This window comes from Ceratotherium simum, chromosome 3 (assembly GCF_057802395.1).
Source record: "Ceratotherium simum simum isolate JZ-2026a chromosome 3, ASM5780239v1, whole genome shotgun sequence".
Classification (NCBI taxonomy): Eukaryota; Metazoa; Chordata; class Mammalia; order Perissodactyla; family Rhinocerotidae; genus Ceratotherium; species Ceratotherium simum.
Genome location: NC_141902.1, coordinates 67,635,030 through 67,739,843, shown reverse-complemented (window position 1 = coordinate 67,739,843; position 104,814 = coordinate 67,635,030). Strand labels below are relative to the sequence as shown.

General features: G+C 46.6%; 4 protein-coding genes across 11 annotated transcripts; 2 read left to right on the top strand and 2 right to left on the bottom strand.

Moving 5' to 3' along the window:
- The first annotated feature begins 7,004 nt into the window (after positions 1-7,004).
- On the top strand, positions 7,005-71,764 carry SIN3A (SIN3 transcription regulator family member A). 2 transcript variants are annotated; one of them, XM_087428721.1, is made up of 21 exons: positions 7,005-7,023; positions 27,947-28,168; positions 31,546-31,722; positions 35,767-35,873; positions 36,547-36,829; positions 37,849-38,100; positions 38,670-38,822; positions 38,958-39,116; positions 40,919-41,008; positions 43,196-43,314; positions 43,901-44,111; positions 44,423-44,539; positions 47,958-48,196; positions 49,567-49,750; positions 50,821-51,394; positions 53,765-53,934; positions 57,307-57,480; positions 61,811-61,903; positions 63,436-63,530; positions 68,053-68,260; positions 70,491-71,764. In XM_087428721.1, the coding sequence occupies exons 2-21, from the start codon at positions 27,980-27,982 to the stop codon at positions 70,719-70,721; spliced, it is 3,825 nt and encodes a 1,274-aa protein (XP_087284847.1). In that variant the 5' UTR covers positions 7,005-7,023; positions 27,947-27,979; the 3' UTR covers positions 70,722-71,764. The 2 variants fall into 2 exon arrangements, with proteins under 2 accessions (XP_087284847.1, XP_004421892.1); XM_004421835.3 differs by lacking the exon at positions 7,005-7,023 and adding an exon at positions 10,840-11,069.
- A 134-nt stretch (positions 71,765-71,898) lies between these two features.
- Positions 71,899-85,306, top strand: MAN2C1 (mannosidase alpha class 2C member 1). Of its 5 annotated transcripts, none has more exons than XM_004421832.3 (26): positions 71,899-73,993; positions 74,268-74,393; positions 74,834-74,957; positions 76,121-76,191; positions 77,286-77,463; positions 77,765-77,954; positions 79,307-79,413; positions 79,597-79,707; positions 80,072-80,164; positions 80,291-80,407; positions 80,633-80,728; positions 80,826-80,971; positions 81,329-81,452; positions 81,826-81,947; positions 82,074-82,159; positions 82,286-82,441; positions 82,648-82,745; positions 82,921-83,015; positions 83,271-83,375; positions 83,477-83,633; positions 83,744-83,887; positions 84,254-84,363; positions 84,469-84,548; positions 84,678-84,826; positions 84,908-85,017; positions 85,094-85,306. In XM_004421832.3, exons 1-26 carry the CDS (start codon positions 73,893-73,895, stop codon positions 85,218-85,220), a joined length of 3,123 nt encoding a protein of 1,040 aa, XP_004421889.1. In that variant the 5' UTR covers positions 71,899-73,892; the 3' UTR covers positions 85,221-85,306. The 5 variants fall into 5 exon arrangements, with proteins under 5 accessions (XP_004421889.1, XP_087284851.1, XP_087284850.1 ...); XM_087428725.1 differs by having other exon boundaries at positions 77,738-77,954; XM_087428724.1 differs by having other exon boundaries at positions 81,826-82,159; positions 83,477-83,651.
- Positions 85,307-85,853: 547 nt separating this feature from the next.
- On the bottom strand, positions 85,854-92,079 carry NEIL1 (nei like DNA glycosylase 1). Of its 2 annotated transcripts, XM_004421830.3 has the most exons (10): positions 91,853-92,078; positions 90,444-90,900; positions 88,397-88,516; positions 88,240-88,303; positions 87,847-87,946; positions 87,306-87,433; positions 86,918-86,945; positions 86,671-86,732; positions 86,335-86,500; positions 85,854-86,157 (listed from the first exon to the last, which is right to left on the bottom strand). In XM_004421830.3, the coding sequence occupies exons 2-10, from the start codon at positions 90,875-90,877 to the stop codon at positions 86,087-86,089; spliced, it is 1,173 nt and encodes a 390-aa protein (XP_004421887.1). In that variant the 5' UTR covers positions 90,878-90,900; positions 91,853-92,078; the 3' UTR covers positions 85,854-86,086. The 2 variants fall into 2 exon arrangements, with proteins under 2 accessions (XP_004421887.1, XP_087284853.1); XM_087428727.1 differs by lacking the exons at positions 87,306-87,433; positions 87,847-87,946 and having other exon boundaries at positions 91,853-92,079.
- A 6,332-nt stretch (positions 92,080-98,411) lies between these two features.
- Positions 98,412-104,309, bottom strand: COMMD4 (COMM domain containing 4). Of its 2 annotated transcripts, XM_004421829.3 has the most exons (8): positions 104,209-104,309; positions 100,446-100,517; positions 100,159-100,224; positions 99,920-99,959; positions 99,519-99,638; positions 99,264-99,344; positions 98,781-98,957; positions 98,412-98,696 (listed from the first exon to the last, which is right to left on the bottom strand). In XM_004421829.3, the coding sequence occupies exons 1-8, from the start codon at positions 104,209-104,211 to the stop codon at positions 98,656-98,658; spliced, it is 600 nt and encodes a 199-aa protein (XP_004421886.1). In that variant the 5' UTR covers positions 104,212-104,309; the 3' UTR covers positions 98,412-98,655. The 2 variants fall into 2 exon arrangements, with proteins under 2 accessions (XP_004421886.1, XP_087284845.1); XM_087428719.1 differs by lacking the exon at positions 104,209-104,309 and having other exon boundaries at positions 100,446-100,523.
- Positions 104,310-104,814: the final 505 nt, after the last annotated feature.

Genomic DNA, 104,814 nt, shown 5'->3' with positions numbered 1-104,814 from the left:
CCACTGTCTTAGTCCATGTTCCTGACTCTGAGGAAGGTTAGCAAACCGATGACTCCTACATCTGAGAGAAAGGGATCAATAGCTTTCCCTCCACTGCCATAATTTACTTGTAGCTTTTACCATTGGCAAGATAATCGATACTCAGTGTGAGCCTACCTGTGCTATGTGTTAAAAGGTAAAGAAAAAAGAAAGGGGAAGACGGAGAAGGAGCCCCGAATCTGTTCAGGAAGTTAAGGCTTTCACATAGGAGACTGGGTGAACAAAGCAAGAGAACCCACGATCAAATGCTGGATTGTACAGTTGAGAACATTAGATGAAAAAAACATGTTAAGGGGGGAGAGAGCATTATGGGCTAACTCAGGCTTCTGCTTCTGATTTGATTGCTTTTTTTTTTCACCTAACTTACTCCTTCTACGAATGGGCCCTTCATCCTGCCCATCCCTGTCAGCTAAGATGGGACTCCTGAGGTGAAGGGTGCCCCTGCATCCTCAGCCTAGGAGGCCCACCATTGTCAGTCTCCATGTCACCATGTGCAGGTAAATGACTCGTTCTTGGGAGACTGGACTGTTGAGCATCATGGATTGAGGAAGATGGGACTCCTGCCCTCAAGGACTTCCCATCTCTAGGCACAACCAGACATATATGGAAACTCACAAATCAGAGACTTCGAGGGAAGTGGGCCAGGAGCTATGGCCAGGTAAAAAAGCCTTCCTAGAGGGACTTAGCTCTTTGGTAGTTTTCAGTTCTCACCACTCAACCCAAGCCAAGTCCAGCTTCCTTTTGTAAAAGAAGGGGCTGTATTAGATGATCCTACCGTAGGCCCTCTGACTCTAAGAGTCTAGTTCTTTATTGGACAGTGTGAATGCCTGTAACGGAACCATCAGGCCCTTCTCCGATTGGGTTAGCTGTTTGCAATCCCCAGGTTTGGCTTGTTTTCAAAGTCTCCTCTTTCAAGCTGCTGCCACTTCTCTGTATTCCCTCAATTCCCTTCCCATTTGGCCCCCAACTTAGAAAGCAGGTCAAGTCTCCCCTGTAAACCCCAGACCAACCCATAGGGCTTTAAGGCTTCCATGCCACCATGGGGCAGACAGGGTGACTCAGAGCCAAGGAATGAACTGACCAAGGTCCCAGAGCTCCGGTTGAGATCTTAGATTCGTCTCAGGCCTTGGTTGCTACCCACAGACCACCATTAGCTTACGAAGGGCAGAAGCTAAAGCTCCCACCAGCTTGGGAACCAGATTTTCTCTAGGGAGGTATCCACCCCATAGTTACCATCACACAACAGTTGTGAATATCAAGTGTTTTGGACTGCACCGCCCTTAATTGACCACAGAAAAGACTGGATCTTCTCCACAAATAGAAATCTAGCACTCTCAGAAACATGTTGCAGTGTTTAATCTCCCTTCACCCCTCACCATAGCTTTCATAAAATCCTTCCTTCTGTTTAAGCTAAATCTGGCATGCTGCAGTCTAAAGTACCCGTATGTTTTCTGGCTAAGGCCAAGGTGAAGATAGCTAACCACACTGGAATCCTAGCTAGGAGTACTGGATGGAGATTGGGAGCAGTGATCCCTTTTCAACAATTTAGGGTAATATGTTCTTGATGGTTGTTAGGACTAAGATGAAGATGAAAGTGGGAAACCAAGACAATGAGATGTAGAGAGAAGGTAGTTAAAAAAGGCAGAGCACCCCCTCCCCCACTCCAAGCTCACTTCCTTCTACCCCTCCCCCACATCAGAACCTTAGGCCTCAAGACTGGACAGATGTGCAGCTGAGCCTAGGTCAGCCATTTCATCCTGTGGGGTCTCTCTTTCACTTCCTTGACCTTTAATGAATACCTCTTCTGTGGCCAGCAGCCAGGGGACTTATGGAGTCTGATGTTCAGGGCAGATACTGGGCTGGATGTCAACTGGGGACTGAGTTTAGATAGAAGCTAGGAGCCTTGGAAGTGGGTGAGGACGGAGAAGAATGAGGAGGGCAGGAAGACAGGAGAGACCCCTGGGAGCCACTAACATTTAGGGGAGGATTGAAGAAGAAAAAGGCTGTGAAAGATTGTGATTAATAGGCAGAGGTAACAGGACAAGGCCAGGCTGTATTCTCACAGACTGATGAGACTTGGGGAGTGGCTGGGATGAATGAACAAGATTTGGAAATGTAGGTTCACTGGTGGTCTTCTCGGGGCAGGGGCTGACAGGGAGGAGGCATGAATGGGAGGTGAAGGAATAGAGATGGCAGTGCTTGGGCTGTCTCCACTTCAACCAAAGTGAGGCCCACCTTTATCTCTTACATATTAGCCCTCTGAATAAGATTTCATTTGAACAAAGGAACCTGCTGCTTTAAAAAGAAATCACCAAACAAGTGATATACAAAAGGAAGCACTTTGAAAACATAGAGCCAGGTAAATTGGAGAACATATTGTTATATCTGTTTTCTAGATTTGGACTGGAAGTGACCCAGAGGGGTAAATTAATGCTCAGTGAGGGGAAGACATTTCAAGGCAGTGAGTAGCAGTCTTAAAACCCACTAAAAAATTCCAAGCCTCCAAAGCCGCCCAGAAGTCAGAAATACAGAATACGTACAACCTAAGCCAGCTGGTTGTCAGAGAAATAGTTTCTTCACACAGTGGGATCATTGGGTCCTTTAGGCCTGTCCTGGGCTCTTAGACTGCAGCACCAGAAACTTCACATCTGAATGGCCAGGAGACAAGGGTATAGCAACAAGATAAAGGAGAAAAAGTTCTGAGAAGTCTTGACTAAATGCTAGGCCTAGTTTATTTTTAATCTTACCACACTCACTCATGTAGGTATTCTTTTTTTTTTTTTTTTTGCTGAGGAAGACTGACCCTGGGCTAACATCTGTGCCCATCTTCCTCCACTTTATATGGGATGCCGCCACAGCATGGCTTGACAAGCGGTGTATCAGTGCGCGCCCCGGATCCAAACCCGGGCCACCAGCAGTGGAGCACGCGCAGTTAACCGCTATGCCACGGGGCTTGCCCCATCACGTAGGTATTCTTATTCTTAGTTTACGGATAAGGAAATTGGAAAGATAAGTGACTTGCCAAAGACGTCCAGCTAGGAAGCAACTAAACTGGGATTCTGAACAATAGCTTGAGTTTTCCCCTTGAAGCTGTAGGGTACTTTGGGTTGGGGGTGGGAGCAAGTCTCAGATGCCCCTCATCTGGATATTCCCAAGCTGACAATGGTCTTCTATAGCTGGCAGAGGTTCTGTCAGCAGGGCACTAGCACTGACGCTGACATCTTTTCGGCAGAGTCACTGAAAGGCAGGCCCTAAATGTCAATCACAACCCATAAGCACCCTCAAGAACTATGAATGAGTCCTTTTTGTGAATGAGGGGGTATATGTGTGTGTGATGCCTGAGAGAGAGCGTGTCAGAAGGTGTGAGAGTTTTGAGTACTGTATATGTGTTGTGAGTTGAGGAGGCATGTATATATGTGGTTGGGAGACAAATCTTGCGTCTTTGAGGATAATTTTTTTTGGAAAGGGCCAGAAATCATTTAGAACTATTTGGGGACAAACTGCTCTTGGAGTTAGGGAAGTAGGGAGGGTGGAGCAGGAGGGGAGGCTGTTTTTATCCAGAAGCCCCAACCTGGACCATGGTACCCTAGTGTGTATAGAGATAGATAGCACATGGGGGAATAGACAAAGCTCAGGCTTTGGGCCCAGAATTGCCATGGCTACTTGACTTGGGCAAGTCATTGTACTGCTCTGAGCCTCAGTTTGCTCAACTACAAACAGGATAATAATCCCTAACTCACACAAAAGAGGCCTCCTGGGAATCAGAACTTGGCTTCCCAATGTGACTTTTCCAAGGAAGCTCTCACCCAGATCCGTTCACTGTTCCGTCCTCACTGATAGATAGTAGGGAAGAGGTCGGGTGGATGCAACCTTCAGTGCAGCTGGAGGGCCAATGCTGCCAAATCAAATACTCACTTTCCCAAAGAGTCTGGGACTGGCTGTGCTATGCAGGCATCAATGTACCGAGTCAGAAACAATCACTGGACCCCTTCCAAGGGGCCTCTTATGCCTGACTGCTGTGGGCACTGGGGGCTCAGAGGTGAAATTAGATAGAGTGGCTGTGCTCTAGGAGCTCAGTCTAGGGGGTGTTCAGGAGGGGATTTCCACCAGCGTGGTGCACTCAGGAGGGTAGGAAGTGTCAACAAAGTCTGGGTCTCTGAGTGGGAGTAACTATTCTAGTTGCAAATGCTCCTTAAAGGAACTTCATCCACAGAATACCGCTGTCCAGGCTTACACTCAAATGCTTGGGCCTTTGGCCTCCACAGAAGCTCAGAACCTAACTAGGTATATTAAAGCGCATTTTATCACATTTGATCTTCATAACAGGGCAAAGATTGCTATGTTATCCTCTTGTACAAGACAGGAGGCTGATCCACAGAAAAGAGATTAGGTGGGACTCAACTTACAGACTAATATTCTTTCTGGTCTACCACTCTGCCTCATCTCACGTTCACAGCATGTGTTATGCCTTCATCTAGGGCAGAACCTCTTGGGAAATAGAGCAGGAATCTGAGATGGGGCTCCAGACATCGGGGGATCTCTGATCTGATGTAGAAAAACTTGGTCCTCACTCTAGGGAGCCCCCAGTCTGAGAATGAACCTCAACCTCTATGGCCCTGTCAGGTGCTGGGCCTCCCACTGAATACACAGTCCTCATCTCCTGGCCTTTCCCCCTCTACACCCTTCCCCTCAGTGATTTCATCAACCAAGCTACTGCCCAAATTCTAGTCCCCACTCCACCTGGGATGATCTGCTGCCCTTCCAAATCAGTATTTCTTCCAGTCTGCCCTCTCCTTAGAGGCAAGCTTCCCTCCTCATCAGACCCCTCACCCCCAGGGACTCTGAGTGAGAGAAGGAAGGGTCCTTAGAGCCTGTCTTTGTACTCCAATTTCCAGCCGGGGGTGAGGTGGGGGGGAACAGCCCCAGAGGGAGGAAGGGACTTGCCTAAGGATATACCAGTCACTGGCCATGCTATGTCTAGAACCTAGATCACCCAACCACCAGCCTCACACTCTTCTGCCTCTTCACATACCAGGCCACTGACTCCTTTCCCTCCATTACTCACACTGAATCAGTCACCCATTCCCCTTGAGTCTTTCTTAAAGACATCTCCTTTTTTATTCTTGCTTACCCATTGCCACTGCCCTGGTCAAGTCCTCATGACATCTCACCTGAATTGTTGGGACTGATTAACTGGCAGCAGGCCCCCATTCTGCCCACAGGACTCTTAAGACCCTTCACATTCTGCATACCCCATCTGATCCACACTAACTTCCTTTCCCGGATGCCTCAATCAACAGGTCTTGCTTGCTCACTCATTGTGTGCCCTGGCCCCAGGCTCAGCTCTGTTGAGCGCAGACATGTGGAGTAGCCTTTGCCTCCCAGAAACTCTTTTTGGTTGAAAGTTATGACAAACACTGCAAATGATTCTGGGAACAATCTGAGGCAGATCTTTGACTTGAGGGCTGCTGAAGGTAGGGAAGGCTTTCTGGGTTGGGTGGCTGGGAAAGAGAAAAGAAGCCTTCTCTCGGGTCCCCCCCACCTACCCCTCGTACCAGAAGGTGTACCTCTGAGGTTTCCAAACCAAGTATTACAACAACCTTTGTGCCTCACCTTGCTTCCTGTAGTGACTCCTCACTCAACCTACCCTCAGAACCCATCCAGCTGCTGGGATATTGAGTATCTTAAACCATAGTTCTGGGCTTGTGGTCCTGTGACCATGCTGCTTGCACGTTGTGTTGTGCAAGTCTAAGAATTTTAACCAGTTATTAAAGTCTTCTGCCGTTTTGTTCCATCCTTCCAACCCTGATTTTCATTACTACAGCCACACTTGAAGGTCCTTAACAATGTTTTGCATTTACCCCTTTGTGCCCTTTGCTGAAAATGACTTGCCCCTCCATTTCTGCCTGATGAAATCTTTAAGACCCAACTTGAGTGCTGCCTCTTCCATGAAGACTCCCAGTTTTCCTCAGCTAGAAAGAATCTCCCTTCTCTGAGCTTCTATGGATGTGTATTTATATATACATTCCTGCCTTGCCTTAGCTCTTTCTGTAGCATACCCTCAGCTAGGTGTGGAGCCCTTGGAGGGTACAGAGCATTTCATCCAGTCTCTGTAATCGTACCCAGCAGCAGGTGCGGTATGAATGTGTCTGCCTCACCCACATTAGATGCTCAGACAAGTGCCTGTTGCCCTGAACGCAGGACTTCCCGCTTACGCTGCTCATTTTTAGGCAGGCGCTTTAACAGAATGGGCCAGAAAGGGTTCGGTTACACAGCCAGGGGAATCGGGACATTCCAGCCGGTCGCTAGGGTGTCCGTACCCGCCTCCCTCTGCCCGGCTCCAAATGGGGTGTGTATGTGAAGGAAGTGGTGGCCGAGTAGCCCCGCTAGCTCCTCCTCTGGGTACACCCTGCGGATCTCCCAAGGGTCTCAAGAAACTCGAGGCGGCGGTGCCGGAGAGACAGAAGCCTCTGCCATGGATGGGCCTCCCACTCGCGGCTAGTTTTATTTATTTATTTATATATTTTTGGAGGTAGGGGGCGTTCAATGAAGGGGAAGAGGTGGAGCGAGGGGAGGAGGCGGGCCCAGGGTGACTGACGCGAGCGCCGGGGAGCCAATGGCCCATGGGGGGCGTTCCCCCCCATTCAGGACTCCTCGCCTGCCTCGGAAGGTATGTTAAACAGCTGCTTTTCATTTGGTCTCCCCAATCTCGGGCGTTTGGGGGGCTAGTTCGCCGGCCGGTCGTTTTGGCCAGTCCGCCACGATGCGGGCGCCGAAGGCCCCGGTTCGGAGCTAGGGGAGGCTCGGAGTCCGGCCGCCGAGGGAGGCGAGGGGCAGGCCAGGAAAGAGAGCTCTTGGCGCCGCCCGCCCGGCAGTGTGTGTTTCCAAGCCGGGCCGGATCCGTGGGGAGGGGGTCGGGCCGGCCCGGGGTCGCCAGTGCGCTGGCAGTGCTGCCTAGTTTATTTCACCGAGCAGTCAGTTTCGGTAGGTTTCGGCGGCGGACTGGGTAAGGGGCGGGCAGGAGGAGATCCTCCCCGCTCCTGGAATGCCTAAAAAAAAATTATTGTAAAGAAGAAAAAAGGAGAGATTCCGTACACCGACTGGAACTGGGCCCGGGCTGCGGCGCGCGGGCTCGGCAGGGGGCGGCGGCCTGAGCCCGCGGCGCCCGGAGTTGGTCGAGAGCTGGAGTTAGCTAGCGAGCCGAGGCCCGCGGCTTTCCCCGCTAACCACGCTGGGCGAGGGCGGCAGTCGCCGCGAGGGTTTTGTTTCTGTCCGCAAACTTGTCGGAGGGGGCGGTGGGCGCGCTCCAGAGAGGCGCGGGTGCCGTGGGCCCGCGGTTGTTATGGACTCTGGGGGCGGGGGCAACGCTGGACTCGCGGGAGGTGCTGCTGGGGGTGGGGGAGGACACCGGAAAGAGCCCCCCGCGGCTCGGCACTCGCCCCGCGCGCCGGTCTGGGCTCTTCAAACTCCCGAGCCGTGACAGTAGAGCCAGCATTCGGTCCCGGAACCCACCAGGCCGCGAACCCGCGCGGAACTCGGCCCGGGGATGTGGAAAAACCTCCAGGAACTCGGCGGCTTCGACCCGCGGCCCCAGCTGATCCCCTTGCAAACATGGAGCTCTCTCCTTCCCCGCCCACCCTAAGGCGGCGGCGGCGGGTCCCCGCCGCACCCCCCGGTCGTGCCGCTCGCCCGCGGATGGGGCGGGGACGGGGGGCGCGGGCGTGTGTGCGCGCCCACGAGGGGTTGCCTGAAAGGGGCAGTGAAGGTCGGAAACTGGGAAAACAGTCTTCACGCTCAGAATCGGGAAAAGGAAATGCATCAGCGGGCGGGGAGGGGCGCGGGGGGGCGCGCCTGTCAGCCGGGATGGCGGCCGCGGGCTGGGAGGCGGGGCGCCGGCGTGAACCGCCGGGGTTGGGCGGGGCGCGCCGGGAGAGGAGGCGCAGGGGCCCCGGCCCACGGAGCGCCGGGTTGCCCCAGCTTCCGTTCCTTGGCCTAGCCTATTTACTATCGACTCCGGCGGCGGCTTGTGCAACCAGCCCGGAGCGGGGCCGAGGGGCGGGGCCTTGTCTTGTCTCTTCCACCCACCTCGGGCTCCTCCGGAGAGCCCGCCTTCTCTTGTCTTCCACTGGCTGGACGAGACTCCCTTTTTTCCTTTTCGCTTATCGATTGGGTGACATTCTCCCGAGCTCCGCCTATCGGAGACCGGGCTGGAGTTTAAGTTGCTAGGATTTTTTCAGTGAAGGGCGGAGGAGGATTCTTGCGGCCTACGTGTGGCGCAAGGTCCCGCCCCCACTTCTGGTTGGTGGGATGGATAGTCCCGCCTGCTCCGGCGGAGCGAGCTTGGAGAGGGAAGTCCAGCCCTGTTCCCCGCCCCCTCCCCTCGCTCGTGTGCGCGCTCCGCACATGTGTGAGGCCTGCCTTGCTCCTTCGAACTGTCCTCCCGCCCGGAAGTCCCGGGTTCGGAGCCCTTGGCGGGGGGAGGAGGGAGGGAGAACCGAGAAGGCACACAATGATTCCTCCAAGCTCGAGACCTGGTAGTCTTTGTGATGAAGTGTAAGGGTTGACGGTGTGGAGTGGATTTGGGGGGCTTAGCTCCGGGGATTCTGCAGAGGTTGGGAGGAGGAGGTGGGATCTGTCCTTCCGGGCCAAGTACTAAAGTTCGGACTATTCCTGCGCCCCTCGACTTCCAGGAGATCACCCTGAGCTTAAGCTTGAGAACGCTGCCGACGCTGACAGTGTGTTTTCTTCCCAGCGCAAGGCAGCCGCAGTCCTTACTTGGCTTTATCTAAAACTCTGAGCAACCTAGGATTGGCCTGGATGCCTTAGGCAAGATCCGGGGTAGCTCATCCCCTGCTGACCGAGAAGTCGGGGCGGCCCAATCCTACTTGAGTTCGAAGTGGTTCTTGATGTCCAGGTAGGAGCACCGTGTGGCACCCAGTCCAGGGAGCGGGGGACAGCCCAAGTTAAAGGTAGCCCTAGGTCATTTCTGCGTAAGTGCCGCTTCTTCGTAACTTCCTACAGGTTTGGCCGAGGGGTCGCTTCGGTCTGTGTGACTTATTTTTAGAGCTCCGTTCTGGGGCAGGGCTTGGCTCCCGGCGAGACTGCTCCCATCTGTCAGCTACTCATGGAGTTCACAGTTCCCTGCCTTGTCCTTGCGGCTGGAAGCCATCCTTGGAGTCAGGCCCACCTGTTGCCAGCGCTCGATTCTTGCCGTCTCTGCTGGGTTGTGGAAGGAGGACAAGATAGGAGCTAGGAGTCGGTTGCGGGGGGCCTGCCACTTGGCGACTGACTCTAGCCTCTCTTGGGGGAGTAGCCTTTTTGCTAGAGAGAGCGGGAAAACTCTGGCCCCGCCCCCTCCTCTCCTGGCGCTCTGTGAGCGCCCCCCAAAGCAAGGCCAGAGTCAGTACTTTGCCCTATTTGGTGAATAAATAAAAGCAACCTAGGTGTTGCAAGCACTTTGTCTCTTGTGTTCGAAGCACTATTACCTACACAGAGAGGGCCTAGGTACTGCCATTAACACTCGTTGGCCAAGGAGGAAGTGACCAGCCGTTCTTATTATCTTTTGTCTGCAACTCTGGACCTTTTATCCTTTCTCTGAAGTGTGGGGTGAAGGTTCCTTTATGCTGTGGCCTGTTTGGTCTCCTTCCTCAATTTTTCGAGTCTGAGGATGCCTCCAAATCTACCCTGGAGATCGGGAGTGCCTTAAGCCTCACGCTCCGCCTTCAGGAGGTTTGCCAAGGCGGTGGCTGTTAGGCTCTGCCTTCATTTTGGTTATCTCCGCCTTCTTAGGACTGCATATTCAGGTTTAGGGAGTGTCGGTGTTAGGAGTGTGCAGCTACCCGGAGCTGCGAGCTGGCAACTCTGGGGCTATTTCTCGGCTTTAGTCTCCAGCCCTTAATTCTGTACTCTACTTACTGAAAGGAGCTGTCGGCTGCTCCAGATATTTGTGCTTACAAGGACGCAGCATGCAGAAATGTAAATGGTAAAGAGAGAACCGGATAGGATGGATGAGGTTCTTTTTCTCCTTTTTTATGCTGCTACCTCTCCCCTTCAAATCCCACGGCATCGGATCTCGGCTGCTGAGCTCCGCGCAACCTCCTGTTTCGGGCCCTGGAACTCTCCGCTCCAGTCTCTAGTGTAAACATTCCACAAAAGGACTGCTAAGGTTCAGCCTCCTCGCTCAGGGCGGAGTCAGCTCCTTCCTAGACGGGCGCCCTGGCTAATGGAGGCTCCTACCGGCGCCGAGATACCCAATCCGAGGGTTGGGGGCGGGGCCTGGCCCGGCAGTGTGGTAGGAGGAGCCTGTCTCACTTACGGACATTTTACCCCACATCGGTTACTTACCTTCCTGGGGCAGCGAGAGAGCCAGGGGTAGCCTTCCAATGCGATGACCGGCGAGGGCGGGAGCCGACTTGTTGGGCCTGTGGCTGAGACTGTACGGGGCGGGATATGTGGAATCCTCCAATGAGACGTGAAGAGCTTCCATGCTTCCTCCAATGGTGTTGCGGCTTGGGGGTGGGATTCAGCAATTCGTCTCCAATAGGCGGGGCTGAGTTAGGGAAGCTGCCCGCCAATAGGGGCGTGGAGAAGGTGAGCGGCTCTCCCTCCCCTCCCAGCCGAGGGGGAAGGGGCGGGCAGTTGGCAGGGAGGGCGCAGTGATTGGCTAAACCTTTGACGGGCGGATAATGCGGCCTGTAGCGGAGCGAAGTCGAGTCGTCCCTCTGCGGGGCGGGCCGGGGGAGTGGGCGGGATTTCCCGGGTAACAGAGAAGCGGCCGCGGCGGTAGAGGCGGCGGAGACGGTTTCTCCATCTTCCCCCCCTCCCCTTCCCCCCTCGGAGTTTCCCTCCCTCCCTCCCTCCCTCCTTCCCAGTCTGGGCACCGGGGCCTGTGACCGCTTCGTTAGCGGAGAGGAGGCTGCCAGTCCGCTTCGGCGGGCCTGTGCCCCGCGCCGTTCTCGGGGCCTCCCTGCAGAGCCCGAGGCTCACGCCGAGAGGGACACGCAGTGAGGAGCGGCCGAAGCAGCTTTGCGGTGAGAGCACGCCGGGCCGGGCTCGGGGCGGGGAGCCTGGTGGCGGGTAACGCCGGACTCGAGGGCGTGTATTTTTAGGGGTGGCTGACCTCCTCGGCTTCCCGTAGAGCAGGCGGGCGGGAGGTGTGTGGATGTGTGAGGGGGGTGGGGGGCGGAGCGGGGTAGCTCCTTGCGGGAGGGGGAGGAGAGCGTAGTCCCGGTGCGCGCGGAGGGGGCGGGCTCTCGCGCCGCCGCTCAGGGGCGGGGCGGCGCGCGCGTGCGGTTGTGGAGAAAGGGGCGGGGCCGGCCCTGCGCTGAGTGCAGTTTGCGTTCGACCACCCCTCCAGCCCTCCCAGCGTGGGCGGGGCCTCGGCCGGCGGCCTCGCACTGGCCGGCTGGGTTGGGGGGACGGCTAGGGGGTCTCCCGCGTGTGGCTTTGGGGTGCGGCAGGGAGGGGGCGTGAAGTCTGCGTTCCTCCGCCTTCTCGGGATCCGGTTGGCCGGAGGGGCCGTACGGAGTGGCGATGCCACTCCCCCTGGCCGTCTTCCCCTCCCCCCGGTTTCCGCCTCCTTGGCAAGTGAGGCGGAGCTCGGGAAAGCCCGCTGTCGGGTCTGGCCCGGAGTCGCGGCGCCTAGATCTGCCCCGCCCTGCGTCTCTGTGGGGTGGGAGGGGCGCCCGCTGACTTGAGAGCTGTGGAGGTGTCCGGACTTACTCTTGTGGCTCGGCCATGCCTTTTGCCTGGAGCATGGGGGCCAGGGGCCAGAGCAGTTGTCTCCGCTTTGCTTCATGCGGCGTGGATGGCACCGTGCAGCTCCGAGAGCGTGGTCACCACCACTCTCCTCTTGGTTGTAATTATTGGGGCGAGGTGCTCAAGGTCCCTTCGTTGGAATCAGCGGTGGAGTGCTGTTCGTGCTGTGACCATGCTTCCGCAGCGGTGATGGTGGGGGGAGGGGCCGAGAGTCGTCAGAGACTAGAAATGTGGCCGGGGACAACCTTTCCTGGAGTTCCCTTGATGTTAGTTACCGTGGTTCTACGGGGCGGGGCTTCCCTTGAGCCAGTGGGGTGGTGGGTAGTTACTTAGCGTTGGCCACTGTTGCGATGCCTTAGGACTTCAAAACCAATTAACCATGAAGAGGCTGTGGAAGCTCCTGCTTTTCACAAAGCTGACATTTATAAAAAGAGTTGGATTACATTTTACTCTTAAAAATAACCTGTTTATAAAAGATGGTGATTTAAAAAAACCTCAGACTTTGAATAAAATACTCTGATTTCTTCGATTCTTGCATTTTTAAATTTCAGTGGTACAGATGGTTCTGCTCTATAAGCTTAATTTCACAAAGAAATAAGTTGTAATTTAGGTAACTACATGTATAGGTAGGTGTTCTTGAAAAGTCTTCTCTTCTGGTTTTATGTAATTCTGTTAGAACATCTACAGGACTTTCTATTTATATTCTATAAAACATAGTGTGTTTGCCCTGTTGTATTACAGAGAGTATGGTGAAGTCAGGGACTGGTGTAGCCTTATGTATGTGACTTATCTAGAGTTGCTCTCCAACCTTTATTGAGGAGTTGTCTCAGGACATTTCAGGTATAATGAACCATTTTGAGGTTTTTTAAAGATTTTATTTATTCAGTTTTTTCCCCCCAAAGCCCCAGTAAATAGTTGTATGTCATAGGTTCACATCCTTCTAGTTGCTGTACGTGGGACTCGGCCTCGCGTTGGACGGAGAAGTGGTGCCTCGGGGCGCTCCCGGGATCCGAACCCGGGCCGCCAGCATCAGAGCGCGCGCACTTAACCACTAAGCCACGGAGCCGGCCCAATTTTGAGGTTTTTGCTCTGACTTGATACATTCTGTTATTAAGATAAATTACTTAAGTATTTTTGATATTTTCACGAGAAAATAAACATAGTATCAATATATTTATGCACTAACATCTGAGCAGGCCTTCTGGCTAATTATGTGAAGTTAAATTCCAGATATATGCTTTGCTCAGTTGGAACTGAGAGTTTGGTGCCCTGTGCTATGTACTCTTGTGAAGAGAGTAAGTCTCACCTTCTCAGCTAAGAAAGTAGCGACGGCAACAGTAGCTTTTTAGTTTGATTAATGGTGGTTATAATAGAATTGGTGTGGAGACAGAAAACCTGGGTGTTTTTCCTGATGCTATAAACTGACCAAGATAGTGAAGATAGTGGAGAATTTACCGCTGAGGAAAGTGTGGTCAACACATACTTGTTCCACCATTTGCAATGGTGTGTGCTGGGACACATAGAAGACCTAATTCATGCTCTTAAAGAATATGTCATCTATTGGTGCGCCAGGGTCAGAAGTCCCACATAGGCTTTAAGGATACAAGTAAGAACCTGGATATACTGTATTGGGAAAGTTTTCATAAGTGCTTCTTACCTCTCCAAATATCAGTATTATATATTATAGTTTGTTAAAGACCCTGGATAGATTGGCATTTTGTAATTAAGAAAGTTTCACCTAAACAATAAGATTGTTTTCTTTTTTAAGGAAGGAGGTGTGTAGTAATTTGATAAGATTCCTGGCAAAGCATAGTCCTGTTTACATCTTCAGTGCAAACAGACAAGATACTGGAGAGCTGTGCAAGGCAGCTGTTAATGCCTGTTAATTTTAGTTGGAATTAAAATATTACGTCCATGGTATTCAGGAATCTAGAGCAGTGTTTTAAAAGGCTTTCTCACTCTTCTGGGTAACTCCACCAACCAAGAGTTTGTTAAGCTTTACTTTATGTAGATTCTTGTAAAAAGGGTAGTTATGTGCTTTTTCACACTATGTCCTTTGTCTCCTCGAGTAATAATAATAAGAGCTTACGTTTATTGAGCCCTTACCATGTCCCAGGCATTGTTAGGCAGTGTATATTTATTAACTTATTTAATCTTCATGACAACCCTGTGTAGTAGGTACTATGAAATCCATGTTTTGAAGATGAGGAAACAGTGGCACAGAGAGGTTAGACATATGGTAAGTGGCCAAGCCAGGATCTGAACCCAGGCAATCTGGTTCCAGAGTCCATGCTGTTAACTACACTAAAGCTGCCTCTGGTCCAAGGATAGTAAACAGAAAAGGAGCAGTGTGCCTTTTTTCTAAGTTATTGTGGTAAAATATATATATAATGTAAAAATTTACCTTTTTTAAGTATACAATTCAGTGGCATTAAGTACATTCCCCTTGTTGTGCAACCATCACCACCATCCATCTCTAGAACTTTTTCATCTTTCCAAACTGAAACTGTGTACCCATTAAACAATATCAACCCCCTCTATCCTCCCCCCAGCCCTTGGCAACCACTATTCTACTTTCTGTCTCTGTGAATTTGATTATAAGTATGCCATACAAGTGGAATCATACAGTATTTGTTCTTTGTGTCTGACTTATTTCACTTAAAATAGTGTCTTCAGGGTTCATCCATGTCATAGCATGTGTCAGAATTACCTTCCTTTTTATTTATTTTTTATTTATTTATTTTTTGTGAGGAAGATCAGCCCTGAGCTAACATCTGCCAATTCTCCTCTTTTTGCTGAGGAAGACTGGCCCTGGGCTAACATCCATGCTGATCTTCCTCCACTTTATATGGGACGCCGCCACAGCATGGTTTTGACAAGCAGTGCGTCGGTGTGTGCCCGGGATCCGAACCGGCAAACCCCGGGCCGCCGCAGCGGAGCGCACGTACTTAACCGCTTGCACCACCGGGCCGGCCCCTACCTTCCTTTTTAAAGGTGAATAATATTCCATTATATGTGTATACCACATCTTGTTTATCTGTTTATCTGTAGATGTTCATTTGGATTGTTTCCATCTCTTGGCTATTCTGAAAATGCTGCTTTGAACATGGGTGTATAAATATCTGTTCAGGCACCTGCATTGAATTCTTTTGGGTATATGCTCAGAAGTGAGATTGCTGGGTCATATAGTAATTCTGTGTTTAATTTTTTGAGGAACCAGCAGTATGCTTTTGAAAGTAGCTTTGAGGGAAAAGATTGGGACTCAGATTCTAAAGGTGAATTGAGTCAACACCCATTTATTGACTACCTTCTGAAATAGCTCTGGGCTGACACAGAAAGAGTCTTTGTCGCCAAGAAATTTACATTCTTAGAAGGAAAGGCAAATAAACATGTGATTTTACTACACATCAGCGTAGGTTTAGTGTCATTCGAGTCAAGTACAAAGAGCCATAAGGAATTCAGAGAGCCCATCTTTGGGGTGGAGGAAGAGGGGACGCTGAATGAGAAACAGGAGGGCAAAGTCTGAAATCATAGATCCAGTTGAAGGGAGTTGTTAAATGAGGTGCTGAGATGCACCCATGTTCATAGCAGCATCTCACTGAAAGTACCTCCAGAGAGTGCTTTGGAATGTTAGAAGGGGTAGCATGGTGTTGAAATTGGCAGGTGAATTGTAGTCTCTTCCAGAGTTTGTGAATCCTGTTCTCTTCAGTTTGCAGACCTGATTGCTTCTGCTGCTTTGGAAGATATTTAAGAATCACAGTGAAGAAATTATGGACTTGGCATATATGTTACTGTTACCCTGTCAAGCTCAAGATATATTATTAATGTGGTCAACTGTTGTTTCCTAATACTTCTTTTCCTTCACATGCCTTCCTGTTTTCTGCTACTTTAATAAGTGAGTAGTAGAAGTAATATCTTAGAATTTTTATCTTTTTCTTGTTACGGTTATAAGTAAATAATTGTGGATATTTGTTTTTTGTTGAGGTTAAAGTCAGATAATGAAACCCATCCAGCAGCGTACTTGGGTAGTTTGAATCAGGGTTCTGCCATTATTACATTGTATTCTTTCCAAATATTTCAAGGAATTTTGTTTTCCTGACATTTTTCTTTTTAATTATGAATTCTTTTTTTTTTTTTTTTTAAAGATTTTATTTATTTATTTTTTCCCCCCAAAGCCCCAGTAGATAGCTGTATGCCATAGCTGCACATCCTTCTAGTTGCTGTATGTGGGACTCGGCCTCAGGATGGACAGAGAAGTGGTGCCTCGGTGCGCGCCCGGGATCTGAACCCGGGCCACCAGCATGGAAGCGCGCTCACTTAACCACCAAGCCACGGGGCCGGCCCTTAATTATGAATTCTGATTGTCTTTCGACAATTATCTAATTGTCTTTTAACAACACATTAAAAAAATAAAAACTCTTGGTTTCCTTTAATTATGTAACTTTTTTTTTTTTTAAGATTTTATTTATTTATTTATTTTCCCCCCCAAAGCCCCAGTAGATAGTTGTATGTCATAGCTGCACATCCTTCCAGTTGCTGTATGTGGGATACGGCCTCAACATGGTCGGAGAAGCGGTGCGTCGGTGCGCGCCTGGGCTCCCAACCCGGGCCGCCAGCAGCGCAGTGCACGCACTTAACTGCTAAGCCACGGGGCCGGCCCCCGAATTGTGTAACTTTCTTTTTGGGTCTCTTTCTTCAAAAGACATGCCCAGTGGGATTTGTTGTCAGTTATGACCACATGCATAGAAGTTTTTGTCCCCATACTTTTGTAGAGCAATTACCTGATACTGGTTTTCCTCAGGGAGAGCTGCACCAGCGCTCACAGTCCATCTAGATTGGGACTTAACTTTCTTGATGGTCTCAGTGCCTAGAACTTTCTTGATGGTCTCAGTGCCTAGGACAGTGCTGACACACAGTAGGTGATAAATAAATAGTTTACGGACTGAACTCTAAAGGCATTTTAAAGTTTGCTAACTAGAGGCTATGTGTTTAGTGGCACTTGGCTTCCAAGTTAGTTAGGCATTTATTGGTAGCAGTTTCTTTCTTTCTTTTTTTTTTTTGTGAGGAAGATCAGCCCTGAGCTAACATCCATGCCAATCCTCCTCTTTTTGCTGAGGAAGACCGGCTCTGAGCTAACATCTATTGCCAATCTTCCTCCTTTTTTTTTTTTTTTTTCCCCTTTTTCTCCCCAAAGCCCCGGTAGATAGTTGTATGTCGTAGTTGCACATCCTTGTAGTTGCTGTATGTGGGATGCCACCTCAGCATGGCCGATCAAGTGGTGCGTCGGTGCGCACCTGGGATCTGAACCCGGGCCGCCAGCAGCGGAGCATGCACTTAACCACTAAGCCACGGGGCCGGCCCCCTATTGGTAGCAGTTTCTAACTGATACGTCTTTTTTTTGCCCTTCTCTTCTTTTGCTTTTGTACTCCCTGCCTGTCTTGTGTGCCTGTATGTTATTTGTATTTACCAGCATCATGGCAGTGGACACCTCCTCAGTCCTGCTGGTATCCTCCAGGGTAGGGTTGCTGACTTGCAGGCTGTTGAAGAATATACAGGTCCACAATCCCTTATCTGTAACTGCAAGAACTTATCTGAAATGCAAGAATTATTGTTTGTTAGTAAGTTTGATTCTACAATTAATTTAGGGGCACAACCTGATATAGGCTGTCCCATTGGTGCAGAAATGTGAATGTGCTTGATTATGGAGAGCTACCCGATGCACTGTCTTAGCTTCTAAGATCTAAACAATGCTGATAACGCTCAAATTTCTGTCTCTAACTGGGGACCTCTCCCCTGTACTATAGACTAACATATCCACTGGCCCACTTCATGTTTCCTTTTGGATATCTAATGGACATCTTTGACTTCTCTCTGCCTTTTTCATATGTGGTCCCTTGGCAAATTCTGTTTGCTCTATGTTCAAAATACTATGCAGAATTTGACCACTTAATACTACCCCCAACCCCTACTGCAGCAGTGAGTGCCACTGACGTCTCTAGCTTGGATTATTTAGGTAGCACCTAACTGTTCTTTCTGCTTTCTTACTGCCCCTCTTCAGTCTATTCTTAACACAGCAACCCAAGTAATTTCTTTTAAAACCTAAGTCAGACCATGTCACTTCTCTGCTTAAAATCCTCCCATGGCTTCCCATTTCAGTCTGATTATTAAGTCTGAGTTCTTATTATGACCTGTAAGAACGAATATGATAGGCTCCCTACCTACTACCCCCACCCCATTACCTCTCTGACTTCATTTCCTGCTAGTCTCTCTTTGCTCCATTCTGCTCCAGCTACACGGCCTTTTTGCTGTTCCTGGAAAATATCAAGGACATGTGCCTTAGAATCTTCGTATTTGCCATCGCCTCTGCCTATAATGCTTCCCCCACTGATTTCCACTAGTTCCTTACTTCCTTTACTCAAAAGTTAGGTTATCAGTGAGGTATTCTCTGGTCACCCTTACCTAAAATTTCAAAAACCCTTCTCTGCTCTTTCTTAGCACTTGTCACATGTAAACTTCATGAGGCAGGAGATTTTTGTTTTGCTTACTGTTATATCCCCAGCTCCTGGAACAATGCTCAGCACATAGTATGTGCTCAATAAATATTAGAGGATGCATGCATGAATGCGTGAATGATTTGGTTTCCACCACAGACAAGGCAGTATACTGAGCACAGTGGAGGATACAAAGATGGTTAAAGGTGTGTGTGCCCGTGTCTGTGTGGCGCAGAAATATAGCTAATAGGATACAGGCGGTGTAAGGTGAGTGACACATCTCCTTGTCTTCTTAAGAACTATCTTGAGTCCTGCTCTTTATAATGCTTTCTTTATAGCTTCAGCTAGCGTATCTCCTGTTACGCTTAGTCTGTTGTTTTATATCATTCTCAGTGAATTTATAGAAACTAAATGTTAATGTCCTTGAGACTATGGATACATGATGATTTCGTTATATTCCTCTACTATTAATGCTTAAATTTTTAACTTTTCATTTGAAATAATTTTAGACTTCAAGAAAAATTGCAAAAATAATACAAAGAATTGCCGTATAACTTTCACCCACATTCCCCAAATTCCTCTTACAGAGCTATAGTACAATGATTTAAATCAGAAAATTAACATTGATATAATTTTTAATACATTTTGAATTGAACAAAATAGTTTCCTGTTCATTTTCTACCTATGATAGTAGGAACTATTTGTGTAATATCAGGGTCAATTGGACCCAATTTTAGTTTTTCAGTTTCTTTTTGAGCAGTACTAACTACTTGTAAAGATTTATACGTCATGACTTTTATTCTTTTTTGGATGTCTTCAAAAGAACAAAGAGAAAATTTACTTATTTTCTTTTTAATGGAATAAATTCATTTTAGCTGTTATCATTTATACATCTGAGTTATATTATGGGATCTTAATGATTTTAGTTTTCCTATATCTTGAAGCCATTTGGTATTTCATCATCCTAGGAGTTATTTCATTATTACTTATGAATTATTCTCAACAGTACTAAAAAAGACTAATAAGAAAATAGAAGAATGATGGAATTGCCTAGAAAGTTGATATAGTAGTAAAATAAATTACCACTATTTGTACTTAGTTTTCTTACTGCTTTACCCAAAGCATTACAGCATCTTTCAAGAAAGTATAAAAGAGTTTGGGAATACTATCTTAAACATTACGTAAGATGTTAACATTTGGGGAACCTGAGTGAAGGGTATATGACAATTGTTATGCTATTTTTACAACTTTTTAAAGCTTTCATTGAATATAACCCCTAGTTTTTCGTTTTCCTCCTATAATGGCAATGAGATGAAAACTAACAGGATGACATTACACATTATTAGAGGAACTAGTAGATGCATGCAGTACAACAGATAGTAGCACTCTAGACTGTAATGATGATGGTAAAATTGATTGTGTAAGCCAAGTTGCAGACTGAGTCTTCAGATGGCAATATTCTAGATAAATTTTCTCAAACTGAAGAATTTATGAGTGTAAATATATTTCTGAGGGGAAAAAGAAAAAGAAATATGGTGTCCTCATCCAGGTAGTCATGCAATATTTTTCAGCAAGAATCAAAACCATTCCAGTTTGCTAAAAGGGTGTACAATAGTATTCTTTCAACTTTTAGGGTGTTTGTGTACCAAAACTTATTTGATGTGGTTTGTAAGTGGACAGAAGCCGAAGGCAGATGTGTGTACAGAGGTGATTGGAAGGAAACGTGATGTGGAAATGAAAAAAATCATTGAGTTTATCAGTCTAATTGATATTTATTACTCTAAAATTGAGAATGCTTGAAGTTATGGAGCAAAGAAGATGATTGTCCTCTCTTCAGCAAAATTAAGAAATAAATTTTCAAAGTATTGTGTTTGATGATGCAAGTGCTGGAAAAAAGACCCGAAAGTGACAATAAGCTAGAACTTGACTAAAGATGTACCTAAAGTCTTGAATCAAAATTTACAGAATGGCTGTGTTCCAAGTTCATGCGTGACAGTTGATGACTAGTTAGTTGCCTTTTAAAGGATATTGCCTATTTTGGGTATTCATATCTTCAAAACCAGGAAAATATGGATTTGCTAGTTCAGTTCTTACTAAAATTTCTTTTTTTTTTTTGGCAAGGAAGATCAGCCCTGAGCTAACATCCATGCCAGTCCTCCTCTTTTTGCTGAGGAAGACCTGCCCTGAGCTGACATCTATTGCCAATCTTCCTCCTTTTTTTCCCTTTTTCTCCCCAAAGCCCCAGTAGATGGTTGTATGTCATAATTGCACATCCTTCTAGTTGCTGTATGTGGGACGCTGCCTCAGCATGGCTGGAGAAGCGGTGCGTCGGTGCACGTCCGATCTGAACCCCGGGCCGCCAGTAGCAGAGCGCGGGCACTCAACTGCCAAGCCACAGGGCCGGCCCCTTAAAATTTCTAATAAAGTTATTTTTCACCTAAATGGTAAATGATAACTTTTTCTATATACTCAGGGTTAAAGGTGAATCATATGTCATAAAGAAAACAGTGATATCTTTTGCACGACCAAGATGATTGTCCTGAGCCATGATGGTAAAAATTGTTGTCACACTACAGTATGACATATCCCACCAAAGCTCAGAAAAGGTATATGCCAAATGGGGTTATCATTATATTAGGTCAAAGTTTCTCAGTCTTGGCACTATTAATATTTTGGGTGGAATAATTTTTTGTTGTGGGGGGCTGTCCTGTCCATTGTAGAAAGTTTGGCAACCTCCCATACACATCTACTCATGAGATGCCAGTAACACCCATCTCCCCCAATTGTGACAACAGTGTCTTCTGACTTTGCCAAATGTGCCCTGAGGCCAAAATCTCCCCTGGTTGAGGACCACTTAATTGGAAGAATGTAAAACTGAGTTCAGGGGAGGCTTGGGAATTAGATCTTGTGGTGTTTTGATAAGATTGAGGTGTTAGTTTTGTTAAGCTATTATTCTGAGTAATATGGAAAGTCTGAACAGATTGCCATTTTCATTTATTCTGGAATGGTTTTCATTTTCTAGCAGATTTAGATCCAGAGGTGGATTTTTGGACAGATTTTGGAGTAGACTATGCCTGGTAATTGCAATGGGTTGAAGTAATTAATTACATTTGACTTAATGCTGTGATAAAATTTTCTTTGCTTTTGAAGAGAAACTTTCTATTTTTTGAAGAGTATTCTTTGAAATAAACTGACCAGGACATGTTTTATGTGATGCTGACCACCAATAACATAGAATAACTTGAGAGGATTTTTTTTTTATTATATAAATAAGGGAACTAAAAATGTGTCTAATTCAAGATGCTATCAATACAAAATTAAGAGGCACTGAAGGGTCAGCCATAAATTAAATGCATTTCAAAAAGGAAGTATTGTGTTTTAGCCTCCAGAATAGGACAGTTTGTTCCGTGCACACTATGCTTTGAGCTTATGTTGACTAAAATAATTCTATTGTCTCTTTAAGCCAATTTGTGGCATTTAATTTAAATAAAATGATAAGATTCTATAAAGTTGGATTTTTCGTTTGGATTTTAATAATGGAGAAATGTCTGGATTTCTAAGAGGCCAACTCATTATTGTGATTAAAGACATTTTAGGTTGTAGAACTAGAAAATTGGTTTTTATTTTACTTGTTTTGAAAAGGTTAGCTTTTACCTCTGCCCTTTGACGCATTTGTCTGAAATGTGTCACATTCGCTCTCCGGTTGTTCTCCCCTGCTCTAGAAGACTCCCCTGCGATATCAGAATTACGCTGCTCTGCTGGCTTTACTCAGGAATTCTGATTCCTTTGCATGATGGTTTAGAGCTCTTTCCCACTCTTTATTATAACACACAGCTAGGAGACTTTTTAGTGTTCTGCTGCCATTGTTCACATTAGTCTTTCTTCACTAGTTTCTATCCCTCAAAATGCTTTTTTTTTTTCTTTTTACATTTTGTCTCCATAGACTAGAGTTCTGATAACAGTGTAAGTTTCAAATCTGGAACAGTTGGAGACCATAGTGGTGGATGATAATCATGTCAGCTGAAGCAGAACTTGAAAGTAGCTTTGTGTCTGACTCTTGTGGCTCCATCATTGGCATTCGAATACTTTATAGTCTGGAATTACGCTGTAGAATAATTGGTAGACTGGAATTACCCCGTACCTCGCTGCAAGCAGGATGCTATAGTCTGTCCAATATTTCTACTTCAGATTGGTCTTGTATTCCAAGGAGAAGGAATCTAGCCTCTTCTCCTTTAGCCAGCTGTGTATCCTTGAACCAGTCACTTAATTTCTTTGGTTATCACTTTCCCTCTAAATAGGAGGGATCTGGATCTGCCCATCTGACAGGACTGTTGTGTGGAGCACATCAGCTGATAGCAGTCATATATGGAAGACTTGGTTTTTGTGGGGCGGGAAATCTGTCCTATTCAGTGCTGGAGCCCCAGTGCTAAGCACAGGGTCTGGCACATGTAGACACTCAGGAATTATTTGCAGGATAAATGAATTAGCAAAGATTGTAAATAGCTGTTTATTGCCTGTAAGTTTAAAGTTACTGTACTATTTTAATTTCATCCTGTTTACCCCCCGTGCCCTAATTTACCCCTAATTTTTAAGATATAAGTAAACATTTACCTTCTCTGTAGAGTCTTTCCTAATGGACATGTTTCTACTCCTTTCCAAATTTATAGTATGTATTGTACCACTGGTGAACTGGTTTGTATTGTTAGCCTTTCCTTCCAAGATTTTATTAAGAAAATTTTCAAATATAGAGCAAAGTTGATAGATTGTATAGTGGACCCATATACACACTTCCTAGATTTTACCATTACCATTTTTGTAGTACTTGCTTTATCATATATCCAACTATCCATCCCTCCATCTATTAATCCAAACTAATTTCTTGATGTATTTCAAAGTAAATTACAGACATTAGTACACTTTCACCTAGGTAATTGAGCATGCATATCCTTCTTGGAGTTCAGTATTTGTTAATAGCTTTTTCCTTTTTTTTTTTTTTGAGGAAGATTGGCCCTGAGCTAACATCTATTGCCAATCTTCCTCCTTTTTTCCTTTTTTCTCCCCAAAGCCCCAGTAGATAGTTGTATGTCATAGTTGTACATCCTTCTAGTTGCTCTATGTGGGATGCCGCCTCAGCATGGCTTGCTGAGCAGTGTGTAGGTCTGTGCCCAGGATCCAAAGTGAAGCACGCGAACTTAACCACTACGCCACTGGGCTGGCCCTTAGCTTTTTCCTTTTGATGCATAATTTACATGCAGTGAAATGCACAGATCTTAAGAGTACGTTGTGTGTGTTGAGATCACACTGTATGTATTCTGTAACTTGTTTTTTTCATTTAATAGTGGGTCTTGGAGTACTTTCCTTGTAGATGGACCCTAATCTTTCTAATTGCTGCATAGTTTTCCTAATATGGATGTATCAAGTTTATTTAGCTATTAATAGACATTTAGGTGTTTCATACTTTACTGCAATAAAAATACTTAGCAAATGTATGGTATAGGGACCTAGAAGTAGAATTGATACATTAAAGGGTATGCACATCTTAAATTTAATTAAAAATTTTAATAAATGCCTGCAAGTTGCCAACCAAATAGTTTTTTCCTATACCCTCACCCACACTGAATATCATCATTCTCTTTTAATATTTTCCTGTTGCTTTGGGATATCATTTTACTTTGTATTTCTTTGATTACTAGTGAGGCTGTATGTAGTCTTCCCAGCTAGTTTTTAAGCTTTTATAGGGCACATGCCAAGATCATCTACCACCTTTATATCTGCTCATGTGAATATTTGCTAGTTGAATGAATGCTGCCAAAGCATTCCTGCTTTTATTGGGTTGGGGCTGAAGAAAGGATGAATGAGCTAAATGTGGGAGAGGTTAAAGCAAGCTCAAGTTGCTTCATGCACGTGTGCCTTAGAGAAGTAAAATGACTCTTCCTTCTTCCTTTGTTTCTTCTCTTCTCCTGTGAGAGGTAAGATAGTGAGGTGGTTGAGTCCAGGCTTTGGAGGCAGATTTCGTGGATTCATATCCAAGCTTTGCCTATTACCTGTACAACCTTGGGCAGCTTGCTTAATCTTTGTATTTCAGCTTATTCATTTATAAAATAGAGAGCACCTTGCTTATAGAGTTGCTGTGGGGATTAAATTAAAATTTTTTTTTTTTTTTTTTGGTGAGCAAGATTAGCCCTGAGCTAACATCTGTTGCCAATTCTCCTCTTTTTGCTGAGGAAGATTGGCCCTGGGCTAACATCCATGCCCACTTTCCTCTACTTTGTATGTGGGACGCCTGCCACAGCATGGCTTGATAAGCGGTGTGTATATCCACGACCAGGATCTGAACCTGTGAACCCCGGGCCACCAAAGCAGAGTGCACCAACTTTAACCACTGTGCCACCGGGCTGGCCCCTAAATTAATATTTTTAGATTGTGTAGAATGGTGCTTGGCATTCAGTATACACTGTTCTTATGTTAACTGTTACTGTTATTCTTTCCCTTCTGCCTTCTGTCTGTGGTATGTTAGGACTGTGGGGAGTGCAGACAAAGTTGAAAAGGCCCCTACCTTGAAGAAGCTTATAGACTTAAGACTTGTTTAGGGGAGTGGGAAGACATTTGACAGGCCTGGATGATAGAGTGGGGCTGGAAGGAGATAATTAGTAAATTAAATTGTCCCCCAATCAGTAAGGAAGAATTTTATAGGCTAAACTAAGGAATTTGGATTGCTACCTTAAGTGGTGGGAAGCCAATGATGGATTTGCAACTAGGTTGGATTTGTGTTTGAGGCAGACCATTTTGAAAGCAGTGTAGAGGGTAGACTGGAGGGGGAGAGAGGCTGGAGGATATTGACAACAATTGAGGTGAGGGATAATGAGGGTCTGAAATAAGGGAATGATTATATGACTGGCAAAGAAGCAATTGATTTGAGAACCATTTAGGAAATAGAATTAAGTGTCATGATTGTTAAAGGAGTAAAGTATGGTTCAGAGAAAGTGCAGACTCTGGGCAGCCTCTTCGGTGTCATCAAGATGGTCTGGAAGGCAAACTCTTTAGAGGCTAATAAAGTTAAATGCTTTATAAAATCACAATCATTTTATATTTTTATTTATTTATTTATTTTTTGTGAGGAAGATCAGCCCTGAGCTAACATCCGTGCTAATCCTCCTCTTTTTGCTGAGGAAGACCGGCTCTGAGCTAACATCTATTGCCAATCCTCCTCCTTTGTTTTTCCCCAAAGCCCCAGTAGATAGTTGTATGTCATAGTTGCACATCCTTCTAGTTGCTGTATGTGGGATGCCACCTCAGCATGGCCAGAGAATCAGAGTGCGCGCACTTAACCGCTAAGCCACGGGGCCGGCCCCACAATCATTTTATAAAAGAAATGACATTTTAATAGCAAAAAGATAGGATATGATCTCAGAATAAAGCATAGTACTTTAATACTTAACCTGTGAAAAACACATTACAATCTTTTTTTTCCTGTCTTTTTCATTTTCCCATAGACTTGTCCATAGACCAACATTTGCGAATCAGTAGTGTAGTCTGATCACCACCTTTTGCAGGTGAGGAAACAGGACCAAGTGGTATAGCTTTGAGTCAGAGTTTGGACTAGAATCTAGGTCTTGACAGGCACTCTGGTCCTATGCTGTGCTCTTCTGATCTAAATTTGGTTTTCTGTTTATGAGATATTGACTTGGCTTTTGGTTGCAGAAATTAGTCTCAGGTGAGTTTAAGCATCTAGGTTTCAAACCAGCAGAGCCCAAGACCACACCATGGCCTAGATCATGGGTGTACATAGAAGTAGCAGCCAAAAAATCTTTAAGACTTTTCACTCCGTCCACTTGTTAGACCCGTTTCCTCATCCCAAAATAGGTTGAGGTTGAGTATTCATAGTCAATTGACTGGTGGCTCTTAAGTATCAAATACCATGTATAAATCTATATTTCCAACCTCTTAATATGTTTGAAAACTTTCCAGATAGTGAGCTAAACATGCTACTTCATACTAGAAAAGCCTAGGAAAACATAACCAGTTAAGACAGTTTAAATAAGTTCCCCTCAGCAGCTGTCAGCAGTATGTTTTCAACTCCAGTTAACTGAGTTCAACATATTATCACACAGAAATTTGGGAGACTTAGTCCTTTGATCTGAAGTTATAGTTAACAGAAAGAGAACATTTGTGGCTTGAGACTTACGAAAAGGTAATATTAAAAATGGACAGCTTACAAATGAAACAGTTGTGCTGCTGTGTCAGGATCTAACTTAGGTTTGTAAGGTGTGGGATAAACCTGAGACACTATTTCAAGGCTAGGATTAGAGCGACAGGCAGGTTGAGGGTGATGGTGAGGACAGAGAAGGGGTGAAGCAGCTTGGGGGAGTCCTTGTCAGGACTGCTTCCCCTTCAGGGCTTGCATGATCCCAGGGAGAAGAAAAGAGGGATGGGTGGGCTTAGAAATTAGGTAAAGGCTTTTTTTTTATTCATTTACAAAAAGAGCCTTGCTTCAGATGGGAGTGTGTGGCTTGTGAGATCTCCTTCTATTACTGTATTTTTTATCTTATTACCACAGGAGTGGTGTCTTTTTTAAGATTTTTTTTGTGAATGAAATAGTGTTAGGGCTTGGCCCCATTTTGTCTTTGGATGGCTGGAGCATTTCTTATTGATATGCTTGTGTTAGTGATACCATGTTGGAGAAGCTCTGAAAAGACCCGACTGGATTCCTGACCAGAGTATAACTAGACTTTTTGTGTGCTGCGGGAAAGAAAGTGCCCCCACAGAGGGATTATTAACCTAAAGGATTCTGGAATCTCCTAGTGTTAAAGAATGTTAGAATCAGAAGAAACCTTAGAAATGATCTGTTTCAACCTTCTTATTTTATAGTTGGAGAAACAAACTCACATGGAATGAGGAACTTGTTGAAATGTACATAGCTTCTTAAATTGGCAAATCTGGAACCGTTGTCTTCTTACTTCTGGCCTAGTGCTCTTTCCATGATACCATTTAATGGTGGAAACAATTGATGTTTTTAAAATTAATTTTATTTATTTATTTATTTTTTCCCCCAAAGCCCCAGTAGATAGTTGTATGTCATAGCTGCACATCCTTCTAGTTGCTGTATCTGGGACGCCGCCTCAGCATGGCCAGAGAAGTGGTGCGTGGGTGCGCGCCCAGGATCCGAACCCGGGCTGCCAGCAGCGGAGCGCGCGCACCCAACCGCCAAGCCACAGGGCCTGCCCGATATTTTTAAAATTAGATCACAATTATGGTACTAGATTTTGAGAGGAATTCAGAAGAAGCACTTGAATGTTTTTGTAGCATGTGAATATGTAAATATTAGGAGTGATGGCATTTGAGGAGAAAACTAGAGAATAAAGAAAAGAAAGGTGTATTTGTATGTTTTTAAATTGGAGATTATTTTTCAACTCCGCAGTGCCAAATTAATTTAAACTCTGTTATTATTTAAATTTTTGGCTTTCAGTTATGATAACCTATTCACTGTGGTGTGTTTGTACACAAGTGTGCACTTAAACTACCTGGTGATCATCTCTAGGATGAAGTAGATCATTCGTTCTGGGAGTTGAGCTTAAACTAAACTTGGTCCTAAGTTGTACACATCGTACTGGAGTTGGAGTGTGAATTGGTTTGCATGTCGTGGCTTTTGGTTTCTGCAGGTTTCGTAGTGCATCCCTGAGCATGAGCGCAGAATGAAGCGACGTTTGGATGACCAGGAGTCACCGGTGTATGCGGCCCAGCAACGTCGGATCCCTGGTAGCACAGACGCTTTTCCTCACCAGCACCGGGTGCTCGCCCCTGCCCCTCCCGTGTATGAAGCGGTGTCCGAGACCATGCAGTCAGCCACAGGAATTCAGTACTCTGTAACACCCAGCTACCAGGTAAGCTGGAGCCCACCAAGAGACTTGGGGTGACAGAGGAGCATTGGTGATTTCATCAAATTAAAAATTTTTTTTTATTAAGCATTCAGTCAGATATAAAAAAATATAAGGTATAACGAAAACAATGTACACTCTGTACTCACCACACAAGTTTAAAAAAAAAAATGTTATTATGACCTCTGAAGTTCACTGTGTATCCCTCCCTTCAGAGGTAGCCACTAATCTGAACTTTGTGTTTCTCATTCCCTTGACTTTCTTTAGTTTTTGAAAATCATTTTGTTTATACCTCCAGACAGTAAAATTAGTTTGGGTATTTTTGAACTTTTGTATAAATGAAAACGTGTGTATTCTGACTCACTTTTTTTTTTTCCACTGAGTATGGTTCCCAAGACTTATCCATACTTTTGTGTGTAACTGTAATTGAGTCCTTTATACTCTGTCATGAATTATATGAACATAGCCAATTTATTTATCCATTCTTCTGTTGATGGACACTCAGGTTGTTTCCACATTTTTGCTATTGTAAAGGTGCTGCTGTGAATGTTCTTAGGCGTTTCTCCTAGTGCAGTGGTACTCAATAGTGGCAATCCATGACAAGATAAGCTTGCACCAGCATTTAAATCAATCCACCACTTTTTTTTTTTACCACGAGAGTCTTGCTGTGGAAAAAAAAGAGCAGCTTAATTAAACTGTGCATATTAGTGAAGTAGTTGATTTACATTCTGGTGCAGACTCCTTATCTTCTTCAGACCACTGAGCAGGTTTGAGGGTACATGAGGAAGAGTTTCTCGAGTTCATCTAGAAAAGGGATTGCTGGGTCATAGGGTGTGAGCATCTTCACCTTTAGCAGGTCCTGTCAAATTGCTCTTCCAAGTTGTACTAATTTGTATTTCCACCGGCATCGTGTATTCCTGTTGTTCCACATCTTGACCAGCACTGATCATTTCTCTTGTCTGCTCACTCTGTTTTGTAAACATGGAAGACATTTAGTTGTGTTTTTCCCTTTTTAATTATGAAAGTAAATATTACCATGGTTGTTTAAAAAAAATGATATAAGATGACTTCTTCCTCTGACCCCTCAGACTTTATCCCACTGGTGCATTTGTTGGTGCATTTCTTGGATATCCAAAATTTTGTATGCGTATACAAGAATATCTGTATCTACCCACCTAGCTATCTAGATACACTTTTCTTTTTGCACAATTTGGATCATACAGTATATACTGTTCTGCTATTTGCTCTTCTTACTTTTTATATAGTGGACAACTTTCCACTTGAATATGTATGTTTAGATCCAATTATTTTGTAGAAATCACTGCATTTATAATATTCCATTCCAAGTTAGTCTAAGCCATAATTTATTTAACTGGTCTGGAGAGGCCTTCTTCAACCTAACTTGTTAGTGACTTTTAAAAAGGTGTGGCTGGTATTGGGAACATAAATTGGTGTAATCTGTCTTGAGAGCAATTTGACAGTTTGTGTCAAATTCTTTAGTTGCTTTTTGACCTACCAATTCCATTTCTAGGAATGTGTTATAAGAAAACAAAGAAGAGGGAAACCCGGGTGAAGTAGGAAATGATGATTCCTTAGGTGTCATTTTTGCTCAGGAGTCCCCCTTGAAGCAGTATAATGCCCTCGTGTGGGGCAAGAGGCCACAGTCAGGACTGCGGTGGATTGAATCTGTAAGTTAGGACTTGGAAGAAAGGAAGATTGCTTGTTTTCCTTGGGTGATTACTTTTATCTGAACAGATTCATGACACTTCTCCTACACTTGGGATAGTTACATCTATTCCTATCCTAGAAACTATAATGTGCTCATACAAAACCAGCCATCTCAAATATTTATAAACTCCAATTAAGTCTTGTAAAAACCTGTTCAACACATGCATGCTGGAATATAGAAGCTCAGAATAGTAACGCTTCTTGGGAGAGATGTATTAGAGCTTTTAGAATTGTCTAAATAGTTTCTTTTTACTCGTTATATGTCTTGTATTGTTTCTGTGGATTTGTAAGTAGTTGCTCTGTTTCCCACCGTCCACTCTGCCCACGGTAATCTTTATAAATTTATTGGGGACTTGAAAAAACACTTATTTTCTCTTAAGTTATAGTACACAACTTACATTGTTTAGAGAACATTTCATGTTATTTAGTCTCCTCATTTTGGAGATGTAGCAAATCAGGTCTGTTGTCCTTAGTTGTCTTCTTTAGTGACTAAAAGTTCTAAAATAGGAGAATAAAAAAAACTTTGGAAATTTTATGTAGCATTTCTTGCAATAAAAATGGAAGGAAAGGGGCTTCTGCTTTTATGTCACTCCTAAACTTATAGGAGGATGAGAAAGAGAGAGAGAATAGAAAAGAAATATGTTTGAGGCCAAACCACCAACAGTATGGAAGAAATTTTTATTTTACTTCAGAAGTAGCAAATAAAGATAAGCAAAATAAACAAAACAGTAAAAATCTTCTCTAATCCCACCACCACCGGATAAAATGCTAACATTTTGCTATATATTTTTTGCCTAGGGTTTAAAATGTTTTTATCATATTATATATACTGCTTTGTAATGTGCTTTTTAAAAAATTATTTAAAAGTTTAAATCCATAAGCAGCGCATGAATACATTCAACTTAGGGATTGTGAACATTTTTTAGTGTTAAAATATATGCATCTATATCAGTGCTATTCAAAATGTGGTCCACAGATGGCTGATGTATATACTTTCTTACTAGTCTGGAATGAGAGAAGTACAGAAATTGAGTGTTTAGAAACTTTCATAGGGGTTGGACATTGTAATTTGTATCTGTAAAATCTAATAATGAAAATTAGGGGCTTGTGTATTTTTTATTTCACTTTTATAGGAATTCGTTTTTATTGTATTTTGTAAAAATAATGACCCATGACGGGTTAGAATTTAAGAAAAAAGAAAAACTGGTGCTTCACCACAGATAATTTGAGGAGTACCAAGCTATATAATTTTTTTTTTTTTTTTTCCCCCGCTGAGGAGGATTTCCCCTGTGCTAACATCTGTTGCCAATCTTCCTCTGTTTTATATGTGAGCCACCAACACAGTGTGGCCACTGATGAGTGGCATAGGTCTGGGCCTGGGAACGGAACCCAGGCCACTGAAGCAGAGCATGCCGAACTTAACTGCTAGGTCACCGGGGCTGGCCCCCAAGCTATATAATTTTTAATAGCTGCCAAGAATTCTTTTATAATATGGGTGGGCTATAATTTATTTCAGCAGTTCCTTTTTGTGGGAAATGTGGGTTTCTAATTAATTATCTTTGTGTATGCAAAGATATGCATACATGTTTTTTAGACGCATTTGGGGAAGAATGTACAAGCCTTGAAGTTTCTTGTCTATATTTTGTCCACTCCAGGTTTCTGCTGTGCCACAGAGCTCCGGCAGTCATGGGCCCACCATAGCAGCAGTTCATAGCAGCCATCATCACCCAACAGCTGTGCAGCCCCATGGAGGCCAGGTGGTCCAGAGTCATGCTCATCCAGCCCCACCAGTTGCACCAGTACAGGGGCAGCAGCAGTTTCAGAGGCTCAAGGTGGTGTTCAGCTCTTCTTCTGTCAAAAAGGTTCTCTCTTAGCAGGCAGTATTGGCTTCAGCCTGTTAGTAGTGGTGTTAAAACTTTTAACATGCTAGACTAGGGGCTGAATCACAAGAAGTTTTACTTTGTTTTTGTTTTGAAACCTACTTAGATTTCCCATCTTAGCACCAGTGCCTGATCCAGAGAATATATTCAAGAAATGTTTTTGGAATGTGTGAATGCGTGGTACTCAAACATATGAAGATTGAGGGGCTATTTTCATATGAAATAAACAAAGTCCATATTTTGGGTGCCTCCTTTTAAACTCTTAGTTTTTAGCATGGTATAAAGTTTTGTTGAGCATACACATGATTGGCTACAGTCCTGAACAGTAACTGGGCCCAGTATTATCTTATGGTTTAATCTTTTTGTTCCTGTTTATGAATAGCTGAATTAGCTGGCATCTTCAAGTCCATCCTTAGTAAAACACATGCTCGTTTTTGGAGAACCTTTATAAAGTTTGGGGAACACTACAATTGTGAATGAAGTGTCAGTGTTTTTATCTATTCTGCTGAATATGTGCTGTAGGTGTTGAGTGCTTTGAAATTCATGAGGCATCTGTGGAGAAGGGAAGCTTGTGTTCCCAGCTAACTTTCTCTGCTAATATGAGTGTTACTTTTCAAAATGTGATTTCAGTTTTTCTAATTTTATGTTGATATAAAATTTAAAATCAAGTGCAGGAAATATAAAATTAAAGAACTATGAAGAGATAAGATGTTGAATTTTTATTTAGTCATACCAGCCTAATTATTTCGAATAGCTTGCAGATAGGAATGAACAGTATACCCTTGCAGGACACACAGGTGTGTAGCAAATATTTCAACCTTCTGTTTCGCTTGATACTTAATCTAGTTCTCTCTGACCCCTGCCCTCATTGGTTTGGATTCTCAGGAACTAGTTTACTGTTGGCCTAGGGAAATTAAATGCTACATAAATGTAAAGCATACCAAAGCTAAGCTATAAGAGAGATTTTGTAAAATTTCCTTTGTCTATATTAGCTTAAGTAATTAAGAGTTGACTGTACTTAAGCTTAGTCCTTAAAGAGAGTACAAATTATTTGGGCCTGAAACTTCGCTCTGGGTTCTGGCTTTGGGAATTTGTGTAAGCTGTATTTTTGTTTTCCTTAAAACATTTTTACTCTCTGCTTGTAGAAGGCTGTGTACCAAAATGTATTATTGCCATGGACTTAGCCCTTCACCAAGCCCTGAAAATATTTTTAAAAAAATTGGTTTGGTGTGGTTTAATTCCATATTAATACTGTATTCAGCAGTTAATACCTTAATGTTGCAAAAGAGCTTATAAGCTTGCTATTAAACCAACAAAAATATATTTATTTCTGTAGCCTTTTTTAGCGAGCCCTGTCAAAGCACAGCACCTGTTTTACTCACCTTCCTCACTTGGGTATAAGTATATGGATTGTGCTTTGTCTGTTTTACAGAAACTGTCAAGGAAGCGAGAAAGGGCTTTGGAGTTGGGGTTATAGAGTGAGTCACAGGTAGAGTTAGGACTTCTTGCTCTGTTCTTGTATTACAAGTTCTTAAATGTGATTCCTGAGCACAATAACTTGTAGAATTGCCTTTCTAATGAGGAGAGGTAAAATGCTTTCTTGTGCCTCCATGTAATTTAATTCAGTATTCCCACATTGCCTGCCATTTTTGGATCAGTCTTAAAAGGCATTACAAGCATTTGAATCAACTTCAATAAACCATTTATATTCTATAATAAGGAAGTGTTCAGTGAGAACGCTTAGGTTATTTCAATCATCAACATTGTCTATACTTTCTTTTTTGTCTTTGGCGGATTGATGACAAGGAAGATTTGAATAATTTGAGGCATATTTGGTGTGATTTAGTTATTTGTTGAATGCCAGCAGCGTAGATATTTGGCACATATTTAGCAAGTCCTCTTTATAGTTGTTTGTGTTTGTCTCTCAGACAAGATTGTGAACTTCAGGGGGTTAGGGACCTTAATGATAAATGCCTGTGGAAGTGAGCCAGGAAGATGCATCACCAGAGTCTTAAGTATCTCTCTAAGCACCTCCTTGAATCTGTAGCTTCTAAATGACTAGTTCTAAGTTGTTGTTTTCTTCTAAGCTGTGGTCCCTAGAACTGTAGACATACTTTTATAACAAGTTGAACTATACTTTAAGTAATGAGAGAATTTCCTCACTAGTCTTACGTACAGGTATCTCATTTATATTGTGAATGTCATGCTGGGTTTTTAAACCATAGTGTTATTTTATAACTAATTTTTAAACAATGGCTCACTATGACCTTCAAGTACCTTTTTCTTCTAGATATACACAAATCATGTGTAGTTTCTTTCTTTTGGGTTTCTGCACTTTTTCTCCTTCTGTAGTAATTTATTTTTTTATTTTTTTGTGTGTTTATTTACTCCTCCTTTGTCATGTGATTGTAAGTGCTCTTCTTAAATATCTTCCAAAGTCTTTGTTCCTTATGCAAACAATGAGTTTTATGTTCCATCATCTTGGTCATTAATGAAACATTTCAATATGGAAAGTTCAGAACATGAATTAAATAGTCCATTGAATTTCAACAGAAATTTTCATGTTATTTGTGAAGTACAGAAAAACCAACCATCAAATTAGTGGATATTGACCAATTATACAGTATACTCTGTGCTCTAGCAACACTGCAATACTCTGATTAACTGTGGCCATAATGGAAGTTTGGGAAATTCTTGAAATACCATTTAAAGATTTATTTGAACATAAATGTTCTATTTCACAATGTAGCACAAGAGTAGGGGTTATCAAATCAGATGTTTATTTCTGTAACTTTCTTAAGGTTGATATTTTATATAATTTAAAGTAATTCCAGAGTATATAGGAAACACCTAATGGGTAATTCCCTTGGACGTCTCCTGAGTAACTAAAAATTAGGTTGTCCTAAATCAGACTCATAACTTTCTAACCCTTCAAACTTGTTCCTTTTTGTGAATGGCCAAATAATTTACAATTTAGTGAGTGCTGCCTCTCCCTTATCTCCCACATCCAGTCAGTCCCCAAACCCTGTCATTTATATCTCCTAAAAAGCTTTTGAATCTCTCTAGCCCTCTCTCTTCATTGGTCAGTACTAAAATTTAAGCCACAGTTGTTGGCACATGAATTAGCCTTATAGCATAACTGGTTTTCCTACCTGCTTTCAGTCTATCCTGCCCTTGCACCTGTTTGTTCTCAACACTGTAGCCAAACTGAGTACGCTAAAATGCAGATGATAAAAATCGAAATTGATTTTTAATAAGAATTACAAGGCTGTTCAGGATCTAGATCCTGCTTCCTCTCCTGTCTCATCTCTTGTCACTCTTCCTACCACCATTCCTTCTTTTGACCACAAATCCTCCCAAACTAAACTGTTTTCAGTTTTCCAAATATACCAGGTGGTGTCCTGTCTGGGATTTTGCCCGCACTGCTTCCTCTGACTTTCTTCTTGGGTCTTTACTCTTGCTAACTTGTACTCATCCTTAGGACTCAGTTTAGACGTCGCTTTGTGGGGAACACTTCCCTTATATTCCCAATGTTTTTTGGGGGGGGAGTGCCCTTCCCATGTGCTCTCTGGGCATTCAGTGATTACCCACTTACTCCACTGTGTTATGATGTCCACCTAGATGTCAACAAACTGCTGCAGAGCAATTTGTCATTGATTACTTAGTACCTCACATTGGGCCTGGCATTATCAATGAACTGATAAGTGAATGATATATGAATGTGATCATTCTTCACTAATCATTCTCTCTCAAAATTATCCAAGGCAAGGCCACAGATTTTATGAGTTGATTTTTATTTTAAACTTGAGTTTTATTATTGGCATCCATACTAATTTTTAATACTTTCGTGTATCTTTACAATATATTTCTATTTCATTTACTAGGTTAATTTTATTAAGGCGTAAATCATTCGGATTTTTTTGTTTTTTTGTTTTTTTTTTTTGTAATTCTTGGCTTATTTTCTTTTTATAACCTTGAGATTTATCCCTGCCTCAGGTGGAGGATGCGCTGTCCTATCTTGACCAGGTGAAGCTGCAATTTGGTAGTCAGCCTCAGGTCTACAATGATTTCCTTGACATCATGAAGGAATTTAAATCTCAGAGGTAAAAGATATATGTGGTTGTATTCAAGCTTTGTGCTTAGAATGTTGATTTTGGAGGGAGGATATAGTTTATTCTCATCTGCAGAAAGATAAAGGATGCCCCGTTTTGGGGGTTTAATTTTTAGGGTCGTGCTTTTCTATTTTATGTGTTGCTTTATTGATGAAAATTACAGGCCCTAGACCTTTGTTTTCTCCCTATTGGTAAGTTTTTCTTAACTAAAATTTTTCTTAATACTTTATTTCAATCAGGGAAGTAGACTGGTAATGATTAGGCTACTTGCTCTTTGAATTGGTTTAAGATATACTAATATTCTGGCATGGTTTACTATTATAAGAGCAACTCATCTGAACAATGTAGATACATAATGATTTATACTGGTGTATCAAAGGTTGGGTCTTGCATGGGAATTGCAGCTTTAGATTTACTGTCTGAGTATCTGCTTGATAGGACTGTTATCACGAATGTATATTCTGTTCAAAATCGTGACCACGCTTCTTTGAATATGAAGCTAAATGGCTTTGGAATTTCACAGTTCTTTGTGTGTTGTTAATTTGCTAATATGCAGATTGATTTTTATCTATTTTCCCGTTTAGAGAACCTACTGGAATGTGAATTTTTTTTCTTTTTAGTGTGTTTCTCAAGCTCGTCACTTTAATTTTTGTTTTTTTATCAGCATCGACACTCCAGGAGTGATTAGTCGTGTGTCCCAGCTGTTCAAAGGCCACCCTGACCTGATCATGGGCTTCAATACCTTCTTGCCCCCTGGCTACAAGATTGAGGTGCAAACCAATGACATGGTGAACGTGACAACTCCTGGCCAGGTTCATCAGATCCCCACCCATGGCATCCAGCCCCAGCCTCAACCACCACCCCAGCATCCTTCCCAGCCTTCAGCCCAGTCAGCCCCAGCTCCTGCCCAGCCAGCTCCTCAGCCCCCACCTGCCAAAGTCAGCAAGGTGAGCACTTGGAAAACTGGCATCATGTGAAATGCATCCCTAGAAAGACTTTTCCTTTGACATTTTCTCTTTATGTAAGACTTAGATATATAAGTTACAATGATTTCATCAGAGAAGATGCAGTAGTCACATCCCTGTAAAATGGTTCACATTTACATATTACGTATTTAGATATCTGTTTAAATCAATATGCCAGCAACCTACAAGGACTCTTTTACCCCCAACTTCTGCTTATTGAACCCATAAATATCCCAACAGATGATGACTTTGTGTAGTACTGCTTTGACAGCACACGCAGCAGTGGTCATCTTATGATCAGATTGTGCTACTGCCCCCATGGTCATCATTTTACAAAAGTTACTCCATTTATCCAATTAAGTCATGTCAGGCTAAGCAGATCTTGATGATGATGATGATGATGATGATGGGTTCTTGGTCTAGAACTGCACTGTCTGATACATAGCCACTAGCCACATATTTAAATTTAAATTAGTTAAATTCAGTTTTTCAGTTGCACTAGCTACATTTCAGGTGCTCAGTAGCCTCATGTGGCTAGTGGCTATCTTATAGGACAGTGCAAATAAAGAATATTTCCATTATCTCAGAGAGTTCTATTGGACAGAGCTGGTTTAGAAGACTTTTTATGTGGAGCTACTGCAACAGTTGTCTTTTTTGTCATTAAAGATCTGTGTGGAATGAGTTTTTTTCTGTTGTTTGTACCTGTTGAACTAGTGAGCTTAAAGATTGAAAACAAAAAATTTTTCCCTGTTATTGGAGAGGTAGCCACTTTTAAGGTTGTATTTGGAAAATTTGAGACTGAAATATTTGTATTAAAATGTGTGAACCCTCTATACTTCTCACCCCTGCCCAGTGTGATTTGAGTGGGGCTAAAGTGGCCTGGCCAGAGTGAATAAAGGATATAAGTTGATCAGACACCTTGTTTCTCTTTATTTTGAACTTTCTTTCCTGTGTCAAACCATCTGTGTTCCTGAGGATAATAAAGACTTTTTTCTTTTTAGCCTTCCCAACTACAAGCACATACTCCAGCCAGTCAGCAGACTCCCCCACTCCCACCGTATGCGTCCCCACGTTCCCCACCTGTCCAGCCTCACACACCAGTGACAATCTCATTGGGAACAGCTCCATCCTTGCAGAACAATCAGCCTGTGGAGTTTAATCATGCCATCAACTATGTTAATAAGATCAAGAACAGGTTCCAGGGCCAACCAGATATCTATAAAGCGTTCCTGGAGATTTTGCACACGTATCAGGTAAGAGAGTTGCCCTTTCAGCCTGTCTTAACCACGTCACCTTCTGAGGGCATCTAGTCCAAGAATTTGAATAACCATTATTGTGTCCACTAATTCTTACTGGAAATTAACAGTTAGAAACTGTGTATTTATAAAGCCAGTTTGATTTGCCTGACTTTAATTGCCTTGTAGCATCCAGTCAGGAATTTTAAAGTTACTGCCTTATGAAATGAATGCTTGTTTATCTGGGGAGTTTAGAGGATGATTTCTGTAGTATAGTTAATCCACAGTAGAAGGAGGAGAAATTTCGGTAATGTTGTGTGTTTTATTAGTTGGTAGTGGTCCCCTGAGCATTCTCACATACTGCCCTAGTTTTAAAAGGCATTAATTGTCAGCCACATCTTCCACTCCTTTCTCAGCTTGAAAGCTTGCAGTCAAAATGGGTACTAAGAACATAAGACTTTCAAGTGCAGCCCAAGTAGATAACATACAGAGCTCCTATCAGATGTCCTAGAATGTGTGCAAAAGTGAGTCATTCAAAAACAGTGGCTCTCTAATATGATCTCTTCCCATTTGCAATTTCCTATCAGAAAGAGCAACGAAATGCCAAGGAAGCTGGAGGAAACTATACTCCAGCATTGACTGAGCAGGAGGTGTATGCCCAGGTGGCTCGTCTTTTTAAAAATCAGGAAGATCTGTTGTCAGAGTTTGGACAGTTCCTACCAGATGCCAACAGCTCTGTGGTAAGTTTTATTGAAAAGAACTACACTATTCAGAATTAGATAAGTTAGGAAGCTGGAATCAGAGGGGGACTTTTTCTAAATGTATATTTATTTGCTTTGATAAGAACATTAATTTCTTTCATGTGTCTTAATTAGCTTTTAAGCAAAACAACTGCTGAGAAGGTTGATTCTGTGAGAAATGACCACGGAGGCACTGTGAAGAAGCCCCAACTGAACAACAAGCCACAGAGGCCCAGCCAGAACGGCTGCCAGATCCGCAGGCACTCTGGAACGGGAACCACCCCTCCAGTGAAGGTGAGAATGGGCGGTGCTGCTCATTGTGACTTTCAGAGCAGTTCTAGTGGACAAGGACTGCAGGGTGGGGCATGTGTTCTTCTCCTAAGCGTATTGACTGTTGCATCCTGGATTCCGCGTGAATTGGTCTATGTCACGGAAACTCTCTGCAAAGCTTCTTATCTGGCTTTGCAAAAGAATGTTAGAATACCACTAATTGCTCAGATTACTGTGCTTTTTTTGAGTTCTTATTGGTTTTCTCTAAGTTTTCTCTCTTCTGTTAGTTGTCATCTCTTTTTTTGTTTGCTGCCAAGAGTTTCTGAGACTTATTAATTTTTCCCTTCTTCTGATTTGATTCCTTAAACCTGCCTTGTGCTAAGAAAGAAGATTGTTAAGCTTGATAATTGTTTCAGAAATAAGTCAGTGGTCTCTGAGATCCTGAAGTGAGTAAAGTGCATATGCTTAGCCTCTTTGGTCTAGAGGCTTATCCTGCCCAAGGTTCTTTGTGGGGTTGCCAGATCTTATCTGTATCATCTTACTTTCCAAGGCAGGACCTTTGGGCTGTAGCAGAGGCAGGTCTTAAACTCTTGTTAGTGACCTATCACATGGTGCTTCTTGTTACAGTAAACGCTGATGGTCTGCCTGCAGAAAGCTAAGTCCGCTTCCTTTTTCTTTGTGTAGTGCAGGGAGAGGGCTGGGTGTATGTACTGAATGTTGCTTCAGTGAATTCTAAAGCGGTATATAACACGGAAGAGAGAGACATGTCTACGGAATTTAAAGAAGGACGAAAGCTGGTAGAATTTCTAATAGTAAGAGGTGACTGGTGAATAAGCAAATAACTATAAAGACTGACTGACATGTTAGGTGTTGCTGACACTTTTGAAGGACTATTTTTTAGGGTTTGTAGTGGTCTCTCCGTTTGAAAGCAAGTTGAACATAGTAATAGTTTATATGTCTTCTCTTCAGTAAAGAGTGTTAGGTAAATTGGTAGCAAGAATCAGGTCAGCAGATATGCTTCACTCTTGAATTGGTCTCCTCCCACACTTGATTACTTACCCACAGGTGGAAACACTGGATTAGGGGATTAGACTTCCCTCCCTGCTTTCTCCTTAGGCAGTGTGAGCAGAGGCTATGGCTCCTTATGAGAGTGTACTCTGAGGTGGCAAAGGTAAATAAGCTGCTTCTCCCAAAGTCTCTGCTTTTCTTCACAGATAGTTGAAAGGTAACTTTTTACAAGTAAATTCTTACCCGACAGTTGTGTCATGGCCTGTTCATTCCCTTTGAAAGAGCAGTCTTAAATTGGTCTGAGTGGATATTGCTGACAAGGTAGTTTTTCCTTGTCAGGAAAATAAACTATGCTTTTTTCATGAATTTTTTAATTTAACTATAATTAAAGGTTAAAGGTTGATTTCTATCCACTCCAGGCAATGTACTCCAGCTCTGTTTACAAACAGCCTCCTCTGCCTCCACAGCTAGGAAGACAAGGCAATGGCATTAGATTCCAAATAAAGTTACTTTTGGCCCATGGAAAAAGTAAGAATATTAATTCTAATATCACAGTAATGCTGTAACCAGTTGTAGAGAGAATATTTGAGGAGTCAAGTGGTCTGTGAACCTCTGGAAAAAAACCAACAGGCAAACAAATAGAAAAGACAGGTGGAAATCTTTTAAGGTGTAAAGAAAGTTAGTGACTTGAATTTTCTCATTTGTTACAAATTATTAATCAGCAGTCAGTGATGACACCTTTGAACACAGAGGAAAATAAAACTCAAGAGAAATCCACTCTTTGAATCTTACATGTCTGTATTCTTCCTTTTTTGCAGAAGAAACCCAAACTGCTCAGCCTAAAGGATTCTTCTATGGCAGATGCCAGCAAGCATGGTGTAGGAACTGAATCATTATTTTTTGATAAGGTGAGTAATGAATGAATTAGAGTTAATATTGACTATTAATGTCAGGAGGAAATCACCCCATCCCCAAGAAGATTGTGTTTTAGAGACTTCAAGCCAATTAGGACTTTCCACTTTTTAACATAGTTTCCAAGTCGTAGGTCCTTTCGTCTATTAGAACTATTAGCACCGCTAGAGAAATGGTAGCATTGTCTGCTTTGGTTTTGTGAAGTAGTTTGCAGCAAAATACAGCATTTTCCATAGTGGAAGACAGCTTTTTAAAAAAGCATGCTATTACTCCTGGAAGATAAACTTTCATATAGGGTATTGATATATTGCATATAGGGTTCATGGGAATTCTGATTTAATCGTATGTTGTCAGAGCACCCCAGGTGATTCTAATGAGCAGCCACCGTTGAGATTACTGGTGTAAACAGTGTATGGTGTGTTGGTTTGACCAACACACAGGTTGGAGTCAACCTGATGATGAGCAGGCTACTTTTCATCAGGATAGCTGTCAACTGTCCTACTTCTCACTGCCAGGAACCAGCCTGGATTGCTCTGGTGGTGATTTACCTTGTCTTGGACCTCTGGGTTTTTGCAAAAGGGCAGTAGCATCTTCATGATTGGTGCCTCCTGATCTCTCTTTAGCCTGTTGTGCCTATGTGAGCTGACCTGAAACAGTCGCGAGTCCCTGGCTATGACTTGAACCATTTCTGAGGGCTGCCTGGGCACTTGGTGCTTTTAAGGCAGATATCGAAGTCCTGGTCACAACCAACAAATGGCAAGGAAAGAGTCAGGGAGAGGGGACTGAATAAGTTAATTTTTTTCAGAGGGATGGTATTTTTTTTTGTTTTTGGAGTACTTATTTCTTAGAGATAGATACTGAAGTATGTATAGATGAAATGTCTGGAATTTGTCTTAAAATTCAGTGGTAGGGGAAAAGGGTATAGATGAAGCAGAATTTACTATATTAATCATTGAGGCAAGGTATGTGGAATTCATTAGACTTCTGTCTACTTTTGTGTATGTTTAAAAGCTAATAAAAATTAAAGTAAATAAATACAATGTATAGTACAAAAAGCACAGTGCTCTTTCATTTCTGGCTTTGAAAGTACGTATTCCATATAGTCTCTACTGATTGGTAGTTAGGAAAAGTACATGGGAGCCTGGAGAAGGTTGTTGATAAGCCACTTGGTCTGGTGAGGGTCTACAGTCCTCACTAAAGGACCACAGTGCTAAATGTTTACTTTTGAAAATGACACTCCAGATTGCTCATCTAGCCAGGCTAGTTTTACTTTACCATTGAACATTTTTAGATTTTTGGATATTAAAATGGTCAATATTACAAGTGGAGGAAGGAAAAGGATCAGATCAGAGGACAAAGTATCTAGGGCCAGCCCCGTGACCTAGTGGTTAAAACAGCACACCCTGTTTTGGCGTTCGGTTGCCAGGTGTGGACCTACACCACTCATGGGCGGCCATGGTGTGGTGGTAACCCACATACAAAATAGCGGAAGATTGGCACAGATGTTAGCTCAGGGCCAATCTTCCTCAAGCAAAAAGAGGAAGATTGGCAACAGATGTTAGCTCAGGGTGACTCTTCCTCAGCAGAAATAAATTAATAAAAAAGCCAAAAAAGACACATTTAAACAAAAAAGAAGATAAAGTGTCTTATTTAAAATTATTATTCAAGATTACCAGAGTTTGAAAATAGTGTTGACAAAGATTCTTGCTGTAAACATCTGTTAGGAGAGGCAACAAAAGCTTGGGTAACTCTGATATGGTCTGGAGAAAGTAAATGTCTTATTTACTCCAGGATCTCATTTTTAAAATTTTTATTATGGAAAATTTTATACGTACATGAAATTAAAGAAAATATAAAATGACTCTTCATGTACCCGTCATCCAGCTTCAGCAGTTCCCAACTCTTAGCCAGTGTGCTTGTTTAATATGTACTCTCACCCACTCCAGATTATTTGGAGACAAATCCCAGATATTATATTATTTCATCCATAAATATTTTACTAAGTTTCCTTTTGAAATGATACTTTTTCCCAAACATAATCATTATCATATCTAAAAAAAACTAACATTGATTCCTTAGTATCATCAAAGAATAGTTTAAGTTTCTCCAATCTTTTAATTAATAGCAATTCAGGATCTCTTGATTCCCCACTTAACTATTTCTCTTCCGGTTGTCTCCATAAGGTCCGAAAGGCTCTGCGGAGTGCAGAGGCCTATGAGAATTTTCTGCGCTGTCTTGTTATCTTTAACCAGGAGGTGATCTCTCGGGCTGAGCTTGTGCAGTTAGTCTCTCCTTTTCTGGGGTAAGTGGAGTGAGGGGCTTAGCCCTGATGTGTGATATGGAGGCGAAATAAAGCTTAGTTTGTGAGAATATATGATAGGGAAAATTAATTTGATTGTGGTGGGTCACTTGACTCATAAAATGTCAGTATCAAGAGAGTCCTCTGGGAAGCCTTCTAGTTCACCTATCTAGAGATGAAAAAATGGGCAGAGGGCATTGGCCAAGACCAGTGGTCTCCTGATCCCCTGACCAGTGTTGGATGTTTATAGAGACCAATCTCTTCCAGGGTTCTAGAATCTTCACTGTATTTGACAACCCAAGAATTACCTGAACATTGAAGCAATATTCTTGATGAGAAGAGTGGTTGCTTATTGCCTAGTTTCAGTGCAACTCTTCCGTCACCACCTTAACTGATCTTAGAGCACTTTACAAGAAAAGGGGAAGCCACCTGCTCAGAAGCAGTGCTTCTTAGGCAGGAAATAATAATTGTCATTGGAATTTGTCCTTGGTAGCAGAGGTCTGACCCACCACCAAACAGTGGTAGTCATACCTCAGGATAACTGCATCATGCTTCTAATTGCTCACCAGTTTTTGGTTTGATTCTTCAGGAAATTCCCTGAATTGTTTAATTGGTTTAAAAACTTTCTGGGCTATAAGGAGTCTGTTCATCTGGAAACCTTTCCAAAGGAACGAGCCACAGAGGGCATTGCCATGGAGATAGATTATGCCTCTTGTAAGCGGTTGGGCTCTAGCTATCGAGCTCTACCAAAGAGTTACCAGCAGCCCAAGTGTACAGGACGGACTCCTCTCTGTAAAGAGGTAAGGCCTTCCCTAGAAAGGATCAGCCTTGAATCCTCAGCTTTCTCCAGTAAGGAGTGGTACCAGGAATCAAGAATTGATGTGAATGAGGAACTCAAGACCCCTCTCTGTCTTTTTTCAGAAGAAAATGTTTTACGCTTATATTCAGAACCTTTTCCTTGCTAATATCTTTTGTAAACTTGCTACAAGTGAAACTTATAATGTTAACTGTTTCTTCTCTCCCCTAGAGTTTTGTCTGTCTTGTTGAGAATGCTTCATCACCAGAAAGCTTTGTTACACTTTTGTTTCAATTTCTCTTCTTTTACCCAAAGGTTTTAAATGATACCTGGGTTTCTTTCCCTTCTTGGTCTGAGGATTCCACCTTTGTTAGTTCCAAGAAAACTCAGTATGAAGAACATATCTATCGTTGTGAAGATGAACGCTTTGAGGTACAAGATCCTTTATCATTTGAAGTTTGGAGAAATGGGAGATGCTAAATGATAAGATATCTTACATACCTGTGAGGGTTGCTTTTAAGACTGAAGAGCCTGGGGCCGGCCCGGTGGCGCAAGCGGTTAAGTGAATGCGCTCTGCTTCTGCGCCCCGGGGTTCGCGAGTTCGGATCCCAGGCACGCACCGATGCACCACTTGTCAAGCCATCCTGTGGCAGCGTCCCATATAAAGTAGAGGAAGATGGGCACAGATGTTAGCTCAGGGCCGATCTTCCTCAGCAAAAAGGGGAGGATTGTCAACGAATGTTAGCTCAGGGCTGATCTTCCTCACAAAAAAAAAAAAAAACAAAAAAACTGAAGAGCCAGAGGCTTACATTCTTCTGTGGTAAGTACTTGTCATACTTACCATGCCTAACAAGTTTGTCAAATATATAAGTAATATTTTTATGACAAATGGGACTTATCTAGGCCACGTTAACCCTTTTAACTGAAATTATCCGTTGATGGCTGAATAATAATCCTTTGAATTTTTAATCGCCTTTTAAAGGTTATTGTGTTTTACATGGTATATGAAATCAGTATCTTAAGGCCTACTGGGCTTTCTTGAAGCTGTTTAAAATTATTTATTTTGGCCGGCCCCGTGGCTTAGCGGTTAAGTGCGCGCGCTCTGATGTTGGCGGCCCGGGTTCGGATCCCGGGAGCGCCTCGAGGCACCACTTCTCCGTCCAACGCGAGGCCGAGTCCCACGTACAGCAACTAGAAGGATGTGAACCTATGACGTACAACTATCTACTGGGGCTTTGGGGGGAAAAAACTGAATAAATAAAATCTTTAAAAAAAAAAAAATAAAATAAATAAATAAAATTATTTATTTTAGGGGCTGGCCTGGTGGTGTAGTGGTTAAGTTCACGTGCTCTGCTTTGGCAGCCCGGGGTTCGCAGGTTCGGATCCTGGGTGCAGACCTACACACCACTTCTTGAGCCCTGCTATTGCAGGCGTCCCGCGTATAAAGTAGAGGAAGATGGGCACGAAGTTAGCCCGGGGCCAATCTTCCTCAGCAAAAGAGAGGAGGATTGGCAATAGGTGTTAGCTCAGGGCTAATCTTCCTCACCAAAAAAATAAAAATAAAAATAATTTATTTATTTTAAAGTGTGTATTGTTATTCTTAGCAGGTATCTTGACACGGTTAGGAAACCAGCTGTCCTGTGAGAACTGGACTTCTTCTCTCATGTTTCTAATGTTGATTAGGCTCCTTTTGAAAGGAAGTTAAATTAGGAACTTTATTTTAAAGTAGTAGGGAAGGAAAGTAGTAGTAAAGGTAGTAAAGTCTAAAAAAAAGATAAAAATGGTAAAAGTAGAAATAAACTAGTAAGGAAGGAAGACCAAACGTGAGATAGACTGGTTCCATAAAGGACGCCCCAGGCATGAGTCTACAGGACGTGAGTAGGACTGTTGAGGACAGTACATTGTGGACATCACTCCTTCCTAAGGTCGCTGGGGGTCAGAGCTGACTTGATGGGACATAACAACAAATAGGGAAAGGAAGAGCTGGAATGAGTAAGTGAGCTGGCAGAGAGCCCCTATATCAGGAGTGGGAGTACTGAAAGTGGGCTTGGAATCCCCAGTGTGTTTCAGTGTATAGTTCACTGATACCATCAACAAAAGGAATGTTAAATGTGTCCAAAGAGGTACAATTACGTGTATCCTATTTAATGTGTTTATTATATAAAACTGACTTACTTACTTATTCATATGGATGGGAGATATCTTGGCTCTTTTTTTATTCATACTGATTTAGCTCTCTGCCAGTTATCCCCCTTCACACTTGCTTCAGCTGTCTCTGGCATGTTTTGAATGAAGAGCCACTTGTTGCTTGGCCACTGGGAGGCGGTTGGCCATCTCTGCCCCCCAGCGACCTTAGGAAGGAGTGTTTATGAGGAGTTTCAACCACTTGCAGAAAACTAAATCATGACAGATGTTAACCTCTTTGGAAAGTTTTATCAGGCTAAAGAAAGCGCTTCTTTGTTACCTGTGTTTGTAAGGTTAGATGATGAATTAGAAAGCAGAGATGAGCATCTTTTTTGACAGGATATTTCTGTTCTCCACTGGTATGCTTGCAAGTGAGAGGTAATGCCCTCATTTCCCATTTGTGATTACAGGAGTGACGATGAAAGAAGTGTGAGGGGTGTGTGTGTATGCTTAGGATTGGGTGGGCTGGGCTGGGTGATGGAGCGTTCCTTTTATACATCAGGATACGTTAGTAATCCTGCAATACAGACAACCCCCAAATCTCAATGGCTTGAAAAAACAGGTTTATTTCTTGATCATGCTACATGTGCACTGATGTTTAGCATGGGATTCTCATCAGAATTACTTGGGGACCCAGGCTGACAGAATACCACCATCTTGAGCATTGCCAGTCACTAGAGAGAAAAGAGAGCTCAGAAGGATCTTGCACCCTTAAATGCTCTAGCCTAGAAGTAATAAACATTACTTCAACTCACCTGTTAATAACTTATTTGCCAGAACTAGTTACATTGCCCTTTTCAATCACTGGGAGCCAGGAAGATCAATCCATCATTTGTCCATAATTGGGGAGAAGGGGGACCAGAAATATTTGACAGATGATTACCACTGTCCGAAAACTAGAAAACTTAGGGAATACTTGTATAGGCATTTGGTTGTAGGCCCTTGAGACTGCTCATTTATTTCATTTTCTGTTCCTCATTTAGAGAATCCTGTATTACGCCTAGGAAAAAAGTTAAAGGTCCTTAACCAGGTCAGCCTAGGCCGTTGCCAGAAAATAAGGGCCGAGAGTTCAGAAAGAATTTACGTGGTTACCCACAGATACAACATTGAAGTCCTTAAGGAATCATAGTCACTGCACTTGTTACTACTGGATGTGGAACAAAGCTATTACGTATTTAAATATTTCAAGTTACCCTGAAAAACCTTACTTGTGAGACTGATGTATCATCTTGAGTAATCTTTTGGGGATTGTTTTTTTAAATTATTGTTACTGTTTATAACAGATTTTAGCGATTTAGCAAAGTTTAGGGAAAAGTGTCAGTAAGGTTATTTCTTGTTAGGTCTCTGATCCCGGGTCAGTGGTCCTAAGCAAAGCGCAGTGGTGTTGGTAGAAGTAATAACTACCACTTACCCATCATTTATTGGGTATTCGTTATGTGCCAAGCATTGTGCTGAACTTTTTATGTGGATTGTGTTGTTTAATCTGGAAAACAACCTTATGAGAGTGGGTGGTATTATCCCTATTTTACTGATAAGTAAACAGAGTCTTACTATGGCCAGTATGGCAGAGCCAGGATTCCAATCCAGGCAGTTTGACTCCCCACCTTGTATTCCTGACTATTCTATTCTGGTTTGGGTCCTGAGCACACTTTGTCTTTTTCTTTAGCTTGATGTAGTTTTAGAGACCAATCTGGCAACAATCCGGGTTCTGGAAGCAATACAGAAGAAGCTTTCCCGCTTGTCTGCTGAGGAACAAGCCAAATTTCGCCTGGACAACACCCTTGGGGGCACATCGGAAGTCATCCATCGAAAAGCCCTCCAGAGGATATATGCTGACAAAGCAGCTGACATCATTGATGGGCTGAGGAAGAACCCCTCCATTGCCGTCCCCATTGTCCTTAAAAGGTACCTGGGTGAATGTGCCCTTTGTGCGGTGGTGTGCTTCGTGACAGGTTCAGTGGCCCGTTACATAAGGCTGTCATTTCAGCCTGGCTATCCCATGAGACCTCTGTTTCTCTTCTACCCCGGTTGTTGGAAATCGGGGGCAGCATGGATAGTGGAGCTTCTTGATGGCATTCTGGGTCACCAGAAGTAGAGAACAAACCTTGCAAGTCCATAGTGGAATGCTATGCGTGTTTGAGGGGATATTTTAAAATAGAGAAAAGAACAAAGGAGAAAACAACCACCCACGTTCCTGCCTCTGAGTACTAACTATTGTTAACATCTTTGTTTTTTAGTAAGAAAAATCACTCTTTGTCTTTGTAAAATTGATATGTATTATTTAAAAAGACAGCTTGCCATTTTTAACAAGAATGTCTTACTTCTTTCTCCTAACAAGCCTTCAGCCTGAGGTGTCCAGGGTCTATTGTACCCACCTAAGGCCAGGCATTAAAGAGGAGGCTAGAGCCAAGGCTGGGCCCCAGCCTCCTCCAAGTCCATGGCACTCTGGACCACACCGTGCATCCCAGCTAAGGGCTGGCTCCTCACTCAGTATCACCTGGTGAAAAGGAATTCTTTTCTGCTGCACAGTTCACAATGCCCAGATGTTGTTGTTCCTCCCTAGTCTTCCCCTCAAGAGCTGGCACAAGTTATTTTCCTGCTTGCCAGTAGCATTTAACTTTTGGCTTTGAGATGTAGGATCTTTTCCAGTTCTAGTGCTGGTTTTGGTTTTACTCTTCTCTCCTCTTCTGGAGTGTTAGGATCAGTTATTCTCATCAGAACTGCCCAAACTGTGTCCAAAGGGACTTTACTGTGCAAGTTCTCTGCTCTTGGACTTTTGCATTTAATTTAGCATAGTAAACGTTCTTAGAAGTCTTGCAGCAAAGAAATTTGTTTAACTTGGTTTTAGCTGACCAAAGAAAACAACTGCTTTTTTAAGGGTATTCTGTGGAATGCTGTTTGAGAAATAACTATTCTAGGAAGGATTTCTGGCTTTGGGACAAATTAGTTCCCCAAAATAAGTCCTGAGAGTAATTTCCTCATGTCACAGAGTTCAAGACTGGTTTGAATAACATTTATCCCAAGTTGCCAGTAATTTTGACAGATGTATTATATGTTTTGACTTTTGAAATAAAGTAAGGCTGACATATTTCTCACTTCTAAACCCTTATGAGAGTAGGTGATGTTATCCCTATTTTACTGATAAGAAAACAGTCTTATATGGCTAGTGTGGCAGAGCCAGGATTCCTAGCCAAGGAATATGACTCCCCTACCTTATAATTCCCACATCTCAATTTCCATCTTGTTGTTTCCACCTCCCCATCACATCCCACTAGGTTGAAGATGAAAGAGGAAGAATGGCGAGAAGCTCAGAGAGGCTTTAACAAGGTGTGGAGAGAACAAAATGAGAAATACTACTTGAAGTCTCTGGACCACCAGGGCATCAACTTTAAACAGAATGATACCAAGGTCCTGAGGTCTAAGAGCTTACTCAACGAGATTGAGAGTATCTATGATGAGGTGAGCTGGAAGTTTCTACATCTGTGAAAGGATTCCAGTCTTTATGTTCAGCATAGCTTTGATTCCTAGAAATTACCTTTGTTATATGAAAGTGAGACCCTCCAAGACTTGTTGATTCTTGCTTCATAACTGACATAGACTTCTATTCCTGATTCTACCATTTTAAATCTAAGCCTCCCCTTTTTACTTAAGCTGTTTTACGGGTTTCCCAGTTTACCATCCTGGTTTCAGTTTATGACTGCTACCTCCCTCTCCCACTTCTCTCCTCATCTATTTCTCTCAGATGGTACCTTGTTTCATTCATGTAGCTCATCTCAACTTCCCACAACTTAAACACTTATCATTGATCCTTGTTTATTCAGCATACTTTTTTTTTTTTCTTTTTTGTGAGGAGATCAGCCCTGTGCTAACATCTGCCAATCCTCCTCATTCCTCATTTTTTTTTTTTTTTTTCCTCTGAGGAAGACTGTCCCTGGGCTAACATCCGTGCCCATCCTCCTCTACTTTATATGGGATGCCGCCACAGCATGGCTTAGCAAGTGGTGTATTGGTGCATGCCTGGGATCCGAACCGGCAAACCCCGGGCCGCCGCAGCGGAGCGTGCACACTTAACCGCTGCGCCACCGGGCCGGCCCCTTAAAACACTTTTTATTATGCAAATGTCAAACATACACGAAAGGGGAGAGAATGGTAAAATGAGCTCTTACATAAACTTAAATAATCATCCCTATTTTACCAATTTTGTTACATTTGTCTCCTTCCACACTCCCACTGCAGAAGTATTTTAAAATATCGTAAATTCATATCATAAACTCCATAAATACTAATTCAGATTTTTAAAAGATGATCCCAATGCTGTCCTGTTGCACCCTATAAATCTTCAAAGTCCAGAAGGTACCAGTATTTTTGTATTAAACTGCAATCCTCATACCTTTTTGTTTCTGGAAGTTTTGGGTTGGAAAATAATAGCCATTATGGTTAGTAATGGAAAGTACTGCTGGCGTAGTCTTGTAGGTCTGTTTGTTGTTGCTGTAGATGTGTCACGTTATCATGTCTCTCTCTTCTGTTAGAGGCAAGAGCAAGCTACAGAGGAAAATGCTGGTGTACCTGTTGGCCCACACCTCTCTCTTGCCTATGAAGACAAACAGATCCTGGAAGATGCCGCTGCTCTGATTATCCACCATGTGAAGAGGCAGACAGGCATTCAGAAAGAGGACAAGTATAAAATCAAGCAAATCATGCATCATTTTATTCCAGATCTGCTCTTTGCTCAGAGAGGTGACCTCTCAGATGTGGAGGAAGAGGAAGAAGAAGAAATGGATGTAGATGAAGCCACAGGGGCGGCTAAGAAGCACAATGGTGTTGGGGGCAGTCCCCCTAAGTCCAAGCTACTATTTAGTAACACAGCAGCTCAGAAGTTAAGAGGAATGGATGAAGTATACAACCTTTTCTATGTTAATAACAACTGGTATATCTTTATGCGACTGCACCAGATTCTCTGCTTGAGGCTGCTGCGGATTTGTTCCCAGGCTGAACGGCAAATTGAAGAAGAAAACCGAGAGAGAGAGTGGGAGCGGGAAGTGCTGGGCATAAAGCGAGACAAGAGTGACAGCCCTGCCATCCAGCTACGTCTCAAAGAACCTAGTGAGTACTTAGGCTGTTGCTTTACAAAAGATGTGAGGGGTTGGGGACCTTAGGGCCTAGTTAGACTGAGGACTGCTTTCTTTTATACATAGAGCATAGGCAGGCCTTAGAGCCTGACTGGGGTTCAAATCCTAGCTCTGCTGCAATTTACTGGTTATATGACCTTATTTAAACTCTCTGAGTTTAAATGGTAAACCTGTAAAACGGAGGTGCTTCTTGTTACCTTGTGGGCTTGTTGGGAGAACTGGAGAAAATAGGCAGATCACCCTATGCAGTGCTTGGATCATGGACACTCAATTGCTGGTACTGTGAACACCAGGGAAGGGGTGTCACTTGCCATCAGTTTCCCAAATGGCAGGTGTCTAGGTTATCACAAAGTGTTTCAAGAGACAGAGAGGGACTGAAATGTCACAGTTGGTTCCATCTATGACAGAACATAAATTCCTAATTGTTCATGCCTAAGACAGGTGCAAATTTGCTCAGATCTATTTGGGCAGGACTTTTCTTTAACCAGTAGGGTCCATGTCTCATTCCTAATAAATAGAAGTACTTTATGGAAGGGAGATTGAAACTCGAGATGGTGTGAGACAGTAGAATAGGCAGAACAAGAATGAAGATGGAGAACTCAGAAAAAGAAAGATCAGTGAGGGTTAAGGAAGCCACCAGGTGCTTTAAGTAATTCTGTGCTGCCTGCTTCTAGATGACTATTGAGTTCATAAATTAGGTACTTGAGCTGTGAGCCAAAACCTTTTTCGTGAAGCCTTTCTTCTGTGCTCTTGAGGAAATAGCCAATCTGTGGAGTAAATTATCTTTTTTTTTTTTTAAACTATTGCTGATGTAAGAAGCCCATGCGTGGCCTGTCTTCTATCTCTTGAAGAGCTAATGACACTGGGAATTAATTCTAAAAGTCTTTATCTGAATTAATCCTAGCTTGAGAGAGACAACTTTTGGACCTCAGTGTGGTGATTCCATCTGCTTGGGAAATGAGAGAGAAAATGGCCTAATCCTGGCTTGACCACTGACTTCACCTGGTTTGAGTTTTATTAGTTTAGTCTTGAGTGATAATACCAAGCCTTGCACTGATCATAGCTTGTGAGCACAAGTCTGTGGTTTGCGCTCGTAGCTTTAGCTTTATTCTGGCATAAAAGCATTCTTCACAGCAGTAGCACAGCCCATGCCTATGCTGTGGTTCTGAACAAGGTGATATTCTGTGATGAAACTCAAGCCAATTGCTTCTTTTAAATAGTAATTGTCCTGTTTTGCATCTTTAATGAGTCTATCACACTTCAGATAAATGGAGGTAAATGGAGGTCAGCTTTTGCTCTCAGCCTTTTTTCCCCTGTATAAACTTTACAAACAGGTAACCAAATGTCGATGACAAAGAATTCTTTTTGTAATTTTTTTTCATTTCAGTGAACATTTTATTGAAGTGCAGTATATATACAGAAAAGTATACAAATCAGAATTGTATAGCTCAGTGAATTTTTACAAAGTGAACACACCTGTATAACCAGCACCTGGCTCAAGAAACAGAGCATAACCACTACCCCACAGCCCCCTCATGCCACTGTCGTGCTTGCCAACACTGGAGATCAGTTGCCTGTTTTTGAGCTTTATGGAAAGGGCCTTACTTTAGTAAGCTCCAGGCACGGTCCTCTCACCGTTCCTTGTGCTCTCTCCTAGTTGCCAAACATCTCTGTAACAACAGAGAAGATTCCAGCTGGTGGTTGAAGTGATTCATGTGCAGCAAGTACAGATCATTCAATGCAATTTGTGAAGTACAACATTGGGAATCCATTTTTAAACAAAGAGACTTTGACAAATGCAGATTACTTCATTATTCATAGAGGATTTAATTTGCACTCCTATTTTTCTGTTCCCAAGAGGTTTCTCAGTGCTAGAGTAGAGTATGGCTCTTATCTGCCTTTTATTCATCTGCACTTTACGCTTTATTGGAATAGCTTTATGAGCAAGTGACCCAAGTGAGGAATGCTCTTTGCAGCGTGGGAGACCGGGTTCCTCTCTCAGCAGGGGAGCCAGCACTTTTTGAAGAGACTTCTTCCCTGGGATATTTTGCTCTTCTATCATGCAGAGCCCAGTTGTATTGTAAATAAGTCTTTCTGGCTGGTCAGTCAGTGTTAGAAGCCGCTGTTAAAGTTGCAGAGTCACTCTCCTCTGATAGACAGCGCTGGTGATTGTAGCCACCTGTCAGATTTCATCTCTGTCTGCAGCGGATTGAGTGGGTATGTTTTGAATACCTAGGGTTTGTTCTTTCAAATGCTCTATAGGCCAGCTGTGGGGTTTGCCCTGCCCTCTCTCCCAGTCTTTTCTTAGCAGGGTAAGGCCTCACCTATCCCATCTCTCCTACAGTGGATGTTGATGTAGAAGATTATTACCCAGCTTTCCTGGACATGGTGCGGAGCCTGCTGGATGGCAATATAGACTCATCACAGTATGAAGATTCGCTGAGAGAGATGTTCACCATTCATGCCTACATTGCCTTCACCATGGACAAACTAATCCAGAGCATTGTCAGACAGGTGAGGGCACGGTGGAGGCTAGGGTTGGTGAGGAAAGAATTCCTTACCTAAAGATGCATCAGGCAAAGAGAAAAGGGCAGATTTCTGTTGGAAAAGGAAAGGCAGTTTTCTCATTTAAGAGTTTATGAGTGTATGGTTCTATAGAGGGGAGAGGGAGGTTAACGTGGTGTCGAATTTCTCCTGTTAACGAGGTCGGAGTACTTCAGCCACGTACTTGACTCCTTTGCTTTGCTCCATTTACCTTCACAGTCATATGAGCCTACCTCAGACCTGCTGTTTTGCCCCTTTCTTGCTGGCCACCTGTAGAGCAGGCATTGGTCCTGACCCAGCTGCCTGCCCTGCTGGCCCAGCTCTCACCTCATCGGCCAGGGGTGAGCTCTCAGTGGGTAACGTTTCCTCTTCCGTAGGTGTTGGTAATTCTGTGTACTTTTCTCATGTAATATTTGAAGTTCTTTTTACAAGAAGGGTTTCATATAACGTATAGTACTCTGTCCGCCTCACTATCTAAGGTTCCCTCTGAGTTAGGTTTATGGTTGGTTGTGGTTTGTTCCTTTGGTACCCTGGGAGTTTGTAAATATGTTGTTCTTTACAACAATGATAATTTTATAGCAAATAGCATATAATAGTTAGATTCCGACTCCTTTGCCTTGAGTTCTGAACTCCTGAAGGGATCAGAGTCTGTTGGTGGTACACTACTTTCTTCAAAGTGAAAACTTGTAAAAAGAAAATTCTATTCTAGAGTCCACGCTGCCACTGTGGGAAGAAAAACTTGTTGCTCAGTGCTTTCTTGGGCTAAAATATGGAATCCTTGGCAAAGTACCCATCTTTTGTCTTGAATTTGGAAGGATGCATGGCTCTGCACCCCTCCTACAGTATCTACTAGAGTCAAGAAAAAACACTTAACTGAATCTTGGGATCTTTACAAAGTTGTCAGGAAGACCGTTTTTTCCCTGAAAGTCAAATTATTAGGCCTTCCCTTAAGGGGTCTGTATGGTGACTGACAGAAATCATTATATGGATGTAATCAGCTATGGTCATAATTTTTGAGAGACTAATCCCTGCTAACATTCCCTAAATTTATATAAAATAAATACTCCAGTTACCATGTGCTAATGTTTTGCTTACAAGTTTGCTGCTGCTACAGCTAGATGTAGTCTTTCATACTACCAGCAGAACAACCTTAAAAATCCAATGAAACTAGCTTTTTATAAGCCCAAGGTTGGCTTTTGAAACGATAGATATGATTAGTCCATTTACTGGAATTACCCAGTTATGATTTTGAGTCAATAATACATAATGTCCAGTCTTTTTTTTGGAAACAGATTTCATCCAGAAACCTAAATCCAGTGTTTTCAAAACATGTTCATTCTTTTCATCTTAACTTTTCAATTAACTTTTCAGTATCTTCTCTCATTCTCCTCATCCCATTTGGTGTTCTCCCAGAATTCATTGCTGACTGGAGGTAGAACATATATTTCAAGGTCAAGCCATACATTTATCGTACTTTTTTCCAGACTAGTTTGAGAGATTTGTCTTAAGAATACAATAGGCAGTCTCACAGACCCATCTAGTACAGAACTCAAAATATGGCCAGACCATGCAGGGTTTGGACTAGGAAGTTTTCTTCGTCTCCTGTGTGCCTTCTTTCTGGATATCTGCTCCATTCTCATGCTTGTCTCTGCAGATGGACATTTGGCACGTACTCAAGGCTTCTCCAGGCCCCTGAGGCTTTGGCTTGCCACAGCAGTACCTCTGGCCCCCCAGCATTACCTGACCTTTCCATCCAGGTGCTCCTCTGTAAAAAGTCTACCAAACACTCATTGTGTCATTTCAAATTAGCCTGAGAGAGAATCTGACCAGCCTAGCTTGGAGGTGGGAGTTGCCTAGTTGTCCCTGGATTTATAGTGCTGCGCTTTCCAAAGACTCTAGGAGGGGCCAGATAGCCAAGAGGAGGATATGGATGGGGAGTCAGTGACATGGTCTACTTCAACAAGAAAGTGTGCAGCAGGAGTGTCTTCATGGTAGAGACCATGCTCTGGATATACGTTTTTCACACTGCTTTTTTTCTCTCTTAAACACTCTATCTTAAGCTTTTCCCTATGTTATCAAGTTATTGTAAGCATTATTTTAATGATCACATTAGAATCCTTTGTCTGGACTAATTGTAATTTATTTAACATCTCCAGTTGCTGGCCTTTCTACCACTGTCAAATCACTCACCCTTCTGACCTTGCAGTGTGTCCGTTTATCTACAAATACACATACTTATCATTTAAGACTTTTTAAAATGTTAAAAATAAGTAGTTGTCATAGTTACTAGCACTTCGAAAAGAATGTATCTTCCTAAAAATAGAATGACTTAGTGGTTATGAGAATTTTAAAGTGAAATAGACAAACAGATATTGCAGTTAACATTTTGCTTTTTTCTTGTATCTATTTTTCACATTCTCTGGCATGTTGATGGGTAAAGTTTCATTTGAGGGCATTTTTATTTCACAATAGTAGTATCGTCATGACCTGTGAGAATGGAGACTTTGAAAGGTTCAACTTTCTGGTCATCAGATAGCTTAATAAGATAGTTGCAAAAGTTACCAAGTCAGTTTTGATTGACCTATGTTGAAAATGAGTTAATTAACATTATATACAATTTAAGTACTATACTTTCTATCAGATGTGGAAAAATAGGTGGTGTGTTAGAAAGAATATTGGTGTAGGGGTCAGGAAACTTGAATATTAGTCCGAACTCTGCTCCTTCAGCTGAGCGCCCTTGGACAATTAATTCAGCAACAATTTCTTAAATACCTAATGAGTTTCAGACTTTTTGTACTAGCGCTGGGAATATAGACATGGATCTTGCTTTCATGATTCTCCAAGGCCCTTCTCGCCTTGGCACACAGTGAGTTTTCTCACCTAACAGGTAAATCTGTCTCATATATAACAGGGCACCCCTCTTCAGCCTGCATCCCAGGGTAGTTGCGGGGATCAAATGAGAATATATGTGACAGCAAACTATAAATGATAAAGAAGCACCATAAAAATAGGAAGCCATGGAAATTTTCTTTCATGTCAAAAAAATTTTTTAAGTTCCTGAGAACTTTAAATATAAAACAGTACATTAACCTGAGTTGCCTATGGTTTTGCTTTTAAATAGATTTGAAAATTTTACTCATGGGCTAGTGATGTGGGTGAAGATTTTGGCTTGGTTTTTATCGACGAGAATAAGATAGTGGTTTTGTGTGATTAATTTTCTAAAATTACCAACTGAAAAAACTTTTTGAGCTGAGTGACTTTAACTACCAAAGGAAGGTTGACTGTATGACAGGGAGAAATATTTTCTTAGTCCACTGATGACTTGCCTTTGCTTGATTCCAGCTGCAACACATCGTGAGTGATGAGATCTGTGTACAGGTGACTGATCTTTACTTGGCAGAAAACAATAATGGGGCCACTGGAGGCCAGCTGAACACGCAGACTTCACGGAGTCTCCTGGAGTCAACATATCAGCGGAAGGCTGAGCAACTCATGTCAGATGAGAATTGCTTTAAGGTGAGAGTTACTCATGTAGTCAGGGACCGTGTTGGTGACAGTGTAAGTTGTTGGGACTGTCTCTACCAGAAGTCAAAGTCATGTCAGGGTACTTTGACCCAGTGATTCCATTCCTGGAACTCCTTAGACTTGCTGTGAGGTCACTGGAGGCTATACAAAAAACATGGAAAAGTGAAGGTAAAGTCTCCCATGGACAGTCTGTTACTTTCTTGCCTTTTAAAAAATCATATATGATTTTTACACTTTTGTATTCTGGTTTTTCTCTGAATATTTTTTCATATTATAATGCTTTGTAAACATTGTTCAAAAATGTTTATACATGTAATCCATGATCGTTGTAGAAGAGATAGGAACTGCAGAGAAAAGAAAATATAGTCACCTATAATTCTTCCCAGAAGTTAATCACTGATGACATTTCTAGATTTTTCTATGCTTGTATATCTTTTGAAAGATTACCCTGGGCAAAGTGTTCCATAACTTATTTCATTAAATTAGCAATACCTCTGGGTCTTCATCTTTTTATGACTATTTGATAGTTCATTTTATAAAAAATTATGCAGGTCTTGTTGGACATTTAGGTTGTTTCCAGTTTTCCACCATTATAATAGCAAATTAGAAAAGCAAATAGTTGGAAACAACCTAGATGTCCAACTCATCATGGGAATCGTTAATGGCAGCCTATTGTGTGAATACTGGATGGCGTATTTTGCAGCCCTTAAAAGTTAATTATAAATTATAAAAATACTGAAGCAAATAAAACGATACAAAAGATATGAACTGATTGCCGCTCTGTAATAAATGTGTATGGGTGAACAAAGCCTGTATGTATTTACATAAGAAGGGCACGTTCAGGTAGCCCGGAAGAAGGTTTGTAGTTGGCTGAGCAGAAAGAGCTAAGCTTAAATAAATGTTTGACCTCGGTTGGGTGTGTTCCATGTACTTTAATGATCTGACCCCAGATTGTTCCACGTAGTTATCTGCTGCTGCTTTCAGCTGTTTCTCTAGTTTCTAATCCATCGCTTATACTGTTTGCTTAATTTAGAATCAAAGAACTGGCAACGAGTTTTCTAGTTCACTCTTGGATCTCATGTTCTACTACCTGAGGATTTTCCTACCACAGAAGAGATTTCCTAAGTTTTTCAGGGTTTTAAATCTATAAATGTTTATTATGAGTTTACTGTGTGTTTAGTTTCATGGTAAACAGAATTACCATCCCCACCTACAATAAGTTAACAATGTATTAAAGTGTGTGGTGAGGGCCTGTGAAGGAATGGGTAGACTCACCCTATAGAGAAGAATAGTTGTCTGAGGGGCAGAGGGAATAGCAGGAACAAAGGCTTAGTAACCAGGAAAATTGTGTCACCATAGTGATCTTTTTCTTTAAGATATTTACATAGAGAATAAAATTCAGTCGTGCTAGTATTAAGCTAAGCATAGGCAGCCCCTCAGCTCCCCTCCCGAGCACCACCTCTAGCCTCCTCTCCTTTTGTTTTTTCTATGCACATTCTACACTGCTTTTTAAAAATCAGGCATGTTTAGCTCTCTGTATATCCTTTAAGACCCTTTTCTGTGCATTTACGTACATATGTATGTATATGTAGAAAGAATGATATTAGATGTGCATATTCTACATCTTGCTTTTTTCACTTAATGTGTCTTAGAATTTGCTCTATTTTGGTTTATATAGATCCAGCTCATTTTTTCAACTGCTATGTCATACTTAATAGTGTGAATGTACCATAGTTTTTAAAAAAATCATTCCCTTATGGGTGAACATTTAAACTACTTCCATTTTTTACTGTCTCAAATAGTGCTGCATTGAACAGCATTTTGTTGTACTTGTATCCTTGTTTGCATGTGTTAGTATCTGTCTAGGGTAGAGATAAAGAAGTGAAATTACTGGGTCAAAGGGTATGCATATTTTAAAATTTAAATTTTAATGGATATTGCCATTTCACTCTCCAGAGTGACAGGCTGTACAGTATGCTTTCATAAGAGCATTTATTTCCCCATCATTTGTCAGCACTTGGTATTATCAAATGTCTTTATTTTTGCCAATTAGATGCTTAGAAAATTATTTTAATTCACATTTCCCTGTTTCCTACTGTTGCGCATTTCTTATTCCTCTTCTGTGTATTGCTTATTAATGTCCTTCACCCTTTTTGGGGGAGGAAGGTGTAGTTCTTTTTATGTACTTTTTTTTTTTTTTTTTTGTGAGGCGATCAGCCCTGTGCTAACATCTGCTAATCCTCCTCTTGTTTTTTTGCTGAGGAAGACTGGCCCTCGGCTAACATCTTCCTCCACTTTATATGGGATGCCGCCACAGCATGGCTCGCCAGGCAGTGCATCAGTGTGCGCCCGGGATCCGAACTGGCAAACCCTGGGCCACCGCAGCGGAGTGTGCGTACTTAACCGCTTGCACCACTGGGCTGGTCCCTATGTACTTTTTAAAATACGGTTTTCTCTGTCATAATTTCTCTGAAATGGGTTGGTCTTCTCCTGTGTCCTTCATTGCCCAGCTGAGTGTCGCTTCAGTGAAGTGAAATCTTCCTTAGCTCACTGAGGAGGAATTGTTTATTCCCACCGCCTATTACCCATATCTCTAGAATAGTACCTTTGTAGTTACTTAGTTGTAATGTAAATATAGCTCTTTATATTCTTGTTTCCTTTATTAAATTGAGTTCCTCCAAAGCAAGAAATCATGTTCTCTTGTGAGTGTGCCCCTGCCTGATAAATAGTAGACGTTCAGTGATTATGTGTTGAGTGAGTGAAGTATAGGATATTGGAAAAGGAGTTGTGTAGAAAGGGAGTCCAAAGGATAGAGGATCTTCATAGCCCTACAAGAAAAAGGTTTGAATTTTCTTGTGATTGGTGAGCAGTGAAGCATTTTTGAGGACTAAAGATCCCACTGGATTCGAGCTTTCAGGGAGGTCAGTTTGATAGCACTGAGTGAGGAGGAGTGGAGGAGCCAGAGGCCTGTTTACAATTGGAGGCAGTTACCAAATGTGCGTGATAGATGTGGGCAGTCTAATAATGAAGCTAGTCAAGAGTTGGAGAGTGGTTGCAGAAGAGAGAGCTGGGGTGAACACATGGTAAAGGGCCTAACAAGACAGGTGACAGGTGGAGGAGCCTGTTGGGGTGAAATTGAGTTCAGTTTTAAGCATGTAGAGAGGAGACTATCTCATCAGTATCACTTTGAAGGAAGATTTCCTTACAGCAGTAGGACAAATCTTGACACTCTAGGTCATCCTAGATCCAAGGGGCAGTTTTTTTCAAATCTATTTTGGAAGTAACTGTTTGTTTTTGTATATTATGTTCTTGTCATGTTTTAAATTTTACTAGCAGATAGGAATTGTTAAAGTTTCTCCAGAAGAACACTGGGAACCAGAACTGGTTTCTGGTCCTGTTTGCTTATTGACTAGCTGTGTGGCCTTGAGAAATCAGAACTCTTCAGAATTTTAGGTTTTTTGCTGTATAAAATGAAGAAGGTTGAAATAAGTGATTATCAAGCTTCATTCTAAGCTCTGATCTTCTCCATGTGATTGGGATAGTGATCTTGTCTGTAGCAAGCCCTTAGGATCAGGGCATTGAGAATCTCGGGATTCTGAAAGGGGGGTTCCGTGTGCCATCACCGTTTGTTGGTTCTTTTGTGCAAAATGTGACTTGGTTTTGCCTCTGTCAGTGTATGCTTTTAAATATGAATTTTTAAAAAATCGCACAAATAATATTAGCAGAACTCGGAATTTCAAGAACTTCAAATATGAGTGATGCCATTGCAACAGATCCCTTCTAAATATGTTGGTGTTTAGTGTTCCTTACCCCACGGCGTGTGTGATATCTTGGGTGGTCTTGATTGCAGTGTAAATGCGATTGCTGCTTGTTGTCTTTGATGTTTTCCACTTCACTTTGGTATGAGAAGTTTCCCTTTTTTTTTTTTTTTTTAAAGCTGTAGGCTTGTTTACATCTTTGTATGTTCAGTCTCAGAAATGGGATTATCAAGTGAAATGTCATTGACATTTCATGGTTTTGGCTTTATGCTATATTTCTTTCTAATGAACAAAACACTTAAAGGACTCTAACATTGATTGTAGTTTTAGCTAATTCAAGAAGTATAAAACATGTTTTACTCTAACATTTCATTTTGCTGGTGGCAAGATTGGACTTTTGCCTTTTTTATCACCTGCCTCCTAAGCTTTTGAGTACGTTCCTGGTCTCTTCAGTTGGAGCAAAGTTTTATAACATTATTGGCTTCCCACCTCCCAACCCTTGAAAAGCTACATTATATCTTTGGAGATGGTCTTTTGTTTATACTCAGGTTTCTTATTTGCAGCTTATGTTCATTCAGAGCCAAGGCCAAGTTCAGCTGACCATTGAGCTTCTAGACACAGAAGAGGAGAACTCGGATGACCCTGTAGAAGCAGAGGTATGGACAAATATATTGCAGAAACTGTGTGCTGAAAGAACTGTCATGTTCTGAGAGTCTGCCCAGTGACTGTCTTCTAGAAGGCCAAGATAGGCCTTAAGCCTGCTTAAGGGTCAGGACCTGATGCTTAAAGTACAGGTCATTCCAGCAATGTCTTCAGCTGAAGAGAAGGGCTGCCTGATGGTAGATACTTAGGGTTGATGGCAGCCTCATCTAGCTCTCAGTAAAGCCATCTCCTCTGAGGAAATCTCATGGTTAGCTGCTTTCCTGTTTTTCTCCTAAAGTAGAAGAAACAACAAATGAGATGCCATATACCCGGTATCATCTTGACTCTTTGTGTCATGTTTACTTTTTATTGGAATAGATGAGGCCAGGAGTTCTCAACCCCACAGAGTAGACAGAGTGAGTTGATTATCATGGCTGGGTCTCACAGGTAATGTTAATGAGAGCCAAAAGCCACGTGTATGATGTTGGCATATGGAGGAAAGACTTATTTTGTGGGAATATTGGCTCATGATTACAAATTTGTGTGTGTGTGTGTGTGTGTGTGTGTGTGTGTGTGTGTGTGAGAGAGGAAGATCAGCCCTGAGCTAACATCCATGTCAATCCTCCTCTTTTTGCTGAGGAAGACCGGCCCTGAGCTAACATCTATTGCCAATGCTCCTCCTTTTTTTTTTCCTCCCCCAAGCCCCAGTAGATAGTTGTATGTGATAGTTGCACATCCTGCTAGTTGCTGTATGTGGGACGCCACCTCAGCATGGCCTGACAAGCAGTGGGTCGGTGCGCGCCTGGGATCCAAACCTGGGCTGCCAGTAGCAGAGCATGTGCACTTAACCGCTAAGCCACGGGGCCGGCCCCAATTACCAGTTTTTTTAAGAGATGCCAGAAATCCAGATTTTTCTTTAAATTGTTCTTCTATTGGGTTTTTGTTGTTGTTGTTTTTGGTGAGAAATATTGGCCCTGAATTAACATCTGTTGCCAACCTTCCTTTTTTTTTTTCCTTGAGGAAGATTGTCGCTGAGCTAACATCTGTGCCAGTCTTCCTCTATTTTGTATGTGGGATGCTTCTGCAGCATGGCTTGATGAACGGTGTCTAGGTCCACGTCTGGGATCCAAACCCGTGAACCACGGGCTGCTGAAGCGGAGTGTGCGAACTTAACCACTGTGCCACCGGGCTGACAGAAATTGAGATTTTGATGTGAAAGATACTGGTTTCTAAACATTTGCCACCATACATTTTGTTCTTTAACAAAACTCTGTGGGGAACTAAAACTTGTCACTGAGCTAGCTTCTGCCTATTACTGATTTCTGGTAACTTTTAAGTGTCTCAGAGAAACTTTGGGTTTTGCTCTTCAACAGAATTTTTATGCTGTGTTTCAGTACCAAGTAATAACCTTGTCATTATGGGAAGGGATTTTTTGTTGATCTTGAAATTTATGGATTTCAGACATTTTAATCCTGGAATTTGCTGATGAGGATGGAGTTCAGTTTTTGTGCTCTCCCCCTCCCCCGTTTTGTATTTATAATCCTAGCGCTGGTCAGACTATGTGGAGCGATACATGAATTCTGATACTACCTCTCCTGAGCTTCGTGAGCATCTGGCACGGAAACCAGTATTTCTCCCAAGGTGAGTGAACCGAGTTATGTCTTGGCAGTATACGCTGTGCACAGTTGAGGAATGGAGACTTAAATGACTTTCACATTCTTGGTTTTCACTTTTTCTATTCATTGTTCTGTCTTCTGAGGACACTAATTCAAGGTTTGTATGGCTGTTACACTGTGAGCTTACCTGGAACATGTGCCAAGCGTCAGGGAGGTGAGAGTTTTAGAGAATCAGCAATAATTTCCCTATGTTGGATAGGAACGTGTGTTGAAGTCTTTAAGGTTTGATGATTCACTGGGAAGACACATGGGACTCAGCATATTGTCATACTCACAGTGATGATTTATTACAGCAAAAGGATACACAGCTAAGTCAGCAAAGTGAAAAGGCGCCTGTGGCTAAGTCAGAGGAAGCCAGGCACAAGCTTCCAAGAGTCTTCTTCCAGTGGAGTCACATAGGACACTCTTAATTCCTCCAGCAACGAATTATGATAGTACGTTTGAAATGCTGTCTACCAGGGAAGCTCATTAGAGACTCAGTGCCAGGGTTTTTTATTGGCTGTGGTCATGTAGGCACCCTCTGCCTAGCATGTACCAAAAGTCCAGACTTGCTGAAGGAAAGCAGGTTTTCAGCATAAACCATATATTTTGTATAAACAGTTAAGGTACAGTGAGCCACTCTTCTCATTTAGGAAATGGTGGAAACTCTCCCAAAATCCAAGATCCCAGAACCCAGCCAAGGGACAACCTTATAAGCAGGCCTTTCAAAGGATAGCAGTCTTAGGCCTGCTGTGTTAACCCTCTCTACAGAGCTTTTTTTTTTTTTTTTTTAATTTTATTTATTTATTTTTTCCCCCAAAGCCCCAGTAGATAGTTGTATGTCATAGTTGCACATCCTTCTAGTTGCTGTATGTGGGACGCGGCCTCAGCATGGCCAGAGAAGCGGTGCGCGGGTACGTGCCCAGGATCCGAACCAGGGCCGCCAGCAGCAGATTGCGTGCACCCAACCGCCAAACCACGGGGCCGGCCCCTACAGAGCTTTTTAACATATGGGCAAGTTGTAATGGTGGTCCTCTATCTGAGGATGAAAACAGAGTTTCAGAGGTAGAAAATAGGTTTTGCTGTAGTAGAGTGGCTGTCTTCCTTCCCAAAAGTTTGGAATTGAAATCTCATGTCTTACATTTCCAGAAAGGTATTATCCCAGTATTATTAGACTTAGTCCTAATCAGAACATGGAAAGGGGTGTGAGCAGAAGGGCCCTGCCAGGTTCTTCCAGTCGCTGATTAATCATTTAGCAGACTTTGAGCAGCTGGTCTGTGCCAGGCCCCTCTCTCTACAAAAGATTTAGTTTCTGCTTATGAAACAGTACAATAAACATATCATCGTGTATTTCTCACCAGGTTGGCAAAGTTTTTAAAAGATTTGTAGTCTGTGTGAGGAAGGAAGACACTTTTCATATACTGTGGGGGAAAATATAAATTGATAGAATCGTTCTGGGGTTAGGGCAGTTAAAATGTATGGGACCTTTACTAGAACTTTAGTTTCTAATAATTTGCCTTACAGCTATTATATCTAAGGGTCTCAATCTTTTTGGCCTTGAGACCCCTTATACTCTTAGAGATTGAATACTCCAAAAAGCTTTTGTTTCTGTGGATTGTATCTAGTAATATTTACCATATTAGAAATTAAAACTGAGAAATATTGGTGCCACCCCCGTGGCGTAGTGGATAAGTGCGTGCGCACCAACGCACCGCTCATCAGGCCATGCTGTGGCAGCATCCCACATAAAGTGGAGGATGCGGGCACGGATGTTAGCTTAGGGCCAGTCTTCCTCAGCAAAAATAAAAAAGAGGAGGATTGGCATGGATGTTAGCTCAGGGTTCATCTTCCTCACAATAAATAAATAAATAAATAAATAAATAAATAAATATTTATAAAAGAAAAAACTGAGAAATGTTTAAAACATTTATGAATTCATTTAAAAAATAATATGAAACCCATTATGTGTTATCATAATATTTTAGTGAAAAGCTATTTCGAAACAAAAAATTAGTGAAAAGAGTAGCATTGCTTTACATTTTTGCAAATCTTTTTCATGTGTGGCTTTAATAGAAGAACAGCTAGATTCTCATATCTGCTTCTGTATTCAGTCTGTTTTCACTATGTTGTTTGGTTGAAACATGAAGAAAATCTGGCCTTACTCAAATATGTAGCTGGAAAAAGAAGTATTTTCATATCCTTTCAGATAATTATGGATATCCTTTGATATGAGAATAAAACTTTCCAAGTGATAGTTTCTTAAAGGTTAGTTGCAGTATCAATGAAAATATCAATGAACTTTTTATACAGTTATGTCAGAATCCATTAGTTTATTTTGTACTTTGAATCTTTTCTTCATGTATGATTTTATAACTTGTTGTGATTGATTATTTGAACAATATTAGTTCACTAAGTTATGCAGACCTACCAGATGTTGACACATTTTCATTTTACAATATCCAAAAAAGAAATCACATTTATTAATATTGTCATTGACCTCATCAAACACATCTTTAAGTAGTGGGAAGCTGTCAGTTCATGGTGGCCAATACCAGTTTACCAAAATTCAAAGTTTTACTTGAAAGCTTAAATCTTATCATTGGCAACAAATATGTTCAGTTGTTTTCTTTGAAGTGCCAGGCTGCCTTGTTCATATTTGAGAAAATATCTGGCAAATACTCCAGGCTGGCTAGTCAGTTGTTCTTTCAGGTAAAAACGGTGATTGACTTACGACTCAAGAGTGCTAAAGTGCTTTTCTTCAAGAATCCCATTGTATTTTGCCACACAAAGGTGCTTTATGTCTAGTTCTCCTTTTTCACACAACATATGAAAAAGATGTGAACTAAGGGGCTGGGATTTAATTTAAAAAATGTTCTTCATCAAGGACTTTTTTTTTTTTGAGCAAGATTGGCCCTGCACTAACATCTGTTGCCAGTCTTCCTCTTTTTTTCTTTTTTCTCCCCAAAGCCCCAGCACATAGTTGTATATCACAGTTGTAGAGTTGTAGCTCTTCTATGTGGGACGCCGCCTCAGCATGGCTTGATGAGCGGTGAGTAGGTCCGCGCCCAGGATCTGAACCGGCAAACCCTGGGCTGCAGAACGCGTGAATTTAACCACTCTGCCACTGGGCCAGCCATTCTTAAGTGGACATTCTTAAGTGAAACCAGCTTTCCTTTTTTAATTGCGAGTGCATGGCCAGAGAAGAATACAAAGATTTCTAAGGACGGTTTGGTGTCACCACCAGCATTTTTATTCACGAGTACTTTAGCAGTGCCAGTGCAAATGTGAATGCAGTGCAAAAGAGGCAAATAATGTTTTAGTATTATTATGAAAATAGTTTTGATCTCACAGAGCTTCTGAAAAGGGTCTTGGGGACCTCCAAGATCCTTGGACCAAATAACTGCTGTCCTAAAGAAATGCATGCATATAAAGATACTTACTGAAGCAGTGTTTTTAATAGCAGAATATTGGAAACAATATAATTGTCTAGCTGACAACCTTTCTTTGCTTGTTGTTGGAGAGAATTAAGCTCTAAATACCCACCAAGGTATCCATTAATGTGAATTATTTTCTTTCCTATGTGTGTAGGATAGCACCAGTTATGTACCATCTTTGGAAGAATTGAAAAAATAGGCATTCACATAATTTTCTGTGCTCTGTGGTTCAGATGAGGAGCCCTGATTGATTCCTTTTAAGGAATGGTTAAATTAAGGCACATTCCTCTGCAGTGGTTAAAGAGAATGAGACAAATCTATGTGTAGTGAAATGAAAAAAATCTTCATGACATTAAGTGAAAAGTTGAGAATAATAGAATAATATTTATAGTATGATCCTATAATGTCTTAAAACAAATCTCAAAACAGAACTATAGCGAGTGATTACATATGTTAATTCAGAAAGGCCTAGAGGGTTTTAAATCAAAACTGCTAACTGGCTACCTCTGCCAAGGCAAGTGGGATTTGGAGAATTAGGAGTGGGGGATGGTTGAAGATTTCTACTTTTTATACTATGTATCTCTGCAGTTGAAGTTTTTGGGGTTTTTTTGTTTGTTTGTTTGTTTTTGTGAGGAAGATCGGCCCTGAGCTAACATCCATGCCAATCCTCCTCTGTTTGCTGAGGAAGACTGGCTCTGAGCTAACATCTCTTGCCAATCCTCCTCCTTTTTCTCCCCAAAGCCCCAGTAGATAGTTGTATGTCATAGTTGCACATCCTTCTAGTTGCTGTATGTGGGACGCGGCCTCAGCACGGCCAGAGAAGGGGTGCGTCGGTGCGCGCCCGGGATCCGAACCCGGGCCGCCAGTAGCGGAGCGCGCGCACTTAACCGCTAAGCCACGGGGTCGGCCCCTGGTTTTTATAACAATGAAACCGTTGAACATTTTTTATGTGTATGTAACTAAAATTGTGATAATTGCTGTGAAGGCGTGTAATAAGGAAAGCTTCTTTAGGGGGAGTCATGGGAATCAGCATCTGGACAAGCTCTCATCCTGCAGGGCTTTTCTGCTTTGTAGGAATCTGCGGCGGATCCGGAAGTGTCAGCGTGGTCGAGAACAGCAGGAAAAGGAAGGGAAGGAGGGAAACAGCAAGAAAACCATGGAGAATGTGGATAGCCTGGATAAGCTGGAGTGTAGATTCAAACTGAATTCCTACAAGATGGTGTATGTGATCAAGTCAGAGGACTACATGTATCGGAGGACCGCCTTGCTCCGGGCTCATCAGGTAAGAACCAGTAACTGGAATTTCTCCACACATCTCCCTCCCCAGCCAGGACCAGGCCTACCCCAGAGGCTTCTGATTGTTTTTCTTTATGAAAACCTCCTCTTTGATTTGAGAATTGTTGAGTAAGTGGGTGTATTAGTTTGGTAAGGATGCTGTAACAAAGTACCACAGACTGCATAGCTTAAACAACAGAAATTTATTGTCTTACAGTTCTGGAGGCTAAAATTCCAAGATCGAAGTGTTGGCAGAGTTGGTTCAGACCTTCTGAGGGCTGAGAGGGAGAATCATCTATTCCATGCCTCTCCTAACCTCTGGTGGTTTGCTGGCAATTTTTGGCATTCCTTGGCTTGCAGATCTCTGCCTTCATCTTCACATGGTGTTCTCCCTATGTACGTGTCTGTGTCCAAATTTCCCCTTTTTGAAGGATGTCGGTCATATTGGATTATGAGCCCACCCTACTACATTATGACCTCATCTGAACTAATTACATCTGCAATGACCCTATTTCCAAATAAGGTCACATTCTGAGGTATTGGGCGGTTAGGACTTCAATATATGAATTTTGGGGGACACAATTAAAACCATAAAAGCTGATGGCACCTTCTACTGAAGCTCCTTCCAACATTTACATTTCAAAGTGGCATTGCTTGTGTGAATTCTGCCTGTTTTCACATGCTATCTCAATTGTGAAAGCTTCCTGGTGCAGCGGTGCACCAGGTGTTGTGCCAGGCCCTGGGACTACAACCATGAAGTACAGCATGTAAGGTAGAGTGATACACACCACCAAGGAAAAAGCTAGGTGAAGTGATCGAGGGTAACTGGCATGCAGGCCCTGCTTTTGTTGAGGAAGACTTCTCTAAGGAAGTGACACTTGAGGCCTGAATAATGACAAGGACCCAGCCTGGTGAAGAATTAGGGGTTGGTACTTTCTCGGCCGAGGTAACAAGCAAGTGCAAGGCTGAGAAGGGAGGAAAGGACTTGGCATGTTTGGAAAACTGAAAACGTCAGTGTGGCTTGAGCCATAGGGAAAGTGGGATGCCTGAAGTTGGAAGGGTGGGCAGAGGCCACATTACTTAGTCTCAGAAGCCGTGGTTTGGATTTTGTTTGAAGTACACTGGGACATTGTTGACCAAGATGGCTTGGACTGCTGTGAGGAGAATGGGGGTGTGTGTGGGCACAAAGTTGGAAGGACAGAGACCACTCGAAAGACTCCTCTTGTCCAAGTGAGATGTGCTGGTGACCTGGACCAAGAGGGTGGCAGTGCACTTGTAAGAATTATACAGACTGGAGATAGGATTGTCAGGATATGGTAATGATCAGATGTGGGGAGCTAAGAGTAAGGAGAACATCAGGGATGATGCCTGGTGGTTTTTGCTTTTTGGTTTTCTTTGTTTTGCTTGAGTAAATAGGAAGTTTAGGGGTCTGTTGATAGGAAGGGTTATCAGGTTGGGGGGCACATCAAGCACTCCATTTTGAACTGGTTACGTTTGAAACGACTACAGAACATTCAAGTGGCAGATGTTGGGTGTGCAGGTTAATGTACTTCTCGGATGGTGCTGTATGTTGTATGTCTGCGTGTCTCTGATGCAGATTATTTGGGGAGCTGGGCAACGCTGAATTCATCTTTGTATCCCCTACTCTGCCTTGCACATGGGCACTGATAAACACATACTGGATGCATAGGTAGGAACGTAAACCTCCACTGAAGATCTGCTGTGCTTGGCACTCTGCTGGTTTGGGGTGGGTGGGTGTGATACCCTGAGTGGAGAGTGGATTTTAAGCCCTTTGCTTTGTGCTGTCTTACTTAGAAGTGGATTGCCATGCTGATGGAAATGATCAACAGTCACAACTCATTGTGTCTCACTCCGTACAACAGAATCAGCTGGGTTGCTTGCTTTCCTTGTTGGAAACAAGGAAGTCTGTAGTTCTATCAAGTCCCCCAGGTGATACTAATGCATGCTAATGCTGAGCAGCACTTGGCTAGTCCTGCCGAGACCCTGTGTTGGCACTCACGGGCTCCAACTCCTTACATGCTCTGTGTTCTTAACCTCTTTCAATTCTTTTCTTTAAACAGAGTCTCCTATTGCCCTTTTTTTTTTTTAAACTAACCACTGGTATCAGCGAGTTGAGCCCACATCTTTCCTCTGCTTCTTTAGGACAGAATTGGGCTTTGTATTTGAAGGTTTTTTTGGTCCTAGTTCATGGTTTTTTCCCTTGTTTTGTTTTGCAGTCCCATGAGCGTGTTAGCAAGCGGCTACATCAGAGGTTCCAGGCCTGGGTAGATAAATGGACCAAGGAGCATGTGCCCCGTGAAATGGCAGCAGAGACCAGCAAGTGGCTCATGGGTGAGGGGCTGGAGGGCCTGGTGCCCTGTACCACCACCTGTGACACAGAGACCCTGCACTTTGTGAGCATTAACAAGTACCGTGTCAAATACGGCACAGTGTTCAAAGCCCCATAACTGCAAAGGCAGAGCAGATAACTTGAGGGGGGTGTGTGTGTGGGGCCACGTGTACTCACACACACTGAAGAAACAAGGAAGATGCCTTTCAAGCCTCACTGGGCCTCTCTGGGACATGGCCACCTGATCTGTGTGTGGCTGGTGCAACCTGGCACCAAGTGGGCTACGAATAAGGAACATGGCTACCTTACAAAGCCAGAGCTGGAATTTTTCCCAAAGGGTTTTGGGTATTAGCCTGCCCTGGAGGGGGAAGGAAATCCATGCAAGCACAGAGACATGTAGCTTGCTTGCACACACCAGCAGAGCTAGGACTGGAGTCTCCTGGGGCCTGACCTTCCATGAGGGAAGCAGATGCTGTTCACACCTTGACTGGATGGGCGTGCATTGACAGACAGACTGGGGAAGGACTCAATGCTCAGATGGATTGTAACTCTGATGGTCACTGCTCCTCTCCTGTCCCCCCAAGAGGAAAAAAAACTGGATTTGATTTTTTTTTTTCCTGGTCATTTGAGCACATCTATGATCACCCATTAGGTTTTCTCTGGGACCTGCAGTTTGGCTTTGGGATTGACATCTTGTGGTTCCTGATGAGTCCCGATGAGTCCTTGCTGCCTGCCCTTTACTCTGTCCTCTGGTTCTCAACCTCAACATGTTCAAATGAGTCGTCCTTTTTAGCTCCCGTGGAACTGTTTTGTACCTGCTTCTTTACTAGTCTACCCTAGTGCCATCCACCAGCTTTACTCTCTGACACACACACACAATTTTAACTTGGTTCTTTTTTTTTGTAAATAATGTACATACTGTCAATTTTTTATTAAAAGAAATATGCTTTGATGTGCTAGCATAACTGCTCTAGCTTCTTGTGTACCATAGTTCTATGTGGCTTCTTATTTAGTACCTATGAACAGATGTACAAGACATTTATTACACTTTTTACCAAAGGGAGTTACCATTGTAGTACTTTTGTGTAAAACTTGTCTTCCCCCTTGCCCCAACTTTTTTTTTTTTTGTAAATAAATAAAGCTTGGTTCTTACTTAAGGAATAAACTCTCAACCCACGTCCCTTGTCCTCACCAAAGACCTCTTGTGAAGCAGGGATTTGGGCTTCAGTTCTTCATCCACAGCACAAACAGGATTTTGCTTTAACTAGCAATCAATTGTACTTGTCCCAAATCAAAATATTCCAAATTTTTAAAATAGAATACTTCATTCTTTTAGTACATGTTTTTTCCCCTTATTTCAACTGTTTGGAAATATTCTATATTTGGCTAAGTTGTCCATCTATGTAGTTTGTATTTCTCTATATTTTTTCTTACCCTTCTTGTAAATGGGGGTGAACAACTTAAATACCAAACCAGGATTTAAAAGAAATGTGTTATGAGGTATGTGGTATAAATGGGGTTGGGAGGGAGAAGATTTGATACATTTCATTCGCAACCACAAATGAAATGTCTGTATATATTTTTTTAATTACATAAATTTAAACTGGCAGACATTTAAACATGAGTGATTAGGATTTTTATATGTAGTCAGCCTGGGCTTTCTGAGCAAAGACCAGCTGAGCCCCTCCCAGTACTCTGGTGCATTTTTCTCCAGCAACCATTACCCTAGTCTTAGTTGTAAAGTAACCAACAGTATTTTGTGTGGTTTTGTTTGCTTTTTAATTAAAAGTCACCATCACCACCGCCAAAAAACCACAAATTGTTTGGCTTCCAGACTTTCAAAACACATGGTAGACTTCTCTGATTTTAGACTCTTGTTGTGGGGGTGGGTGGACGAGGGAGATTTGGGGCCGGGAGACTCTGAATCCAAAAGTGAAGGGTGGCAAAAGAGCCTTGTGGGGGGAGATTCTGGGAGGAAGCTGGGGCAGTGCCTAGCTTGGGGGTAATGTGATACTTACTGTTTGCGGGGAAACATCTTCACGTTTTCCTAGCGATAACTCATCTAATGCCCTCTGCTCGCTCAAGAAAGATCATCTTGACTTGGATTTATGGGGCATGTTGATGGGGCCTGACCAGGGGAGGCCCCAGCTGTTGGTGTACCTGCACAGGGTTTTGTCCAGGGCACCTGCGTGCAGGTCAGGATGGGGTTTTAGAGCCAGTTCACGAGAAAAACCCAACCACCAGTGCAACCAAAAAAAGGGGGAGCTTCACCTACAGCTGAGATTTTCACAAGCAGCATTTTTATTCCTCCTGCCTTCTGACATCTGAGCTCCAAGCTCTAAACCCAGCCTGTATCATAGCAGCAAGTTATCTTTATGTTTGTTATTCTGTACTTAGTCACTTTTCTGCGTGATCTGCATATGAAATGTTGTATACTTGATTTGGTCAGTATTTCCATTAAAATATCAGGGTTAATGTGTATCTATTTTTCTTCCTAATGATTTCATAGACAAGGACTCCCTGGCAATCCTAGGAGGGAAAGAAAGCTGCCAATGGACTGCTAGGGTAATGTGAGGCTGAAATTGGTGGTGTTTCTGGCATGGCTTCTCGGAACTCCTCAGTCTTGTGTGGTGAAATACATTATTCTGTTAGGATCTTGAATGCTATGCTGTGATCTGCCATCTCGAATCAAAATCTTTCCAGACTTGCTGGTGATGGGCGACGATCAGCCACATACATAAATATATTGTAGAGGAGCGGAGGTCACTGGGGTGCAGAGCCCTCCCTGTTGAACACCATGCCCGCCGATCGGTTGGAAAGCACCCGTCCCTGGCGCTCTTTCCACGCACGTTAAGCAGCGAGAGGCTTTTTGAGACAGCCAGAGCCGGAGGTCGGGCTGGGACTGGAGGGCACGAGGGTTCCCGTCGCTGGCTCTCAAGCGGGGTGACCTGCGTTTGCAGCAGCCGAGCCTTCCGCCCGTCGTGCCTAACAGTCCCCTGTCTCTGGCCCGGAGCTTTCGGAGAGTCTAAGCGGCAAGCTTCCCATTTTATGTAGGGATCTGCCCAGTGGCCCACCAGCTCGGCCGGGATCGAGGACAGCCTCGGCAGCGCGGCTCTGGCTTTCAGTTCCTGCTCCAAGTTCCCAGCCGCGGGGCTTCAGCGCCGCCGGTGTTCCAAGAAAAGCTGCCCGGGGCTGGAAGGCGCCCTGGACGCCGGAACCTTTGGTTCCAGGCCGTGGACCGCGCCGGCAGCGCCCGTGGCCTTCCGGGGAGAGGAGTGGGCGGGCGGCGATGGCGGCGGCGCCGGCCCTGAAGCACTGGCGCACTACGCTGGAGCGAGTGGAGAAATTCGTGTCGCCGCTCTACTTTACCGACTGTAACCTCCGCGGCAGGTGTGGCCCCCTCGCCCAGGGCGCCGGCAGGACGCATCCGCGCGCCTCAGCTTTGCCTTCCGGGCGGAAACCCAAGCTGCGGCCACCCGGGCCGAGGGACAAAGTGCCCGCGGCGGACAGGGCAGGGGCCCGGGAGGAGGGGTTGGGGGAGGCTGTGCTGGGGGGCAGCCCTCTCGGCGGTGGATCGCGGGAAAGCGCGTCCCCACCCGCCGGCTGGCCCCGGGGCGGTAAGGGAGCGGCTTCGAGCGCGCGCCCACCGGCCCCTCCCGCCCAGGCTCTTCGGGGACAGCTGCCCGCTGGCCGCGCTCTCCAGCTTCCTGACTCCCGAGAGGCTTCCCTACCAGGAGGCGGTCCAGCAGGACTTCCGCCCCGCGCAGGTCGGCGACAGCTTCGGACCCACGTGGGTAACGCCCAGAGCGGGGCGGGGCCCCGGGCCAAGGGAGAGTTCCCCTCCGGGCTTGCTCCCCTCCTCCAAGGGCCACACCTCCAGTGTCGGCCCTCTGCCCTCGGCAGCCACTTGGGGCAGAGCAGCACCCTCTGCTGGGAACAGCTCCCTGGTCCCTCGGTCTTCGTGGGAGTTTTCAGTTCCCCCCTTCTCCCAGACCCTGGACCCCTCTTAGGAAGGGCACTCGAGGACGGGGCACGGACCCCTGACTCCTCTGCCTCCTTTCCTTTCTTGCTGGACACCGCGTTGCTGCTTTCTTGTGCATCAAAGCTGACTACCTTGTGATGCTGCAGATGCTTGGAGAGTCTCAAGCCCCTGCTGACCCTTCATCCAAGGAAATATGTCGAAAGGACAGGGCTTCGATCCCTAGGCCCATCTGAGTGGCTCTCTTGCAGATGGTGGACCTGTTGGTTCCGAGTGGAGCTGACCATCCCGGAGGCGTGGGTGGGCCAGGAAGTTCACCTTCGCTGGGAAAGCGATGGAGAAGGCCTGGTGTGGCGCGATGGGGAACCTGTCCAGGTGAGCAGCCCTGCCCTAGGGACAGACAGTTATGGCCGCATTTCAGCCCTGGTCTCTGGAGAAGCCACAGCTGAGTGGCTCTGCCTGCAGAGTGGTATCCAGATTTCAGGAACTGGGGAAGTTGCCACTGGGGCCCCTGTGTAATTGGTCCCTCTCATACTGGGAAGTTGAAAGGATGGCTGATGGGTCTCAGCGTAATTTGTGCTAAACCAACCCTGCCACTGACTGACCACCTTCCCATTCTGGGCTGAAAATAGTTAGTAATCAAATATAATAATATTAAGTACAACAGATGCACGTATTAACTCTCTATTAGGTGCCAGGTGCCAGACTAGTGGCTTTGCAGACCATATCACTTTTTAAATTTTTTAATAAACTACTTTTTATTATATGAAATATATGCTTATAAGGGGAAACTTTGACACAGTTCTAGATAGTATAAAGTAAAAATTTAAGTCCTCTTCCCCTGAAGGAATGGATCTCTCCCTACCATCCCAACCCCAATTCCCCAGGTATAACCACTATTAAGTGTCTTGTTTATGTGTCCAACCATATCACATTTAATCTTTTTAATCCTGTGTGGTGAGTCTTTATGCCCATTTACAGATTAAGAAACTGAGATATATAGAGATATATAGTTCCGTTGCTCAGGTTTACACAGCTTCCATTCCAATTGGACTAACTCACTGTTGCAGGTTAGGACCGTTCTTCCCGTACGGACAGATGGCAAACCCCTCCCTCCCTCCGTTGGCTCAGCAGATGTATCCTGAGTGCCTTCTCTGGGCCAGGCCCTGTGCTGAGCACTGGGGATACAGCAGAGAATGGGGCAAACCTGTCCCTGACTTCATAGAGTTTCCCTTCAGATAGTTATTCAGGGGTACAGAGGTGACCAGAAGCCACGCCCACGTCCCCTGGTGCCTGCCTAAGACCCTTCCCATAAGGCCAGGGGCTTTTCTGATGGTAAACAGGTACCATTTGGTGGTCGTGGTGCTGGCTGCCAGGGTTGGGGCACCTGCTTCCATGGTTCCCTGATTTGTCAATCCCGGCCTTGCCTGAGAAGAGCCAGAGCTGGAGACCCCGCGTATAAGCCTCCCTTAGCTTGTGCTTCTCCTGAACTGTCCAAAAGCCTCAGGCCTTGTGTTTTTCACTCCACTCGCCACCAGGGTTTGACCAAAGAGGGGGAGAAGACCAGCTACATCCTGACTGACAGGCTGGGGGAAGGAGACCCCCGGAGGTGAGTGAGTCCCTGTGCCCTGGGTGACCAGTGCTGTGGCGGTGGGGGCGCCAGTGGAGGAGGAGGAGCTGAGGCCCAGAGTGATCTCAGAAACCCACCTTCAACACAGCCATCCTCAAATCCCATAGTTTGTTTTCAAAAAGCAGGATTTTTTTTCCTGACTATAACAATGTTTGCCTTCTTGTGGTAAATACAGAAAAGCACAAAGAGGTAAATAACTCCCATTATCCCACCACCTAGAGATGACTGTTATTAACATCTCATCATTCATCTCAGGAATTCTTTCAGGTGTAGTGTTTACTAGTTGAGATTGTATTTCTTTGCTATTTCGCATCCTAATTTTTTTCATTCTATATTATGACATGGGCATTTTATGACACCGTTAAAAACTCTTCTTAGACGTTATTTTATTTTATAATATTTCTTGAACACTGTGTGTCCAGTGCTTCCAGACATGGGGACTGTGATGGTGAGTAATGTGGTCTTTGACAGCAAGGGAGACTCATATCTACCTATATAATTACAAAACTGATGAGGGCTCTGAAAGAAAACACTGGGAGCTCAATATGAGAAATCTGGTCCATACTTGGGAGAAGGGTGGGAGGAGGGTCAGGGAAGGCTCCGCAAGGAAGCGGTGTTTGCTCTCTGAAGACTGAGGGGAAGAGCACACAGCCCACCAAGCTGCTCCCAGGAGTGGCCCATTGCTGTTGGCTGATGGATCTTTGCTCTGAAAGATGGGATCTGGGAGATCCAAACATGTTTATAATATGTAAAGAGGGCTCTGAGACCAGGGGAGTGCTTTGTCAAGACAGCTTTGGAATAAAAGGCTAAATAGCAGCATAATTCACACGGTTCCAAACTTGGCTACTTATTCTCCCCAGCCGAGGCAGAACGCTCATCCATAGAACGTGGCTTCCGTCTGGTGTTTCTACCGTGACCCTCTCGCAAATGCGCGTGGTGGGATCCTCTGGGTGGTGGATCCTGGAGACGAATGGGGAGGCGTCAGCTAGATGATCCTCCTTGGTCCTCCCTCCCCAAGCCCCCAGAGTCCTCTGCCAGTCCCTTGACCTGAGGCTGCCTCCCCACGTTTGTAGCCTGACCCTGTATGTGGAAGTAGCCTGCAATGGGCTCCTGGGGGCCGGGAAGGGAACCATGATCGCAGCCCCTGACCCAGAGAAGATGTTCCAGGTGAGCCGGGCTGAGCTGGCCGTGTTCCACCGAGATGTCCACAAGCTCTTGGTGGATCTGGAGCTACTGCTGGGCATGGCCAAGGTATTTGACAACCCTACCCCACCCGGTCACTCTCCAGAGCCCTGCTCCAGAAAGATTGTTTATTGGGTCAGATAGTTGGGAATCTGGGAATCCAGAATAGGGAGAGTGGTTCTGCCTGCCTGAGTGTTGAGAGGATTTCCCTATGTAAAGGGGAGGAGGTAGACAGTGCTGAGCAGGGGGACCAGCAGGAGCAAGAGGTTGGAGGTAGGGAGGAGCTCTGCTGAGAACCCTTGGGAGATCGGCCAGTTTTGTAGACTCTGCTTGCTCGAGACAGGGATTAAGGGGCAGAACCCTGCTGCAGGGCCTCGGGGAGGACAACCAGCGCAGCTTCCAGGCCCTGTACACAGCCAACCAGATCGTGAACATGTGTGACCCTGCCCAGCCCGAGACCTTCCCAGTGGCTCAGGCCCTGGCCTCCAAGTTCTTTGGCCAATGCGGAGGTGAAAGCCAACATACCATCCATGCCATGGGGCACTGCCACATTGATACAGGTAGGGCAGCAGCTGGCCGGGTTGGCTTGGGGAGGCAGGAGTGCCCTTGAAGGCCTGGCTGTGCCCTGGAAGCACTGCGTGCTCCTTAGCAAGTTCTTGCCCCTCTTGGACCTCAATTTTCCCCATCTGTAAAATGGGGCAAGAGGACTGGACTGTGGGCTTTGCTAGGTGTGGCTTCATTTATTCTTTCAACAAAATCTGATGCCCCAGGGCCAGCCCTGGTGGCCTAGTGGTTAAGTTCAATGTGCTCTGCTTTGGCAGCCTGGGTTTGGTTCCTGGGCGCAGACCTACACCACTCATCTGTCAGTGGCCATGCTGTGGTGGTGGCTCACGTACAAAAAAAGAGGAAGATTGGCAACAGATGTTAGCTCTGGGAGAATCTTCCTCAGCAAAAAAAATAAATAATCTGATGCCCCTTGTGGCCCCAAGCTAGATACTAGGGGGTAGGATTGTAGAGACTGATGATCACTGAATAGGCAAGCACAGTTGGTGCCACAATGGAGGGAAGCCTAGGGGTCTGGGGAGCCCAGAAGAGGTGCTTTAACCCTGCTGGGTCAGGGGGATTCAAGAGAGGCTTCGTGGAGGAGGTGACCTTTGAACTGAGTGAGAATGAGGAAGAGTTTGACAAGGGTGCCCAAGTCCTCAGAGAGGAGTGACGTGGGAGTAACTGAGATGGGTGGGGGCTCAAGCACAGGGGGAGGTTTCCTAGGGAAGATCAGGAGATCAGAATTGAACCTGATGAGTTGCAGTGTTTGTGAGGCTTATGGGAAATCCACATTTTTAACAAGCTCCCCAAGGTATTGAGTCTGATGCAGCTAAAGTTTCTGAGCCACGGGGTGTGAGGGTGGGGAAAGGGGGGATTCCAGGCTGGTAAGGAAGGGACTGAGGCCCAGAGGTCAGGAGAGGCTGTCACGCCTCACACAGGATGGCTGGCCCAGGCAGGCCCATCCCAGGCAGCCGTGCCCTCTGTTCTGGGCTATCCACCGTGTGCAGGGGAAGGGTTAACCCCTGCTGCCTCTTACAGGATCCTCTCTGGGGCTCTCTAAACTTCAGGGTGAGGCTATTCCAGGGCCTAGGGCCTCTATCTCCTGACCTTAAAATTGACCTGATAGCCCTGTGGGCCTCCTCCCCCCATCACTCCCACCTTGCAGGATGATTTGAAGTGACAGCTCCGGAGGGATGCCTCAGGGAAAAGGGCCTGGGATGGGAGGAGGGCTGGGATGACCCTCTGGAGGCCCAGGCTTGGCCTGGTCAGGGTGCCGGGAGGCAGGGGTGAGGCTGGAGATCTTTGAGGAGCTGGGGACCTTGCTGCTCACCCTCCACCCTCTCCCTCCACCCCGTTCCCCGTCTAGCCTGGCTTTGGCCCTTCAAGGAGACTGTGCGGAAATGTGCGCGGAGCTGGGTGACAGCCGTGCAGCTCATGGAGCAGAACCCTGAGTTCATCTTTGTCTGCTCCCAGGTCAGAGGGACAGTGTGTGGGGGCACCTGAAGCCCAATGGGTCTGAGGGTGAGGTTCCGAGGGCTTCTCAGGCCAGAGAGTCAGGGCTCTTCCCTACCCTAGCTGCCTACTGGGCCCCAGATACTCGGCCCTGGGTGGGGTCCTCATGGCTCCTGGCCCAGCTCCCGCCCCACCTGCCCACAGGCACAGCAGCTCGAGTGGGTGAAGAGCCTCTACCCTGGCCTGCATGCCCGGCTCCAGGAGTTTGCCTGCCGTGGGCAGTTTGTGCCCGTGGGGGGCACTTGGGTGGAGATGGTAAGTGCAGTCTGCACCCCTCAGCCTCAGGCCATACTGTCATGGCCTTCCTTCCTCCGCTTTGCTGGCGACTTTCTGCAGGCCCTTCACCTCCGCTTTGTGGCAGCCCTCATTAGTCCCTGGAATCCCAAGGCCTGGGATGCCAAGGGGGGAGGAGGGTCTCAAGCGTGTGACAGGCTGTCTACATGACCCAGACCCGGGAACCTCCCCTCCGGCAGACAGACAGATGGATACTGCCTGGGCGCTGGCGGTAACCCCTGTGTCAGGCTTCTGGCTTCTCCTGAGGGGGTGGGGTGGGACTGAGCTCCTGCCTGTTCCCCGTCTGGTGCTGACCCTGGCTGCTTCTCTCCTCCCTTACTGCCAGGATGGGAACCTTCCCAGTGGAGAGGCCATGGTGAGGCAGTTCCTGCAGGGCCAGAACTTCTTCCGGCAGGAGTTTGGGAAAATGTGCTCCGAGGTAGGCTGGGAGCTGCCGCGCTTGTCGGCAGACGGGGCTGAGCTTGACCTGAGTGACGAGGGCTGAGGCTGGGGCTGCCCCACCAAGAGCCCTGGTTCCCGTGCCCACAGGCCCTTCTCCCCGCAGTTCTGGCTGCCCGACACGTTTGGCTACTCAGCACAGCTCCCCCAGATCATGCGCAGCTGTGGCATCAGGCACTTCCTGACCCAAAAACTGAGCTGGAACTTGGTGAACTCCTTCCCGGTAAGCAGGCCCCAGGGGCTCAGGGTCATAGTGGGCCTGGGTCCCCACCTGGCCCATTCATCTCTCCCCAGGCTTATTGTGGCGTCCTGGGCAGACCACCCAACCTCCACTCAGAGAGGGCATGCCTCCCCTGGGGTCACACAGGCTGGGGCAGGTCTGGAAGGCCGAGCTCTACCTCAGCCCTGACTCTGGCCTCTCTCTCTGGCCCTGTCTCCCTGACTGCAGCACCATACCTTTTTCTGGGAGGGGCTGGATGGCTCTCGTGTGCTAGCCCACTTCCCACCCGGTGACTCATATGGAATGCAGGGCAGTGTGGAAGAGGTGAGAGGCTACCTAGGGGCTGAGGTGGGGGGGAGGCTGGAGAGCCTGGGTATCCCGTCATAGGCTGACCCATGCTGACCTCCCCCTGCCTGTCCAGGTGCTGAAGACCGTGGCCAAAAACCGGGACAAGGGACGGACTAACCACAGTGCTTTTCTCTTCGGCTTTGGGGATGGTGGTGGCGGCCCCACCCAGAGCATGGTGGACCGCTTGAAGCGGCTGCGCAACACAGATGGGCTGCCCAGGTCAGGCCTGGGCCGCCAGCAGCCCTCAGTGCTCACTCAGCCCTTGCCTTGAGCCCTTCTTTCTGCTCAAACACTGGGCCCAGCCCCTCCACTGGGCCTTGCTCTGCTCCAATCTTTGGCTCCTCCCAACTTCTACCTTGGGGGTGGGGTGGGGGAAAAGCTGTGGGTGGGAAGGGCCTTACACCCAGCAGAGAGAGAACTCTCCTAGGTTGTCCAGAACTGGCTTTGTGTGGACAAGGAGCTTTCTGAGGTGGCTCCTTTCTGTCATGGCTGGATCTCTTGTCTGCTCTGGCCTGGAGGAAAGGTGAGCCGTACGGCCCCCCAAGGCTGGGAGACCCAGGCGGTGGTCTCCCTCAGGGTGCAGCTGTCTTCTCCTGGGCGACTCTTCTCAGCGCTGGAGAGCGACTCGGGGCAGCTGTGCACGTGGGTCGGGGAGCTCTTCCTGGAGCTGCACAACGGCACCTACACCACCCACGCCCAGGTCAGGAGCTGGTTGTCCAGCCGAGCAGGGAGGGTGCCCTTGATCTGCAGAGGATCAGAGAAGGCAGCAGGGGTCAGAGCCTGCCCAGACCTGGGGGAAGAGGCTCGTGTTCCAAGTAGGAGCTGAGAGGAGAGAAGTGCGAGAGCTGGGTGGATCAGGGGCCTGGAGAAGGCAGGACTGAGGATCCCTGAAGGAGGAGGGGCTCGGAGTGAGGGGAGAGGAGGGAGGTATTTGGGACAGGTCACTCACAAGAGGCTTTATCCAGGCAGCCCTGGGGGAGCCATCAGGGGTTCTGAGGCAGGGAGGGCTCTGAAGGTGTGTGTCCTGGGACACTTGAGCAGACTCTAGACTGATCCCCCCACCCTGGACTCAGATCAAGAAGGGGAACCGGGAGTGTGAGCGGATCCTGCACGATGTGGAACTGCTCAGCAGCCTGGCCCTGGCCCGCAGTGCCCAATTCCTTTACCCGGCAGCCCAGCTGCAGGACCTCTGGAGGTCAGCCCGGCTTCTGCCTCCTGCCACCCACCTGACCTCACCCCAGACGCCTCTGTGCCTGCCCCTCCCAGCGTTCATTTGTCCCACCCTCCCTGTCTCCCCCATCCCTGCCCTTGGCCCTTGCAGGCTCCTGCTCCTGAACCAGTTCCATGACGTGGTGACTGGAAGCTGCATCCAGCTGGTGGCAGAGGAAGCCATGTGCCACTACGAAGGTTAGGCTGACAGCATTCCCGCAGCTCTCTACAACACCCAGGGCTGAGCCCAGAGTGTCCCCTGTGGGGGACTCAGGGGTCATCCCAGACCACTTGCCCACCCATGAGCAACCAGTCTTTCCTCAGACATCCGTTCCCATGGCAACACACTGCTCAGCGCTGCAGCCGCAGCCCTGTGTGCTGGGGAGCCAGGTCCCGAGGGCCTCCTCATTGTCAACACGCTGCCCTGGAAGCGCACTGAAGTGTTGGCCCTGCCCAGGCCTGGCGGAGCCCACAGCCTAGGTATGAGCTGGGAGAAGGGCTGCCACTGCAGCAGGAGGGATCAAGGCCAGACCGAGAGGTGGAGACACTCCCCTGGGGATCTCTGTCCTGGGGTGCCCCAGGCTGGATAGTAGCAGTAGTAGTATCCACCCCCAATGCCCCCACCACCCAAGCGAGGCTCCTGGAAGGTCAGGGAGCCTGCACTGATGTCCAGGCCTCATCCCCAGCCCTGGTGACTGTGCCCAGCATTGGCTATGCTCCTGCTCCTGCCCCCACCTCACTGCAGCCCGTGCTGCCCCAGCAGCCTGTGTTCGTGGTGCAAGAGGTGAGCCCTGGCACGTCTCGTGGGGTGGGGGCTATCCTGGGCCATCCTTAACAACATGGGAGTTCTGAGCTCCCCAGCCTGGAGCAAGTGGTGAGGCAGGGCCGGGGCTGGGGTGGGGTGCTGTTGGTTGTGGGAAGACCCTGCAGACTCACGTTCAAGGCCCCCTCCCACCAAGACTGATGGTTCTGTGACTCTGGACAACGGCATCATCCGGGTGAGGCTGGACCCGACTGGCTGCCTGACATCCCTGGTGCTGGTGGCCTCTGGCAGGTGCCAACCCCTCATTGCCCTCTCCCATCCCTGCCCTCTCCCGTGGATCCCAGACCCTGTTCCCTTGTCCCCTGGCCACAGCACTGCCCATAGGAGCCCACTGTGGCTCTGGGCTGGGACCCACTAATGGAACAGGGCAGGCTGGGCTAGGAGTCCCTGTTCCCTGGGCCTACTCACCCTGCCCCACCCCACCTTGCGCAGCTGGAGAGATCAAGGTCATCGAGTTGTAAAGCACCAATCCCCGTGTCCTTCCAGGGAGGCCATTGCTGAGGGCGCCGTGGGGAACCAGTTTGTGCTGTTTGATGATGTTCCCCTGTACTGGGACGCGTGGGATGTCATGGACTACCACCTAGAGACACGGTGCGGGTGGGCAGGACTTGGTGGGGCAGTGGGAATACAGGTCTATTGGGCCCCCTCCACCAGCCTGCCCTGGCTCAGCCCCTCCCACTTCTATCCCGCAGGAAGCCAGTGCTGGGCCAGGCAGGGACCTTGGCGGTGGGCACTGAGGGCGGCATGCGGGGCAGCGCCTGGTTCCTGCTACAGATCAGCGCCAACAGTCGGCTCAGCCAGGAGGTCGTGCTGGATGTTGGCTGCCCCTATGTCCGCTTCCACACCGAGGTAGCAGGGGGTAGAGTGGTGGGTATCTTCCCCAGGTGTGGTTGGTGAGGAGGGGCCAGCCCCAGGCCTGTGTGTGTCTGTCCCTCCCCTCACCCCCCACCTCCACCCAGGTGCACTGGCACGAGGCCCACAAGTTCCTGAAGGTGGAGTTCCCTGCCCGCGTGCGGAGCCCCCAGGCCACCTATGAGGTCCAGTTCGGGCATCTGCAGCGGCCCACCCACTACAACACCTCTTGGGACTGGGCTCGATTTGAGGTCTGACATGGGGCTGGGTAGGGGGTTTGGATCCTCCCTGGCTGGAGGAGACTGATTGGTGGTATGGGGTGAGGTGGAGGAGGAGGAGGAGGATCAATATTTGCTGGTTCCAAACATATGCCAGGCATTGTGCTAAATGCTTTGTTTAGTTTGATACTCAGGCCCAGCTGGCGGGGTAAGTACTGGATCCCCATTTCACAGTGAGGAACTGGGGCTGAGACGGATTGGATTGTGTGCCCAGGGCCTCCTATCCTGAGAGCTGGAGTTCAACCCTGTGGTCCCAGAGCTTGCCCTCACTCTAGTGGCAGGAGCTCTGGAGCACTGGGAGGAGGCAGGGCCACCGAGGGGTCTGGCTCTGCCCTGCAGGTGTGGGCTCACCGCTGGATGGATCTGTCGGAGCACGGCTTCGGGCTGGCCCTGCTGAACGACTCCAAGTACGGCGCGTCGGTGCGAGGCAGCGTCCTCAGCCTCTCCCTGTGAGTGGGGTGCCCGCCGGGCCTGGGGCTGGCAGGGGGCGAGGGTCTTCCTGGGTCACAACTCCAGCAGCTTCAACCCCGCCCATACCACTCTCCCCACCCCAGCTTGCGAGCGCCTAAGGCCCCCGATGCCACTGCTGACATGGGGCGCCACGAGTTCACCTACGCGCTGATGCCGCACGAGGGTGAGTACCGCGCCCCGACGCCTCTGCCCTCTGAGCCTCGGTTTCCAACAGTTAGTGGGGAGAACTGCGGCAGCCCCGCGCCCCCCACTCCCATTTTCCACAACGCATCCCTTTGTGGTCCGCGCCCAGGCTCCTTCCAGGATGCTGGCGTTATCCGTGCTGCCTACAGCCTCAACTTCCCCCTGCTGGCGCTGCCCGCCCCGGGCCCTGCGCCCGCCGCCTCCTGGAGCGCCTTCTCGGTGTCCTCGCCCGCGGTGGTGCTGGAGACGGTCAAGCAGGCAAGGGGCGGGGCACGCCGGGGGCGGGATCCCGGGCTGGGCCCACCCGTTGCCCCGCCCACCGCCCGCCTCCCTCCGCAGGCTGAGACCAGCCCCCAGGGCCGTACGCTGGTCCTGAGGCTGTACGAGGCCCACGGCGGCCACGTCGACTGCTGGCTGCACACGTCGCTGCCCGTTCAGGAGGCCGTCCTGTGAGTAGGGCGCGGTGTGGGGTGGGAGTGGGAGTCCTGCGCTCGCGGGGCCCTCATGGCTCCGCCTGTTCTCCAGCTGCGACCTCCTGGAGCGGCGCGACCCTGCTGGCCACCTGCCCCTTCAGGACGCCCGCCTGAAGCTCACCTTTTCTCCCTTCCAAGTGCGGTCCCTGTTGCTCGTGCTGCAGCCCCCACCGGACTGAGTCCCTGAGGGCGGGGCTTTGTTTGTGGAAGGCTTTGGGGGCTCCTCATTTCTGCTTCCCCAGCCTGAAGCAAGGATGTCACCTCTTGAACAATAAATCCTTGGCTCAGGAACGCTGCTGGTAGCCCATGCTCGCTCCCCTCAGGGCCCACCCTCAGGCTTTGAGGGCAGAAGGCTTTTTCCCAGGCATTTGGGGTCAGGGCCAAGATCTAAGGTTATGTGTGTGTGCAGGGTCCGGGTTGCAGCCCCCATGAGAGAGATGGGGGATACTGGTGACCACAAGCAGGCTAAGAGACCTTGAGATAAGAAGCTCCTCCCCTGTGTCAGCAGGCAGCAGGCCTGGGACTGGTGGGTTCTGGCTGGGCCCCACTAGGAGAGGAGCACTGACTAGTCAGGGCCAGGCAGGGGGAGCAGCCACAGGCCCTGAGGAATCCTGGACTGCAGGCACTATGGAGCCTGGGCTGCGGGGGCCAGGGCCTCTGCACCACCTCTGTGTGGGGCTGTCCCTGCAGAGACAGATGGTCCTCTGAGAGCCAGGGCCTTGAGGACTGCGGTGGGGCTCAGTTTGTCTTGCTGAGGAGGTGGCCCTCCCAACTTGGCCATCCCAGACCTTTTCTGAAGCCAGCCCAAGAAGTGCCAAGAAGTTCAAGTTTATCAGTTTATAAAAAATACAGCATTTTTCACATCAGCTTAAAAAATGGGGAAGGTGGGGTACTATTAAAAACATCATAGTTGTGCAGGGAACAGCCACAAGGCCAGGGTCATCCAGCCCCCTTCAACCACTGCCTGCTTCTAGGAAGGCACACAGGCCCCCAGATCCAGGGCAAGGAAGCAGGAAGGGTGGATGCAAGCAAAGAGACCCTCCTGCTAAGAGGCTGAGGTCCTTTCAGGCTCCAAGGATGGGGTGTCAGCCTTGGTCTTCTGGCGTCTGCGGCGGCCTGGGAGGAGGACAAGTGAGGTGGCAGCTCAGACCCCAGGCTAAGGACTGCCCAGACAGCCTCCCTCCCGCCTTTCTCCACACGTTCCTCCCACCTGCACTGCTGTCCCTTCCTCTCCTGGAGAGCCCATTTCAGTGATACCCCTTCCCTCCCCAGAGGATGCTGAGGAAGGCCCACCTGAGGTTGCCGGTCGCCCTTTCCTCTTCCCTTTCTCAGAGACTGGGGGCGCTTCTGGGTCCTGTTGGAGGCTAGTCGCCTTGGGCTGCTGGGCTTTAGTTTGCTCAGGAAGGCCTCTCCGTGCCCTTCGTGTCCTGGAAGGGGCCTTGCTTGGGGGTGGAGGGTCCTGGGTGGAGGAGAGACAGGTCCGTGAAGGACTCAGAGAGCAGTTCAGAGGTTGGTTAGGACCCACCATTGCCCCCCATTGTCAATGGAAGGCAGCTGCCCAAAAGCCTGGCCTGGGATGTACAGCCAGGGAGGAACAGTGCAGGGAGGAGGGGGAGCAGGGAGCCATACCGCCGTTCTGTCCTCAGGACCCTGCTGCGCTCCCTTGGATTTCTTCTTGCGGGACTTGCCCCCTGCAGGACACTGACACTGGGGTACAGGGCCCTACGGCCTCGGCCCCCTTTCTCCAGACTCCCACTCTCCCACTCTTGGTGACTCCGGGGTTGGAGTGGGGACTGGGATGGAGAAGGGTGCTGTAGCCCTTGCAGGCAGCTAGTCCTTTCGGCTCTCTTAGCTTATTACATTAAGAGCAGCTTACCTTTGGGTGCCAGAGGTCCAGGATCCCCCTAAAATGGAATGAGGAGAATTCTGGAATCAGCCTGGTTGGGGCAGGGTAGTTTTCCTTGGAGAGGCAGAACTCACACCTGTCCTTCCAGATCAGTGTAGCTCCTCCCCTAGGAAGCCTCTCTGACTGCCCCACCCCCTGCCAGGCCAGAGCCAACATCAACAGGCCACCCTGCCGTGGGCTGCTCCAATAGCTGGAACCCTGGAACCCTGGGACTCAGGAGGCGAGGGGTAGCATAGGGAAGGCCTAGACCTCAGGGACAGTGTGACCCTTGGGGGCCTAGATGGGCCCTGAGTGTCCCCAGCTCCTGCTCTCCTGTGACCCAGGTCTCTCCACCCTGTGTGAGCATTAGGGCCCAAACCTGGAACCAGATGGTACGGCCATGCCGGTCCTGGAGGGAGCTCATGCCCGGCATGCCATAGCACCGCAGCCAGGCTTGAAAGGCAGCAAAGTCCTCCTCCCCGCTCTCCGGCCCGTAGCCTTTGCCCCCTGTGGGACAGAGGAACCAGGCGGAGATCAGAGGGCGGACTCAGGCTGAGAGGAGGGGGAGCCTGGTCAGACCTGGCCCAGACCTCAGCTGTACAAGCTGATGGACTGAGTCAGGGGGCCAAGGCTCTCCCTTCTCCAGCTGTGTGACCTCAGGTTGGTGTCTTCCCCACTCTGGGCCATGGCTTTCCTATCTAGAGCAGAGTTAAGAATCCTTGCCCTGCCTGCCTCTTGGGTAGCTTGGAGAACATACACACCTGACAAGTGAGGAGGCCTAGTCCATTTAGCAACAACTAGGTCTACAAACTTCATTCACTAGGCAGGAAACTAGGACCAGAGAGGGGCAGCAACTGTCCCAGGGTTACACAACATGCTGAAGCAGAGGCAGTTGGCCATCTTTGCCTCGCGGGCCTCACCCAGCTGGACCACTTCCTTGGGCACCGAGTGGCACAGCTCCAGCAGGTCCGGGTTCTGCAGCTTGGCCCTGATCTTCTGGCTCAGGGTCAGCTCTGGGCTCTGGAGAAGGGGCAGGGGCAGGACCTGGCTGTCAGCATGAGGCAGGGTCACCCAGAGGCAGCTGACCCTCCAGGGAGCAGACCCCCTCTGAGCCTGGCAGGACTCAGAGACGGTTTATCTGCACCACCCCCCCCGCCCCCCGCACACACATATACAGTATTGTAGAGAAAGGGAAACGGAGGCCTGAAGCCCAGAAAGGACCTGCTTGAGCTAAGCTGGAGAGACCTGGCCCAGCCCATCCACTTGTTGGCCTGCAGCGACAGGTGTGTGCACATCCCTCCCTGCACCCTCACCGGCCTGCGCTGCTGCAGTGCTTCCAGAACCGTGCGGGCCTTCTCGAAGGGCGGTATCCTCAGCCTGCAGTGGGGTGGGGGGAGCCATGCTAAGCAGTGGGGAATTTGGGCGCACCCAGCCCACCCCAGCCCTTGGGCCCTTGGCCTGCCTGCTGACCGGTACAGAATCTCTGCCCGCAGATAGTTGCCAATGCCATTGAAGAACCTCTGGTCTAAGAGGGCCTCGCAGATGGGCCGGTCAAAGGCCTTGTTGGCTAGGTTTCGTAACACATTCTCCCTGTAGGGACACAGCCATGGGGCACATGAGACCCATTCTGCCCACCCCCTGTCCCCCACCTTGCATGGGATGGGGGGAACCTGTTCCTAGGTTCAAAAGGAAGGAAACTGGTAGTCCCAGTTCCCCATTTCCCAGCCTCAGTGCTATTTTGGCAGCAGGAACCTCAGTGTTCCTATCTGTTAAATGGGAACAACAATATGGAATTTTAATTCATTACGAAAGGTGAAAAATTCCAATCAACAGCATTGTGTTCAAGGGCACGCACATGAGTCTACATGTTGTGTATCTATCACCAAAGTGCCTCAGACTCAAGATATTTTTGAGAACAAGGTGGTCACAGGTCCTCAGGTGTGCCCGCAGTCTGGAACTCCATGCCCAGGACTTCTGGTTGGTTAGATGTGAGGATTTGACATTGGCGGGGTCAACTCCTCTCAAGACCCTGAAGATCTTCGAGGAGGCTGGTACTGGCTCTGTGCAGCAGGTGCGCAGGGGCAAGTCCTGGCTGGTGAGTGCCCCAGCAGCCCCACCCCACTCAAAGGGTCATGGGTCTCCTCCCCACCATGAAGAGGAAATGCATCTTGGTTCTTTGTGGAAAATGGTCACAGCAAGACTGACTCAGTGATGGGCCTGAGGAGCATGTGAAATAGGGCCAGAAGAAGAGTTCTGGGGTCAAGAGTGGAAGATTAGCCTGGTGGCCTATAGCCTTCCCAGCTGGAGGACCAAGAAAACATTGAAACGCTCGTCACGTGAGAGAAACCTCAGAGCCCACTGGCAAAGAGTTGAGTTGTGGTACGACTCCTCGGGAGCGGTGAGGTGGAGGAATCCAGGACCGCGGCAGACACAGACGTTCCCCTGGGCGTGCACTTGGGTCACACCTGGGAAGGCCAGGAGTCAGCTGCCCTCAACGCCCTGACCCACCCCAACATGCAGCCAAGTCTCCTACAGGCCCACCGAAGGCGCGCGGTCCCCAAGGAAGGGCAGGTTTGCCAAGTCCACTCAGGCCTTTGCGTTTGCGACTCTTGTCAGTTAGAATGCTTTTCCTCTAGAGCCCTGCATGGCTGGCTCCTCCCCATCAGGCAGGCCTCAGCTCCAACGCCACCTCCTCGAGGGGCCTTCCCTGATGTCCCACCACTCCCCGGCCAAAAGTCATCCTCTGCCTCTTGGATTTCCTTCAGGCAGGTGTCTATGTGAATGCATCTAGTCTGTGTCCTTGTTCCTCCTGCCCTACCTGAGCTTGAGCTCTGTGGGAGCAGGGACCACATCCACCTCGATTGCTGCTGTACCCCAACACCTAGAATGGGGCCTGGCACGAAGCAGAGGCTCAGACACGTTCCCTCTTTAGAGGAAGGGAAGTGGCTGACACTGCCATCTTATGTGACCTGCGTCACATCCCAGGTGGGGCTGTTACCCCTCCCACAAGCAGGAGACAGTCACAGAGGAGACCACGGGACACAGACCAGTGGGCAGGCAGAATGTAGGAGACCACAAAACCTGATTCAGAAACCTTGTCCTTAGGTAGTCCTCTCTCCACCCCCTTGAAGCAATTCCTTCCTGCTCAGCCTCCCTCCTTATCATGTTGTTAAAGCTCCTCCACCTTTCTTCTTAGCCTGCTGAAGGCACCAAGGAGCAGTGTGAGATACTGATCTGAGCCCAGCTCTGACACTAACAGCCACGTCCTCGAGGCAGGCCTACCCATCCACCTCTTGCCCCCAGCCCCTCCCACATCAGTTTTGAGTTTCCACATCCGTTAGCTCAGGGAGCTGTCCCCAGGAAAGGACAGTGTCTTGGTCCACTGTCCAAGGGACTGAGATGAAGGGACTGAGGCCCAGAAGGGGCTGGGACTCGCCCCTCATTGGCCATCAGAGGCATGAACAGAGCCAGGCCCGGAGCCCAGGACTGTGTTCATCACAGCTGGTGCTGGCCCTACCTGAACTGCTCGTACTCCAGCAAGACACACGGCCCGCGGCCTGGCTGCCACTCGCCCCCGAGGTCCCAGTGGCCGAAGCGGCGGATGTCGACGAAGCAGAGGGCGAGTCGGGGACCAGGTGGAGCTGTGTAAAAGCGCAGATGGGCATGCGGTGGCAGTGCATCACTGGGCGCCAGCTGGAAGGAGCCGGACATGCCAAAGCGGAAGACGAGGGCCAGTGGCTCCCGTGGGGGCCGGGCACCAGGCAGGGGGCTCAGTGTCAGGCGCAGCTCCTTGCCACGGGCCGAGGCTGAGATGCGGTAGGCACTGCTCTCAAAGGGCACCTCAGGGTTGCGGCTGACAGGTGACTTCTCCACACACCCACCAAACACCAGCCCCCCGCAGGCCTCGTTCACAAAGTGGCTGGCCAGATGCAGCTCAGGGCCCTCAGGCATTCTGTGGGAGGGGTGGCCAGGCCCTGTCGGGGGAGGATGACAGCAGGTTGGGCCAGCACACCTTGTGAGGTAAGAATTACCACCCCCATTTTACAGAGGAGAACCCTGAGGGTCAGAGGGGGCCATGGCCAGCTGGTGTTGGCAGGAAAGTCAGCTGGCCTGGCCACAGCCCCTGACCCCCACCTGAAAATGCTGGGAAAGCCCAGGGCACAGGGGAGCTCAGGCTGGGTAAGTGTGACTCTGTCTTGATCATTAACACCTTCCATGGGCTTCCACGAACCCTTACTACTTTTAGAATAAAGTCTAGATCCTTCCTGGGCCCATACTGTCATCTCATATCCTCCCAGGGTCCCCCTCACTCACTTGCTCCAAACACATTGCTCTTCTTCTCACCCTCACACCTTCGCCCCTGCTGTCCCCTCAGTCTGGGAACACTTGAGAGAGGCCCTCCCTGACCACCCTATCTAAGGTAGCATCCCTCCACCCACACCCATACCCACGTTTTCTTTTCCTCATGGTACTCCCAGGATCTGAAATTATCTTACTGTCTGTTATTCACCTCTACCTCCACTCCCACCCCAGAGTGGAAGCTCTGCTCTTTCATCACAGCCCTCCAGCACGCCCCCCCCCACCTCCGCAGAGAACCAGGCCTGCATCTGTTGCCACCGGGATGAGACAATGAACCTGACCCCGCCTGGGAGACGGGAGCTGGGAAAACTAACGCTGGGAGGCTCAGCCACCACCCTCTGGTCCCACGGGAGCCAGGACAAGGAGGAGGGAGTGCAGGTGTCTCCAGGTACATCTCCAGGTGCTGGAGCCAGGTCCACATGGCTCTGAGGCAGGAGGACAGGGGCGCCAGGAAATGCTCCCCGAGCTCCAGCCCATAGTGGGGGGCGGGGGGGGGCTAGGAAATGCCCACGTCAGCGCCTCGGTCCGAGGTTAGCATACTCCACCCCCTCACCCTCGCCCCCTCACCTGGTCTGGTAGTTTGTCACTTTCCTCTCCCCCCAGGACGTTGCGGGATCGAAGGCGAAGGTGTGTGTCGAGCAGAGGGGGGGCATTTAGCCAGGGCCGACTCCTTTACCCCCGTTCCCCACCTCAGCGCCGCCTGGGGCCTGGCACCAGAAAGAGTTTGTTTTTCGGGAAGGGTGCATGTCTAGATTCCTAATTTCGCGAGGGGCGGGCGCTCTGCGGCCCGCTTCCTGGCCCCCGCCCCTCAGCCCCGCCGCCTGTCCCCGGTTCACCCTGGCTCCCTTCCTCCCCAAGGCCCCCCAATCCCATCCTCTCCTCAGCTCTGCTGCACACTCCTCCGCTGCCCGTCCTCGCCCCAGGGTACCTGCGCCCCGCGCGGCTCCGGGCCCGCCGGCAGCCGCTCAGGGGTGATGCCAGGGGCGGAGCGCGCTAAGAGCACGCTGGGAGCTGTGGTCGCTGCTCCAGCGCCTGCTGGGAAGTGTAGTTCTTCAGGCAGGTGGCAGAGGCCTTTCGGGGTGGCGTCCCCAAGCTAGAGTGTCCGGAGTGTGGGAAAGGCTTTGGGGCAGTCACCCGGCTGGGAGGCAGCGGAGGAACCTGGCTTCCTGCTGCCCGGCGCCGGCCTGTCCGGAGTCAGGTCTGAGGTCCCGGGTTGTAGCGGTGTTTGTGGTTGGGGGAAGTCACTTGGCTAGTCCGGGCCAGGGTAGGCACTCCCGGCACGAAACACCAACAACTTCCCAATGCAGAGGCGCCTGCAGATGTGCGCAGGGAGCGCACAGGTGCGTGATAAACGCACGCCCTGGGGACCCGGGGGTGGCCCTGAGTATCAGTGCACGGTCAGGCGTAACATATAAACACAGAAACATCATCACCACCTGCCGGGTGGCAAGTGCGGCCAAGCAACAAAAAACAGAGGCCTAGAAGCAGAACCCACTTCAGGTGGTTCTGTGGGGGAGGGTCTCTCTGCCGTGACATTTAGGCTAAGACCTCAGAAGGAGCTAGCTGGCAAAGAATGGGGACAAGACAACATGCCAGGTGGAAGGGACGGCCAGTACAAAGGCCTGGAGGTGGGCAAGTGATTGCCCACTGAAAGAAAGCCTGTGTGGCTGGAGTGTAGCTAGGGGGCGTGTTGGGGGGTGAGGACAGACACACAAGCAAGGTCAGGCCCGGTGGCCTCGGCAGGCCTCTGTAAGGAGTCTGCACGTGTAGCAGGCACTGAGCCTGACCAGTGGCCCTGATTTGCCCCTTCATACTACTTCTGCTTCCTCCCCGCTTCATCTATTTATTCATTTATTTTGACAGAAGTATTTTAAAGTAAATTAGACAAATTATGATATTTCATCCCTAATACGTCAGCATGCATCTCTAAAAAGCAGTTTCCTACAAAGCCACAATACCTTTATCATACCTAATAAAGTTAACAATAATTTTTTAATATCTAACACCTAGTCCACAATCAAATTTCCCTAATGGTCCCCAAAATGTCTTTTATAGCTGGTTTGTTCAAGGCAGAGTCCAATCAAGGATTATATGTCTCTCTAATCATTTTTTTTTTTTTTTGTGAGGGAGATCAGCCCTGAGCTAACATCCGTGCTAATCCTCCTCTTTTTGCTGAGGAAGACCAGCTCTGAGCTAACATCTATTGCCAATCCTCCTCCTTTATTTCCCCACAGCCCCAGTAGATAGTTGTATGTCATAGCTGTACATCCTTCTAGTTGCTGTATGTGGGACGTGGCCTCAGCATGGCCAGAGAAGCGGTGCGTCGGTGCGCGCCTGGGATCCGAACCCGGGCCGCCAGTAGTGGAGCACGCACACTTAACCACTAAGCCACGGGGCTGGCCCTCTTTAATCATTTTTAATCTAGATGGAATTACCTGCCCCACCTCCTACCCACCTCACCTCTTTTTTGGTTTTCATGATACTGACCTAAGAGTCCAAGCCAGTTGCCCTTTGAGATGCCCTATCACATTCTGGATTTGGCTGAAAGGTGTTGTTAACTTGTTCCTCTGTCTGTGGTTTTCCTGCACACTGGGAATCAGATCTGAAGCCCTGGCTATTATCTGCAAGGACACCTCCTAGGTGCAGCTCTGTACTCCAGACTGCCTCACATTAGGAGGCACCCAGCTTCTGGCTGTCCCACTGTAGTGAGGCTGAAATAGATCACAGGCAAGGTGTGACAGCCAGACCTCTGTGTTGTAAAGGTATGTTTCACACCTTGTGACCACTAAGTAATCTGTGGGGGGACTTCTTTGTTTTGTCGGCCTTTTTGTTTGTTTAAATTAAGGTGTAATTTACATACAGTAAAATTCGCCCTTTTTAGAGTGCGAGTTTTGACAAATACATGTACTCATGTAACCATTGTCACAATCAAGAGATAAAACATTTTCCATCACCCCCCAAAATTTGCCCATGTACCTTTGTAGTCAACATTTCCACCCTACCACCTGGCAACCACTGATCTGCTTTGTCCCTATAGTTTTTGCCTTCTCCATAATATCGTATAAATAGAATCTTTAGTAAGTAGACTTTTGAGTCTGGTTTCTTTCTCTTAGCATAATGCATTTGAGATCCATCCATGTTGTCATGCTTATCTGCTCAATACTTTTTATTGCTGAGTGTATTCCCCTGTGTAGATGCACCAGTGTGTTTATCCATTTACTAGTTGAGGGACATTGGGTGGTTTACGGGAGGTGATTCTTTGGCACCATGCAAATACCCAACTTCACATCACACCCACCTGTCAGCTAATGACTTTAGCATCCTTGATAGTCCTTGCCTCAACCAAGTATTTAATTGGGAGTTACAAATGGTTATTTTCTAACTCTGTTAATCCTTCTACACTAGCTGGAATTTTTCTGTAAAGAAGAGCTTTACCTCATTGGCTAGGGCTACTTGGTTATCCTGAAATACTAAAAAAAAAAAAAAAAAAAAATTAAGGGGAATTCCTTCCCCTTAATTATCAACTTCAGACTAAGAATTTGGTGCAATAACAACATCCAATGGTAACATATTAGGATTGATTTGGGGTTTTTTTTGGGGGGGGTGGAGAGGGACTTTTTCTTTTAAGGACTCTCTTCTATTATGGACTCATGGAGTTTTTTTACATTCAACATCTTTAAATCCATTGCAGTCCTCATCTTTCCCAGGCCCCAGTCATTGAAAGAGCACTTTATTAGGCTATATTGGGCTATACTTTATTGGGGCTTCCCAAACACGGAAACACAATTCCATCCTTAAGAGACTCCAGCTGGTACAAGAGGCAAATGAGTAAATACACAATGACAACGCAACGTCATACTAGCGACGAGAGACGTGTCTGTGGGATTCTGTGAGAGCACAGAAGAGGGAGCGCCATCTGGGAAATCAAGCTAGATTATACATTTGATGAGACTTAAAACTTTCCTTATGACTTCTGTCTGCCATTTAATTTTTGTTTTATTCCGTTTTTCATTTTTGTTTTCTTTTTCTTTCCCTCCTGTGGGTTACTGGAACATTTTTTAGAAGTCCAGTTTGACCTGTCTATATTGTTTTTGAGTATATTACATTGCACAGCCTTTGAAGGGGTTGTCCAAGTGTTACATTACACACTGTACTTGTCACAGTTCACTTGTATCGACATTTTGTCAGTTTGAACGAAGTGTAGAAACGTTACCTCCCTTTACCCTCTCCTGGTTATAATAACCTTAAATATTTCCTCCACATACATTGACAACCACATTCAACAGGGTTAGAAGTTTTGCTTCGTCAAACATAATTAAAATACTCAAGAGAAGGAAAGTCTCCTGTATCCATATTTTTACTCTTTCCATTGTTATTCCTTCCTGATGTTCCAAGATTCTTTCTGTTACCATTTCCTCTCTGTGAAGACATCCTCGTTTAGCCTTTTTATTTTTAGGTTAGGTTTGCTGGTGACAAATTATATTAGTGATCCTTCATCTGAGAATGTCTTGATTTCCCCCTTTAGTCTTGACGTAAATTTTGCTGAATGTACGGGGCCCACCCGGTGGCGCAGTGGTTAAGAGCACGCGCTCCACTGTGGTGGCCTGGGGTTCGCAGGTTCGGATCCCGGGCGTGCACTGATGCACGGCTTGTCAAGTCATGCTGTGATGGTGTCCCATATAAAATAGAGGAAGATGGGCACGGATGTTAGCCCAGGGCCAATCTTCCTCGGCAAAAAGAGGAGGATTGGGAACGGATGTTAGCTCAGGACTAATCTTCGTCACAAAAATAAAAAAAATTTGCTGAATATAGAATTCTGGGTTGACACTCTTTTTCTTTCTTTCAAATGTCATGCTTCTTCCTTCTGGCCTCGATGGGTTCTGATGAGATATCCAGGTTCTGATGAGAAATCGCTGTCATTCAAATTGTTTCCTCATAGGTAAGGTGTCATTTCTCTCCTGCTGCTTCCAAGATCTTTTCTTTTCTTTAGTTTTCATAAGTTTGATTATGATGTATCTTGGCACTGATTTCTTTTGGTTTATCTTGTTTGGGCTTCATTCAGCTTCTTGAATCTGTAAGTTTATGTCTTTTGCCAAATTTAGGACATTTTTAGCCATTATTTCTTGGAATACTTTTTCTGTCCCACCCTCTTCCTCCTCACCTTCTGGGGCTCTGATGACACTACTCTGAATGGTAGACCTTTTGTCCTACAGGTCCCTGAGGCTCTGTTTTATTGTTTTCTGTTGTTGTTGTTTTGGTTTTCCAAGCTATTTTCTCTGTGTTGTTCAGATTGGGTAATTTCTATTGATCTATCTTCAAATTCACTGATTCTTTATGTTCAAATTCACGGATTTTTTTCTTCTGCTGTTAATTCTATCCATTGAGATTTTTACTTTGGTTATTGTGGCTTTCAGTTCTAAAATTTCTTATCTGGTTCTTTATATCTTGTTTCCTTGCTGAGACTTGAGGCATTTTTATGATGGCTGCTGTAAAATCCTTGGCATAGAATTCTAACATCTGAGTCATCTTGGTCTTGGCACCTGTTGTCTTTTCTCATTCAAGTCGAGATTTTCTTGGTTCTTGGTATGATGAATGATTTTTTTATCCAGGACATTTTGGGTATTATAGACTCTGGATCTTAGTTAAGTCTTCTCTTTCAGCAGGCCTACTCTGACACGGTGCCTGTGGGGAAAGGGGGATGCCACCTTTTTATTGCCAGGTGGGTGGAAGTCTAGGCCCCCCCTCAGCCTTTGCTGGCAGGGGTGAAAGAGGGGCTGCAGTTTTTCTGTGGTGTGTGCCTGGAGTACAGTGGTTACTGAAAGTTTTCTGTTTTGCTGGACTGCCCCTTTCTCAGTCCTTTGCCTAGAGAAAGCAGGCTTCTGTTGGGGCTTTTTTTGTTTCTGTATTGGTGTTTCCAAGTTGCTGGCTTCTCCAACAGCCAGCCTGGGAAACATGAAGCTGTAAGAACATCTAAGGAATACCCTGCAGTGTTGTTCTTCAGGTCCTGAGGATCCTAGCCAGTCTGCCTTTTTCTCTCCACCTTTCAGAGTCTTCTCATGTTTGTTTTATATATAATGTCCAAAGTTTTTAGCTGTACTTAGTGGGAGAAATGGGGTAAAGTGCATTTGCTCCATCTTTCCAGAAGCAGAAGTCAGGGTGGAGTCAGTGCTTATCCTTTTGATGCTTAAATTGTCCCATCTTTGGCCAGCGGGACAAGCTGCCTCCTTTGGACATGACTCATTCATTATTCTTTGACAGGTTCCCTGCACTGAAAGATGTTCCAGGCTCACCGTGTACTCTCCCCCTCAGCCCTGGAATCCATCTCTTCTACAAAGAGCTCTGGCTGGTCTAAGTCAGTTCCAGGAGGCCACTTGTCTGCTCAGGCTGCTATAACAAAATACCATAGACTGAGTGGCTTAAACTACAGACATTTATTTCTCAAAGTTCCAGAGCCTGGGAAATCCGAGAACAACTGGCAGATTCAGTTCTTGGTGAGGGCCCTCTCCTGCTTTGTAGACAGCTGTCTTCTTGCTATGTTCTCATGTGGCCTTTCCTTGGTACACGCTTGTGGAGATAGTCTCTCCATCTTTCTCTTCTTATAAGGGCACTAATCCCATCATGAGGATCTGACTCTCATAACCTCATCTAAACCTAATTACTTCCAAATGCCCCAGCTCCTAAAACCATCTCATTGGGGGTTAGGGCTTCAACATATGAATTTGGGGGGGACAGAAACAGTCAATCCATAACCCCATTCCTCTTGCCAATGAGTGGTTCAGGCATAGGCCGTTCTGTCTTCCTAAAGAAGAGGACAGGAAGACCAGGGCTCTCTCCCTTCTCTACCTGGGGCATCTGGCACTGGGGCCACGCACTTGGTGCCAGCCTAAGGACAAGGCTAGCACAGACAGGGCAGAGCCGAGAGCTTCACAGGCCCGGGAGTGAGAATCCTGACCTTCCTGTCTACAGACAAGCTGTTTCATTTTGGTCCTCAGTCTGCCTCACCCCTGACCTGCCTCAGTCAGCAACTGAGAAGAGAAAATGAGTGATGGGTCAGGGAGGTCTGTGTGCCACTCGGTCTCTCTCACAAAAACCTTTGATCTGAAACCAAAAGAAACCCATGCACACACTCCTTGACACTTCTGTTTATTCTTCCTGCTTGTGAACACCGCTGACAAGTGCCTTTCATGGGGAAGGAAGGCAATGCTGGGCAAGTCCTCAGGATCCCTATGCTGAGTTCCCAAGTGGGAGCCTAGGAAGGCAGAGATCCGAGGCCAGGCTCCCAGGGTCCTGACGTGGGGGCCACCCTCTGAAGTTTGGAGCGCAGTGACTCGATGGGTCGGGCAGCTCCACACAGGCTCCAAACACTCTTCTCAGCCCAGGGAGCTCATCAGGGTCTGGGCCTGCTTCAGTTCTGTGGGGGAGAGGTAGGCAGTGGGCAGTGGTCAAGCAGAATCTGGGAGGGCCCCTTACTCCTCCAGGGACAGCTGAGCCTCACCTGCCAGGAGGACCTGGAACTTGTCTGCTGAGAGGGACATGGCAACCGGCTGGGCCGGGGCACCTGGGGCAGCTGCCACCTGCAGCCGCAGGTGCACCATGGGCTCTTCCACGGACCGCAGCAGGCTGGAGCTCAGCGTGTAGTCCACCCGCCAGCCCACGCCGGCCAGTCTGTTCACTGCGAGACAGGACGGGGTGGGGCTCTCAGGACCAGGGGCAGGCGAGCCAGGCAGCCTCAGCCCACACCCTGGCTCAACCCTCAGCCCTTCAAGCCTGTGTGGCCTCTGAGAGCTCTCATCCCTCAGGTGCTCAATAATTGGGAGGTCAGATTCTCCAAAGCAGATCTCAGAGGAAGGAAACCTGGCTGGAGTCAGGAGCCCCGGCTCGGCGACTGCTGGACCTGTGACCAGGGTGAAGTCTCCTCTCTGAGGACAGGCACCTGCCATGCTGCGTGCAGACCCACCCTGGCCTGCCCCGCACTCACCGCGCAGGCTGCAGGCCCGCAGGTGCTCCTGCAGGGGGCTTTGCTTCTCCTCATAACAGCGACACAGGCTGGCCGCGTGCTCTAGGGGCAGAACAGAGGTGCCCTGAAGCAGCAGGTGGGGGCTGGGGCTGCTTGGAGGGCGGGTCTCAGGCTCTGGGCCCAGAGAGGGCGCATGTCAGGGTCACACGGCCTGGCCTGCAGTCCAGCAGCAACTGGGCCCACAGGTCACCCACCAGCCTGCCTGCGCCCCCATACCTTTGGGCAGCCCCAGCTGCTGGAGCTCACTGGACAAGGACTCGCCATCCACGCTGTGCTTGGCCGCACTCGAGAGGATGAAGCTCAGCACCGCCACCGTGGCCTTCACGTCGCCCGCCTCTGGGGGACCGTGCGTTGGGGACGGGGTGTCACTGTGGCCCAGCCCCCTCCTTGCTGCCCCACTATCATCAGCTCAGAGCCCCCAGGCCTCCTTGAGCCAGGAGCACTGCTGCTGCTGGCAGAGGACAGGGGGTGGGACTGTCACTGTCCTCCTTCCCCTCACGCTCCTGCACCTAGGCGGGTGGGGCAGTGCAGGCCGCGGTGCGGAGCGGCCTCTGTGCCAGGCCCTGGCTGAGTACCCAGGATCGTCCAAAGGTCTGTGGGCTCAGTGAGGTACTCACCAAACCTGGCGTCAGCAGTGAGCTTCAGGATCTTCTCGTACTACGGGAAAAGGAGGCCTCAGGGGGTGCCAGGCCCCTGCCCAGCAGCCCCTCACCCCCCGGCCTGGATCCTCCGGTAAGGATGGGAGGGATCTGGGGAGGGCAGGAGGCGGATCACCCATCTCCCTGGGCCTGGTGCAGTGTCAGGGCACTGGGGTCACAATTTCGTGGGACAATGGGGTTCTGGGCCCTGCACTCACGTCAATCCCCTGTCCCAGAAGCTCCTTCAGCACCTGGCTACACAGCAGCCGCAGCTTCACGGAGGACTGGAGGGGGAGAATCACATCAGCCACACTGGCCCACCTCATCCCTCCATGCTGGGGCTGGGGGGAGGCTGGCTCAGAGAGGGCTAGCCACGCAATCAAAGTCAGACAGCATGCTGGGACAGGCTGAGAACACTGAGGCCCCTCCCCACCAGTGACCTCACCACCCTCCACCACCACAGCACCCCCTCAACCACCCCCCCAGTAGACCCTGTGCACTCAACAATCTTGGCCAGTGTGCTGATCTCCGCCAGGACCCAGTCAGGACAGTCCAGATCACCACAGAACCGGAACCTCTGCATGGGAGTGAGGCAGGCAGTCAGGCCGGAGGGAGGACTGAGGTGTGGCCACGATCCAGCTGTGTCTCCCCACTACTGCTCCTCAGGGAGCAAGATGGATGCTCTCTGGCCACCTGTTCTCCCCTATTCCCAGGCTGTTTAGAGACCCCTCTCCCTGACCCACCCGCCACCACACTCATTCTGATGCACACACTCATCTGCTCGGCAAACATCGCCTGAGCGCCCTCTCAGTGGCAGATCTGAGTGCTGGGGTACAGCACGGAACTAAACAAAGTCCCTGGCCTCATGACACGTGTGACCTCTCTCACGGGCTCCAGCCACAATGGCCCCCCTGCTGTTCCTCAGTCACACCAGGCACGCTCCTGCCGCTGTCCTTGCCGTCCCCTGTGTGTAGCTTGCTTGCTCTCACTGCATTCAGGTCTCTGCTTAAGTGACACCTCTTCCAACAGGCCTTCCCTGACCACACTTTCTAAAATAGCCCCTTGTGCAAGGAAATTTCAGGAACCAGTGGATTATGTTCATTATCTTGATAATGGTGATGTTTTCATGAATATATGTCATGAACATGTCAAAACTTATTGAACTGTACACTTTACATATGTGTGGTTTATTGAATGTTGATGATATTTCAATAAAGCTCTTTAAAAAAATAAAATAGCTCTTCACCATCATGCTCTAGCCCCTGATCCTTCCTTCTTGATCTCCACAGCACTTATCACAGCATTTATCACATCACATTTCATTATTTATTCGAGGTCTGTCTCCACTGTTTGAATGCAAACTCAGTCAACCATGTCTTGCCAAAATCCTCCATTTGCCTGATCAATTGTCCTTTTTCCTATTTGCCTGGAAAAGCTCTAACCCACAGCAATACACATGTCCATCTTCCCATGCCTCTACCTGGGCTGCTTACAGGTGCTGGGAAGAAAACCCTGCAAACCGAGAACACAGCACATCCAGGTTCTCCTGATTCTGCCCTCTGTGCAGCCTGGTGACACCACACCCTTGACTCGGCCCCACCGTCCACCATATCGGCCACTTCAGAGCTGCCCCACGACCTTCAACCTCCAATGTTCCTGCTCCTTTTCACCTGCATACTCCACACCCCCTGGTCACACCTGACCCCACCGCACTGGGGCTTCTACATAGGCCTCCAAGGAAGTCCTCTAGCCACGGTCACAAATGACTCTCTTATCACTAAGTCCAGTCTTCCTCTTCCTTAACTCCTCAGCAGCATCTGACACAAACCCATTCTTCTTGAAGCACCCCACTCTTCTGGATTTCTCCCTCTGGCCTGGCCTCCGTCTCATTGGCTGGCTCACCCTCCTTTCCCCCGCCCCCAAAAGGTGAACTCCACAGGTCGCCTGCTGTCATGACTCTGGGGCAGGGGACTGAGGTGATGGGGGCTAAGGACAGTCTTGCACTTCTTTCTCTATTTCAGGGGGTTCTAACATTTTTGTGCCATGGAGTCATCTGGCATCTGGTAAACTCTATAGGCCTTTCTCAAAACAGTGTTCTTAAATGCATATAATACATAGGATTACAAAGGAAACTAATTAAAAGTTATTAAAATATTCAAAACAAATTGGTGATATGGGATATGTTTTAAGTATAGTAACCATCATAATTTAGAAATGATGAGCATAAACAATAAGTAAACAATGCCAACAGCTGTCATGTGATATGAAAATATCTCTGATTTCTATTAGTGACAAAGTCGGAGGTGCTGCTAATAATACAGGGGTTTGGGGACCGGCCCGGTGGCGTAGTGGTTAAGTTCGTACGCTCTGCTTCAGCGGCCCAGGGTTCGCAGGTTCAGATCCCAGGTGCAGACCTACGCACTGCTTATCAAGCCATGCTGTGGCAGCATCCCACATAAATTAGAGGAAGATGGGCATGGATGTTAGCTCAGGGCCAATCTTCCTCAGCAAAAGGATTGGCAACAGGGCTGATCTTCCTCACCAAAAAAAAAAAAAAAAATACTGGGATTTGTTGCCAACATTCATAATTGAAGGAAATACTGAATTTCAGTTTGAAGTTAGTGAAATCTAAGACATAAGATTTTTCCTAAGTTTATGGGCCCCTGACTTATACCCATAGAAGCCTTCTACCACCTCTGTATTATTTACGTATTTTACCATAAGAATGTGTTCCTTGTGTAATTTCTTAAAATGCTGGCATTTCTCTAGGCGCTGTTCTAGGCCCTCTCTTCCCAACTCACATTCTGGCTGAGACAGGTCACACATCCTTAGGGTTCACTGATCATCTTTGTGCTCATGACTCTCAAATTCAAAACTGCCATTGTAGATTCCCTTCTGACCTCCAGACCCTTGAATCCAGACTGTCTCCCTGCCAGCTGCACCTGGCAGCTGAGACACCTCACGCAGCGTGTATCACAGCAACTGGTGCTCTTCCCACTACAACCTGCTCCCCTCCTGGGCTTCCCACCCACTGAGCACCACTACCCGGGAACCAAGCCCAGATGCCCTGCTCGCCTTCTTCCCTCATGCACTTAGCCCCTGAGCCCTGCTGATTTCCCTCACTTCTCTCTATCTCCACTCTCCACCCTAACTCAGGTCACACCATCCCCTGGGGGTCTGCTGCCCCAGCCTGGGCTCTCTGTTCCCCTCTTGCTCCCTCCACAAGTCAGCCAGAAGGATCTTTCTAGCTTCCCAGTGCCCTCTTCTTAAAGTCCAAACTCCTTTACGTGGCTCTCAAGACTCAGCAAGATTTGGTCTTTGCTTACCTGTCCAGCCTCATCTTTCCCTAACCTCCAGTTTACACTCTTCCAGCTAGGTGAACCGCATTCATTCCCAGGGAGCCACGCTCTCTCTCACCTGAAGTCTTTGAATATGCTGTTCCCTGTCTGAAGATACAGCCTCCTCCCTCTCCCCACCCCCACTCCCCAACCCCCATGTCTCCTGACCCATGGTACACAAACTGCATGGCACTCAGCCAGCTTTCTTCCCTGCCCCAGGCCTTCAGGTTGCTGTCATCCTCAGGAAGCCTTCCTAACGCTATGCGCAAGGTGCAGTTGGTCTTTCCCTCAAGTCTTAGCTATGACTGCCAATCCAAGCCTCCAACTTTGCCCTTCCCTCCTGCAGCTGAAGTCCCAGTGCCTAGCACACCGCATGGTATAGAGTGGGCACTCAAAATCTGTTGAAGGAATGAATGGATAGATGAGTTGGGAAGTCCCAACCCCAAACCTACTCCTTTCTGACTCTGAGAAGAGTGAAGAGGCTTCCTAACAGTGTGGAAGACTGAACCTAATTCTAAGCAAGTTCTTCTCCAAGTCCCACAGGAGGGCTGGGAAGTGGGCACCAGCCCACTGGGAGGTGCGCTTGGGGCAGGGAAAGGCCTGGAAGGGCTCCTGCTTCCGACAAGCCCCAGTTCCTGCTTCGAGGGGCGGGGGCCCTTCCTTCCCGCCAAGGAAGCACCCGGGACTCCAAGCCGGCTGGCTTGCCCTGCCCTCCCTGCCTGCCGGGGACCGGGGTGGAGGTGGCTCTTCTCTAACAGACCCTCGGCCTTCACGACTGCACCGAAGCTGTTTGCTGAGGGGCCGGGGCAAACTCCCCATCTCCTCGCACCCGGTGGCCCACCCTTCCTGCAGCCGCAGCAGGGAGATTCGGGCGCTCCTGCCCTGCCCGGCCCCAGCATCCCCCGCCTCCCGTTACCCCTCATCCCTCACCATCGCGCCAGGGAGCCCGGGCCAAGAGTTTCTCCTTCCTGCCGCGCCTGGTCAGCTGATCCGGCGGTCACGTGACGCCGGGGCGGGGCCTCCCGGGGTTGGGGAGGGAGCTGATTGAGGTCTCTGGAAGTGCCGGGGGCTGGAAGGCAGCGTCCGTTTACAGGATCCCCAGCACGCTTTCCCGGAAACAACCGACCCCCACCCCCGGGTTAAGTGAGGACAGATCCAAAGCAGTAGGACAGAAGGAGTGGAAGTCGTTTAATTTGTTCAGCTTAAGGGAGCGGGAGCCGAGGAGGCGGGTCTGGCCTGTAGAGTAATTCCCTTGTGAGGGGGTATTCAGGTCATTTCCATGTTTTCCACCAGTAAGCGATGGCATTATATATAGCTGTAGGCTGTGGCAAAAGACATGTTTTTAAAACTATATTAAAACATAATACACATACAGAAAATTGTACACATTGTAAGTACAAAGCTCAATGAAGTTTCATAAACTGTACATACAGCTCGTGTAACCAGCACCCATATAGCACCATACAGCTCCCAGCACCCAGAGAGACAATGTTAGCAGTACCCCAGCTGTCTCTTTCCAGGGCCTGGTTCTTTCTT

Bases quoted from the DNA above. Each gene is read 5' to 3' on its own strand.
- COMMD4 (XM_087428719.1), bottom strand. From the start codon at position 100,523: ATGCAGAGGTTCCGGTTCTGTGGTGATCTGGACTGTCCTGACTGGGTC. The intron at 98,958-99,263 runs GTGAGTGCGGGG...CCTGTCTCGCAG, and splicing joins GCGGGCCTGCAGCCTGCGCG to TGAACAGACTGGCCGGCGTG. The intron at 98,697-98,780 runs GTGAGGCTCAGC...TCTCCCCCACAG, and splicing joins GTTCCAGGTCCTCCTGGCAG to AACTGAAGCAGGCCCAGACC.
- MAN2C1 (XM_087428722.1), top strand. From the start codon at position 73,893: ATGGCGGCGGCGCCGGCCCTGAAGCACTGGCGCACTACGCTGGAGCGA. The intron at 80,408-80,632 runs GTAAGCAGGCCC...CCCTGACTGCAG, and splicing joins ACTTGGTGAACTCCTTCCCG to CACCATACCTTTTTCTGGGA. The intron at 83,016-83,270 runs GTGCCAACCCCT...GTGTCCTTCCAG, and splicing joins GTGCTGGTGGCCTCTGGCAG to GGAGGCCATTGCTGAGGGCG.
- SIN3A (XM_087428721.1), top strand. From the start codon at position 27,980: ATGAAGCGACGTTTGGATGACCAGGAGTCACCGGTGTATGCGGCCCAG. The intron at 51,395-53,764 runs GTGAGTACTTAG...TCTCTCCTACAG, and splicing joins GCTACGTCTCAAAGAACCTA to TGGATGTTGATGTAGAAGAT. The intron at 57,481-61,810 runs GTGAGAGTTACT...TCTTATTTGCAG, and splicing joins CAGATGAGAATTGCTTTAAG to CTTATGTTCATTCAGAGCCA.
- NEIL1 (XM_004421830.3), bottom strand. From the start codon at position 90,877: ATGCCTGAGGGCCCTGAGCTGCATCTGGCCAGCCACTTTGTGAACGAG. The intron at 87,947-88,239 runs GTGAGGGTGCAG...CCCCTTCTCCAG, and splicing joins CACTGCAGCAGCGCAGGCCG to AGCCCAGAGCTGACCCTGAG. The intron at 87,434-87,846 runs GTGAGGCCCGCG...TCTGTCCCACAG, and splicing joins CAAGGAAGTGGTCCAGCTGG to GGGGCAAAGGCTACGGGCCG.